The sequence below is a fragment of the Suillus subaureus genome (assembly GCF_016647635.1).
Source record: "Suillus subaureus strain MN1 chromosome Unknown BJ212scaffold_25, whole genome shotgun sequence".
In the NCBI taxonomy this organism is placed as follows: domain Eukaryota; kingdom Fungi; phylum Basidiomycota; class Agaricomycetes; order Boletales; family Suillaceae; genus Suillus; species Suillus subaureus.
The window spans coordinates 1-109,488 of NW_024538581.1; the positions used below are offsets into that span (position 1 = coordinate 1).

Here is a 109,488-nt window from a genome sequence, read left to right on the forward strand (position 1 = left end):
GTCTTGAAGCTGGCGATGTAGGATGTGATGTCACCCGTTTGTTTCAACGTTCTTAGTTTGTTCATGGCGGGTACCGACGGCGTCGGCAGGTACGAATGCTTCTTTGAACTTTGTTTCAAAGTTCGCGAAGGTCCCGTAGGTCTTGGCGGCGGTGTTGTCGACTTCGGTGTAGAAGGTGAGTGCCCAGCCCATAGCACTGTCTTCTGTCATATATGCAAGGGCGGTAATGACTTTCTTTTCATCGGTGTTGTAAATCGTAGCGTTGAGCGCAAAATACGCTTTTAACGCATACAACCATCGTAGTGCCTGATGAGGGCTCCCGTCGTAGGTGGACGGGGCTCCGGCTTTCAATTCTGGGATATTGACGGTGGTAGACATCCTGAGCGGATGTTTTCTTGGTCAGGGGAACGTTTCTCGTTCTCTCGCTGAGTTCTTTCTTGTTTCTGTTATAACCTCTTTGATGAGAGGGTCGAATGGGACTTTAATCTTTTGTTACGGTAAACCGTAGGTCGACTAGGATGGGCTCGACAATAGACACTCGATAAGAGTGACGTCTAAAGCCGGATCGTTAACCTCACAAATGTAAGGGTCTTCTAAGACAAGTTGGAGAGAGTGTCTCCGACTTGAATATCGATATCAGACGCTTAAAGATTGGGGGTCTTTAAGCGAGGGATGTTCTGGGTAAAACCTAGTAGATTAAAGTGAGTACTATCTAAGTACAAGACCTGCTTATATAGGTAAGGCCTACTTTAGGGTAGGTAGGTATACGTCATCAAGACGAGTCAGAGATAAGAGAAATGACGTCATCAAGACGAGTCAGAGATAAGAGAAATGACGTCATCAGGACGAGTCAGAGATAAGAGAAATGACGTCATCAAGACGAGTCAGAGATAAGAGAATTGGTAAGCTAACGATGGCGTGGAGCGGTCGTGCTGTAATACATGTGACGAGACAAGTCTAATGATGGCACGATGTCGTGCGGTCATGACGTAATACACGGAAGAGTTAAGAAAATGATATAGGGGCAACCGTAACCGTAACAGGCATCCTATAAACTGTACTCTACAGTCACAACTACCATCACATCAACATTTCAAGCCTCTCCCTGACTCTGAATCTATAGAAATTGGGGATCACATAGAAGTCCTTGTGGGACAACACATAGGGAAACAGGGCATCATGACCATTCCTCCTCATGGAGGAACCGATCTGTGGTTCCAGGATGAGTCTCTCCAAAACTTCATTGCAGGTGCTACAAAGTACTATTTAGGACCACCAATTATTCAAGTTCCTGTGGCAACTATTTGGCAGATGCACCTACCCCAGACAATCAAATTCACAAGGGAAAAAGGTTATGACATCAAGCCTGGAGATGTCATAGAGGTTGCTCACAGCCCAGAGTATCAGATGAAAGGAATTGTGCAAGGTGTTGACTTTCCAAAGGCACACCTTACACTATTGTCTGAGAGTGATCACTCTATCATAAGTGAAATTTGACTTGACTCAGTCATATCTGAGTTGTAATAGGTTGACGTTCCAATTGGATTTGTAATGAAAATACTCAATGTGTCATTGGATTCTTTTAACAAAGTCATTGGCCAAGAGGTGTTCATGGTTAGAGGTGACCAGAAGGGTTTCCAAGCCATGTTGTATGGCATTGGGAGTGGGAATTGTACCATTGCTATCAATGGGCAGGCACGCACCACACTCAAATGCCAAGATGTTGTGACCAGGTGAGCAGCGCACACATTGTTGTGGTCATCTGGTAATTGCTCACAGTTGTTAAAATATGGGATGAGGTTAAACAGTGTGATGTTAAAAGAATCAGACTTGATATCATTTTGTGACATGTGCAAAAGGTCTTACTTGATGTCACAACCATGAAGATGCATCACACCCCCTCATGTCTCAGTTCCCTCCAACTCATCCAGTTCTGTTGGCACAGATTCCAACCCATCATCATCCCAGTGGACTGCCTGGAATGTCAGCCAGGATATAAATGTTGCAAACAATCCTCTGTCAGCAGCTGATCTCAGCTCATTAAAATCTGACCCATGGACTGTTGATGCACAGGACATTCAGGATAGCATCAATGCCAGAGTGGAGAAACTCAAAGACAATGGTGAGTACCCCACAAATGTATCACAACAACTTTTTACTCATTTTACTGTAGGGCCTCTACCTTGGTTCATGAGCAAAGAGTTCTCTTCACACTTTCTTACATATCATGCAATGTTCACAGTCTCACCAAGCTTCAGCCATGCCAAGTTCTACAAATGGTTTGTATCAACAGCCTGTCCTGAACCCTTCTGTGGTGCTAACAGACCCACACCTGAGGATCGCATTGCAGTCTTTTGTACATCTAGTTGTGCAGGTGCTGCGCTTGAACACTACCATATCCCTGCCTGGTATCTGAGCCCAGCTCCTCCACACAAAAAACAACAACAATGCCTCATTCTAGATAGTGATTCTCATGGTCAGATACTAACTATTTCAAACTGTAGTGTTGCAAAAAAAACTGCTCAGTTTGTGACTAAGCATTCCACTACCATTACCTTATGTTTTTATCAGATATGTCTTGTGCAATGTGCATGACACATTATGTAATAAACCATGCATACTATACATCAGTCTAGAATTCTGGACACCATTAGTTTGGGTGGACACCAATGGCTTGCAGGTCATATTTGTGGAGAATACAAGTGACATGTCCATATACTCAATGCAAATACTTGCTCTCACACTACACATTCCTCACTCAATAGTTATTTGTACCCTTTGCTACATAGTTTGCGAGCTTGGTTTTGATTCCTTAGGTCCTTAGTTTGTAGTTGAGCCATCAAGATACTTAGATGTCTGAGCTTATGTGAGCATAGATAGTGAAATAAAATACTCTCCATCCAACATGACCAAGGTAAAACACCCGCTAACATCAAAGTTGTGGACTTCCAATTACAGCTTGTGGTCTGTAAGTTCTATCTATTTGCATGTTGCGGGTAAATGCAACATGTCTTGTCAGATGGGTTACCTATCTACTGCAGACTCCAATTCAATGATGAGGATTCTGGGTGCTCACTCACAATAGAAGATGTTATTATTATTGTGAAGCAACTTACACCACTTGAAGTGAAGGAGCAACTGTTGAAGCAAATCAGACACAGTATTACTGATAAAAGCTGGCAGGTGCAATGGCCCCAACATATTTCAATGAGGTGTGTCCCCAATGCTGGATTTTATGTCTCTGAGTGACAAGTCACATCAGCATTTAGCTCGCAGAAGCTATCAGCACAGAACTGGTCAGGGAGGAGTTAATAGGGCAATGTGTGCAGCTTCTGAAAGATAATGAGGCAGAAGCATGCACAGCAGCTGCAGACCAGATCCTAGGTATGGTAATCAATGTCACCACATAATACTGCTTGATTTCACCCTTGAATTTCAGGATTTTCAAAACTGCTTGAGAAGAAAGTCATCCTTGCACACCATCATGCCTTGTGTGCATGACCTCTCACATGACATGTCTGAGCACGTGTGAGCCACTCTTGCAAACCATGTCAGTGGCCTTGCACTGCTCTTGGGTAGAGATGCTACTATTGAGCATCTCTTATCCCTGTCCCTTCATCTATTAAAGGTCAAATTTTGGCTCAATGTCATCAGTAAGCTTGAGACTGTAAATAGTGGTAAGGTCCCTCCCTGTTTTCATGTGATTGACTCTCTGAAATTGCTATTATTAGTCATTGATATCAAACTCCTATCTGATAGTCTTCCCATCATCATTGAGCTTGCAAAGAATAAGCCATGGTGTGTCAGGCAGGCTATCACAAATATATCCCTCTTCTCACAACACAATTCGATAAGCCTTTCTTTGATGAATAGCTCAGGAACCTGTGCATGTCCTGGTTGGGTGACACAGTCTTCAGTATATGTGAATTTGCACCCATGAACCTCAAGAAACTGACAGAAGTCTTCAATGTTGATTGGGCAAAGGTTCAGATTGTCCCCAAGGTCATGGATATGGAGTAACATCCAAATTACCTCTACAGGATGACCACCATGGAAGTGATCACAGTACATGCTCATCTTTACTAGGCTGCAGCGATTTGAGTGGATCTTCAAATTGTAGACTATCACACCTTCCCTAAATCCTGCAATGGGTCAAGCTGAGATTATCAGGCTGCTCTTGCAACTTACTGAAAACCCCATCCTGAACATCTGTTTCAATGTCACCAAGTCTCTAGAAAATCTTGCAACTACATATAGAAATACTATGGAGGGTCGTGAATTTGTCTGCCAAAGCATTGTTCTGGCACTAGAGCAACAAAAAACATATTCTGATGCAGACATGATGTGCTAGTGAATGTGTTAGGCAAGTGTTGAAAGCATGAGAAAATCATGTGCATTGACCTATGTAACACAGGTTGATTAGGTGAAGGTCTTTGCAGTCTGCACATACCTCTCCCCTTTGAGTCTTTTTCTTGCACTCACTGGCATGAACATTCCAAGAGAATATATAGTATTGTAGCTTCTTTTGTGCTTGATGAATTATGAGCTGCATACAAAACACTGCCTATTATGCTCCCCATACTAATGCATAGCACATCTAATTACATGAAGACTTTTTTCATTGATTGTTGTTAGTCTACCACACACAACGTGCACTGAGTCTTCCTTAAACTATGTAGATAATGTGTTTGATACCACATGATCAGGCTCCCAGCAAGAAAATGTTTTGTACATATGGGTCCAAGGTTGCAATACAAGTTCTTGCATCTCCATCTTGCTTTTTTAATGTTATGAGACACAGGAGCCACTGTTGCCAGATTTGATAGACAAGCTGATAAAGAGGTGTGTTTCACCTTAGAGTTTTTGAGAATGAAACATGATCAGTGTCACAGCCACTTCATAAATGTTAGGTTATACTACCTTCAACAACTGTTTTTGTTTGATCTCAAAGTACATGTGGATAAAGGTTGGATGCATGTGTTATTATCATTTTGGATTGCAGGACTTATGGGATATTGCACAGAGGCTGCAGATTATATCAAACTCAGGAATGACCTGCATAAGTCAATCTCACTTGTGAAAGGGGGCAAAGCCCAGCCAGGACAAGGCACCTTTGGACATATCATCAGTGGCTATGATGCAGGGTACTATGGGTGAGTCATGTGATCGTTGTATTCTGATGGGACACTGACTGAAACTGACACCTTGGGTGAATGTGATAACCAGGTACACTACACATACTCTCTCATGTTTGCCACAGACATGTATGAGACAGTTTTCAAGCAGGATTCATTGAACCCTACTTTGTGAAAGCTTTACAGGGATAAGATTCACCTAGTGGGAGGTAGTCAGGATGAAAGGGACTTGCTTTAGGTGCATTGCTATCTTCACAATCCAATCTGAGGACAGTAGCTCACATGATGGAACAGGATTTCCTGGGTCAATCACCAAACTCAGATGCATTCTTAGAGGAAAATTTTGGGATAGTTGCCAATGCAAGCCTCTAAAGAATGAGTCAAAGCAGTGAGGTCCTTGTTATGAACTTGGATAGAGCGTCATTCCAATAAAGGAATCAGGATCGGGGTCGATCAAGGACTGAGCTTTATCAAGTCAATGCCTCCCTCAGGAGTGATCACTTAGACTCCCGCAGGATCTAAGGTTCAAATGGGACAAAGGCTAGCCTCCTTCCCAAGGAGCTAGAGTTCGAGTATCAAGGAGAACTGAGTAGATTCAAGTTAGAGAAAATACAAGTGGTAACTAGGGTTTATATACGTAAGGGAATCATGCACAGACCAGGCTGGGCAAAGGGTAATGACTACTAAGAAAGGAAGGTTCATGGGAAAACAAGGTATGAGTCAAAGATAAGGGAGACCATGAGGAAACAGTGCAGTGAAAAGGAAGTGTTAGAAGTACAGCCATATAGGAGTCCACAGTGATGATGAGAAAAAGAGTGGGGCACTGTAACATTACCCCCCTGTCAACGTCTAAAGTCACCAACTTTAGTCACTGAGATTCTGATAGTTGTTGGGATCAAAGTCAGCGTCCTTTGCAAACTGCTTCTCATGCTCCTCTTGTTCAAGATCTTTTTGGTCTTTGTAGATCTTAAGCTGGTGATGGAAGGCCCACAAGCCAGGTTTGGCATTAATGATATGACGTCCTCGAAGGGTAGGACAGTAAGTGGTAAGGTGCTTGGGAGCATGGTGGTGGCATTCTCGGCAGAAGTAGCGAGGACAATGGATTTGACGATGTCCTTCCTGCTGGCAGTATTGGCAGAAGTAGCGAGGACAATGGATTTGACGATGTCCTTCCTGCTGGCAGTATTGGCAGATGATGTCATAATAATCTATGCCATTCCTATCACATCAAAAAGTTTCTTCAGATGGGGCGTGAAAGTCAGAGGAAGAGGCAGGTTTATCTTCATCAACAATGATGGGTGGAGCAGGGGATGGTGTCATGGGACGAGAGAGGCCTATTCCAAAGGCAACAGTGTTTCTTTTCTTACCATGAGTGCAGTGTGGGTTTCCTGCAGAGTGGACTGCAAGCTGAGAGGGGGCGGGAACAGGAGTGTCATCATCAGAAGATTCTGATGGAGATCTGGGAACTTCTTGGGTGGTGAAACAAGGGGGTTCAGTGGAAACAGAGCATTCTAGTTTGACCATATCTGGGGTGAGAGCTTGCTCAAACCCTTTTTCTATAAGTCTGTCTGCAGCAAGTGCTTTAATCTTGGTCATGTGATAAATGATGGAACACTTGGTGGTTTCTTCAGTGGGGGCTGTGATGGTATGGGCATAGCTAGATGCCAGGTCTGCACTGCAATGGATGGTCATCAAAGAGAGGGAATCGATGTCTTCAGAAAAGAAGTGATCTAATGGTAAAACACAGGGAAGAGAAGAAAGGGTCAATTCAACAAGAGCTCACTTGTGGTGAAGTTCGAGCTGAGAGCAGTGAAGTTCAAGAGAAGAGTTTGAGGATCGCAAAGAAGACATATTTCTGGGATCAGGTTTCTAGGTAAGGAGTCAAGAGAGTCGAAGGCAATCTTTATAGGTTTTGAGGATTTCCTGGGCATTGTCTAGTTCCTTTTCAGGGAGCCAGGAGTTATCTGAAGAAGGGTAACCCTTCCATGATACGAGGAAGCATCAGTTTTCCTTTTATGTTTCCCTTATGGGCAAGAACAGCTTCTATTTCATATTCTTCTTGTCCATTGATGATGTCAGGAGGGGGTTCAGTGTGGTTCGGGCCGTGGACTTCTGTTTCCTGATAGGAGGATAACTCAGAAGCAGTGAAAGACAGGGTGTGATTTCCAGGAAGTAGGGAGTTGGATCTTGAATGTGATAGGGGAGAGAATGGCTTCTACTGTGAAAGGGCCATAGCGTTTAGGGGCAAGCTTCTTTGAGGGTAGCCCGGTGATAAGGTTCTTTGCTGATAACCAAACTTTCTCACTGATCTTCCAGGGTTCAAACTTCTTTCCAAAGGTCCAATCAGACATGCATTGCATGGCAAGATTGTGACAAGAGATGGCTTCTTCTCAGATCTTCTGAAGATATTTGACTTGATCTTCTGCTGCAGGGACAGCAGAGTTTGGGAGAATATAGGGGATTCCTCAGGGTTCATAACCCATCATGAGGTGGAAAGGGGAGACATTGTGGGCATCATGCTTTCGGTGATTGTGGACAAATTCAGCCATGGGTAGATGTTTTACCCAATCAAGAGGAGTGGAGTGACAGTAAATGTGGAGGTAGGTTTCGAGTTCCTGATTTAGACATTCAGTCTGTCCATCAGTTTGCGGGTGGTAGGCGGTGGAAAGTGCGACTTCATAGTCAAGGAGTCTTCCAAGTTCTTTGGCAAATTTAGAGGCGAATTGGGGTCCTCTGTCAGAAATGATCTTGTCATAAAGTCTGAATCTGAGAAAGACTTTCTTGAAAAAGAGTTGGGCGACTCCTTCTGATGTAATAGTTTTCTTGCATGGTGAGAGAATTACCCCCTTCATAAGGCCATGGTCTACCATGACCATAACCAAATCAAAACCACCTGATTCAGGCAAGTCAGTGATTAGATCAACAGAGATTTGTGAGAAGGGGTGAAGCGCAGAGGAAGGTATAGGGTTCAAGGGTGGATTGGAAGGATGAGTGTCGGATTTCATTTGCTGACATAGGGTGCAACCTTCGACATATTTGCAGATAAATGTGCCCATTCTGGGCCACCAATAGTCTCGTTTGACTAATTCTTCAGTCTTAAAGTGTCCTGGGTGTCCAGTGGTGGGATGATCATGGTGAAGGTGGAGAATGCAGTGTCGGAGATGAATGGGGATGTAAGCACAGTTTTTATAAAACAAAGTGCCATCACCAAACCTCCAATCAGAGAGGGCAGATTTCATAGGGGGTGCGTTTAACCCATCAAGGGCTTGTTGCACAGCAAGGATGACTGGATCAGAGAGGGGATCCGTGGATTTCAGGGCATTGGCGAGGTCATTGTCAATAAGACAGGAAAACATGGTGTCTGGAAGTAGTGTGACATCAGAGTTATCCGAGGGATCAGAAGAGTGGTCAGGACAGTGTGAAAGAGCATCAGGAGCAGCAAGTTTGCTTCCTGGGACATGGTGAAGTTCAAGATCAAATTCATTCAGAGTTAACTGCCAATGTGCTTGTCGGCAAGTGAGGTTCTGTGCAGAGCGGAAATAGAGGAGATTCTTGTGATCAGTGAAAATGACAACAGGATGAGGATTTCCTTCAAGGTAGTGTCACCATGCTTTCAAAGCATGGATGATAGCGAGGAGTTCACGATCATAGATCTGATAGTTTCATTCAGTGGGGTTAAAGGATTGAGAGAGATAGCCACATGGGTGGTATGCGCCATTCTCATCAGTCTGAAGGAGAACTGCTCCAGTGGCAACCAGTGAAGCATCAGTTGTGAGGGCGAATTGTCGAGAGGGATCGGGGTTACAGAGGACAGGTTCTGATAAGAAACATTGCTTCAGTTTCTCAAAGGAGTCAGTGCATGATTGTGACCAAGTGAAGACAGCATCTTTCTTCATTAAATCTATCAAGGGTCATGCAAGGTCAGAGTAGTGAGAAATGAAGTGGTGATAGAAGTTGCAAAATCCAAGGAATGAGCGGACTTCTTTTACTGAAGTCGGAGTTGTCCATTGGTTGATACCAGATAATTTGGCCGGGTCCATTGCAACTTGTCCAGGGTGAATTATCATGCCAAGGTAGTCAACTTCTTGAGCGTCAAAGGTGCATTTTTCGGGTTTCAGAAAAAGGGTTTCTTTATGGATGATGTCAAGGATGCGATGTGTTTGTTTCTGGTGTTCTTCTAGGGTTTTCGAGAAAATGAGGATGTCGTCCATATAAATGATCATCCATCCTTCAGCAATTTCTTTCTGGAAGGTCTGGTTCATGTAGGCTTGGAACGTTGCAGGGGAGTTGCATAAGCCAAAGAACATGACTTTTGGTTTGAAGAGTCCAAAGGAGGTAGTGAACGCTGCTTTCCAGTGATCGTCAGGGTGGATCAAGATATTATTGTATCCAGATCGGATGTCCATTTTGGTGAAATACTTGGTGTCCCTTAGTTTGGCAATGAGAGGGGGAATCAGAGGAAGGGGATAAGCATTCTTTATCGTCCATTCATTGATGTAATGATAGTCTTGACAGGGTCGTAGAGATCCATCTTTCTTTCCTACAAAGAAGAATCCACTGGCTTGTGGAGATTTCGAAGGTTGGATAAAATCTTTAGTGATGTGTTCATCAAGAAAAGCTTTTACAGCGTTGGTTTCTTTTGGAGATAAAGGGTAAGTTTTCGTGGATTTCGGAATATATCCGGGTTTGGTTTCGATTCTGTGATCAACACCTGGTCAAGATGGGGGAAGTTTGTTTAAGCCATCTTTGGCAAAAACATCAGCAAAGTCATGGAGATAATCAGGGACCAGTTCTTCAAAAGTTTTCTTTTTCTTTTCTTGGGCATCTTTGAGAGTGAATTCTTGAGCTTTATTGCTAGTTTTCAAGTATTCCTCGTCTTCCTCAGTCTTACATGCGTAGATCCAAGAGTTTCTTAAAGGAGATAGAGCCGCAGCTCGTCAGATCTCAGAGGCAGAAGTGCCATCACAAGTAAGAGGTGTGTTGAAGGAGAGGTTTTCGAAAAGGGTAACAGAAGAGCCGTCTTTGGCATATTCAATTAATACTTCATCATCATTGATGGGGTAGATGACAGGGTCATCAACCTTTCGAAGGAAAGTTGGTTCAGTGGGAATGTCATCCCAAACATCGTCCTTGGTGTTGTATTGGGGTAATGGATCTTCATCAGGATCTGGCCAAAGAGGTGGAATTCTTCTTCTTTCTTCTTTTCTTTTCGGCATTCAAGAGTTCTTTTCCCATTTACAGGAAGTGGAGTACAGGCAGGCTTAAATTGCTCTGGATCTTCTTCTTCTTTGATTGTGACTTTTCTGCAGGGTGCAGGGGAGAAGCCCCATTTCTTCTTGAATACTTCTTCAAGTCGAAGTGATCTAGGAGTAGAAGGAAGTCGAAGGGTATCTTTAGCCCAGTCAATATCAGGGTTCATGGCAGAAAGCCAAGGCTTCCCAAGGAGGATCATATCATTGTCACTCATATTCATGACATTGAATTTTCCAATCATGAGTCAATCATTGATCTTGATTGCAAGATGACAATAGTGGGTGATGGGGTCCTTGGAAATCTTTCCATCAGCAGTTCAGATAGGGAAGGGAGTTTCAAAACGATGTGTCTTGATTCTATGTTTTCTTACAAACATCCAATGGATGAATGTGGCAGCTGCGCCACAGTCGACAACAGCGGTGGTTTGCAATGATTTATCAGGGTGTACGGAGGAAAAGACAGTCGCTGGGACCCTTAATTCTTTAGTTTTTCCTACATTGTGTGCGATATGTACATCGATACAAGGAGTGGCTAACATTGTGGTAGGCTCCTGGTTCAAAAATCCATTCTTCAGGCATTGAGATCTTCAATCTTGCTGGTGTCTTCTTCTTTAGGCGCTGTACACCTTACCATTTGCTTTCCTTTATAGTTATTCTTCCTGGCATCTCCATTTCGGGGGTGGAATTCTTGATTGTTAGATCTGTGACCAACCTTTCCACAAGAGAAGCATTTTCCTTGCTTCATATACTCTCTTTTATCATTCTCAGAGAGGCGATCAACGTCCATGGCATTAGGATCATTGTTTCTAGGGGTGAAGCGTGGGGTGGATTGGCGATCGTTGAATTGTGTGTTTCTATTGTTGTTCTGGGGTCTATGGGCAAGGAGAAGCTGATAGGAGTTCTCGATGGATATCACCTTCTTGACTATTCTGTCAAGGGTGTCAGGGATCTCTCCAGAATTGCAGAGTTTCGTGATAAGTGGCTGTTTAAGGCCTCAGAGGAAGTAATCTTTCTGAGCATTGAAGCTATAGATCTCAGCTCTGTTACAGAGCTGTTGGAATGTGGCTATGTACTCGCTTAAGTCGTTGCCTTGTTTAAGGGCATGGAGCTTATGAAGCGCAGTACCAGCTGAGTCAATTGGGTTAAAGGTTTCTTCAAACTGGGAGACAAATTCGTCCCAAGTTCCATATCCATTCTTTTCTCCATGAGTGGATGTGGGGTCAAGTTACTGGGCATGTTCAATGAAGTCTTCCATCCATGCTGCAGCTGTGCCTTCTTTCATAAAAGAAAGAGCAAAGGTGATCTTTCTGGTGTCAGTATCATAGATTTAATCATTTGTGTCTAGATAGAGTGTGACAAGACAAAGGAACCTTGAGGTTCCATCTTGGTTTCCATCAAAGTCAGGTGGGGTGCAGATCTTTCTTTTGATTGGTTTAGGCATGTCGTCATCAGTATCTGAGTCTGTGTCTGTGTCTGGTTCAGGGTTTGGGAATCTAGGTGGTGCTACTGGTTCAACGGGCAGAGTGTCAGGGATTTCTTCATCTCTGTCTTCTATGGGTGCTGGTACACTTGTTTCAAAATGAGAAACGATAGTGTGTGTTACGGTTACGGTTGCCCCTATATCATTTTCTTAACTCTTCCGTGTATTACGTCATGACCGCACGACATCGTGCCATCATTAGACTTGTCTCGTCACATGTATTACAGCACGACCGCTCCACGCCATCGTTAGCTTACCAATTCTCTTATCTCTGACTCGTCTTGATGACGTCATTTCTCTTATCTCTGACTCGTCTTGATGACGTCATTTCTCTTATCTCTGACTCGTCTTGATGACGTCATTTCTCTTATCTCTGACTCGTCTTGATGACGTATACCTACCTACCCTAAAGTAGGCCTTACCTATATAAGCAGGTCTTGTACTTAGATAGTCCTCACTTTAATCTACTAGGTTTTACCCAGAACATCCCTCGCTTAAAGACCCCCAATCTTTAAGCGTCTGATATCGATATTCAAGTCGGAGACACTCTCTCCAACTTGTCTTAGAAGACCCTTACATTTGTGAGGTTAACGACCCGGCTTTAGACGTCACTCTTATCGAGTGTCTATTGTCGAGCCCATCCTAGTCGACCTACGGTTTACCGTAACAAAAGATTAAAGTCCCATTCGACCCTCTCATCAAAGAGGTTATAACAGAAACAAGAAAGAACTCAGCGAGAGAACGAGAAACGTTCCCCTGACCAAGAAAACATCCGCTCAGGATGTCTACCACCGTCAATATCCCAGAATTGAAAGCCGGAGCCCCGTCCACCTACGACGGGAGCCCTCATCAGGCACTACGTTGGTTGTATGCGTTAAAAGCGTATTTTGCGCTCAACGCTACGATTTACAACACCGATGACAAGAAGGTCATTACCGCCCTTGCATATATGACAGAAGACAGTGCTATGGGCTGGGCACTCACCTTCTACACCGAAGTCGACAACACCGTCGCCAAGACCTACGGGACCTTCGCGAACTTTGAAACAAAGTTCAAAGAAGCATTCGTACCTGCCGACGCCGTCGGTACCGCCATGAACAAACTAAGAACGTTGAAACAGACGGGTGACATCACATCCTACATCGCCAGCTTCAAGACTCTTGCCGCTCAAGCAGAAGTCAAGCAGGACGCCGTCCTTATCACGTTCCTCAATGACGGATTGAAAAAGGGGATCGTTAACTCCGTCTACCAGATGGAAACCATCCCAACAGACTTCGACAAATATGTCGCCGCAGTCGTCAGACTTGACAGTAACTACCAGAGGGGTGTCGCATTCAGATCCAATCATCGAATAACCACCAAACCCTCTGGACAGCGATATGTGCCCAGACCCTCCGTTGACCGACACGATCCAAACGCTATGGAGGTAGACCGGCTCACTGAAGTCGAGAGAACCGACCATATGAAGAAAGGGCTTTGCTTCACGTGTCACCAAAAGGGGCACATGACTAAGGCTTGCCCGAAGAAGAAGAAGATTCCTATCCGGAGAGAAGAAATTAGCGATAGCGAAGAAGAAGAAGATACGACGGTCCGCCGCCTTGAAGAGGATTTTTGATATGGAAGGCGGGATCGACGTCCGTATCTTCCAATGTACCCATAAGACTTGTACAGAGCACAGGAATTAGAAAGGAACTTCGCGTCCCCATTTCCCTCATCTCCAAAACACGTCTGAAAACCGTCGAAACAACAGCAGTTGTTGACTCCGGCGCCGCCGGGACCTTTATTTCAGAAGAGTTCGTAAAAACTCACAACATCCGAACACACAGGTTATCGAAACCGTTTCGGGTCACGACCGCAGATGGAAGTTATGCGAAGGGGGGCGCTATCACTCGATATTGCGTCCTCATTGTCAAAATAGACAACCGATCGATGATCGGAAAGTTTAACATCACGCGTTTAGGACGACGTGATCAAATTTTACTTGGGATCCCTTGGTTACGCGCCATGGACCCAATAATCCGATGGAAAGCGGAAACGCTAGAACTCTCTCAGACGGAGAAGAGTGATCAGATCGAGAAAGAAGTTGATCAAGAGCGAAAGAAAAACGGACTGCCTTCCCTCTTTCGTAAAACGAATGAGGCGAAAGAAGAACCCATCCCGAACGTGGTGCTGCCGAAAGGAAAACCCCAGAAGGAGGCGGTCGAACAACAGTCGACACACGCCACGATAGAAGAAGTCGACGACGAAGAAGCAACCCCGTCAGTATTGCCCAGTTTAGATCCAATACCAGACGACGACGACGATTCTTTCGACACAAAGGAGGATGTATGGACAGCAGACTACGCGCCGCCTATGCGAGAGGTCTCCACCTACCATCTAGAAGATGATGAATTTTTAGTCGAATACCCTGTCGACGCTTCGGAGCTCCGGGTAATCACCAATGTTTCGCTTGACACCCCTTTAACAAAAGACGGCACTAGCATCGCTGAACAACGACCCAGCATCATCCCCTTGACACCACCTAACGAATACACGAAAACAAGTAACAAAGCCCAGCAGTTTGCATTAGCTGCCGGGCTCGAGCAGAAGAAGAAGTCATTTAAGGAACTCGTCCCCTCTTATCTTCATGACTTTGCCGATATCTTCGCGAAAGATGGCCTGAACCAATTGCCGCCAGAACGACCTGGTATAGATCATCGAATAGAAACCAAACCAGGTTTCATTCCCAAAACGTCTAAAGTGTACCCGTTATCTGAAAAGGAGAGGACGGCGGTTAAAGCATTCATCGACGAGAACGTTCAGAAAGGGTTTATTTCCGAATCGAAATCGCCGCAAGCTAGCGGTTTCTTTTTCGTAGGAAAGAAGAGCGGAGACCTCCGTCCTTGTCAGGACTATCGGTATATCAACGAATGGACCGTCAAGAACGCCTATCCACTCCCACTCCCACTCTCCCTGGTCGCTCGGTTACATGGTGCCAAGTACTTTACAAAGATGGACATCCGGTCCGGATATAATAATATCCGCATTCATCCAGAGGACCGATGGAAAGCTGCCTTCACTACAGAATACGGGCTTTTCGAGCCTAACGTCATGTTCTTCGGTCTCTGTAATTCCCCGGCCACCTTCCAAGCATATATGAATAGGACGTTTCAGCAGGAAATCAACGAAGGATGGCTTGTTATATATATGGACGACATCCTTATATTCTCTAACGACCTCACCTCTCATCATGAACGTACTCGGCATATCCTTGAACGAATTCGACAAGAGAAACTTTTCCTTAAACCGGAAAAATGTACATTCGACGCGGAAGAAGTGGAGTACCTCGGAATGATCATCCGCCCTGGATGTGTCGCAATGGACAATGCTAAAACAAACGGTATTCGGGACTGGCCTGCCCCTACCTCGGTCAAGGAAGTCCGGTCTTTCTTGGGTTTTTGTAATTTCTACCGAAACTTCATTTCTCACTACTCCGACATCGCCAGACCGCTAATTGACCTTACCAAAAAGGACGTTAAATTCTTATGGACCGATCAATGCGGATCCGCGTTCTCTGAATTGAAGGAATGCTTTCTGAAGCAACCAGTGCTTCGCAATCCCGATCCCGTCAAGCAGTTCGCAGTTGCCACTGATGCGTCCTTAGTCGCCACTGGAGCAGTACTACTCCAGACCGATGATAATGGTGTCTACCATCCATGCGGATATTTATCACAAACTTTGAACCCCGCAGAACGGAACTACCAGATCTTTGATCGCGAACTCCTCGCCGTTATTCGTGCATTGACCGAATGGCGTCATTACTTGGAAGGACACCCTCACCCCATCATCGTATTCACCGATCATAAGAACCTCCTCTACTTTAGAACAGCACAGAAGTTAACCCGCCGACAAGCACGGTGGCAGCTAATCCTGTCTTGTTATGACATTGAACTGCACCACGTAGCCGGAACTAAATTGGTCGCCCCTGATGCCCTGTCTCGCCGTCCTGACCATGGCTCAGATTCCGCTAATGATAACACCGATGAAACTCTCCTCCCCGATTCTATGTTTGTCCGACTTCTTGACGTCGAACTCATGACCACCCTCGTAAATCCCGATCCCTCCGATCCCGATCCCATCTTTACCGCCGCATCCGATGCACTGGACGGCTTGTCCCTCCCTCCTATGAAATCCGCCCTTGCTGATTGGAAAATCACCGACGATATCCTCTATTATAAAGATCGCGCCTACGTCCGGCCTGCCGGTCGGCATCTTATCCTAGAACGATGTCATGATCATCCCTCCGCCGGCCATCCTGGCCGTTTCAAGACTGAGGAATTGGTTAAACGTGATTTTTGGTGGCCCGCTATGGGTACCTATATTCACAAATACGTCGAGGGTTGCGCCCTCTGTCAGCAGATGAAAGCCGATACCCATCCAACGAGCCCTCCCCTTGTTCCTATCCCCTCCGCTGCCGTCGCGCCTTTCACTCAGGTCTCCGTCGACCTGATCACCGACCTCCCTCCCTGTTCTGGTTTTGATTCGGTCATGGTCGTGGTCGACCATGGGCTTACGAAGGGGGTAATTCTCATCCCATGTACTAAAACCATCACTTCCGAAGGGGTCGCCAGCAAATTTTTCAAATACGTCTACCGCCGATTCGGCCTACACGAGAAGGTCATTTCTGATCGCGGCCCACAATTCATATCCAAATTCTCTAAAGCTCTCGCCAAACTACTGAAATACGATATAGCGGCGTCAACCGCTTACCACCCTCAGACCGACGGACAAACAGAACGGCTCAATCAGGAGCTAGAAACTTATCTTAGGATCTATTGTCGAAACAACCCGGAAAACTGGGTGGAGCAGCTCCCTATGGCGGAATTCGTCCACAATCACCGCAAACATGACTCTCGCAACGCATCCCCATTCTTTCTAATGATGGGATACGAACCACGAGCCCTTCCGCATGTCCTCCCCAGCTCCACGGTCCCAGCCGCAGAAGAGAGACTCCGCACGCTCCAGAAGTCGAGAGAAGAAGCACTCTCTTGTCACAACCTCGCAATGCAACGTATGGCAGAAAGAACTCGCGGACAGAAATACCATCCCTGGAAAGTTGGAGATAAGGTTTGGTTATCTGGGAAGAACCTAATCACACAGTTACCATCGCGAAAACTCGCCCCAAAACGATACGGTCCATTCCCAATCACCGCCGTCCTATCCCCCATTACATTCACACTCCAGCTACCACCCCAGTGGAAGGTTCACCCCACGTTCCATGCTTCTGAACTATCGTCCTATCACGAGACAGAGATTCACGGACCGAATTTTCCTGATCCACCCCCTGATGTCATCGATAACGAAGAAGAGTACGAGGTTGATGCGATCCTATCGCACAAAGGGACGGGTAAACGAAGACGCTATCTCTTATCGTGGAAAGGATACTCATCAGCCAGTAACGAGTGGGTTCCAGAAGGAAATCTCGATAATGCCTCCGAAGTCCTCAACGCCTATAAAAAGGCCCATGGATTATAGATTTCCCTCAGAATGTCCTCTATTGAACGACTCCGCCTCTGTATCCTCCGCATCCAAGAAATCACTGCTGCTATGAACCTCGCCGCCGAAAGAGAAGCGCACCCCGTAACACTCCAAGAATATCAAAACGCCACCGCCGCCGACTTCGCACGACACGCATACTCCCCCGTACCCTCACCGGTTTCTGACACCACCCTTACCCTCACCGACGACTCAACGCTTACCGATTATTTTTCGGTCATTGACCAAGTCGAAACTAGCGCTCTATTTGAGTCAGCTATCACTTCCCAGCAGTACGCCATTGAGATTGACCGCCTCCTTGGGGAAAGAGGAGCAATCTCTAGTGGCCTCATAATCAGAATCATCAGAGACGCCAGTCTCATTGAACGCACTGCCGCCCTCATCGATGATGAACGTCATCAAACTATTTTTCGTCATCTTCATATACGTATTCGCAACACCGCCATCCGTCTCCTCCCAGAAGACACCAGGGACGCTATCAGAGAGGCCATCCACATCGTCACCGAGCGAATCGCTCTTAACCCCATCGCGAGACCACCATCACCCCACGTCGCTATCCCTGTACCACAACCAATCCCCGCCGAAGTCACGGCTCCCGCTGCCACTACCATGGACAGCCCGGATGATAATATCCCTCCTATTGCCGTACTTGACGTACCGACTTCTCCTTCTCCTGACCCAGTCGTACGCACCAAACGACGATTCCCGTTAAAACGCAGATCCTCTCGTCTCGCCGCCAAGCGCGCTGCATCCGTCTCCCCTATTAAACCACCGATCAAAAGATCACGGTCACCGTCCCCCCCAGAGCAATCCTCGTCTGTCACCGTGGTGAAAACGTCACCGATCGACAACGTCGTATGTCGTAACTGCCACATCGCTGGCCACCGTCACAAGAACTGCCCCGCGTACTACTGCAGGGTTTGTCGAGAATACGCACCCGGCCACCTGTCAGTCTTTTGCAAAGACTTGAAAGGAGAAGCGGTCATTCCATTAGTATGGACTGACGTCGGGTTCTACGATGCGCTCGCTCGTTGGGAGATCGAGCAAGACGGTATCGCTCACGCCGAAGAAATGGCGCAATCCCTCTCTATCACGGAAGAGCAGGACGACCTCCTCCACTCCAACTACGACGCCGACCCTATTTACTGGGCCAACCAAGATATGTGAAGTCGGTGACTTCATCGCTAAACGAGGGGTAATGTTACGGTTACGGTTGCCCCTATATCATTTTCTTAACTCTTCCGTGTATTACGTCATGACCGCACGACATCGTGCCATCATTAGACTTGTCTCGTCACATGTATTACAGCACGACCGCTCCACGCCATCGTTAGCTTACCAATTCTCTTATCTCTGACTCGTCTTGATGACGTCATTTCTCTTATCTCTGACTCGTCTTGATGACGTCATTTCTCTTATCTCTGACTCGTCTTGATGACGTCATTTCTCTTATCTCTGACTCGTCTTGATGACGTATACCTACCTACCCTAAAGTAGGCCTTACCTATATAAGCAGGTCTTGTACTTAGATAGTCCTCACTTTAATCTACTAGGTTTTACCCAGAACATCCCTCGCTTAAAGACCCCCAATCTTTAAGCGTCTGATATCGATATTCAAGTCGGAGACACTCTCTCCAACTTGTCTTAGAAGACCCTTACATTTGTGAGGTTAACGACCCGGCTTTAGACGTCACTCTTATCGAGTGTCTATTGTCGAGCCCATCCTAGTCGACCTACGGTTTACCGTAACAGTGTGGTGTGAAATGGAAGAGGGGCCTGGGACAGCAAGAGTAGGGAGAACAGGAGTGTGGGGAGTGTCAAAGGATCCTTGCGATGAAGAGGCTCATCTAGGAGAGTTGGGCGGATAGGGACTGTATGGGATCCCGGATTGTTCAGAGAAAGCCTTCTTGCTTTTCTTAGAAGGTGCCACTTTGGCAATCAATCAGTTTCATGGGTTCAAAAGGGTAAAGCCCTACAGATAGAGGGGTTCAAAGGAAACTTGAATCTTTTGTTACGAACTCAGATAGAGCGTCGTTCCAATAAAGGAATCAGGATCAGGGTCGATCAAGGACTGAGCTTTATTGAGTCAACACCTCCCTCAGGAGTGATCACTTAGACTCCCGCAGGATCTAAGGTTCAAATGGGACAAAGGCTAGCCTCCTTCCCAAGGAGCTAGAGTTCGAGTATCAAGGAGAACTGAGTAGATTCAAGTTAGAGAAAATACAAGTGGTAACTAGGGTTTATATACGTAAGGGAATCATGCACAGACCAGGCTGGGCAAAGGGTAATGACTACTAAGAAAGGAAGGTTCATGGGAAAACAAGGTATGAGTCAAAGATAAGGGAGACCATGAGGAAACAGTGCAGTGAAAAGGAAGTGTTAGAAGTACAGCCATATAGGAGTCCGCAGTGATGATGAGAAAAAGAGTGGGGCACTGTAACAGTCCTTGCAATGTCTACAATAAGTCTGATGATCAGAGGTGAGCAAGCTAGTCTATATAGACTTAGTGATACATCAAATACCTTGTAATTGCTATAAACATCAGATACTGTCACTCACTGAGTTGCTTTGGAGTCTCTATTATTTATGTACAAGGACTCACCTTCAAGGTATGATTGTTGATATTGAATCTGTCATGGCACCAGAAATTCTTTTCATCAATCTGATACCTGCTAGGCTGCTTCCATTTTGAAGACTGACAATGCTGTGAAATGAAGCAGAGGTTGTCATAGTAATGAGCAAAGAGCTGCAAAAAGGAGACAGAGCATGCACATGCAACAACACAGCATGATGTGGTAGACACCATCATGATCACCAGGATCTTGTGCTTAAGTTATGTATTATTTATTCAATAAATCTAATGCCCTTCAGAGCATCTCTATACAAGTGCATGTATATATGTTTTCTCTTTAAAAATAATCATGTAAAAAGAATTGAGGGAATATTGGAGCTCACTGTCTAACAAGGCATGACATGTTGTTGACAACTATGTACATACAAGGGTCGTAAGACAAGACAAAGAGAGTGTCTCTGTCTTGAATATCGGTCTCAATGACTTAAGATTGGAGGTCTTAAGCGAAGGAATGTTCAGGTGAAAACCTAGTAGATTAAAGTGAAGAACTACTAAGTACATTATCAACTATATATAAGATGTAAGTGACTTTAGGGCAGGTACACGTACATCAGTAATGAGTCATAGATAAGAGATGAGTCATCTAACAATGGCTGCGGTGATCGCAATGTTGTTAAGGTCGTACTCAAAGGGTAACTGGATCTGAAGGGCTTCAGCCTCAGCTCATGCACTGTGCCCCTTACCCAAGTATTGCCCCTTATTTCAGGAAGGCAAGACTAGCGCGTCCAGAAGGTCGGACAAGTAGTGTAGCAGATCCAGATGACTTCCGGATGAGGGATAAGTATCGTATGGCTAATCTGGACGAGTCCAGACTAGAAACTAATGGTAGTGGACTGTCAGGGACAGAGGCAGATACAGATAGACTATAGGAATCAATCCTAAGTCTCGGAGGGTGATGAGAGTAGAGGTACTCAAGTCCGGAGGACAGGAATGAGCAGAACTAAGATGATATTCAAACTGAGGTACTACAGAAAGTTACAGGAGGTTATATACCATAGGTATCTAACAGAATGATCAATCAGCAGAGTCCGAGGCTATGTATGAAGCATGTGGATAGTCTATTGGTAAGTAGAAACGGATCACAAATCATGAAACAGAAATGAAACATAGGTAGCAGATAAGGGAGCAGGACGGATATACAGATAACCAAAATACCGGAGTTAGGGGGTTACTGAAAAGAGACAAGCACTGGTTGTGGATTCAGATGAGTTGTGGACCAGACCAGACGAGTGGACAGATTGAATGACGAGATGTTGGAGGGGGATAAGATGTGGATAGCATCAGAGATAAGATGTGGATCTGAGATAAGGGTCAGATCTGAGATCCAGATATGCGGATATGACAAATGTAATACAAATATAGAAAGCAGGTCTAATGATGGCATGGCATTGTGTGGTCATGATGTAATACAAGTATAATGAGGAAAATGAATAGGGGCATGTGTCACTGTAACACTTCTGCATTCTTGTGACACTTTTTTGATGCTCTCTTAGTTGCACCTTTCCTCTTTGATGTGGGGTTGTTGTAATGGTATTTCACTTCTTGTATGCAGACTTGATCCACATTGTCTGTGCTGGCCCTGCCATAGTTTTTTTATTACTTTGAGTACCAATTACCATGTGCTTAGTGTCCCCACTGTTGACAGGTTATTTATATATCATTCCACAATATGTACTCTTGTGATGATCTTGGAGTGGGGTTCTTGCATGCCAGTGTGTAAATGTTGAGCCTGCTGTATCTGTCAACACCTGTGCATCACTTTCCCACTGTCAAAAGAATGTGACCAATCTACAAGTTATGATGAATATCACAGCTCCCCTTTATCATTCACCATGCACACACATCAATTCCAGTCTATCTGCACTCTCCACTATTGATTCTTCTCTTGCAAATTTAGTCTGAAGTAATCCATGCTTGTTAAGCTTGGTTGATGTTGCCCATATTGGTGATAGCCAGATGGGTAAATGCAAGCAAAATATCAATTAATATTGTAGTTTTGCAGCTTCTGTGCAATCCAGATAAGATATATCCTACTATTTAAAAGATGTTATGAGTCTACTAGAAGTATGATAATCTGCAGCCACTCAATTACAACACATGGACAGCCCAGTTATCACACTGTTATCTGTTTCCAAGGTACACATCAAGGTGATATTTGTCTGGCATGGTCATATCAAGTGTTAGATATGTGTGACATCATGATAATGATATCTAAGGCTAAAACACAACAGCATCAGGGTGATATTTTTCTGACATGGTCATATCATATGTTAGATATATGTGACACCATGATAATGATGTCTAAGGCTAAAACATAACAGCATCACACTATTGTCTGCTTCCAAGACACGCATCAGGGTGATATTTTTCTGACATGGTCATATTGTATGTCAGATATGTGTGACATCATGACAATGATATCTAAGGCTAAAACACAACAGCATCAGGGTGATATTTTTCTGGCATGGTTATATCATATGTTAGATATGTGTGACATCATGATAATGGTATCTAAGGCTAAAACACAACAGCATCAGGGTGATATTTTTCTGGCATGGTCATATCATATGTTAGATATGTGTGACACCATGATAATGATATCCAAGGCTAAAACACAACAGCATCACACTGTTATCTGCTTCCAAGACATGCATCAGGGTGATATTTTTCTGGCATGGTCATATCATAGGTTAGATATGTATGATACCATGATAATAATATCTAAGGCTAAAACATGACATGTAATAATGTTTTTTGATTACCAATTATATCTGGTCATATCAACTTCAGGTTGATTTCCTGATGACTTGGAGCAACACCCTCAGCCAGAATCTATGAGCACATCACAGATTCCAGAGCTGAGATTTTCCAAAACAATGGAATTGGACTGCTAGACAAATGGGTAGATGACCACCTTTTCATCAGGATCAAATGAGAATTTCTACATCAATATAACAAATGGAGAAAAGATTGGAACCTGTCCTTTATAAGAGAAGGAATGCACCAAACAGGCAGATGCATTTGGTTTGGAGAACTGTGTCAAGAAACAGGAAAGTTAGAAGAGTCAAATGAAGACTGCTCAAAACCACTGAAAGACTTATTGGGCAACTTGCCAAGATCAGAGCATGACAAGCTCTTCACCTTCAACTTGCAAGACATATATGATCTTTCAGAAAATTTAGGCACTATATGGGAACTGCTAAAGGATCAACCATTCACTCCTTCCATGGTTCACACAGGTTTCTTATGGGATGTTCAACTCAAAACAGTATCATTGAGGTAGTAGCATCCATCTACTTTCTCAATCACAGGAATTCAATGCATTTTATCCCTTAAAATTTTCCCAATCACTAGCAGGACCATCTTGTCCTGAGAGAATCCAGTATGGTCAACCTCCCCCCTCTGTACCCTATTTTGTACCAGATCCTGGAGTTGTGTCACATTGTCAACCCTCACCCTCTGTGACAATGGCCCCCAATATCTCACAGCCAGTTACAATAACCACAGCCTCAATCTACTAACATATTAGCTCAATTGGACTTCATGATAACCCCAGCACTCTATTAGTAGATATCACATGCATTTATGATTGTAGTGTTGCAATAACAGGTGCACGAACGATGGGAGAGGGAGCTAGAACACAAAGGTATGCTATGGTTTTGGTCAGCTAATGCTGACACACACATTTTTAGGTACTCACATCTCAGTTTCAACTAGAACTGAGTTGTGTGCATCTGATGGGTGCTTGGTTTTATAGTAGGTAAGTAAGGAATGCAAAGGAGAAGTTTTCTGACATATGTATATTGCAGGGTGCAAGCCAATGTCATTTAGGCGCAGCCTATTGGCCCATCTGGCTCATGCACTCAGACCTCTCTCTCCCACTCATACCTATCATGTCACATCCTTCAGCTTCCTCAATCTCTCTCTCTTCAGATCATTCAGACTTCAACATGTAGTTATACTCACTTTCTAGATGTATGCTCTCATGGATTTGGTTGTCAGCTCAGACCTGGAATTTGAATTTTTGACAAACTTTGCACATGCATGTGACAACCACAAGCCCAGAGCAGCGAGCCTATATCATTTTGAACAGCTTATTGAATCTAGCACTAGTTTGTTTAACTTATCTATTTTTTTCAAAATTTGACATACTTAGTCTAGGTTAGCATCGGAAGGGTTTCCTGATGTGCGGATCAACTTTGGATCAACATGATAGCTTGAAACTCGAGCACAACTGGTTGCTGCAAGTGCAACTGAGTACTGAGGTTGGTGATGTTATGTAGTGTTTGGCAGTATGCCGAAGCACCGCGTGTGTTAGCGAGCTCAGGTTTAAATTGTGTTCGCGTCTGAGATAGCTTGGCCACTGCACACCATGTCGACAGCTCTCATTCTAGGCGCAACAGGCGCGACAGGCAGACATCTCCTTCGCGAGCTTCTTTCAAACGATCAATGGTCTAAAGTTGGCGAATATGGCAGACGAGTAACACCAGAAGCCGATCTCCCTCAGAATAGGGGCAAACTAGAGCAGAAAACAGTCAACTTTGAGAACCTGGAAGCGGCAGGGCTGAAGGATGGACGGTGGGATGTCGTGTTCGTCACCCTCGGAACGACTCGCGCGAATGCAGGGAGCACAGAGATGTTCGAGAAGATTGACAGAGAGTGAGCTGAGTTTGTTTGTCATACTCGATTCCATCTCATGTATCGTACGCAGGTATGTGGTGAACGCCTGCGAGGCTGCGAAAACAGATGACCCGGAACACAAACAGCGCGTCGTATATCTTTCGGTGGGTTTAACACAAAACATGTGATGCACGCGATGTGAATTGATGCGAAATAGTCTTCTGGTGCTGACCCGTCCTCTCACTTCCTATATGCGAGGTTCGCAAACATCACCACAACACGCTCTTCCTTCATCCCTATCTGACTTTCTTTCCTTCAGATCAAAAGGTCTCACAGAACTAGGCATAGCACGCCTTGGATATGCGGACACCATCGTCTTCCGCCCAGGTTTCCTCAAAGGAGCACAACGTGCTGATAAAAGACTCGCAGAGACCATATATGGGTGCGCTTTTCCTCCCCTCAAATTCTATTTCAATGTTGATTTGGCTAATTAATCAAGCTACGTGACTGGCGCCGCGTCGCATTTTACGTCCAACGCGGAGATTCACGTTTCCGTTCTCGCCAAAGCCATCATGAAAACAGGCATTCTGGGTTCATCCGGCCTAACACCCGCTGTGGGTGCCACTAAAGCAGGACAGGAAGATGCGTGGTTTACTTTAATAGGGAACAAAGGCGCGCTCGTTCTTGGGTAGGAGTGATTTATAGTTGCGACAATGCAGAGATCCTTCTGGTTTCAGTGTTATGAATGTTCTGTTGGATTGGATGATTATTTAGGCACATGTACCGTGCAAACAGTAACAGACAACAAGAAAAGATTATAAGCCGGTAGTGTGTTATACAGCAAGTATAATTATGCATGCGAATATCTAGGTCAATGATATCAGTAGATGAGTGAAGGAACATATGTGCATAAAAATGGAATGTGAATGATATCTAATTGAATAGATTCAGTTGGTTGGTCCATTCGATGAAAGCATACATGCCTAGACTGTGCGTAGCTGGACCGATGACATGGGTTATGCCCCGGCATAACCATTATTTGGCGTTCCTACACGCGGCGGGGTCCTGCCCTCGGAGATGGTTTCCGTTGAGCGGTAGTTGGGTAATCCCCGAGAGTAATACCTCCCACCGGAGATAAGAGTCGCAGGGATTCCTGTCGACCTTTCAAGCAGTGGCATCAACTTGTGAGAGCCAGAACTCCTCCTGTCTATACTCGGGCGCGGGCGATCCATCGCACCAGATACTAACCTATCTACGGCTGATAGTGGCCGATCGATAACAGGTACAGGTACAGGTGTGTCCACAGGAGGTGGTTTATCCACTACAGCTACAGCACCCGTGCTGCCCAGAACAGGTTCAACCTTCTCCACAGGTGAGTGTCCGGCATCGGACCGTGACATGCTCATCACGAGTTCGCTTCTCCGGCCCTGACGAAAAGAGGAGGAGATCTGCATGGAGTGTGAACGATCGAGGCCGTTCGGTCGCAAACCGGGGCCTGAGTCGGCGTCTATCCAAATCGAGGGAATGGAAGTTCGAGGAAGACCTGCTGTATGGGGAGGTTCAGGAAGGCAGACTGTTGGCTCTGGAGCGCCTGTAAATTGTAAATGTTAGAGAGCGATGGAAACATGATTAAGATGCGCACGGTTAGGTAGTTGTTTTCTCAGCGGGCGTGAATACTCTGCGCCGCTGGTGTCCATATCAAGGAACGAGCATCCTTGTAAGGCGTCTGGAAGTGCAGGCATGGGCGGCGGCTCATCCTGTGGCATATAAGCTGCTGTCGGGGTGCGCAACCCCTTGGGTAAACGGAGACTGGCATTGGATGCGGTGCGTGAACGTGTCTTTGCTGCAGATAGACGTGAAAGCCGGTTGGGGCCATCTTTGGATCGTTTGCTGCGGGAGGATTTTACGGATTTCGAAGACTTGATGGACTTGGCGTCGGATGGCACATGCTTCACTTGGGAGATGAGAGTGGCTTTGGATAAAACAGCTTTAGCGGTGACACCCATGACTTGTGCGATATCGGTGTTGATGGTAACGTCTCCTAGTGTTTGGTTGTCATCGATATCAACTTCCTCCTCGTCGCTCTGTTCCATCTCATCAATCTCGGCAGCCATGCCCTCCGCTTCTCTCCAGGCTTCATCGAGCTCATCCTCGAGGGTCTGGATACGTATTACGGCGCGTTTCATCTCTTCTCCCTGACGCTCGAATGCTTTGTTTAGCTTGCGAACTGCGATCCCAAGAGCTGACGCCCAATGTCGGTGCTGAACCACCGAAATTTGCGCCTGTTGGTCTGATATTTGCAGAATGGACGCAAGAATAGAATCGCACGAAGCGATAGAAGTTGCAACTTGAGATATCAAGCCTCCCAATACATTCTCTTTATCACCTTCTCCCGAGTTGGCAAACACAGTCGCACAGGAGTTGAGCGCCTGCATCTGCATGGTTCGTCTGTTCATTTCGAATCTCCATTTGACCTGCATTGCTAGGCGCTCCTCTTCGAGACGTTCTGCTTCTTTTACCATGTCTGTATCGAGCGCTTGGAGAGATAGGAGGCGTATGAAAGACTCTTTTGCGCTCAACCTGATAGCGCGTGAGACTATCTCCTGCAGTTCGGATGAGGTGAATGTCCATTGAGCGGCCTCATAGGGAAGGCCCTTCCATGGAATCTGTATGGATTCAAATGACACTGTAGGCGGGGGCGCAAGAGGAGGAGGAGCAAGGAATGTCGTTACCGATGGCTGTGACTTGAGATTTACTTTTGGCTTTTGAGCTGGAGGTGTCGCTGCAGGCGACAACGAGGGAGATGGAGGGTGCGAGGAGAAATTCTGCGAAACTTGAACACCAATGTCTGATGTCGCGCGTGTGTGTAAAGAAGCGCTGAATTGCGGGAGCGAGGAATCCAGGGGAAATGATTGGCTCTCATCCAGCAGGCCTGGAGGAGAGCCTGGACGGAGGAAGGGAGAGGTGAAGACAGGTGATGCCAACCCGGAGGTAACGACAGGAGAGCCTTTGTCGGTACTAGAGCTTCCGAGGGGACTGCTCATATCGACCGAATTTTTTGTGGGTGAACGCAAGCGTGGCCCGTTTGGTAGCGGAGGCCGAAAAGGACGGTCGCGCACGAGTGAAGGGCGACGGGGAGATTCAAAATCTGATGGGATCAGATTCATATGAGCAGTCGCACACACGATAATGGAACCAGATGGCTGGTAATTATCTGTATGTTAAAAAAAGTCAGCAACTGTTATAATAGTAGGCGTTGAGGCGGTCGAACACAGGCTTGGGCACATGGCATGTGGCATGACCAAACCCCAATTATAACCGCTGGCCCTTGATGCTGCCGTATGTCGATGGGACCCGAAGTAAAATTAAAATGTAAACGGATGCATGAATCTAATCTAATCAGTGGTTTCATATCCACAGGAAAATTCTGTACTCCCCTGGATTGCCACCGTTCCCGTACCTGTAAGATAAACTTTGACCGCGTCAGCAATACGCTCATCGGCCGTGTCGCGACTTTGTTCATTCCATTGGCTGTAGTGATGCCGAAAAGGCAATTTCTGATAAAAAAATTTGATATATTTTTTTTGCGTAAATTATTGGTCAAATGCAAGGCCGCGAATTTCGCATCTAGGGAAACGTTTTGTTACCTTCCTTCAACGGTTTAACTCGTCCAACACAAGTTCGTGAGGCCCATAAGGCGCTTTAGTCGCTCGTGACGCAATATTATATCGCCCATTAAGTTACTCCAGGGTCATAAACTGACTTCGAACATAATGAATGAACCTACTACGGCATATTCAGGTTGTAACGAGAAATACATTTCCCCGTCGCCGTTGCGAAGGTATTCATACTTCCCTCTTTTGTCTCTCACGGAAAGAGCGAGGCACGCGGAATACGGCTCAAGAAAAGAGAGAAAACATCGTGGGTTTCTTTGTGATCGTGATTCAAGAAGCTGACTCCATTCGTTCAGCCTACTAATACAAACATACTATTCATTGCAGCATCGGTGACAATTATCACCACCGCCAATAATTCCAACATCCTTGCCCATCGTATAAGTATGACCCTCATGCACATGTCTTACACTACTTGTACGTTTGCCACGTTTATATTTCCCATTGAACCCTTCAGCAGAGCCTACACGTTGCAACTGGCAGACCCGAACTTCATCAAATATAATTTGTTCGTTTCAATTGAATCGGACTGAAAAACGCGCCTCCAGCTGCTCACTCTCACACACATTCCTGCTTTACTTTCACCTACGCGTCAATCACCGCATTCTCCACTTAAATACAACAAAGCAACCCTCATCTGACCCACTGTAAAGCAACGTTTGTCTACTATGGATAAATTTGGTATTGGCTCATGGGATCTCTCACCATCCCTTCCTATTCCCCTCGACATACTTTTCGATGTAATTCAGCATCTCCCCATCCAAAGCATCCTGGCGCTGCGGCAGGTTTGCACCCCTGTTTCGTTTCGTGGGATTTTTCAATCTGATTTTTATTTTCTAGACTAGTAAAAGTTTTTATGCTATCACGCGTCTGCGCAGTCTCTGGGCTCTCCTTCTGCGAACTCTTGTCCAGGAGAAAAACATCCCTATACCCTACTTCGATGGGAAATCCCTTGACTTTTTATCAGCCTTAGAGCTCGAGCAGCTTACATGTTATGCACTTGCTCTTCGCAGCAACTGGACTAACCCTGATCCGGATGCGAAGAGAGAAGTTGATTTTTACAAGCCCACCGAACCGGATTCGCGCATTATCTTTATGCAGTTTCTCCCTGGCAGAGGAAATCGTTGGCTGATTTCTGTCACGATGACTGCGCAACCGAGAAAATATGTTATCCAGTGCTGGAATGTTGCTGTCCTGCAACCCATATGCATAGCAGAGCTGACGCACATGGAGGGGCCATATGGCGGTGTTATTATCAATGATGATCCCTCTTCTCCAGCCATAATAGCGATGCAGTCAGCACTGTGAGTGAAAATAGTAACACCCGATTTAACGTTCTTGCTGATTGTTTATCATAGAACGGAAATACTCACCATCGACTTCGAAGAAGAAGACCCCGAGTCAGCATTCGTTCCGCTCAACACCATTGACGGAATTAGGGAGATTCACCTACTCAGTGGGAACACACTCGTCACTCGGCGTCCAGAAAATGGCGGAGAAGTGAGCATCTGGGACATCAACGATCAACCTTGTGAAAAAATCCAGTTGGTGAACCCCTCACTATTACAGGTTGGCTTGATTTCCATGTAATTCCGCACGTCGCTGAGTTCTATGGTTTGGCAGAACGATCGCTGCCAAGTGGTGCATCTTCACGACGATTACATGGTAATCGTCCGCCAACAGACTATCGAGTTCTACTCCACCATTCTTCGGCCCAACATTATCGCAACACCGGGAGCGCCAATCTCGTACCCACTCGCACAGCACAGGTTCCAATGGTGCACAGAGACCGTCAATATGTCAGAGCAAGTCAGCTGGCATGCTGCGTGCTCGCACCGCCCCTCGCCGATCAACGTTCTCATTCGATTTGGAAGCATCTATCCCTGGCCAGTGAACATGTTGCATCATTTCGTGCTCACCCCAAACCCCGCGTACGTTCCAGGGCGGGAGACTTCTCAATACAACCTTCCATACTTGACGCAGCCCACCCCAGTGCAGACGATAGGCTCTCCAGTGCGTTTGTTTGCTCCATCATCCATTGCCCTTGGACGATATGGTACTGCTCTCTGGCTTGACAGCCATACTGAAGACTGGCTGGGGCCTAGCGACTGCGGGCAGCGACTTGCAGGACGGATACTGATGGCTACGGGAGAATCCTCCACTAGCCAATCTGGCTCACGTGCTTCCATGGTATTTCGCGTACGAGACGACGACTTGTGGAACAAGGTAGCGATTGATGAGGAGTCTGGGAGAATTGCGGTTGGTTATGTGAATGGCTCGATAACACTCTTCGAATATTCTTAACTTGGTTTCTTCATTTGTTTTTATTTTGATTACCGTCTTTTGACATGGACATCCTTCTCCATACTTACATTTAGCATGTTTCACCATTTTTTTTCTCATCCTTGTCACTTTATATCCATTGGACATGATACACAAAGGTAAATTCATTGCGGTGGTGTACAACTGCGTGTTTCATTCCTGCTAGGTTTTCTATTCCGAAAATATCACAACTATTCCAAGTCACAGCCGATATATCGCCTTAGGACGCAATGAGGACCTAAAAAACCAATATATACCATGTCATAATCCCATGCTCGAAAAGTACGTACCGCTGACGGCGTCAATCCGAGTTCCCTCAGTGTTTTGCTAAATTGATCACGAGAGAATGTTTTCCTATTGGAAAAATCATGGATCCTGGGTACAGGGTACACGTCGCAACAAGAGACGGACTGACCTTGGGAAATGCTGGGCGAATGTGACCGTTTCCACGTCGATGACAAGCGTTTGGGCAGCCAAAAATTCAGCGACTTCACGTAATGCTTGCAAAATGTGTCAGTTCACAAGACAGTCGTGTATGCAGGGAAGCGGTGGGACATACTTGCGTCACTTGGCAGGGTGGTCGTGTAAGGCGTTCCCCCAGTTGCCATGCGGATTTGGAGACGAGTCTCTTTGAAGTCCTTCCCGCTTGTGCCGCCGCTGGATGAGGATGCTGTCACCGCTGGAGTCGTTGACGCACTGGCTGGTGCGTCAATAATTGGTTGGCCATCACGTAAGGCTTTCTCCCTTGCAGTCCTCTCTGCACGGGCTTTCTTATCTGCTTCAATCTGGGCCTTTACAGCGGCTTTGGCTTTGGCATCCTCAAGCTTCTCTGCCGCGCGCGGTTAGATCGGATTAATATGCATAGAATCCATGCGCATGGCAATTACCTCTACGCTTCTGCTCAGCTTCTTTCACGAGCTCCTTAGCCTTCAACTCGTCTTTCAGTTTGCCGATGTCCTTGTTTGATTTAACTTGAAACACAAACGCCACTAAGTACGCCACTAAACTCACCTTGCCAGTCTTGCGACGAATAGTTTCATTCGCACGTGCTTCTGCGGCTTCTTGTTGAGCCTTTACGCTGCGCTTTGCAGCTATTTTTCTCGGAGGTCGGCCAACTTCTGCTGCTTCTCTTCCTCCGTAAGTGGCTTTAACTGAGGGTCATCTGAGGTGAGAGATACGGCACACGCGTCATGGGGTACAAACCTCTTCCGTGGACTCCTCAAACTGATCATGACCACTCTTCTCGGCATGGTAATTAGCCAATGCCGTGTTCTTAAATACCTTGCCACATTCTGAGCATTTGATACTCTAATAAGTGTGCGTGTTAAAGATAGAGGTTTCAAAGCCGCGATTGGAATAAACGTACCTTGGCCTCTGCTTCAGCGCTCGATGTGGCACCAGCTTGCGTTCCTATCAAGCGCCGCAGGGTATCTTCATCTTCGTCGTCCACATCGACGTCCATAGGCTGGCCCACGCTGCCCGATGCAGTTGTAGGAGCAGCAACGCTCGGATCTGGAATAGGCTTTCCTTCGTTCTCTAGAATGTGATCCATAGCAGGCTGCAAACCGCGATTATTAGTCGCTCTTAATGCCCCTACGTATCACGCGTCCACGGTGGCGCCTCAATCAGCCAGGGAATGCGGACCGGTGAGACAAGAGAATACGAACAGTCGACACGGGCTGGGTCGAATCCCATGCTGAGTAGTGTTTCCTTATCGCCAGCCATCAGGAATGTTGAGATATGTACGAAGCTTTGAGGAATTCGGGTCGAAAGGAGATCACGGTTACGCCGCTTCTCCTTCTTGACTACTTCCCATATTTGGACTCGCAACTTAGATCTCCCGATGAGTGGATTCAAATAGCTAAGTCTCTGATAGTTGGATTTTTTCAGCTTAGACTCAAAGGCTAAATATTAATAATTAGGATCGCCTTCCGTGACACGCAGTAGATGATATGGAACGTGTGCTGTAAGTATAAGCCGCTGAACTACGCCGGATTCGTGGAGGTTCGTCGCCGTAGTGTTTCAATCAGACCAATACCAATCGACCATGTCCTGCCAGGATAAGTTCCAGTCTCAAGTCAGGCAACCAAAAGAACAGAAACAGATATTCGGATTACGTGCGACAGATATTATACGTATACAAGACAGCAAGATTAACTATCATGATTCCCCTGCACATTTAGCCATATAACCACTAGCGCTACAACTCGTAACCAAAAACACACAGCAAGATACTCGCCGTTAATAAGCGTTCGAATTTATGTTGAATAGGCAGAGGAAACGAAGAAAATTAATGAATGGACTGTGTATTTCGCCTCCTACTTTTTGGAGGACTTGAAGAGGCCCATCATGTTAAGCCTCGCCGGCTTCTTTGCCAGAGTCTTCTTGGAGGGAAGGCTCAGCGAGCTGCTGCTGTTGGGCTGCAAGGAGAGGCCGAGGTGCGTGGCAAGTTCGCCACGATCGTCCCTGGACATGGCTGGAACAACAGGGATAGTAGGAACCGCAGGCTCGAACGAAGACTCAAGGAAGTCCTTGCGGGTCCGCTCAGCATCCACGGGAGAGTTTGACGGCCGCTTGTGTGCAGGGCTGGGAGGGGTGAGCGTCAGTGGCGTGGGACGTCTGCGCGCCTTGCCCTTGGGCTTAGCGACACCACTTGTACACGCCGACAGCGCAAACTTGGGGCCCTTAGGGGATGCAGAACCCTGGTGAACGCCACGTTCAAAAGGTAGTCGGGTTTGCGGAGGTGCTTGGCAGCGCGCCGAGGGCGGGAGGGAAGCGCGAGGACAGACATTGCTGGCTTGCGAGTAGCGAGGGGAGCAAGAGCGCTTCCGAAGACAGCGAGATCATCCGTGTCAAGATGATCAGTTGGCTGGACGATGTAGCGCGGATCCAAGTCAGAGTCTTGGGTTGAAACGCTGCCGCGACGATCTTCGTCAACGTCAGGGTTAGCAGAGAACGATTTGTCCCCGCCAAAAGTAACCCACTGAAGGTCACCCATGGCGCCGCTCACGGCACCATCCGCGAGGAGATGGGCGTACTCCCACTCCTCTTCCTGATCCCACCAGATACCGCCTTCGCCATCGCGGTAGACATCTCCGACACCGGCAGCGCCGGCTTTTGCCTGAGCCTCCATGACACGCTTGATGTTGGATTCCATGCTGCCGCCATCAACAAACTGCATAAGTGCGAGCTCGTTGGCAAGTGGTGCAGGGCGCATGCCAGCGTACTTCGCCCTCTTGCGCTTGACTACGGCAGCAGATGACGCTGCCGCCTTGGCCTTCATCTTTGTGGGAGACGAGGGCGCCGCGGACTTGGACCTGCCGCGGGACTTGAGTACGGACAAGGTTCGTAAGCGTGTAAGCCCGCGAGGCTTGCGCGTCGGTGATGCGGGCACAGGAGGTATTGGGATTCGGTACCCGGCCTCAGCAGTGCCAGGCTTGACCGCAATAGGAAGTGTCGCAGTGATAGGAGTCTTAGGGAACTGCAAAAAAACAGAATTATAGCCTACGGACGTGAGGTCAGCTTTAAAATTCTGTATCGAGGGAGTTGCGGCGTTGCGATGGGTGTCTGAAGCGTTTAAGGAGCCTGATGAGACGCGGACGGACGTAATGGATGCTCTGCGACCGCGGCCGATCGAGGGACGGCGACGCGGAGAACGCGGAGAAAGAGAGGCAGGGGATCCTGGCTGGACGTGGGCTACCCAAGCGGTGATTGTGGAAAAAGTATTCGAGCGAGGACGAATGTATAAGGGGGCTTGAGGGGTAACTGCCCTGGCATACGAAGGTGGGGAAGGCAGCGGCTGTGTAGGTCGCTTTTTAGGGGGCGGGGGATAAGCCAGGAAGGCGTATTTCGGAGGACGATCTGCTTTAATAGCGATATCCTGTGGCACAGCTTGGAACGGGATAGTACTAGTAGACATGGTTTTTAATGAATTGGAAGTATCCGTCTATTCTGTGTAGGGCGCACATAAGTTTGGCATTGTCGAGAACAGAGACAAGATATGGGACTTACAAGTGACGTGGAAAGACAATTGAGGGACGTTATAGTCTCTTGAATAGTAAACAAAGACAAAAAAAATGAGGGATACAGTTATCACAAAGTAGATGGTCTATGCCGGATGGGATATGCAGTAACTTGGTAGTGTTGCAAAGAATTAGTAGAAAAATGAAAATGTTGCAAGAGAGTGTTGAAAGAGTTGGATGATGATGATTCTAATTAGCAGACGCGAGGCTAGCTCAACGGTACTATGGGGTTGGTAACTGCACAAGCGCCTGCTTTTGAGGGATTGCTTGGACAAAAGACTGTAGGCCACAAAGACTGTAGCCACCATTTGGACAATAGTATCGTTGTGGCCTATAAACCAACCAAGTACTGTGGTTGCAAATAGTCCTTGGCTTGTATTGTACAAACTCGGACCCACACAACAAGGGTAATCCGCATTGTCTTCCAGGACCCCATAAACTCTGTTCACATCGGCTATTTCCGTCCCTCATTGTCCTGACTTTAATGTATTTGCTCCATGGTCAATGAAAACGTGCATTCAAGTTAGTATGACGCCCAACCTTCACTGGCACAACAGCACATCAGCGAGGCTCCTTGAAATTCCACATTGGCTAACACGAGTAATCAGGGTGTCTGCTAATACAATACTTGCCTAATAAGGCAGGTCAATGCCAGCACTACTGTACTTTGTTTTAGGGAAAACTCGACTAGCTAAGCGATTAGCAACTGGTTAGACAATTAGAAAGGAGAGAAATGCTCTCCTATATTGTTTTGTTATTCTCGCTCCCTGACACAGGTGTGTGACCTTCCATAGCTACCAATTTTTCCACACTTGCTGGCCTCCGCTGACTCGCTCAACAATGTCAACATACCCGAGGACAGAAAATGATTGCCGGAAACAGCCCCATCGCTTACAACCTTATAGAATGCAAGTGATGAACGATAAAACAAAAGAGGTGATGTACATTGCTTGGAATACACGTGCACGTTGTTTCCATCAGAAATCGGTCTGTGATATTTGCCCCTATCAGCACTTCCCCCCCCGATTAATCTCCATACCTCCCCTCTATGACCCGCGACCACGACCTCTGAAACCTCTCCCGACATGGATGACGCCCGCTCTTCCACGAGGCGGTCTACCCCTCGATACAGGCCCTATCACATGCTGTACGTCAGATTCTGTGGAGGGGTGAGGCGCACCAATCTGCACATTATGGGATCCAGCACGGGGATGAACCGCAGTTGCTATCCTCGCTCTCCCTCTACCGCCTCTTGGACCGAACGTGTGAGGGTTAAATTTGCTGACCTGCGGATTGTGCATCTCTGGATGAACAAATCCTCCATTCTTTCCACCTCTTCCGAACCGTATGGATGGTGGGACCAAAGATAGAGAGTTTATCGAGTTTGCCAATTTGTCTACGTCATGGTCAGTTGCAGTCTGCACTGCACCATTTCCTCGCCGTGGTGGTGAGATAGCGGTTCGTCTGGGTATTTCCTCCAGCTCTTGATGGTGACGTATTTTTGGTGTTGCTTCTCCGTTTTGTTCGTCACCACTGCTTGACTCTTCATCTTCACTTTCATCGCTATCTTCTTCTTCATCCTCATCTACGACCATTTCGTCATCTTCGGAGTTCCTATCGTTTTTATTATCCCTGGGCTTCCAGGTTCCTCTGATCATGCTGGCGCCATCTCCCCAGCGTTTAAGTAGACCACCAACACCTTTGTTTGTCACAGCGAAAAAGTACTCTTTTGGGTATGAGTGTGCTTGAATAAGATGTAATCGACGTGCTTTTGGCGTCTGGAATAATCGTGGACATGATACAAGATGGCAAGCAAACTGTGAGACGGATGAGGAGGTGAGAGCATGCAAGACACTGCAGTGAAGTAAAGCGCACAATTTTATCCCCTCTATCTTTCCGAACAGCAGCAAGTGGATCATGGCATTCTGTTTGGTGCTATCAATCATCGATAATCAATGTCAGCACACTCGCAGACGACCCCAGTGGTGCGTAATCCACTCACGAGCTCTAGCAACCTCGCATCGGGAAACACGAAACCACATCCCTTCTGCTCACAGACTTGTGCATGGTATTTTCCATAATGCGCCTCCAGATCTCTCGAGTTTGCGATCGGTGTCGGGCGGTTATGCGGCGGATTACACGTCGGGGGGAGTGTGCAGAGCAAATGGCGATCCCCCGTTGCCTTCTCTGCGGTACGACTAGACTTATACATGGGTTCAGGTTCTTGTAATGGCGATGTCGATGTGGATTGAGATGGAAGCGATAGTCGCGAACCCGAAAGCGTACGTTGGCGTTTGTTGGAGGACATTTGCGTCTTTTTACGTCTTCCCCACCTCGTTGCAAGCACCAGGAGAATGTCACTCGATCAGGAAGGTGACGCCGCGGAGATCGAAATTAAATGTGTCACGCGCGTGACGTGTGTGTTTGGTCACGTTTCTTTCCCCTCCACATTCAGAGCCCTGTTCAGTGTCTTGCAATGTCGTCAAAACGCAAATGGGACCAGGCTGCCCCTGAATCAACACCTCCAGAATTGGACCATCCTGTAAAGGCGCCAAAAACAGATGAGGGGAAGACTGCCTCTGAAGCTGCGGCCGCTGCTGCTGCCATTGCTGCCAAAATTGCCGCACAATTTAGTGCTGGCGGTGGCATCGCCGGGAGCATACAGATTGGACAGAAGGACCCGCATGATGGAGATTTTACCCATGACATTGATATCAACGATGTCCGGAACCGGTATATGTTGACGAAAGGTTCTACACAGACCGAGGTATGTGTTCTGAATGGTGGTTGTATGGCCAGCTGTCTTCTAATCTTGCAAATAGATTCATGAAGATACGGGCGCGTCAGTCAGTACCAAGGGTGTGTGGTACCCAGATCGATCAAAGGCAACGGAGAAGGACCCTCCATTATACCTTCATCTTTCGGCTTCAAGCAAGGAAATGTTGCAAAAGGCAATTGACAAGGTTAACGACCTAATAGCAATTGACCTCGGTCCACTGGTAGAGGATAAGAAGGATCGATTGCGCGAAAAGGTTGTATAATTGTTCTGATGTTTCACTGTTGGCTTACTCTTCTCCCAGCGTAAATGGCCCGAAGAGAAAATGCCTGTGGGCCTCGAAACTATTCGCAATTTCAACGTTCGTGCCAAAGTTGTTGGGCCACAGGTATGTCTGAATTTCCTTCGTTTTGAACATTTAAGAACTAGCGCTTGTGCCAGGGAATGTTCGTGAAATACATCCAACAAGAAACAAGTACACGTGTGCAGATAAAGGGTCAAGGTTCAGGCTTCGTAGAACAAGAAACCGGCCGGGAGTCAGATGAACCTATGCACATACACATTACGTGAGGTTTCATGCATTTGACTACTCGTATGACTGACACTTTAATAGCGGACCAGATGAAAACCAAGTGGCCCGCGCTAAAGTGCTCACGGAAGACTTGCTCGAAGTTGTACGCTCTGAGCATGCTAAAGCACAGTCAGCAATGATGCAACAACAAATGGAGTTACACCAAGCACAAATGCAATTTGCACAATACCCTGCGGTACGTCCAGTCCTACATCTTAATATTTAGCAGCCGACATTGGTTCCTAGGGCGGGTACGGTGTTCCACCACCTGCACCTGAAAACGCACCTCCACCGCCACCACCTGGGGAGCAGCCTCCCCCGCCTCCAGATGGCAGTGCACCCCCACCATATCCAGGTACACCAACCGGCGCCCCAGGGCCAGAGACTCAAGATGCATATGCGGCATACTGGTAATCTTTCTTCGAATATTCTCCCACATTTGTCCTAACATGACGGTAGGGCACAATACGGCTACGATGTCAACTCAGCGCAGTTCAAGGAGTGGGCTGCGAGTCAGCAAGCGCAGTATTACCAAGCATACGCTGGGCAAACAGCCGCTCCCGCACCAAACGATAGTGCACCTCCACCGCCGCCACCAGCATAGAAGGCTGTTATATTTGATGCTTTCAATATGTAGCGATCGTACCTTGCTTTATATCTGTGTATTTTCGGGTTGGTGCATATCAGACTCATTGACGTACCCCTTGCTTTGTTGTAAGTATTGCTAAAACAAGCCGATAGCATCCATGAACGACGATGGTCAAGTTATCAGTGTTCGTCAAAGGTTATGCACTGGCACCCGCAGGGAACCGTGCTGATGTTGCATCATTCGGTCTATATTATATTTTCAACAGATCAAGGTGTGACTACTATGCACACCACCAGGCGCCAAAAAAAATTGGCCGCCTTGCTCTTTCCCGGTCATTTCTGTCTTCATGCTGAGGAACCAGCAAGCCAGAATTATACGACGGAGTCCATCTCGTGCTGCTCGAACCTCGGTGGAGAAGTCCAACATACACAGTCCTCGAACGTCGTACTGACTTCTACGCAGTCATCATGGGCATGCGTATCCCAAATACTGATGATGAGACGGGGAGCGAGAATAAATGGCGCAGTATCGCTGAAAAGCTCTGAGAGACTCATCGCTGGTGTCTACATAGCAGAAGCGTACATGTTAGTTGATCTCTGTATAACCCTTTAGAAGCAACATACCGGAATATGAGCCCATAATATAACCAGTAAGATTTGGTTTGTCAAATTCCTAGCGGGAATCGATGAGCACTTTCACAACCCACTCGATGAAGGGGAACTTACAGGGCAAAATACAGGATATGATACCGGACGATCATAACCATATAGGTATTAGCCCTCATTTGGATTTCCCTCCGTTCCTTGAAGTGCCTCGCGAGGATGGCAGCTGCGAGAGCAACTAGTAAGATATCATAGCACACAATGGGGATGGAAGTATAGATCGTAGGCATAGGCCCTGTGTTGAAGGAAAGAGTGCAGTACTTAGCGTGCGGAGTTATGATTTCTTTCACTATACAGTGAGGCGGGGTCAGCTTGAAGCCGACTTCATCCGAGTGAAAATTCACCTGAGAACACATTGCGTCGACTGTATAGATAGATGTCCGTTGCGATTGAGAGGGCGACGACAGGCAAAAACAATTCCACCAGAACATAAAGCAGGAGCTTGGATTGGTTGTATATGGCATAAAGGCGCCAGATGAGAATGGCTGCGGACGCAAGATTTAAATTCATAGAGAGATGCGAGAGTGTATCTCATACCCTCCGCAAACCAAAAATATACTGAAAATCCCCATTCAATTAGAACGATAAGACCGTAACCTAATTTACCTTAATGATAAGTGAATGCACATCAGCTTGAAAACGATATACTTGCAGCTATAATGATGAGAGGACAACGACTCTTGAGACTTGACTCTTGATACATACTTGGCACGTACGGCTAGGACGTGGGTTAGCCCCAAACTTTCTAAATGGAAAGTATTGATACACTGACTGATTCAGGTATGTATAACAGACCTCCCCCTAGTGCGAGTCAGTTGATAATGGGTCGGGTAGACACAGAATTACGCACAGAAGCCGCACAGCCTGGTGTGAGTGTCAGTATGTAAAGTGATGTAAAGTGCCGTGTCAAGGAGCCACGACGACGTACAGTGCTAGGAAAATACCAAAATATCGAACCTAGCGTAGAAAATAGGATTCCGAATAAACGTTTTCAAGCAGGGCGAAACTCACAACGAGGTACAGGCATGACATTACCGACCAGGGTCGTTTCTGGAAATTCAGTCAATCTCCGGGCTGATATGATCGTGCAGATCTGAGTTGAACACTCACCCAGACATAATCAACCTATGCCGACAACAAGTACTCAACCGATAGAAGAGAAGACCGTGACCTTGATTTACCTCTTTGTCTAACAGAAGAACTAGACAATCTTTCGTTCAGCAGCACCAGTGACAAGGTTCCCGAAGGCCACTAACAATACTCATATAACATCAGGGTAATGATTGGCACTAAAACCGATGTTCAGCACAATGGTCACAAATCAGTTAAAATACGCTGACGAACCACCTGCACTGTTGTTCCAGCGGAGACCAGCGACAACTTCTTGCTCTGACATGAGATCGAATGGGACCTGATGAGCCACTAATCGTTGATTAGTACTGATAAGTATACTACAATTCGTGATAGGATTTCCTCAGTGCGTCTTGAGGGCTGTGATGCTCGAATTGAAACTGTACCACACGGCGCTACCGAGTAAGTTACCTGAACTTGCTATCGGCATCACGAACTACTGTTCTCAACTTCTCACTAGAAATTAAATCGATTATGTAGGGGTACTATCCTTTCTGGAGAAGTCGGGAGTCACGCAGATGCTTATAAGTCACAGAATGTCACATGGTAGGCGCCTGGGAATTCGGACTTCCGGGTCCAGCCGAGTCCGGTTGGATCTATCCACCTCACTCAAGTGCTAAGTCATCATAATTTGTATGTGAAGGGGTATGGCACTAGTACCATATCATGGACTCAGGAATTCACTAATGCTCACCAGTGACCGCTGCGAACGTGTAAAATCATCAAGCCATAACGTCTACATAGCCACATAATGAATTGCACGTAACCAACAATCCCCTGTAAGGTTGGTAATGAGTTCGACGGGGAATGGTTTCGAGACAAGTAGATAAAAGACGTTCTGTAATGAGAATACGAGAACGAGTTATGACAAGCGTTTAGAGACAGAAACTTTCATTAGGACTTTAGGACGTGCCTGGAGCGGGGAAAACATTGGTATCGAAATTGAGTGTACATAGCTGCATATATACGTTCGCGAGCGCCAGAATGAGCATAAGAGAATCAAAGCAAGGTAGTTTGGTTGAATATACATGAAACTGAAAGGGGGTGTTTAAGACAAAGGGAGAAGGGTACGATGATGAAAGGAAACTTAAGATCGAACGACATCGAAGTCGTTTGGTGGCGCGATAGATAAGGGAAATGAGGCGTCTATGGTACAAAGTAGATGTCACACAAGGAAATAAAGAAATGTACCCACGTATCTCGGATGCGAAGAGCTTCGCATCGGTGAGATACGCGAACTGCGTGTGCGTTTGTTTGAAGCGCTGGTCGGGGCGTAGAGAACATAGTGACCTTACATTATCACGAAAAACAATCACTCCTGAACGAGCCGCAAGCTCAAGGGCAGGTGAGGCGTTTCACTATCTCCTGCAGGCGCCTTAACTACTGGTGTGTGGAAACCGGACATTTTCCAGTAGATTTCCTTCACGTGCCCATTTTCGTCTGGTTCTGATGGCAGAGCGAAATGTATGTCTGGCACAAGAGTTGCTAATACGTCCTCTGGTGAAGAGAATACTTGTCGTTGTGAAGAATGGCCGACAGCTTGAGTGACTCACTTATTTCTATTTCGGCGAATTTCAAGCCTCTGTTAGGGAAGTGGATCGTTAAAACAGATTCAGCCTCAGAAGATTGACGTCGTACATGCAAGAACGATTGCCCGCAAGGAACGTCATCCTGAAGGATGTGCAGTCAGACATATGAAACAAAATGATCGCTGTGACACACATGGATGAGTAAACACCTGTGTATCTCACTCCATCCTTGACTCCAGCTAAAAGAATCTTGATAAATAACTACCTCTTTTGTATGCACAAAAGCTGACCTTGGGCCGAGTTGAGCCATCACTCAGGTTTCCATTCCGATGCATCTTCGCCCCAGACAGCTTGGTTATGATTCGCATTAAGGATGGATATGACCAATGCCTGGCGCTTAGCCACAGAAATGGTATTGATCTCTTCGCCAGATACAGATCGAACGGGGAACTGTAATGGCACTGACGTTGCTGATGTCGTTTTTCGGAAGAGTGAGTCAGAAAATAATATCTCTCCTCAAAAAACTAACCGTCGACCGAGGACAGGAAGTGACGGATAGAGCCTTAACGTCTCTCGGACGACTGCGCCCAGGAAAGGAAGATTCATTAATGAATCGTATGACAGTCTGACGGACCTGAAGCCATCTTTGGCGTGCGAATGGTCATTGTCAACGGCCTGGTGTGCAGTCGCGGCATCACAGATCTCTGCTCGTAATTGTTGCTGGACGTGAGGATGCTTAGCGAGCATGTACAATGCACAGGCCACTGCTGCTGTCATTGTCTCGAGACCAGCAAAAATCATTACGCTATTGCACAGAAAAATTAGTTGCGCCGCAGAGAAGTCATCAGGACTGACTTCATCTGTCCAAGGAGCTCAATGTCACTCAGTCTATCCCCTTCGGCAGATGAGGCATTTGCTTTGACTGCGCATGTCCCACGTGAAAATGGGTATTCCATGGTTGGTGGTTACGTACGCATGATAGACATGATATCTTTTCCCCTCGTTCCTCCCGACGTGTCATGGGACTGTGAGGACATGGGGGAGGGTATCGACAGCGCAGCCTTCTTCTCTTGAAAAATGTTTCTACTGCCTGAGTCCATGATTTCAACTATGTGGCGTAGTTCTCTAAAATCCCTCATTGTTTGTGTCGGCAACCAACTTATTGTGAGCCAGTCTGCTATCTTTTTACACCAGTAAAGAGAGAAATTGCACATAACTACCGGAACGATGGATCGAAAGAACATGGTTTTACTGATGGATGGGCTGCGAGACCAAACATGTCAAAGGATAATTCACCAGCAGACTAGTGTACGCACCCTAGCATCCGTAGTGCCTCTGTATATTCATTCTTATTTCCTGTGTCTAATGCAGCTGAATGGTAGCCCAGCATGCCCTCACAGATGCAATCCAGAGAACTGCGAGAGAGCCAAGGTAACACGTCGAGTTCTACTGGATCTGTACGTGCCAACAGTGAAGTTATGGATGACGGCGTGCATGACCATGCTCACAGTGGGTAGCAAGATTAGACACGAGAATGGATTTTAGCTGATGGGAGATGGTTTGAATAATGGGCAGAAGCTCCCGCATATTAGAGATGGAAAACACCGGATTGAGCATTTTGCGTTGCTTTCGGTGCTGTTCCCCTGCGCAGCGATGAGAACAGGTTGGTGGTAATTGACCAAGGTTTACCTAGCGTAGAAATAAGACCATCGCTGAAGACGAGCTTGTTAGAACTTGAGAAGGGTCAATGAGGAATGTTCGAACAATACTTGACGCTCACAGTATAAAATTATCAACTTCCTCAAAGATATGCTGCTCCTTGACAATGGAGTAGGGGACCCCTAGGCAGAGGGTGAGAGTAGAGGAGCATTTGGCGGTGTTTGAGCCGGGTTTAGCCGAGGAGAGAGTCATAGAGCCTTCGGATGCAGTAGCAGGCTTCAGGTCTTCGTTGTCCTTCGATAGCAGAGTCTTCGGGCATAGCCCACTCCAACTGGTGAACAGAGCAGGTTCGCCTCAACCAAAGCTTCGCATTTGGTCTTCCCCATAGAGCCCAGAGTCCAGAGCTTAGAGCATAGAGTTTTAGAGCCCAGAGTCCAGATGCAGAAACCAGAAGCCTCATGGAATACATGAGCAAACAACCTAACTAGTCAAGCGCAAAAAAGTCAAGAAACACGAGGAGAACACATTACAAAGCATAGCATCCTCATTCATGAACTGAGAAACAATACTGACAATAAACAAGTCCCTTTAGCCAAGCTGCCTAAGAGAAAGAATTTACCTCTCAGAGGACCAGGAGGCAGATTCCTGCACAAGTCCCTTTCGGACACTGAAAACTCTAGTAGCATGTTCACCTTGACCGCTTCATCACCTCTCAACATGCCAGAGACCAACAAACAGCAACTTATGCCAGACGAGGAAGAATCGGAAGATTGTGAGGTCCCAGATCATGAAGTTAGTGAGGATTTAAGAGAAGATGATGAAGAGTCGTTATCTGGTGCACCAAAGTCTAATGCAATACTCCTCCCAGCTTTCCAGTGGGATACAGGTGTCCCACCAGCCATCCCTAGAGAGCCAAACATCCAAACTGTCCCATCAGCACAGCCAACAGTAGTGCCAACAAAGTCTAATATAAAACCTACTGTTATACCAAAACAGATACAGACAACCAAAGCTACAATGTCAACGACATCAGCCAACTCCCCACCATTGTTCCACGGATGTGACAACGAAAACTCAGCTAACTTTGTATGAAGTCTTGAAGCGTACATCATGGTCAATCATATCTCAGATGAAGCGATAATGATCTTACTGCTTGGCACATTCATATCAGCAGGTTCAGACACGGACATATGGTGGACGGGCCTAGGAACATCACAGAAAGCCACATGGACGCAAGCCAAAGCAGCATTCCTGGCAAAGTGGCCAGCAATAGTTGTCACAGGAAAGACGCAAAGGGAGCACCAGAAAGACTTACTGGAGTTGCAGTTCAAAGAGGAAGAAGTCAGAGAACGAGTCACGGTAGCAGGCATTGCAACATGGGCGCATATCCAGTTCCACAACAAGTTAAAGATGCTGGTAAAGGATGCAGGAGTAGAACACGTACCCATTCTAATTCAACCAGTCTGGGAGGCACTCCCGCAAGCTCTCAGAGACCTAACATCAGCAGTGCCCGCAGACTGGGATGCCTTCCTAAACAAAATCAAAAGCATCAATATCAATACCTTACAAGAAAAGGCAAAGAGAGTCAAGGAGAGGAAGGAGGCAGAAAGAGCTCAGAATGCACACATCGTGTGGCTGGAAAGTCGACAAGACCCTATCAAGGTGTTATGTCTACAGATGCAACAAACAATGATTGGATCTAACACACTAACACCAAAAGCAACAATGCCTTCAAGAACTATAGGAAATGCACCTTCCAGTGTCATGACACCATGAAGAGCAGTACACTATGTCACAGCCAACCAACCAACAACCAATCAGTATCCCAGAGGACAACCACCCACACAAGAAGAGAAAGACACACTATGCACGTATGTCAACAAGCTGCAGCACCATGCAGATACGGATACAGGACATACAGCATATGGAGAGCAGTTAAGGCAGTGGTCAGTAAAATGGGGAGAAAGAGCAAGGTGCACAGAGAAAACACCATACCCACTAACCCCAGGAACAGCACAAATATGCTCTGGTGAATGTTTTAGATGTGGCGCACATGGACACATCAGGCCAAGATGCCCTATCCCAGCAGATGCTCAACTCCCGAAGAACGAGAGCATATGGCACAGCAACTGCACACAAATTCTTGGCACATTCAACAGAGCCACAGCCCCCCAAGTCAATCTTGTGATGGAAGAGACTCTGGAGCAGGGAAATGGGAATGGGTCATTGGCATAGAGGATAGCTGAATGACCTGAGAACAATTAGCACCTCATCCGTCTGGACAACCAGTCCTCGTGTGTGAGGAGGAGACACACGAGGACTGACATACCTTCCCCGTCAAACACATTCATCTTACAAACCATGTTGTTATGCAGCCTGCTAGTGAACAATGCGATGTTATTGATCTGTATTTGATGAATGAGGAAGGAATGCACTGGAACTGCCAACCCTTTTTGCACTACATCGCATTCACAGGACCAAAAGGAGAGATTGTACAAGTCAAAGCGCTCTTCGACAAAGGCACAATGATTAGCGCAATGTGCACGATGGTCTTCGACAGCATCAAGCACCGCCTAGGGAACTGGAAGGCGTCAGTAAAGAAACTAAGAATGGCCAATGGTGCACTGGTCCCATCAAAGGGAATGTGGAAAGGTGAAGTCACAATAGCAGGAGTTGAAGCACAAGGAGAGTTCAAAGTCTTTGATAGTGGAGGAGGATGGAAGTTCTTGCTCGGGAAACCAATGCTACAGGTATTTAAAGCTATACATGAGTATGAAACTGACACAGTCCTTATAACAGGAAATGGGATCTCAACGACCATCAGCAATCAGAATGAAGTTTGAGAGACTATGACAAAGCAAGACACACCAATGGAACCACCAAGCAATGACAATGAAGCATCACATGACAACACTCCAATGAACTTCCTCAACGACGCAGACACTTTCACAAGAACCATGGATCCTGGAAATCCAAAAAGAGTGGAGTACATAGTGAAGTCAGTACAAATCGGAGACGACCTTAGTCCCGAGGAACGAGAAAAAGTTAAGGAACTCGTCTCCCAATATGCTGACATCTTTGCATGTTTGTTGTCAGAAGTATTGCCAGTTCCAGGAGCAGAACATCAACTTGACATACCTCAAGACACCATGTTTTGCACCTGAGTCCATCAAAAAGCACTAACACCACCCCAGACCCAATTTCTACATAGCAAGATCGATGAGATGCTAACGGCAGGTATTATAGAGAAAGCACCCCCAGAAGCGGTCAAGTGCTGCGCCACAACAGTTCTCGCCCAAAAAGCTCATGAACAAGGCAGATTGACACTTGAGGAGCTGCAACACTGGGTTAATGAACAATGTAAGCAGCACGGGAAGCCACTGGCATTTACATTACTGGAATGGGATATCGAAACAGAAGAACCACCAAAGCCACCACCAGCCCCACAGAAATGGCATATATGTCAGAATTTCAATGAGATAAATAAACACACAGTGATCGCACTGATGCCCCAAGGAGACATAAGAACAAAGCAACAGCACCTAAGTGGACATAGGTATGTCTCAGTGTTCGATTTTGCCTCAGGATTCTATGCTGTTGAAATACCACAGGAATCAAGGCCATACACAGCATTTTATGTTGAAGGAAGGGGGTATTTTTGGTATAAAAGGATGCCAATGGGCCTCACAGGAGCACCATCTACGTTTTGTGAAATGATGGCTAACCATTTACATGACTTACTAGCAAGCAGCATAATGGAACTCTTCATAGACGATGGAGGATGTGCAGATAACACATTTGATGGGATGCTGAGAAAACTAGAACAGATCTTTCAGAGATGCTGAGAACGCAAACTATCATTATCCCCAACAAAATGTTGCCTATTCATGACGGAAACTATGTTCGCAGGAGCTACTGTAGGACCAAAAGGAGTTCAACCAGACTTAGAGAAGCTTACCGCTATCGTTAACTGGAAACAACCCACTGATGTGCTTAATTTAGAATCCTTCCTAGGACTGACAAGTCACTTCTGAGACCTAATACAAGCGTATGCCTGACAGGAAGGACCATTAAGAGACCTAGTCAAAGCAGCACCACTCAAGATACCATACTCAAAGAGCACTTATCGATGCACCTTACAGGACTTCAAGCTTGATGAGCACTGGACAGAAGCACACACAACAGCATTCCTAGACTTAAAGGCAGCTTTAGTAGCAAGGCCCATATTGCAAGCACTGAAATATGACGGATCAAATTTTGTAGTCACATCGGACAGATGCCAGGAAGGATTTGCAGCTGTACTAAGCCAATGAGTATGGCTACAGAAGCCATCAGACAAATGGACAGAACACCTACTTCCTATTGGCTTTGCATCCAAATGCACATCAAGAGCAGAACAGAAATACAAACCATTTATCCTTGAGTTCACAGCATTGAAGTTCGGACTTGACAAGTTTGCAGATATCATCTGGGGATTCCCCACAGAGATAGAAATGGATTGCCAGGCCCTATGAGATGTCTTGATGAGTGAACAGCTCAATGCAGCACATGCAAGGTGGAGAGACGGAATCATAGCGCACAGGATCGTAGATGTACACCACGTTCCAGGCAAGCTAAATGTCATCGCAGATGGACTCAGCCGACAGTGGGAAGGCCAACCAAGAGATGCAGGGCTAAACGACAGAAGTGAATGGATGGTTAGTGAAGATTGGGAAGCAAATTCAGGACTAACCAACAACATTCTACTCACCGAGCCAACAATGCAGCAAAAAATGGTAAGTCCATTACAAGAACAATTCGCTAACGAGCCAGTTTTTCTAGAAGTAGTGGAATCAATATTAGAAATGGATGAAACAAGACCCTTATGCGACCGGAAATGGGCAAGACACCAAGCATCACAGTATCTGATAGAGGAGGGTAAGTTATGGCATTTACGAGGAGGAACAGCAGTACAAGCTCACAGCAAGGTAGAGTGTGTCACTAAAGAAGAAGCAAAGCAATTAGTAAAGGAACAGCACGAAAACAAAGGACATTGGGGAAGAGATGCTATCAAGATTGTATTAACTGACCAAATTTACAGCACAGGACTCGATGCATCAATTCTAGAAGCAATAGGAAACTGCACTAAGTGTAAAAATTTCAGAACACAACACTTGCACTCACTCTTGGAACCGATCACCCACAGACACCCATTTGAATTGCTAGTCAGAGACTACCTGACCCTCCCAAAAGGAAGAGGATACCACACCTAGGTGTCTACCTTGATACCTTCTCACAACATGTCTGGGTCTTCAAATACAAATCAGCAGGGACAGCATGCACAACGATTGACAGCTTATCCAAAATATTCTACAACTTCATGTCTTCAGAGACCTTCATGAGCAATGGAGGAAAACACTTCAATAACGAAGAAGTCCGAAACTATTGTGCTAAGTGGTCCTGCAAAACTCATATTGTAGCAGCATACTCACCATGGGTCAATGGGCTGGTAGAAGGCACAAATAAGATTCTGCTACACGTACTCAAGAGATTGTGCACACCAAATCTCGGTGAAGATGACTATGAAGCAATCTCATGGGACAAGCTACCGAAAACATGGCCAAACCATCTAGAAGAAGCAGTAGTAGCATTGAACCACTGTATACTACTGGCACTGAAGTTTTTGCCAAAGGAGTTATTACTAGGCCAAGTAATCAACACCCCATGAACCAATCTAGCTAACTGCACTTCAGCGCTACAGCTGTCAGATGCCAACGTTCACATGGCATACATCACACAACAGCACCTCAATGGCTACAAGGCTATAGTCCAACACGCTGTAAAAAGGAAAGCTGCATTTGATAAAAGAGTACTAGCCTGCTCACCAAGGGAAGTCATATTCGCAGCAGGACAGCTCATTCAATTCTTTTATAGCAATCAGCATAACATGCTCGAAGCGAAATGCAAAGTGATACTGAAATGGTCCCCCCCACACTGCATAACAGAATGGATACAGAACTCATATTGCATAGAAACAATTAACAGCAAATTGTTATCAGGTGAATTCCACATACGACATCTAAGAGCCTTCCACCCAAGGGAAGGCACCAAGCTAGCAGAAGAACAGAAAAGAAGAGAGTCAGGGCAGCAGAATGAAGAAAACATAAACATAAATGAAGAAAGTCAAGACCAGTGTGCAGACGAAGAACAAGATGAAGAAGATACAGAAACAACATAAGAAGACAAAGAGAGTGAAGAAGAAAGTGAAGGGGAAGAGTAAAAAAGCAGAGACGTTGAAGATGAAGCAGAAGTGATAGCAACAAGAGCATCGCTGTTTTCAAAGGGGGGCACATGGAGTAGGGGACCCCTAGGCAGAGGGTGAGAGTAGAGGAGCATTTGGCGGTGTTTGAGCCGGGTTTAGCCAAGGAGAGAGTCATAGAGCCTTCAGATGCAGTAGCAGGCTTCAGGTCTTCATTGTCCTTCGATAGCAGAGTCTTCGGGCATAGCCCACTCCAACAAGGATATGGTGGAGTGCACGTGGATCTGATACAAACAGCCATTCCTCCTATGGGCCATGCATCAATAATATGCCTTTTGCAGGGATGCATACCACACATGCCAAACAAGGCATGGATTTTGATAGCTCCACCATAGTCAGCTGCAATCTTCAAGCAGCATTCAAAACTGTCCACAAATACTGACTCCATGTTGCCTGCATTGATGTCCATGAGCATCCAATATGCAGCAATCTGTGGCTGAATGCAGGAGAAACCTAACCTTTCCACCAGTGATTGCTTTCTGGGCCTGCAACATCTAGGACATTTGCCTTTCTGGAGGCCAGCCTCCAAACGAGCTTCCATACTGCAAGGGTAAGCACACCATATCCAATAAGGCGAGGGAAGGACATCCTGGGGTCAGTATGCAGTAGCTAGTAACACATCCACGACATGGCCTGGGGGATTGAGAACAGCTACTTAAATGTGTTTAAGCAGTTGAAAGACCCAAGTTGCCTCTGAATCTACTGTTCAGTTCCTCAAGCTTGAGTGTTCACTATCCATTAAGTGAAGGAACTGAGTAAGATCTGAATGATAACAGGGTATTATCTCTGCCGGTGCAATCAATGTGGGTCCAGCATCATTTCTGCACAGAGAGACCAATTCCATTCAGTTCAGAAACAACTGAAATGGGGCCCCGATGTCCTAAAGGCCAAGAGGCCTGGGGTCTGAAGCTTCCTACCTGTAAACTACTGCGTCGGTGGGTCACAGTTACTGTATGCAGCTGGCTGGTCATCGGATGTGGTTTCAGTCGTGCAACGAAACCTTTACTCCTACTAGGTATATAAGTTCAGTATTATCCTATACAGAATAAGGTCGGCGCGGTTGGGGTGGCGGTGACTAGCCCAATGATGAGAACTTTCGCAGGTTCGAAAACACTGCCATCCCTGCCACTGGCATCCTAGCATCCTCTTGCCCTAGCTAACAGACCCTTATCCTCGAAGACAGGTGACTGCAGCGGGTGCTGAGAACATGGTCTGCCTCGCGACGCTCTGCTGGATGCTCTGGCTTGGGCTTCGCTTATCCAAGCCAGTCGCTAAGCAAGTACTGAATTTATTATTTAGTATTAAATATTTATGAGGGTAACCAGTAGTGCTGTAGTTGTAAACTTGAGCGGGATGTAGTGAGACTCGGACCATGTACATTGTATGGATGAGGTTGTCTACGTAAGTTCGATGATGATGCAACAGGACCGCCAGGTAAATTGTCATATTGCATTGTAGGACGTGGAGAGCTGGGTTAGCGGCGAGCGCAGAGAACATCCAGCACAAGCTGTCGGCGCTTCCGAAATGTAGTTACATATTGAAACTCCGCTGCGTGACTTCGGCACTTTCAACTATCTCACTCGATTCTGCCTCGTCGTTCAACCTCGATGAGTTGTATCAAAACTTGAGAGAATGCTATCTATGTTGGGAATTTTTTGTTTAAGTAGCTAGAAATACAAGTTTTATGAAAGCGTCGACTCCTGTGGGGTGCTTGTTGCACCGGAAGGGATATGATACGTACATAACTACCACGCTATCAGGCGCTACACGACTATAAGTTATTCATTCATAAATATGCCTCATTCAACCCCGATCACTTTTCTTCATACTGAGGAATCAGCATGCCATAATTATACGACAACGGAGTCCATCTCGTGCTGTTCGGAACCCGGAGGAAAAGTCCAACATGTACAATCCTCGAACAGTTTACTGACTTCTACGCAATCATCTTGGGCATGTGTATCCCAAATACTGATGATGAGACGGGGAGCGAGAATAAATGGCGCGGTGTCGTTGAAAAGCTCCGAGAGACTCGTCACCGAGGTCTAACAGTGTAAATGTTTAGCTGATCTCTCTGTATAATCCTTTGAAAGCATCATACCGGAATATGAGCCCATAATATAACCAGTAAGATTTGGTTTGTCAAATTCCTAGCGGGAATCAATGGGTACTTCTAGGACTCACTAGATGAAGAGGACTTACAGGGCAAAGTACATGATATGATACCGGACGATCATGACCATATAGGTATTAGCCCTCATTTGGATTTCCCTCCGTTCCTTAAGGTGCCTCACGAGGATGGCAGCCGCGAGAATCACTAATAAGACATCATAGCACACAATGGGGATGGAAGTATAGATCGCAGGCATAGGCCCCGTGTTGCGGGAAAGAGTGCAGTACTTGGCGTGCGGAGTTATGATTTCTTTCACTATCCAATGAGACGGGGTCAGCTTGCAGCAAACTCCATCCGAGTAAAAATTCACCTGAGAACACGTTAGGTCGACTGTATAAATAAATGTCCGTCCCGATCGAGAGGGCGACAATGGGCAAAAACAATCCCACTAGAACATAAAGCAGGAGCTTAGATTGGTTGCATAGTGCGTAAAGGCGCCATATGAGAATGGCTGCGGATGTAAGATTGGGATGCGTACCGAGATGCGAGAATGTGTAACTTACCTTCCGCAAAGCAAAAATACACTGAAAACCCCCATTCAATTAGAACGATAAGACCGTAACCTAATTTACCTTAATGGTAAGTGGATGCGCATCAGCTTGAAAACGATATACTTGCAGCTATATAAGAGGACAACGACGAGTGAGAATTGGCTCTAAGACGAACTTGGGACTTACGGCTAGAATGTGTGTCAGTCACAAACTCTTTAGATAGAAAGCATTGATACACTGACTGATTCAGGCATATACAGCAGCCCTCCCCCTGGCATTAGTCAGTTGATAATAGCTCTGTAGGCACAGGGTTACATACATGAACCGCACAGCCTTATGCGAGTGTTAGTATGTATATGCACCATGTCAAGAAGCCACAACGACGTACAGTGCCAGGAAAAGACCAAAATATCGAACCTAGCGTGGCAAATAAATAACACAAAACAAAACGCCCTTGACACGACAAAACTTACAATGAGGTACAGGAGTGACATTATTGACCATGGTCGTTCCTAGAGATTCAGTTAATCTCCGGCCTGATATGATTGTGCAGATGTGGTGTAAGGCTGACCCAGACATATTTAACCTACGCCGATTATAACAATGATAAGCACTTGACTGACAGAAGAGAAGATCTTTATTACCTCCTTGTCCAACAGAAGGACTGGAAAATATTTCGTTCAGCGGCAGTGCAAGGCTCCGGAAGGTTACTAACGGTACTCATAGGACATCAGGGTAAACATTGGCACTAAAACCGATGTTTCAACACGATGGTTCGCTTACACATCGGTTATAAGGAACTGACGAACCGGAAATATAGTTATTCCAGAGGAGACCAGCGACTTCTTGTTCCGACATGAGATTGCGCAGATTGAATGGGGGATCTGAATAGATTGATGAGCCGCTAATCGCTGATGACTCACATACGATACTTATAAGGTGTAGGGTTCTCTTGCGTCTTGAGGGCTGTGATGGTCGAATTAAAGTTGTACACATCGTACCGAGTTTTCCCGAACCTCTCGTCGGCATCGCGAATTGCTATTCTCAGTAGTTAGCCATGAATGAGCAGACATCACTCCAAATGGCTGTTGCACCTTGGCTAGGTTCCTCTCATGGCTGTCATGGCCAACATGTTTCCACCTTGTTCCGTGCTTGGTAAGAGTGCCTTTATAGAAAGTACAACGAGGTCTCAATAAGTCGGATCAGATTGCTGTACAAGCGTCTGCAACGTACCAGCGCTTAGATAGTTCAACTGTCTTGATAGAATATGGCCCAGTACACTTTGAGGGGGTAGAAATCAGGCTAAGGACAGCGAAAAAATCAGCAAAGACCTCTCTAACATTAATCACGGGAACATACCAAGCTAATTCTTTGAACAAGGGAATAGTTAGAATTACTTGTCCTGAAATCCAATCAAAGTTCCAATTTACCACCAAAGGCACTACAACAGGGCTATCGATGGACTAATAATGACATACAGCATGTCATGATGCGGCCTCAACTCGTGCCTACAAAAGGTAATTCAACAAAATTGGCCCACCTGCAATGAAACATATGCCTTGTCTAGTTGGGCGTACCTCATGAAAATAATGTCGGCGGTGAATCATGATTATCCGTGTCTGTGCTGTGTTTGTTCAAGCGACAGATACTTCCATCAGTGAACCACCTGTGTGTCACCCTAACTGTTACCAACTAGTAACAGTGATGTAATTCGATGTTTCTTACTAAGTTACTAGGGGCGTTCACCTCTACTGCAGCGCTTCAGAGAGTTCCGCAGCACTCAGCAGTGACTGCTAGGAAAACAAACCTTGAATATAACCGGTAGGTTATCCAAGTATATATTTAGCCGTAAGACTATATTTAGGCTGCCCACAGTATTTTTATAAGCCTATGTGCCCGAGTGTTCGTGCGTTTTTGACAGTTTCACGTATTGCTCTCGACCCACAACACAAAATCAATATCGGATAGTTATAGGTAGATAGATTACCATCTCAATAATATGGCCCAAATTTTTTTATACAAAAAAGTTGATGAGTTGTGTTACTGCAGCATGACCGAGCACCCTTAGTCTATCTCACCTAGTGTTCGTGCATTTGTCACACTGCGTCACACGTTGCCGACGTTGCCGGTTAAAAGTCCGCTGCACAACACGCAAGTTCAAGTTCAAGGTGCCCGCTCGATGACAGTAGAAATGATAACATGTATGTATATTATTGGTTTGAATATGTGTTCTATGTGTGGTGATGCTACAGTGTGTGCGAGTATGAGAATGTAGTATGTGCGTGAATTAATCTGTGTGATGATATGGAAACATGTAAAAGTGATGATTAGATGGATAATGGGGTAGTATGTTACCACAGACGTCATGATTAGCATCATTAGAAGTGAGTAAATTGTCTTCATTTGTACCGTGAGTCGCAATAGGTATGCGTGAAGGTCCTGCAATTGGTTGATTCATCTCTGTAGCATCATTCAAAGGCTGCCAGTGACCATCAACATCAAGTCTTTGGCACATTGCAGGTGGATGCATAGAGAACTCAACATCTGGTGGAATGTTCTCATTTGATGCCATCATGCTGGTGGGATGTGCGCATTTTTGTCCACGTGTGTGCCCATACAATCCAGCAAATTTAGGATCAGTCTTGAGGGCAGGATTGTTATTGAGGTGTGCCTGAATGCACTCACACTGATCTCCATTGTTCCAAGCATTTTCCAGGGAAATGCCAAGTGCTTGAGCTTGCTCAAGCAGGTCAGCCTTGCTTTTACTTGAAAGTGCGCTGCTAAACACTGTGGTTGGTCCATGGGCAGCATGAGCAGTGATGTGAGCAGTTTCCTGCTCTTCTTGCCACTGAGTTGCATCAGCCTTTTTCCTTGCCTTCTCTGCACATTGGGCTTTATCAGCCTCCCAAGCCTGAATTCCTGCCTGTGAGGTCAGCCCCCTTGCACCAACATTTATCGTCCCTGAAGTTTTTTGCAGGCTTTTTGGAGTTTCTCCTCTTTGCCTTTGCGTGCAACTTTCGACTTGACCATGCATGTCCAGTGCTTTACGTGGTGCCATGAAAAATCTGTTGTGGAATGGCGGGATTTTAAAATGATGTAATGTCTTGTGGTAGATTATCACACCAGATAACATATCCTTCACTTGTGCATCAGTAGTCTGGCAAATCAACCTCGGATGTTGTCATTTTAGCTAGATATCTGTCAGAACTAATGTTCCAAGCACTTCTGAGGCCAAAATTGGTGTGAGTTTGCCTTCCCAACACTGATCAGTGTGCCAAATTGTCTCCAAACGGTATATATTGTATCATAACATTTGCACAACACAATCATTCAAAAAATAAAAGACATAGAAATACTTGTTGACAATGCAGGACCATTTAATTACTATAGACCAAAATGATTCATGATGATTTGCATGTGCTAGCTCAAAACATCAGTAAACTATAATGTTCTGTACAGAGCTGTACAGAGCTGTACAGCATCCCAGCCATATAGCTTGGTCCCTACTACCTAGCTTACTACAGTAGCAGACCTTTCTGTCAATCCCTGTACAGATGCCCACAGACACACCCAGTGAGGACTAAATAGCACTGGTTTCCTCTGTCTATGGCTGTACAGACACTCACAGACCACTCAGAAAATGGGAGTTGTGCAGACATTGCTCATTGTACATATTTTTTCACTCAATACAGTAGCATAGCCACAAATGACATATATTGAATCTCAGATCATGGAAACACAAAAGCACATAACAGTAGTAGTAAATGATGAATCAAAAGAAATGCGACTACAGGGTAAGTGAAAAGTGTGGAATACAAAGATTTAGTCCAGAATAACCTGGAGGTGGTCATGTCTTGCCTCCATAGTGCCACCATCAAGCTTGAGATTTTCGGCCCTGTATGAATGAAATCAGTTGAGGTTTTTCATATGAAAAGAACTTACCATCCGGCTTCAGCCCATTCTTGAAGTTGTGCTGACAATCTAGGGCCATGATATTTGTCCTTGAGGGTATTTTTGATGATGTCGAGCATTTTCTGGTAGATCGGCAAGTATTTCTTCGAGGAGAAATTCGGATAATGTTTACCATTACCATTCTTCTCAAGACCATCAAAGACGCAGTGGAACTATAGATAGAAAAATCAGTACATGAGCATGACATCAAGGGGAGGAGAACACATCACCACTGTGGCAACTAAGGCTAAGCATGATATTGGCAATTGTGTGTGAAAATGATCTGGCTGCCTCCATGCAATCCGGTAAGGTCCTGTGTAAAAAACAAGCAATGGATGCATTGTGGAGGGCAGGATTAGCCAAGTTCCTTGTTTGCCCCTGTTGATCTTGCCATGAGTATGGGCATATTTAGCGCAAAATCACTTACATTCTTGTCTATTCCAAACTGTAAATACAAACCACCCTGGAGTAAATTTTTAGCAGCATTTTCAACCCAAGTTGCATGTTGTTGAGGAGGAACTGAAGGTGGAGGCAAAAGCAAGTATGATAGTGGCACAATGTTTATTGCAGTCTTCTTCAGATCAGACTGCCAAGTTGACAGGTCGTCATACAACTGTAGTACAAATGTGAGATGTGTCAACAAGGAATTATGAATGTAAGTAAATCACACACCAATCGCATCATGTTATATTGCTGCTCTGGCCAGATCCCTGCATCATGATATGAAACAGATTAGTTCAGGATATTAGTTCAGGAACAAACAAGTATGTACCAGCTTCAAACTGTCTACTGTTCTTGTCCCATGTGACCAGAACTGAAAGTAGAACCTCGGAGATGGTTCCTGGCATCTCCTTGACTAAAGGTGGGAATGGGTTTTCCAGGGCATGCTGCCTGTGACACTCTCCTTTGGCCTCCTCGAGAAAACTTTTCCAGTGTGGTCCATACCAAGCCAGTTGATCAGGCCTCAGCCCATCAGATCCCTTGGGTTTCTTGGATTTTGACTGGTGCTGAACTTGGTCAACAGACTCCGCCACTTGATTCAACAGCTGGAGCATTTCAGGGTTGGGAAGGTGAGGCTGACCATTTTTCTTATGGTGGTGCTTCAATACATCCTCAGCCTTTGAGGTGTTAGTCTTTGAAATATTGTGAGCCTCATCTAAAACAGAACTACTCTCTCACCTGAGGATCTGATTGTTCCTGCTGCACTCCTGGTAAGGTGCCCAGAGGCTTAAAAGGTGAGAAACTGTGAGCATGATGCAAACAAATAATGAAAATAATACCTGGTTGCTGTTGTTGAGATGCATCCGGGCAGAGTCTTCATCTTCATTGCATGAGTATTGAAATTCAAAGTCTGGTGTCAGAGGGTGAGCAACTCGAGCCTGAGTAGGGAGTCCTTCAGCCGAAAATCCTGTAAATTGAGTCAGTGAGGGTACTCCTAACATGAAATTCTTACCTGGATGTCCCTTCTGCCGTTGGTGAGCTTCCCCCCAACCAAACTGGGATTCATTATTCTCTCCTTTGTCTCCTTTGTCTCCTTTGTCCTTGTCCTTGTCCTTGTCCTCACCCTTGCCCTTGTCCTTACCCTCTTTGTCATTGTCTTTGTCAATGTCAGTGTCGGTACTGCTACCGCTAGAGTCGCTGTCCTCCAGATCGGATCCTACCAGCCTTGCATGAAGTCCTTGCCTAGCGATGTCACCCTCCTTATGCAGGGCCGGGTCTATATTGTAATCTGACAAGGTAGCAGTTGTTTGAGGTTGTGAACTGCAGGAGTGATCAGTGAAAGTATTCTGATTGTGCTGCTCAAGATATGGGTTATTCAAGACTTGAGGATTGGGCTCTGTGCCAGGAGGGACAACACGAGTGGTGGTTGAAGCCACAAAACCAAACCTCCTGCCATTTTGCTGCAATAAAAAATAAGGCACCTGGGGGCTGGCACTGAAGTCCAAGGGGTCAGGACTGTATGGCGGGGGGAGCACCTAAATGCACAATCAACACCACTGACAATGAAGACTGTGTGTTATACCTTCTGACGATTCTTTTGGCCTTTACGATGTGGTTCTGGAGCCTGAGGGTTCATGGGATTGACCATACCAAGAGATGTGGTGCCCTTGGGTTTCTGATTCCAGGACTTAGCCTCTAACACTACCCCAATTTTCTCCAGCTGGGCATTCCTACCCCCTGTTCCTGCATTGGGGTGGCCAGAATGTCGAGGAGCAGCGTCCGCTGCATCAACTTTGGTAAGACCAAGAGATACAAGCGGCATGCTAGGAATTTCAATGGGATTTGCTGCATGGGGCTTCTTCAGTAAGCTAGCCTTTGAAGCATCAGAAGCTTTGCGCTTGGACCTTTTCTTCTTGGGACTGGCTACTGCACGAGGAGGCATGTTGCAATGAAGAAAGCAGCAAGACAGGTAATTTACAAATCAGACTCACCATTTTATACAAATCTTGGTGGAAGGACTCATATAGCCTTGATGGTTATTGTGATGCTTATCAGAGTACTGCTACAGTATTTGCCTCAACTGTATGCAGGACGCAGTGCTGATGGAGGTAATCAAAGACTGTGCACCGATAGAAAGACATAAAATTTGCACCTTTGAGTCAATGCACAGCTGTGTTATTATGTGCAATCAATTTGTAAGTGTGCTGTTGGCGTCGCATATCCAAGTCAACATATCATTATGTAAGCAAAATGTAAACTATAAGGCAAACAATACTGATGTCAGTTGTACATGACTCAGAGTAGATCTACAAGTAGTCATATACATGTCAGGAAATATGTGACACCCATCCGAGTCAGTGTGATAACTACTAATAAGAAAATGCATATGATATGCAATATGTTACACCTGTTCGGATGTCTCCAGCGAGTTGTCCGACTTCCTCCACTTTGGCATGGGCAAAGACAGTGAAGCAGCACATTTCAAGCCATTAAGAGCAGTGGCAGTTTTCTTGAGCATTGTCACAGTGGATTGGAGCTCCTCATCATTGGAAAGCTCCTCAAGATGAAAGTTGAGTATGTGAAGAATGGCATCAAAGGTAACAGGGTTAACCATGTTATCCTTCAATGCTGCACACCAATCCTTTGTGAGGGGGATGAGGGGTTTGAAGTATGGGTGAAATTCGTTTATGAGATGCTGTTCATCCAATGGATTCGCAAAAAAGGTGATCTTGAAGGCAGCACACGATGCCAGGTCAAGGCTGGTCCAGCGATTGAGTAAGGAATTGGGCATGTGCTCCTGATGGACCATGCCATTGGGACTGCAGAACTTGATGCAAACCCAAGTGAATATGAAGAAAAGAGATTCAAGATCATCAGAGTAACCTTGGACCACATGAGAAATGGGCAGCACTAAAGAATCTGAGGAGGTTTTTGGTGTTTTCAGGGCAGGAGCATTCTTCGATTTTGATTTTGATTTGTTTGCTTTCATCAGCTTTTTCTGCTCAACATCTGCAACCACCTGTTGCTGCAAAAGCGAAACCTGGCTGAGAAGCATGCGTGACATGAAGGGGACTGTGCCCTGGAAAATGAATCAATATTTGAAACTCAATATGAAATGAATGTACTTACCATACCACCGATGGGATATTTATTGTCTGCAGCAATGTGTACTGCAAATTCCCAGTCAATAAGGAACCCCTTGCTGAGGTCTAGATCATCCAGGATCATCGCATTATTCAGACTACAATTGCAATGCAGGATCCTGTGCTCCTCCACTGCCGTTCTCTGGACTACAAGAGACCTCAGTTCAATGCTCTTACACAACTCAACTAGTAGACACTTACTGATCACAATGTCCCTTAATGCTCTCACAAACTCTTTCAGCATTTGAAATATGTGGAGGGGGCGAGCACACAGCTTTAGGACAAGGTGGACATGAGTGCGACTGGTGCCCTTGGTACTCTGGCATTCTCTTTTGCGATAACTTTGAGTGACGTCGACCTCACCTTCTGATGTCATGATGAGCCAATAATCTACTAGCTTGGGAATGCCAGGGACACCTTGCATTAATTTCAACATCTCTATCTCATTCAAAATGACATCTTCCCGCTTGCCGAGAACCCAGTGGTCCTTGATGATAAAATCTTCATCGCCCAGACTGGCCAGATAGCAGATACAGTGGCTCAAAAAACTGTCCACATGTTTTGACATTTTTCACTATCTATGATATTGTGTGAGAATGAACAAATGCCTCAAGGACATGCTTATACCACATTGTAGTATGGCTTCAGGGCTTTCATTTGAGCCCTACACTGTGGGAATTGGTGGAGACATGGTGGAGACATAAGGCTTATAAATTGATGACTCATGTGGACAGTTTTTTGAGTGTATATTAAAACTATATAAATCATTATTTATGACACCACAAAAATCATGCCGCTATTATATAAATTATGAAGTGGTGTCATTATGTTATTTTATGACTATATCTAACTATATAAACCAGAATATCTCATGTATCATAGTCATAATCACCATGAAAGCCATCTCCTCTGCTCAAAGAGATAATATCCTCTCTCTGTCTTATGCTGGCCTCTCTGCTCACCAAATTTCCTCTAGAACTGGAGTATGCAAGTCCACTGTGGCCAAGTTTATCAAAGAAAGCCACCCAGACAAGGAAAACTCTTGTGGAGGATGTCCATCCAAGCTTACCTCTACTGACAAAAGGGCTATTATCCAACATATCACTACAGGAAAGGCTGATAATGCTGTCCAAGCCACCCATTATATCAATTCCACCATCACTACCCCTGTCTCTTAACAAACTGTGAGGAATGTTCTCAAGGCAGCTCATCTCAAGGCAGTAACAAAGAAGAAAAAGCCTCTTCTCTCCATCAAACATAGGCAGAGAAGACTAGCCTTTGCCTTAGCTCATCAATACTGGACTGTAGAGGACTGGAAGCATGTTATATGGTCAGATGAGACCAAAATCAATAGGATTGGGTCAGATGGGAAGGTATATGTATGGAAAAAGAAGGGAGATGGCCTAACAGACAGAGAGGTTAATGAGACTGTCAAGTTTGGAGGAGGTTCTTTAATGGTATGGGGCTGTATGGGATGGAATGGTGTGGGAATGCTTGCTGAGGTTGAGGGGAAGATGAATGCTGAGCAGTATGTGGACATTTTAAATGACCACTTGCTGCCTAGCTTGGCAGAATCAGGGATTGATGAAGAAGATATCATTTTCCAACAGGATAATGATCCCAAGCACACATCCAGAAGAGCTAAGGAATGGTTTGAAGAACATAACATCAATGTTCTTGACTGGCCAGCACAGTCTCCTGATGTCAATGTCATTGAACATCTCTGGGGAACACTCAAGAAAAAGCTTCAAGCCTATGAAAACCCCCCTAAAGGAGTATGGGAGCTTTGGGAGAGAGTAGCAGTGGAATGGGGGAGGATCACAGCTGAGGATTGCCAGGAATTAATTGAGAGTATGCCTAGAAGGATAGAGGCAGTAATTAAAGCCAAGGGAGGTCATACAAAATACTAGAATACCTGGTTATTATTGTAAAATACTTGAGTCAAAAAACTGTCTGCATGAGTCACCATTTTGTGAGCCTTGTATCTCCACCATATCTCCATCGATTCCCACGGTGTAGGGCTCAAATGAAAGCCCTGAAGCCATACTACAATGTGGTATAACCATTTTCTTGAGGCATTTGTTCATTCTCACACAATATTATAGATAGTGAAAAATGTCAAAACATGTGGACAGTTTTTTGAGCCACTGTACATCCACAACCAACAAGCCCCTGGCTTGCAGAAAGAATTCACTTGATAATGTACACATCATCCCCTACACAGATCTTGCCACAAGGTTCAGGTGAGTGCACAGAGTAGGGAAATTGGGAAGGATAAAGCATGATGGAAGATATACTCTCTGTCAAGTCCTGGGGAGTTTGGGATGTGAGGCTGAGGAGGGGGGCACTGGACACCATAGTGGGTTGCACTGGAGGGAGGGATGGGGGGAATTCTTCCATTTGCATAGTAGATTCAATTGAATTTCCTTCAGGTGCATCCTCTGAGTCAGTTAAGCATTCCTCAGAGCCAGAGTCATCAGAGACTACAGACTTGAGATCATCATCAGAGGATGGGTCCTGAGAGCCCAGTTCATCGAGGAATTCAGAAGTGGATGTGGCAGGGTCTGCTGAACTGCTACATCAGGGTATGTTCTTGATTGGGCGATATTCATGGATATTTTTGGAGGGGAGTGGTGAAACAAGTTTTGTGAACGAAACCATTGAATCATACCCGACACATTCTAGATTGCCGAAATTGATAATAGTGATTATATGAGAAAATAAGTCGGGTTGCCGATATATGTTGAAGCAGGTAGATACCACACCACCAGAGTGATCATACAGGAGGACTCGGAGATGACGATAGGCATTAGTGAATGATAATATGAGCACAAAGTGCCTCCAGGGCTGTTTGCTCATCATGAGGTAGGCATGGGTGTCTGCAGCCTCCCCAAGCCACATTGCAGGCTTGCACAGACTATGTGTCAGCTCACCAGATACCCTGATATTTCCCCACTTTGCTGTGATGTCATCAGATAGAACAAGGTCAGGTTTGCGCTTTATCTCACTCCTGGGCAATGCCTTGTGAGCATTGGCTGCACTCCATGTGCAAGTTGCATAACACTCACATTCTAGGAGGGGTTGTGATGCTGATAAACAGCCAGCAAGAGCATTCATAAAGGATGTGAAAATTTCTTCGTAAGTTGCACTCTCTGCAACCTCTGGGTCCTGACTCACTGGAGCACTGTGGCTACTACCACCACTAGTGTCTGAGTCCGAGCCACCTCCAGGGGGATTAACTGGAAGATCCCAGTTCCAAGTACTTGTTTCGATGTTGTATAGTGGCATGAGAGAATCTGGCGATAAGCCATGATATTACAATCTGATGTGTTCATTGGGATGGATGATTTTTTTTAGAGGAATTTGGAGTTCAGATACATGAGGGAGAGGGACCTTGAAAGGTTTAAAAATATGAGACAGCAAGTGCCCCAGCAGTTGCGATGCCTCTGGTGTGTCCTCATGCATAACCAAACAATTGAGTTCATCAGAAGTGATTTTGTTCATGGTATGGACATCGCTGACATCAGGGATGGACAACAAGGAGGAAAGTTTGATTCCATTGTCAACTGTTCTGAAAAAGGAAGCCATTTTTTGTTTGGTTTGCACTAGTATGACAATGGTAGGATTGTTTCAGACAGTGCTATCATGTGCTGCAAAGCACAGCATTCCAAGAACTAATAATAAAACAGCTTCTCACCCAAAGCAATTATCTTACTAGTATACATGAGTTAAAAAAAACCAATCTGTGAAAGCTACATGGAAAGAGGGAAGAATGTGTTTTTGTCCCAATATTTATTGAGCCAAAATTCTGAAGCATGTTCCATACTGTTACATTGGGTGAGATGATTGTCTGCACTTGCACCAAAGCAAGGTACAAGGTTGACAGGTGCCCTGAGCTGTGTAACTGGTATGACATCACCCACCCGAGTACCATTTGAGCACTTCACTCATTTAAGTATGTGCAGTTGAGTACTCGGTTCATGATTACTTCCACCTTGTGGAATGATGTCAAAGTGATAGACATAGGTGAGGAAGTGGTCCTTCCATGACCAATATGTGCCAGCTTTTCCAACAGGACGCAGAATCAGCCTAATTTCACCAATGGTGTGCCCTGAGATTTAATAATGAGAATAATAAGCACAGGAGGAGAGAAAAATGTACCATGAAGACCATTGGCAGGCCATGACCATCTCACATTGTCGTTTACAATGACTGGATCATACCAGCTGCAAGTCCAGACACCAGAAGGTGGTGAACAATTCAGGGTCTGAGCAGGCTGCATGACACTAATATCATGCAGATCTGTATCCTGCAATCGAAGCTTGAACCAGACTTGGAGCTTTTTGAATGGCAGTGAAGCGGTGGGTTTAGCTCTCCTAGCCCCCCCAATAGTATGAACATAATCCTGCCCATGAGCAGCTTCGCGACTAAGAAAGTCAGCAATAGCTGGTCACAGGTCTGGAACATCAAACTTGAGAGCTGTGTCGTCAACAGAAATGGATCTAATGGATGGGACATGGGCAAGATGAAATGATGTATGTCTGACAGAGAATGAGCACAATGGCACAGGAACTGTCCCCACCTCCCTGTCCTGGAGGAGCTTTGCAATTGCAAAGTGATTGGTGATGGGGCATGAATGGCCAGGAGATGTGATGGTTGCAAGAAGTTCTGCTGGGATATCATCATTGTCATCATTGTTGACATCATCAGAATCAGGATCACCATGATCTGTAGTCTGCTGATTTGAGCCTGGGATGTTTTCCAGCAGACTCGTTGTGAGGTTGAAGTGACAACATTTATCAGCGTGGTCCAGATGACAACAGACTTGTGAATTGTAATTGTTATTGTTGCTCGAGCATGCGGGATCTTTGATTTCGGTGATGTGTGCGTGTTCTGTAGTGTCAGTGGTCCATTGCATGATAACTCCACTGTTTCAAATACTTGGAACTATACTCTGCATAAGCTCAATCTTCAGGATAAACCAGTTATCGATGACTCTATTACGCTGACTGCAACAAATCCACCAGCTATGATTGCATGTTTGTTGGCGTGAAATTCATCGAGCGCTGCAGAAATGTGTCTGAGAACATTGTCGTCAATCCAAGGTGACTGCACAAGATAGCAAAAGTCCATCAAAGCTTGGATGGCAGTGATCACGGCACTAGGTGCTGCATCTGTGCTAACTGCAATGATTGAGCGCTGGATATCATGCTGAGCGTGTCCTGTGACCTGTTTGAGCTTCGAAATGCCCCCATGAAAATGGCGAAACCCTGTGATGGGCTGCAACACAGAAAAGCGAAAATCAAGCTCTATGTCCCCAACTGCACAAACGAGCCATTTCACATTGTGATCATAAAACTCCCGATGAATGTGGTGGAGAGTTTCAGGAGTGAGAAAATGGGATGGTTCAGAAAGGATCCAGTCTGCAAAGAAAGGGTCGGATACACCATTCAAATGAAACTTCTGAGCTTCACAAAAGAATGCTTCAATATCATTGGGATCAGCCCTTACTCGGGCAATGCGCAGCTGGGCAAGTGTAGTTGATTTTGTGCGAGGCTTGTGGCGGAAAGGGTCTCCAAACTGTTTGTACATTGCCATAGTGACTGGGGAGGTTTTTCCCCCAACAGTAGCCAGCATCATGACCTCCGGAGTGTCAACAATATAGCTTATGAGCAGTGTGAAGCAGTATCGACTGTGCCTGATAGGATTGGATAACATAACTCCTTCACGAGCAGCCTGCTTGAGGGGATGTAGCACGATGTTCAAGCATTCATGGATTAGCCAATCCTCAAGTATGCCTTGCATATGTTTTTTTTGTGAATAAACTTCAGCACAGGGAGGAGGGCAGTAAGAACGAAGGTGTTAGATGACGATTTAAGTCGTGTAGACATGTGTATATTGGTGAGGCTGATGAGGAGGGGATGTGCGACTCTGTCACCGGTCATCATAGAGATATTGGTCTTGTCAGATGACAAAATTGTCCCAAGGAGCATTGCACCTCTTGGGAGGGCTGACTGTTTGAAAACAAGTAAGTACAATAACTCGCAGAAAGAAAGAAAAATGTACCTGCATGTTCCAGGTGTCGTCACCAGTCATCCATTCAGAGTATATGCAGCACAGTCGCTGCGCAGTAGCATACACCCTGCGAGGTGTAAAATCCATTCGATCATGAAAGAAAGGGTGATTTAAAAGGCTCACGATACATTCCAGGGGATCACGCCAATACAAAATGACAGGTGATTTTGTTGGATGTACAGTAGGGATTACTTGGGACATCCAGGGTGGGCCACCAGGCAGCATTTCCACTCGACCACATAGTTCCTTGGCTGAACAAAAAGATAATGGAAGACTCTTGATCTTAACAAGACACTTGTCAGGATAGTAAACACAATGAATAAGTCTAAAACCGACCATCTCGAGTGAAAGAAAGCTGTCGACCTTCACCATGCTCAACCCCAAATGCAGTAACCACAATGCAACCTCCCAATCTTTCCAGCCACTAAACAGGTAATAGTGATTTTCTTTGCAATACATGTTGTTCTCGTCAGAATGAAATGAGTTGAGGAAAGTGTGACCCCTGCCATATGTTTAAGGGGGTTTGGGATGCCAGTCAATGAAGTCTGAGTCAGTCGGTGTCACCTCCTCATGGACTTGATCATCACCCTCATCACTTCTACCCTGAAATACCCCATCCCAGTCTCCAAATCCAGCCCCATCAAGCTCTGGGTCAACATCAGGAATATTTGGTGCGTGGTCGACATCCATGGAGTCTGAGTCTGCAGTACAGATGGACACTGAATGTAAATGAATGAGATCCTGTAGCCAAGTACTACAGCCAGAGCGAGGCTGACTCATGTGTTGGGCAACAGCACCATGGTCTTTGAAGTTGTCTTTGCTGCACAAAGGACACTGGTATGAGTTGGACATATTAGTTATAGAGGTGAGAGTTACATTCTCGGAACCAATAAAATTGTTTTTCTAACATGCCATGTCAACAAATGCATCAGTCAAGCTGAATATCAGTGATTTACCATCAACTTCACATTGCCCTGTTCACTGGCATGCCAGCCTTAATAATACTATGTGTCACTCTGGTAGTGGTATTTTGGACTTGTATGACATAGTCGATGCTCTCAGGTCAATGGTAAGTAACTCATACCTTACGTTGTAAACAATACTCCTTAACATTTTCACAGACAATCAGTGATGCCAATAATCTTGAAGTGAACCTCATCCTGGACCTCACAAGGGCAAGACAGGATGTTGTCAATGCAGAGAAAGTGCTTGCTGACTGTGTGGTCCACAAACACAAAGTCTTGGCAAATCTCTCCAAGCACAAATCTGATATTTTGAAGCAGAAGCTCGCCAAGGTGGATGTAGGAATAGCTCACATGCGGATAACATTTCAAAAACATGGTCTCTCTCACCACAGACCCACACAGAGTGTTTTGCAAGGTAAGTTCTTACAATTCCATACTACCCTACAGTGCTACAACGCTAATGTTATATATTTAGAATCACTCAAATGTCATCACATCATGGTCCAGCTATATTAATGTCGACATACACCACCCACTCAGTCTGTTTCGTTTTCTCTCTTTTTTCTTCATCCCTTTTGCAATCACACACTGCCTGAAACTACTGTTTACCGCATTTTTCGCATTTTTCGCATGTATATATTAATGTAACTTTAAGTATATCAGTACAATAGATGTCATTGCAATGATGATTGCAGGTTGTGTTTGAATTCTGAATTTCTGGTTCCGAGTTTGCACTTGATAAAATTTTGAAACCCATTGTAATTGAATCGAAGTATACTAATAGCGCTACTAGTAGGATGTAATACACTGGCAGTATAGTACTAGTAAGGTGTAAAGTCCTGTAGGGCATATAGAACTGTGAGCAACTGGATACCTTGTAGTCACAAGTGTGCTGGGAACTTGGGGAACTGTGGAGTCTGTAGCTGGCTGGACAGGAATGCAAATGTTGTACTTCCTGTGGGAAAAGTTGTGGTTTACTGATGAAGCACAAACACTAGGTGAGCATGAACTCGTGGGTACATCTAGTAAGGACAATCACATCAACCAGGCTGCATCATAGCTGAATTCTGCACTTTACTATCATTCTTCCCTCGTTCTTTTGCCCAATTGGACCCCTGCCATTGCATTTGATGCATGCAATTTGGAATGCAAGGCTTCCAAGTTGAAACCATTCAGCTGTGGACTCAATGGTTTGATGTCCAGCTTTGACTCATCCAGGATGCAGATAGTGTGTGCATTGAGTTGATAGACCTTCAATTTTATGGTAAGTTACTTTTTTTGTCAAGTTTTTGAGTCTTACCCATTGCTCCTTCCAATTGAAAGTGTACATTGTGGCCCTAACCATGACCAAAGTTCTGTGCCTAAGTTCTGAATACCACTTTTGGGGTTGGATAAGGTCACTGTTGACATCCTGTATGTCCAACTGGTGAAGTTTGGCATTCACGTGTTGGAACAAGTCACCTCCATGATCTGTGAGCACGGTCGGCTTGTAGAAATTGTTAGTTGTGATGCCTTTCTCCCCACTGTTGTTGCTTGGCCCAACTTCTGTAGAGGATGAACCATTGGCTGTTTGACCATCTTCATCTTCTTTTTCCCTACTTAGTACTTTTTTCATGATTCTTGTGCACTTGCCTTGCATAGCTTGCTGTGTAGTTTTGGGCACCTTGAGATATGTTAGCCATTCATCTCATTTCATATAGTGAGTTTTTCTTACCACATAAAATTGCTCAGTACTGACCACAATAAATTCTGGCGTGCTAGAGGTGTCTGTGTCTGTGTGTGCAGTCCACTCCTTCATGTTGATATCCTTGTTCTTTCACTTGAGTTCCTCAATGTTGCTCTGGATGACATCATCCAAGGTAGCAATTTGATTCTCAAATGCGACGTACATCATTTGAGTCGCTTGTGTAGGTTTCCCTAAAGCGAGAACACCTTTAACCTGTGTTCTGTCATCAATCACATTGGGCTGACATGAGTGTTAGCATCAATATGTTACATTGATGTGACCCTCACTGTGTCTGCCATTCCAATGTAATGGTTTCCCATGGCACTGAATCTTGTACCACACTGACAAGGCATTACCTCACTGATCAGATCTGTTTCATATTCAGCTCCATTGTCCTTGCACCTGTATGCAAAATTGCTGGTGTGTGCATTAGTGTCCCAGATGAAGTGTTCTTTGTATGTTGCATCCCCCAGTGATACACCTTGGGGTAGTGCCATTAGTTGCTTTACTACTTCATCATAGAGGCCCCCTTCAATGCAGTTATCATAGTGGGGGGGGGGGGGTCAATGTCCATGGAGTGTGAATGTATGGAGCTTGTGAGCTAGACAGACTTTTGGATATGTGGTGAAGTTGCTGATGGGGTCTGGCGATATTTTTTCTTTGATTTATTTTTGATCACCTTTTATCTTAGTAGATGGGCTCTTTAGTTCATGCAATTTTGTCATTCCTCATCAGCTGAAATGTCCTATTGATATTTTCCAGATCATCCACATCCACATCCATTGCATTGTGCACATTTATGACTTCATTTCATCCTCGATGAGCGTATTCTGCTCATCATTGATACTGTGCAGCTGCATTAACCTCCTATTCATTAAACACCCTATTCTTTCAGCACCCTATTCATCATCCACCCTATCCATTAAGCACCCTGTTTTCTAAGCACTCTTTTTCTTTAAGCACCCTATTTTTTCAGGAGACTTTCATGCATCATGGTCCTTATCAGTACCAAACATCAATTCCTCTCTAGTGTCAACCAGTACCAACTCCTTGTTTATCCCAAACCCTCCATGTCTCTTGACAGACTGATCACCACATGCCTTTGCTCATGGGGCTTGAAATCAGGCTATGTTGAAGTTCCTGTTAGGAATGCTGATGTTAGTGAACACACAGTATTTGTGTCCAGTAGTGATGAGCATTCCAAGCATCTGGAGTTCTTGGTCTCTTTCAATTGAAACCTTCATTGCAATGGCACCCAACATTGCCCATATCTCATACTCAAGATTGCTGAAGGGGGACATGCTGATAATTTGACATGGTCTGATTATGCTGCAGTCATTGCTGCCATTGACCAGTTCATTGGTGGAATATTTTGCTATCTATGATCCTTCTCTCACATTTCATTTTTTAGGATGTTGTATGTTGTTCCTCCCAGTGAAGCAGCTGCTGCCTTTGCCAAGGGCAAGTCGACAATCCAGTCTTAAAAGGCCACTCTTATTCAATGTTTTGTGAAATTGATTTGAAGCCCCCTTTTTTTTGTTATTGCATATTCCATCATTATCTTTACCATCACTCCAGTTATCTGTGTACTTCACGTGCTCTACTGAAATGATGCATCGTGTCTTACATCTTTTGATCATGTATGTTAGCCAAAGAATGCCATGCTGCATGAATATGTAACGTACCTTCGTTATGTCGAAAAAACAAATGATGGAGAGCCTGAAACACTTTCATTTGTGCACTGATCCCCTCCTAAACACTAGATGACTGCATTAGAATCAACGTAAGCTGCGCTGTGTGGAGTGCTAGGGTGTGTGGCTGTGTCATTGAACACCCAAGCTACCTTGCTGTTGTCATTGGTGCTTCGCACTATGTGTGGACAGTAGTGGGTTTTTATGCAGTGAGAAAAGTGTGGCTCAATTTCTGTGATTTCTGAATATAGGCTAAATCCTCTCTTCATATATTTGGCGAGGCCACTGATGGTTGTGAGGTTAGTGGCATCTTGTTTGTACATTCTCGGGTGGATCAAACCAGCCATGTTGAGCGTCCACATGGGGTAAGCACAAAAAATGCATTCTGCTGATATGAAGTTCATGATGACTGTGCTGTGGAATTGAAAAATGGGTGCTGCTGCCAAAGTCAAGTTTGTGACAATGATGTCCACTTTTTGTGTCCTTTTTTGAAGTCGGATGAGCTTGGCTATCCCTGTATTGTTATAAGGACCAGGGGGTGGATGACAGAAATGATCCGTGACCTTGTAACCTTCCGATTCTTCAAAGAAGTTGAGAAGTTGTTCAAATTTAGGGAGAGTGGTATAGACATCCAAGTCATTGATGTTGACTGCGCCCTGTTTGGCTTGCACGATGTTTAGGGCTGATGACCCAGAGATCACAGCACCTGTGCTTTGTAGCAATTCCATGAACTGCTGGATATTGCTAACATAGCACGCAAATATGATCAGCCTTTGCCTTTGGAGGTACTCATTGACTCCAATATGTAAAATAGGGGCTGCACTGGCAAAGAGAGATAGCTCGGCGAGGTCTAGAGAGTCTAAGACATTTTCTCTGAGCTCTTTACAGAGTGAAGTCAAGCAGGATTTGTTTGGCATCATGTACAAAACAGTTCACAGTATTTTTTGAGGTTTAAGGGACACTTAGCATTGCTATATATACTGCAGCCTTGTTACGTCAGCTGACCCAATTTGCTATCATTGGTAATCACTGATATCTGTCATACATATGGCATCAAAACCTTTCCATCCATGAGAGACCTGTAATGATCAACCTTCCTTTGCATTAGCAAATTGTTTCACCTCTGTTAAGAACCATGCTCAAAGGAGAGAGAGACTGACTCAGAGTGGCTTGGCCTCAGCTCATATGCTGTGCCCCTTACCTGAGTATGTGCCCTTCATTTCATATGTGGTCTGATGATGGTCTGATGAAGTCCAGAGGACTTCCAGAGGCTAGCTACTCTGGTGGAGTGCTAGAGGACTTCTGGAGGAGTGCAGGAGAGTTCCCACTGCAAGGTAATACTTCTACAGGAAACAGGATGGAAGGATGGGAGGTCCGAAGGTCTGGAGGACAGGAGGACAGGAGGACAGGAGGCAGGATGATGGAGGACAGAAGGACAGGATGTCCAAAGGTATGGAGGGCGGAACGTCCAAAGGACAGGACATCCAGAGGTCCAGAAGGAATAGGGGCTATATTGGATGAAGTCCGATGTAGAAGCAAACAGAGGTAGACTACCCTTAGGTAGAGTCAGAGAGATAGGAAGTGGACCAAAGTCCAGAAAGAGGGTAAGTGCTGGAAAGGCAAGACTCCAGTCTAGGGAAGCAATCCCTAGACTTGGGACAGAGACATAGGGGACAAATCTGAAGGTCCAGAATTCTGGCCTATGGAATCCATCCCTAGGCCTTATGGAAAAGGACAAACTCAGATGGACTGAAGTCCAGAAGAAGATTGGCCAGATAGAACAGGATCTAAGATGATATTCAAACTGAGGAAACTACAGGAGTATCTACAGGGGTTATATACTGGAGACTATCTGAGAGGATCAGTAAGCAAAGGAGCAAGGATATGTATGAGCATGTGGAAACACATTAGTAAGTAAGACGGAACATAACTAAATGAACTCAGAGATGAAGATTTGTACAAGGATCAATCAGCAAGACAGAACAGGAGGTAACCGAAAGCCGGAAAGGCAGAGATGCCTAAATGGGGATAGGTGCAGGATATTGGACAGAGGGTGGGAATAGGTCCAGAGATCTGGGGATCTGGAAGACAAGGTGGATACAGGACTGGGATATGAGAAGGTGGATATAGTCCAGAATCTGAGATGAGGTGAAGTCTGGATGTCTTGCTGGATGGAGTGCACATAGGGTGAACAGGATAGGGTGGTACGGATCCGGCCAGCAGTGGGGATCCAGAGGTCCGGAGCTCAGGGGTAAATCTGGAGTGGAGTCGATCCTACTGAGGTGTGGAGCACACAGCGGAAGGGGATCTGGCAATGAGTTGGATATGGGGTCCGGATGTAGGCTCGGAAGGCGTGGGAATATTATGGAATGTGAGTCCGGATTGTGGGATATGACAACCTCTCTCCTTTAATGAACACAGTACAGGTGCCTCATTTCATCTCACCCTTATTGCTCAATGTGCCAGCTGTCATTCCCAGTAAGAACTGGTTGTGCTCAAAACAGCCAGGGTGTGCCAGAATATGCTTATGGTAGTAGTTGAGGAAAAAGCATTGATCAGCACATATGTATGTTTTTCTTCGCATTCACATATGAAAATCATACCAGTGCATATTAGAGCATGCATTTGATTCCCTGGGTGAATGTGCTCATGTTGGCTGTGATATGATTATGCTCAGATATTGTTTGATTGTGCTGGGATATAAAACATGCCTGTAGCACTAGCACAGCTCTAACACACTACTGAAAGCAATGAAAATATGAAATAAAACTGGGAGAACATGATGAACACAGCATCAAAAGTGTACAAGGTGGGGATCAAAACAGTGTTCAAAGTGTCTGGGACATCCTCACCCAGCTTTGCAATCAGATCTTCCAGTGAGGCATTCCTGAGTAGGTGCACAAACTCCATGGTTTCCTGCATTTTCGGCAGTGCTGCACTCCAGATGAGCTGGTCAATATCAATATTAGGCCTCATTCTAGGCCCAATATCAATCTGAATTTCATTATCAGCAGGAGGGATGTCACAGGCAGGAAGATTGTTGGGAGCAGGAGGGTCATTGGGAGTAGGAGGATGGTTGTCACAAGCAGGAGGATGGTTGTCATGAGCAGGAGGGAAAAGCTCATTGTCACCAGGACCAAAAGGTTCATCATCAGTGGAAGTAAACACCTCATTGTCACCAGGAGCAGGAAGGTTGCTGGGAGCATGGAGGTCATTGTGAGCAGGAGCAAATAGCTCATCACCAGGAGTGGAAGGGTTCTGGTCACCAGGACTGAAAGAGTTCTGGTCACCAGGACCAAAAGGCTCATCACCAGGAGCAGAAGGGTTCTGGTCACCAGAACCAAAGATTTCATTGCCAGTGGAAGAAAACAGCTTGTCATCCTATAAATTATGTCAAACAGGTACACAGAGATACCTGTAGTGGTGAACACATACCTGGGCCATACTGGGTTCAGTCTGTTTGGCTCATTTACAGCATCCAACTTTGTGCGATGATTCCACATTCTCTCACACTCATTTAGCAAGACCATGAATTGCATCCAAATGACAAGCATTTGGAGGTAGAACTGGTGCACTGCTCTCTTCAGGTAAAGCTGGAAAAACTGGTATACTGTGTCCATGTAGTGCTTGGCCTGTGCACATCCTTTCTCTTTCATCTTTGGTATTGGCTTCTTCTAAGTGCCTGCACCATGTCATGGCCAAAACCATGTGAGACTGGCCTTGATTATATTTGCTGCAGACACAGACATATCAGGGAGCATCATCAAGTTGCTTGAAACTAGAACTTGTGTACATTCTATATAAAATAGTCCCAGCATTCATTATAATATTTGGAAGATGTACTCACCTTGAAGTTGTGTGACAAATCTAGACTTTGATGTCTGTCCTGCACGACCTAATTATGCTTTTTGATGCAGTTACTTGGCAAGGTGAGTAGAGCTTGGATGTGTGCACATTGGCCAGATACTGGTACTAGTAGTGCCAAGTACCATACTACTAAGTTGATGCGAAGATACAGCCACACTACATCATATTGATCACATAGCTTGCACATACTGTAATGTGTGTGCAATGTGCAATTGTGCAATGCAATGTATGCAATGTGTATACGACGCAATGTATATTGATGCAAAGTGATATGAAATTACAAACCAGCACAAACAGCCACAGGAGGAAAGCAGAAATTCAGCCTTCAGCATATCCTGGCTGTTTCAAGCACAACCAGTTCTTACTGGGTGTCATTAGCAGCTTCGCCCAAGCTTTGATTATGTTGCAAGCCAGAGCTGCCTGAGGCCAGGCTAAAGCCATGATTCTGGGGTTAAGCAGTTCTGGAACATCATTACTAGTAAGTCATACTAAATTGGAGAGGATCAAGGCATAATAGTCAAACCACATAATTTATTGTAAGTAAATAGTCAACCAATAAAGTTTCACATGCTAATAACTTCGCGGATAGTGCACCTCAAGGAAGAATTGGTTGCTTATGCTGCTTCTACCACAAATTTTGCTCCTGTCAGTGTTTGTGTGTGATAGGTGCTAAATCATGATGTATTAGTTTGATATCTTGCCAAGGCAAAGTTTATATGACATCACCCCAGGATTACATCTGTGATCAAGTGTCTCCTGGATTGACACCATGACCTCTGCATGATTGTCAAGATGTGTCTTCATCACCAGTACATTTCCATACAGCATAAATGTGTTTCCATATCCCACAATATCACTTCCAAGTGATGATAAGGAGTAATTCTTTCTGCTTTCAGCACCATTTTCATGACATATGACCAACCTGAACAGTAATGGCTTTTAGTTTGATGGGTGGGTCAAATATGCATTTCTAATCATGTTTGGGTGGATCAACATAGCATCACGTCCAAATTCATTTACCCATGAGTGTGTGTACAGATGATCTGTTGTGTGTAGTTCACGAGTGTTGACCAGAAGAGGTATAGGCACTAAGAATGGCCTGCCACAGCTAGTGGCATAAAGATTCCTCAATGTCCTCCCCCGATTAACTATTTGTATGTGATCAGGTTTAGTATGCGAATACATTTGGTAGATGTCTAGTCAATGTACTGGATTACCTGCTAAAGTGATTTTTGTATGCAGGATATCTTCATAGTCTGATGGACTGTGCCTTGGAAGTTCAGGACTATGCAGATGAAAAGTGCATTGTACACTTTGACAAACAGTGCTGAAGCACCAATAGTGGTGCTGCCCATGGGTGTACCATGAGGTGTTATGTGTAAAGTTGGAATCTCCCCCTTCCTTGTCAGTCCAGTCAATGAGAAGGCTTTGGCTTTTGTCATTGACACTGTGCCAGGGTGTTAGACAATTTTGGCTGCACCCATGTTTCCATTGAGTGGTAGATTGCAAGTATTGCATTCCCATGTCAATGTACCATTGTGCCTTTGCAGTGTCCGATTTTTGCATGGTAGGTGAATTGCATTCAAGCACAATGTGGTCTAATGTAAGCTGTGGATGGGCACAGAAAACACCGCCCCCAGTCACATAACACATTTCTACAGTGTATCTTCCTGTCAAAACCACTGTAAGGATGCTGTAATCAATGCTTTCAGTGATGCTGATTTTAAGGTGAGATTGTGATGAATGATAGAATGTGCAATGAGAGTTCACAAAGTCATCTACAGACAGTGCGATAGGTGGTTCTTGAGCCTGTTGGATTGTGTGGAATTCATTCCTCAATAACCAGTGGTGTAGTTGGTCTGTAGCGCCTCTTGGCACTGCCAAATTGAGATCTTTCAGATGCCACAAAGCCAGATGGGAGATTAGTGATAAAGCTGCAGACCCAATAATCACTGTGCCACTACCAGCAATAATGTGGTCAAATTCAGTCAATGATCCAGCAGCATAAGGTTGGAGCAAATTGAGATAAGCCTCATTGTGAATGCCTTCAACAATGCGGTGCATAGTTTTGCATGTACAAGACAAGTTGTGAAGGTCTGGGAGACTGAGATAAATGCTGATTTGTTGGCTTGATTTAGGTGACAAGGCCACTGAGTCAAAACACTGTCATGAGCCATCACCATTAGGTATGATAAGCTGTGGCCAACATACATTTATATATGGCTGTGTGTCATTTGGCCATGATATGGTAGAAGTTAAGGTGATAAAATGATAGGGGCCACTTATGCTCACTGAGACTTCATTTAGGAGCCTGCCATGGGTGATGAGATCATAGTTAGGAGTTGCAACTGTCACATGGCTTTTTACCAAGATGTTACTTGTGAATTCTTACTTGATGCTTGGTGTCAAACAATGAAACTTGTTCTTGTGAGAAATCAAACCAAAAATTAAACATTGCCAAAATGTAAATATACAAGCAATATCATGCACTTCTTATGCTGCTTCGATTCATAGGCATTTACGCATGATTCCATCAAATAATTCATCATTTGGTCAACTCTGTCAATGGAATAAGCTGCTGTACCCAGGTCTCAAAAGCCTAACTCACTGGATAATGCACTCTGCAACCTCCTGGACTTCCCATGGCAAGATATGTCATGGTACACATTTTTCTGTGAGGTCATGCATAATGGCGAGCATGTTACCACAGGGTGGGGTGAGAGGGAGATATCACCTCTTGTCCTTGTAAAAAGGACCTACATGATATGCTGATGGCATGGTGTCTAACACATGATCATGTTTGCGCACAACAGTGAATGCACAGTCATTCATTACCATCATATTCCTTGTCATAGTGCAATCAATGATGTTGTTTGGTTCCATGCCCCTTTTGCGAATGAATGGATGAACATTCAAGTCATTGATATGCCTGAGGACAGTGCTACCTTTATCAATATAAAGTGGTACTGGATATGGTCGCATCATGGCTGCTCCAAAAAGTAATCCCATAACATGAGGTAGTCCCACCTGACAACTATCAGTTTACCATGCATCTTTTGAGTGTTTTGGGTTAACCCACATTACAGCTGATCAATTCTTTGATTCACAGTTCGATACTTCACACAGTATATGCACCTGAATGTGGATCAGGATCTTGGAAAATGTTGTTCCAGCATGAAAGATTCACACAATGACTTGTCAACCTCCATTGAAGGTCCTGCCCTTCTGCAATTTTTGCAGGGGTGACTCCATTGTGCCATGTGACAAAAAGACCTTCATCCATGTGACACCACAGCATTGGACATTTCCTGACACAAGGCAGTGTCCAAAAGTCATTGCAAGTCTTCACTTTGTACTCGCGCTCAGCAAAATACTGAGCGCTAGATGATCTGGGATGAGCAACAGGCAGAAATGTGACCTGGCTGTCCAGTAACTCCAGATAGCCACAAAAGAGACCACTGGACAAAATAAACATGCAGTCAGTTGACAAGCAATGGGCAAGAACCACTGGCATGATGGAGTCTGTAGCACTATTGATGAGAGCCACCTTCTTGCCATTTTTTTCAATATATTCATAATCGTACACCACCACGGCAGATGTCGGTGTATAGAACATGGGTGATCCACCATCAGCAAATCCAAGGCATTCAAAAAAGGTGGCAAGAATGTGTTTAGCATAGCATGGTGTAGCAATGTGCAATTCATGTTGGTGTATTGGCGATGTACCATACAATACAATGTCGAGTGCAGAACTTCCTAGTAGAACAGAGTGTGTACTGTCCAGGATGGCATGCAGGTGATTACTTGCATCACCAATAGTATGCATGAGGATGCAGTTTAGCCTGTCATTGATCACTTTATGACTGAGCATTGAGAATAAGTAGTTGACTGCAAAACATCGGACTATGTCCAGGAGGTCCATGAATTGAAGCACATGGATCCAAACATCAACAATAAGTCCTGCTGCAAAATAGATCAATAAGTACATCCATGAACATTTTTGCAAAGACCTACCCATAGTACAAGAAAGAAGTGAACAACACAAACTGAGATGGTATTTTGCTTTTTATAATCAACAAAAAAAGGGAAAGGGGCATTTTTTTCCTGTTTGCTCCAAAGATATTAGATAAGCAGTCTCGATTAACACAAATAGATATTGGCATGGCGTCACAGGAGTGCAAAGTAGAAGAGGTGAGTGATTTCACAGCACATTGAGTAGAAATTGTTTGTGATATGCAAAAGATACTAAAGCAAATGTCAGTATGACCAACAAAAACATTCTTGCTGAACAATGTTGGGCAGGGAGAAAAATAACAACCCACCCATTCTGGCCATTGAAAGGTGTCATGAAATTGGCATTGCTGAACCCACTGCCATCCTGTGCATTCATGATCACAGCATCTGATTCCTCACTGCTGTGCTCAAAGATGTACTGCTGGAAGTTCCCAGCCTCTTCTGTGGATTCATTCCTGTCACAATCTGTCATATGAAAAAATAAGACATAAGTGCAAGTAAAACAGACCAGTAGGTTAGGATGTAGAACAAGTTGCTTGTGTAGAAGAGTCCAGTCACCATTGCATTGGTATGGGACATTGTAATATGCTATGAGGAAGGGAGAAATGGGAGGCCCACTCAACCACTTGGTGGTCTCCTTGGTGGCCTTGCTCTTGTGAAGATCTGCCACAACCTTGCCCTTCCTAAAGTGACCACCAACTTTGTTGATGGAGCAGGACAAGGCACTAAAGTTTGCAGGCATGAATGAGGAGAGGGGAAAAAGTTGAGCATCCCCAAAATGAGATTCAAGGAAGTAAAAAGGCATGAGGCTATCACTGGCCCAGTCCATGATGGACACAATACGGTGGGGAAAAGATGCAGAGACTGTGGTCTCATACCAGTTGTTCTTCAAGTTGACTTTGAAGTATGTCATGGTCAATATTGGGTGAAAGATCAAAGAATGAATACTACTGAGATGTACAAGCTCAAGATGCACAGTGCCATCTTCAGAGAGTACCTGGATCCAGACAACAGAAATGTTGACTTCACCAATAACTCCATGTGCACCGGTGATGGTGAGTTTTTCAGCCTCATCAGAAAGGAAGCCATACAAGTGAACCATAGTCATACTCACCAAATAATCATCGGAATGAGCATGGATGTCCTGTGTGAGAGCAGGAGATGAAGCAGCTGCAAGAAGGAAAGTAAGAAGTGCACAAAATGCATTTTTGGGACTTGGGATATGGTCATTGAAGGAGGGGGTTGGGATGGAGTGGATGTTAGGGAGGGCTACACAGTTGGAAGAGTGAATGTGCTCTAACTCTGGGTGTGTGCCATCAAGGTATATCTGGCCTGACCAGGAGGAACAAGTGAAGTCAAGTTGTGCACAATATTCTATGTGGTGACCAAGGGCATGTGATGTGGGAATCAGGCCGACAACATCTCAAGTTGTTTTGTTTAATTCAATCATCATTTTTTGCAGGGCACTTGCTTTGCTATGGTTGAGCTATTGGCCATCTGTCCAACACTGCCTGCAATGCCTGGTTCCTGACTAAGCTTTCTTTTTCATGGACGTCCCATACCAATGGTGTCAATCTCTGCTTGTATACTGTGCAGTTGGCTGGAGAGCTGCATCACAGACTGCCATGGCTCACATGCAATTGCCTTGATCTTGACAATGTCTGCACAACCTAACATAGATCACAAATGTAATATTGCCTGTGACCGTTCATCTTCATCTGTTGTATGGTCGATAAGTGTCTGCTGCGCAAGTACACCCTGGTGTTTGGTTTCCATATGCATATCCTCACTCTGACGACAACAAATCTTCTTTTTATTGAAAGGATGGAGCACCAGTAATCCATCTAGTGAGGTCACATGAGACAGCATAACATAGGGAGCCTCTGTTCCAGTGCAGCCTTCAAAATCCACAATGGTGCGCTCAATAGTCTGTCCTTGTGCTTTATGAGTAGTCATGGCAAAACCCAGCGAAATTGGAAGTTGAGTGCACTTAATGTGGCATCTCTTTCCACTGAACAGATTCTCAAATGACATGTCAACTGTGTCTGGCAAAACAACAGATTGATGAGCTTCAAGATGAGGAAGGGGCTTGCCTGAAGTAGATGGAGTATCAATGACACATGATGTAGCATGGTGATCACCATTTGCATCAACTGAAAAACAAATGCTCTTCAATTTTCCTGTACAACCATTCACAATTCCCACATTGACATTGAAGTTTTGACTAATCATTACAGGCATGCCAATGACAAGTGGGATTTTTCCAAGATGCTGAGAAGTTGATCCTGAATGTAGACCAATTAAATGGGAATGTAGGTCAGAGGAGTCAATTAATTGACCATTATGCTTGTCAAGACAGTGATACCAATGTACAGGCTGGTGTGTGAATTCTGCATATGACAATGTCGCTTGTTCATTAATAACATCTTTCACATCATTGGTAGACACAATAATGGGTGCATCAAGCCACTCCCCAAATGCCCAGGTCAGTCTTACTTTAGATATCATTCTATTAGATAACAACTCATAATCATCATCAGAACAACTACCAGTCCTCAAATGCTCAAGAACTTCAACAAAATGTGCATTATGATCTCCGCTTTGCTGCATGATGGTTTTGAGTAAAACAACAATAGTGACCAACAACCATAGTAGTTTACCAAACATGCTATTCTGTCCCCAAACAGTGGAGACTGCATATGTGATCACCTTACGATGCAAAGCTCATTGCCCAACAGGTGGCAGTTGTGCGAAATCACCAGCAAACACAATACTAATTCCTCCAAAAGGAGCAGAGTTTTCTTTTGCTTCACACAGAGCCTCATGAATTTGAACAAGGAAGTTACAACTGATCATCAAGACCTCATCAACAAGCAAATAATCAATGTTCTTCCACATGGCAATGAGATCCTGTTTGGATTTTCCTTTACTGCCTTTCTTCCTTTGTTGATTCAAACTTAATACAGAGTGCAGTGTCATGCCCGTGATGTTGCAAGCAGCAACTCCCATAAATGATGTCAAGCAAAATTGCCTTTCTTCACCTCACCTATTAAAGAACTCTGTCACAGCAGTGATAACATGCAACTTTCCTGTCCCTCCAGGGCCACCCAAATACATGTGAAGTAGCTCTGGGCTCTGTGTCAATGAATGATCTGCTATCAGAGAAAATGTGTGAGCCTGCTCTTTGTTTAGACCATACTCCAAAATCATGGCTGATACATATATCAACTGCTACAGGTTCCGCCACAAGTGGTTTGGCATGTTGCACAATCGATGGAACCACATCTGGTATGGTATGTGATGAAAAGTTGCCAACTGCCACCCAGAAATCATTCCCAGAAGACATCTCAACATCTGGTGCACACGATTCTTCAGGCAATGGTTGCACATCACAATTATGCTCAATGACATGCTGTTTCCATGCCTCTCTCCTGAGCTCATAAGCATTCTGCCATTCATCTTCCAGTGAAAGATTATTTTTATCCACTTCATTGATATTGCTGTCTGTTGAATTGACACTGATTGCTAGTGCCAAATCTTTGGCAATAGAAAATCGGCCTGCTATTTCCATATGATGCAAACAGTCCAATGTCACATCCCACTGTTGAGATTTCTTGATGGACAAATTCTGTTTGATACACTCCATGTGTGAAAGAATATCTTCCTCATTCAGCTCATTATCTACTGATTCTTCTGCATATGTTGTACGCTCTAGGACTTCACTGCAAACATGATTTGATCAATTGGAAGAACACTGATGACAATTTGTAAAATGGTCATCTCTGCTATCTTTGCATTCATGTAAGATTTGCATGTGTTTCATAATGAAAATTTTGTTCAGCAGACAATCCATACTGAAATTTTCAAAGGCAGCCAACCACGTCTCAAACATGCCACACAAATCATTGATTGTGGTCCAAGGTTTGAATAATATAAGCATCATCCAGCAATATCTCTCTCTCACCTCAAGATGATCATGTCTCAGTAGTGATGGACCTATTGGAACAGGAACATAGCGCCTGTCTGGATGACGTATGATGAGACAATGTGTTTGGCTCTCAGAGTGGCTGTCACACAACTCAAAGGATCAATGTGAACATGACTTATCCTTCATGATGTCTTCTATCAAAATCTGATCGTCATGCTTGCATTTGTTTTTCTCATTTCTAACAGAACTCATTGTGCAAGCATTGTCTATGTCCATGTAATCAAAACCTAGACCATCATCAAGTCCCTCTTCCTCTATGTCTTCTTCATCAGGTGTATCCGTGCCAGCATCACCTTGGATCCATTTCATTTTTTGTTTCTCCACTTGAGCCACAGAATCCCATACACACATTTCATGAAGAGCTAAAGCTCTTAATTGATAGTCTTCCACTTGATTTGCTCTAGGATTCAATATCATGTCATCATCTACAACCAAAGCAACCTCATCATTGGCCAAAGCACCATCTGCAATGTCTTGCAAAATATCCTCATCTGCTGTTAACTGCAACAAGCATTCCCAGTCATTTTCTGCATCTTCTGTTGAATGCATTTCTTCATCCTCAGACACTCCAACCTTTCCATATCCTTCATCATGCAACTGCTTAGGAAGGGGCATGATGGCATCAGCATAGTTTTCAAAAGAAGTCCAAAAGAGGTTTTTATACTCATGACTGGTATAATGGTCACCAAAGTCCATCAGATAAGCCGCAACTTACTATACTGACAACTCTTGGTGTGAAATCATAGCATGAGCGCTCTTCCTAATCAGCTCCTTTGCCCTAATTGCTATCTCATCATCTGCAGGATCAAACTTGGATAGCTTTCACCTTGCCAGATCTAATGCAGCATATGCAACATGAGCTTGCAATTGAGATTTGGTGATGTAATCCATGATATAATACAATATTGTTTTTGCTGGTGCACCCAAACCAATGAACTTAATGTCCATGTTGCAATGTACAGCTTCCCACATTGATGAGTTGAAATTATTTACCATGCCATTTAAACAATGTAAGCAAATCTCCCCTGTTTCATCATCAATGTAGCTGCTTCCACAATAGTGGCTTTCATCAAGGTCAAATCTACACTCTCATGGATGGGGAGGTCTCTTCCAATACTTGAAGCACAAGAGGTTGTGTTTGTGAGTCTGGCAAGCTTTCACCAAGTGATGCAAGTCATTTTGATGCACTGTTGTAGCCCATGGATCTTCCTCATTTGAGATTGGAAAGACGCCATGCACTGAACACAGATGATGCACCATCAATGGGACTAAGATATCAGGATCTGGTTCAGAAGGGATGTCATTTGATATAGTGTCATCTAAAAATGCCAACAACTGGTCACAAAAATTTGTATCTTTTGCTTCCATGATATGTTGTTTAATTTCATTAGGATCATGACCACCTTCCAGCCACACCATCATGTGACAATGCAACGTGCCTTGACCTTGAGACTCGACACACCCATAATACACCTTCACATGACCAAGGATACCCTCAACAGCTGTGCCTTTTGACTTATCAAATCTTAAAATGGTGCTAAGAAATGACTTAATATACAAGTTAAAAAACTTCACTGTGGCTGTTGGGTTGTGAGCAACCAGAATAGATTGCCCCCAAAAGTCAGGTACTTTGTTCAGGAGCATATCATCAATATCTATCTCAGATCCTGCCAAAAATTTAACAATAGGATTGTACACATCTGTGGGGTTAATTGTGATATAAAAGTTCAGCAGGCCTTTGTCAAACATCAAACCTTAAATTTGGTTGCGCATCATAGCTTGCACTGAGCCACTTCCTGGAACATGAGAGGTGACACCATTCACTTCCTTTAACAGGTGATGCACTTTCTCTTCTTTGGGAGTATAGGTTGTAGACAAATCACCCTTATAAACATGTTCAGCAACCATGTGAACTGCTGATGATGATACTGTTGCAAAACTATCTGATATCTTTGCAAATGAGGTGCACTTGATTTTAAACTGGTATGTAACAATGATGTCCTCCACTGTAAAATATTAAACACCACAAACAAAAAGGAGTAATGCTCTTGAAAATGCTTGTCTGCTAAATTAAAAAGGTGCTTCACCTGGTGTTTAAATGATAGAGGACATGTACGGTGAGGATGTTCAAATCCACCAAGACCATATGGAAACAAAGTAGGATAAATTTTCAGGAGTAAATCAGGGTTGACATATTCATTCATAGGACTGAGTCCATGCAGAACTTGAATGAAGCCTCCACCTTTCTGTTTCACATGACAGAGGGCAGCCGCATGAAGCTCATGAGATGGAGCATTACCATCAACATCAGTCACCACTACATGCTGAAAAACATCTGTGTCAGGCAAAGTGTTTACACATCCTTCGACCACATCACTAAGCTCAGGGGCTACATCATGAAAAGAATCTCCTTCACAATCATTAATACTGTCATATCACGAAATAAGTACATCCTCTGCTCATTGATCATCTACAGGAACAGTCTCAATATGAACTGGTAAAATGTCTTCCTTGCCCAAAGAATCTAAATGGCCATGATCGATGGTCACATCAGCATAGAGTGTATTGTGTTCACGCAGCCATATCAAAGCCGACCTAACTTTTTTTCTGCATACAATCAGCGGTTTTGCATGCTTTCACAGCCAATCAACAGTGGGTGGAGATGAACCAACAAATAAGATGCAGGTTGGTGTCACAATCTCTTCAACTGGTGGAGGCAGCACTTCTAACACCTTTGATGGATGCTGTGGAAAAACAATCATGTTTCCTTTCAAGCCTCTTTGAGCATTTGGTATGTGACACGACTCCTCCCGCAAATGCAAAATGAAGCATTTCGCTCTGCACAGCACTATCATCATTTCTTCAGCAATTGTAAGGTCCTGTAACTGAGAAGGAAGTGGGCCAATAAAATTGTGATTTGCCAAAGCCAATGGTGGCGTCTTTCCCCTTTTCAGCAATGAGGCACAGTCCCTGCAACAATATATGCCAGTGGGGTGTTCGGTCTCTCCATTCTCAAATGACAACCCCTGGCTTTCATACATAACATGATCAAAGATGTTCTCTCAAATACTGGATTCTGTCAAATCTTGGTACATATAATGTTCATCAACAACATGGCCTTTACAGTGGCTCAAAAAACTGTCTGCATGTTTTGACATTTTTCACTATCTATGATATTGTGTGAGAACGAACAAATGCCTCAAGAACATGGTTATACCACATTGTAGTATGGCTTCAGGGATTTCATTTGAGCCCTACACCGTGGAAATCGGTGGAGATATGGTGGAGATACAAGGCTCACAAAATGGTGACTCATGCAGACAGTTTTTTGAGCACATATTAAAACTATATAAATCATCATTTATGACACCATAACAATCATGCCACCATTAAATAAATTATAAAGTGGTGTCATTATGTCATTTTAAAACCATATCTAACTATACAAACCAAAAATTTCCATATGTCATGGTTATATTCACCATGAAAGCCACCCCCCCTGCTCAAAGAGATAATATCCTCTCTCTTTCCTATTCTGGCCTCTCTGCTTGTCAAATTTCCTCTAGAACTGGAGTATCCAAGTCCACTGTGGCCAAGTTCATCAAAGAAAGTCACGCAGACAAGGAAAACTTCTGTGAAGGGCGTTCATCCAAGCTCACCTCTACTGATAGGAGGGCTATTATTCAACATATCACTACAGGAAAGGCTGATAATGCTGTCCAGGTCACCTATTACATCAATTCCACCATCACATTCCCTGTCTCTTCACACACTGTGAGAAACATTCTCAAGACAGCTCATCTCAGGTCAGTAACAAGGAAGAAAAGGCTTTTCTCTCTATCACACATAAACAGAGATGACTAACCTTTGCCTTAGCCCATCAGAATTGGATTACATGGACTGGAAGCATGTTATATGATCATATAAGACCACAATAAATAGGATTGGGTCAGATGGCAAGGTATATATGTGACAAAAGAAGGGTACTAGTCCTCTCTGCATATGTGTGATAGAGAGGAAAGCCTTTTCTTCCTTGTTACTGACCTGAGATGAGCTGTCTTGAGAATGTTTCTCACAGTGTGTGAAGAGACAGGGAATGTGATGGTGGAATTGATGTAATAGGTGACCTGGACAGCATTATCAGCCTTTCCTGTAGTGATATGTTGAATAATAGCCCTCCTATCAGTAGAGGTGAGCTTGGATGAACGCCCTTCGCAGAAGTTTTCCTTGTCTGCGTGACTTTCTTTGATGAACTTGGCCACAGTGGACTTGGATACTCCAGTTCTAGAGGAAATTTGACAAGCAGAGAGGCCAGAATAGGAAAGAGAGAGGATATTATCTCTTTGAGCAGGGGGGGTGGCTTTCATGGTGAATATAACCATGACATATGGAAATTTTTGGTTTGTATAGTTAGATATGGTTTTAAAATGACATAATGACACCACTTTATAATTTATTTAATGGTGGCATGATTGTTATGGTGTCATAAATGATGATTTATATAGTTTTAATATGTGCTCAAAAAACTGTCTGCATGAGTCACCATTTTGTGAGCCTTGTATCTCCACCATATCTCCACCGATTTCCACGGTGTAGGGCTCAAATGAAAGCCCTGAAGCCATACTACAATGTGGTATAACCATGTTCTTGAGGCATTTGTTCGTTCTCACACAATATCATAGATAGTGAAAAATGTCAAACATGCAGACAGTTTTTTGAGCCACTGTATGTAGGTGCTTATCAGGATGATTCAAGAGAGCAACATCAAATTCTTTAAAAGATAACAGTTGTCTCTCCTTAACATTATACTTTGCTGCACACACAAAGCAAACAAAAATAGCTAGCGCTTCTGAACTCGTTTGTTCTTGAAAAATCTCAATGATGCACCTTTTCCTATCCTCTGATACAACATGTGGCCAATCCACAGCAATTTGTGCACATTCTTGATCAATTCTATCATGCTCACATTGTTTCTTAGTGTGATACACGCATGCGTGCTTGCCCTTTGTAAGGCCACCAACATGAATCTTCAAGCGGTTTCTGAGCTGCAAGAGACTGTCATATCATTGTACTCAACACTGTGGCAGCACAATAGGTGCAACAATGGCTTGTGTGCAATGGTCTTGCGAATTGAATTTAATAGGTGAATTTGGAGATCTGTCACCTGTTCACTTGTGTCACAAAAACCATCAGAACTGTCAGCAGAAAAATGCAGCATGGTATTGTTATCTGACACACTGCCAGTGCAATACTCATCAACTATGTGATAACATGAGTCACTATAATGCTGTGCATGCAAAGCACACTCACCTTTTGACATGTGATCAATGATCCTATCCAACAACTGATCCTTTGTGCCCACAAAACACAGACCATGCCAAGAAGCTATGGCTTCCAGAGAAATCTTCAACATGCATTCTACATCAGAGAATAATGATTGTGATGATTTAGAGACACTCATAGGTGCCCCAACTACAAAAGATTTTCAAAATGCTGATAGCTCTATGCCTGCGATATTCTTCTTGATCATGAATAGAGGCTAGATCAGCACAAATACTTTGAGCAATAATCCAGAGATGTTACAAACTAGGATAGTTCTAACAACAGATGACTCGATAAGAGTCAGGACCTCTGCTGAGATTCTATGCGAGACAATAAGTCAAGTGTTCAGTATAAGCTAAGTTAGAAGGAGTGCCTCTAACTTAAAGTACGGTTCAGATGACAAGAGATTGGAGGTCTCAAGTGAAGGATGTTTCAGGTATAACCTAGTAAGATTAAAGTAAAGCACTAAAGCATACAAGAGGACTATTTATAGTGAGCTACAAGTGCTTTAGGGCAGATGTGAGAATGTATGTGAGTCAGAGATAAGAGATATGTAAGTGATAGCAAGAATAGGTCATCTAGCGACAGCAACGGTGATCGTGATGTAATACAAGATGTGAACAAAAGATAAGTCTAGCAGCAGCATCATGCAGCTTGTGATGTAATACACAGTAAGAGAGAAAATGAATAGGGGCATACATAGTTGTAACAAGAGACATGAAGTATCTAAAGACATAAACCCAAATCAGTATAAAAACAAACAAATAAAAAGGACACCTTCACCTGGAGAGTGAGATATAGAATGGGAATAAGGATTGAAAGCAGGAATCTCATCTTTGCACCCAACAATGTGCCACAAAGAGATCCAATTATTCCCACTGACAACATCAGAAATGAGACCAGGAGCGACCTCAAACTCAACGTTGGTTGTGAGCACCTGGCCATCATAGGAGGCCATGAGAATTTCAGAAAAGCGTGAGATCACACCTGAGCGACCAAGTGAAAGAGCAATGGAAGGAGAGACAAAAGAAAGATGTGAATTCAAGTCAAAAACAACAGATACAGGAAGGTGGCCTATGAACAAGGTCATGCTGGTAGCAGGAAACAGGGAAACACGAACAAGGGTGCACTGATATTTGTGAAAGCCTATCAAGGGCTGGACCAATTGATCAACACAGCTTATTACTATCTGAGGCAGGAAAAAAGGGGCGCCAAAATTAGACGAATCTACCACAAAAACATGAAAATAGCGAGCTATATAACCCACTCCCTAAAGGTAGCAGGAATATGCACTTAATTCCACATGCCTCTTGCTGATGCTTGTCTGGCTTTTCCCATGTCATCACAGCCATGCTCACTGTCATGCATGATGAGCACCACTACCTGAGACATCAAATCTCATTGTTTTCAAGTGCACTTTTTTTGCTTATGATACCATTACTTGTCCTATACCATCTGGCTGCTTGAGACCATGAGAAACACTCAATAACCTTCTTGCTATCTCTAATTTTGTCATTTGCTTACTCATCAAGATCATTACTGTCTTCTGCACTGTATCACTGGGGGAAAAAAAAGATTATGGACTAGTGGGAATGTTGCATGAACCTTAGATTCTATCAACATTATCACTGTATTTTAACTACATAACCGCAAAATGACAATATGGTACATATTCTTGTATCCTCATGCCATTCTCACCATATTCTTATATGCAGCTGGACTTGAATGTGGAACTCAAAGTTAAAACCCTCTACCATACTATACATGTCCCTCCTTGTCTTCACACCACAATGTTATATCAACATTGTCAATTATGGGTGTTAGCTACAACGTAGTACTAGTTGCTGCATAATAGTTAGGGAATGACACAGGTAATGGTCTACTTCATCTCCCAGGTCTGTCGACTTGGGTGGAGCAAGCACTTGCATCTCATCAAAAATATTCTAAGGAGGTCAGTCAAGGTAAACAGAATGAAGAGAAGTAAAAAAAAATGAACTGTGCAAGATGTGTCTACTGCTGGAACAATGTCAGGTTCTATCTCAACATCAGCATCACCTTCAATCTCCATATCCAAGTAGTACCATTTAAACTCAGCATGCACCAGACTTTCTGTGGTCTCAATCCATCCCTCCTCCCAACCAGCAGACTTGAAGTAGGATAGTTTATGGCATATCAGGAAAAACTGTTCTGCACTAGAGGGCTATATAGATAGGGGTCCAAAAAGGCCCAACTATAACGGCTTTTGGGGCTAATATAGCTCTATAAAGAACTCTATAGCAACACTCATTTCATCCATGGCTTTAACCACTTTAATAAATATAGTAGCTATTTGTCATATGCCATTCTGGACTCTCAACTCTAAATCCACTTCTCCAGATATCTGGATCTGAGATCTGGATCTCCAATGATCTGATCTATCTTTATCTTCCTTCTGGAATCCAAACCCTATATCAGCACCAACCCCATTTAGACTTCCCCTGTCCCTGGACTCCAGTTAACTATGGTTCCCTTCTGATTATTGATCTGTTACATACATTTCATTTCCAATATGCATTATGGGTGATCCATCCTACTTACTAATAGACTTTGCATATGCTTCATACATAGCCTTTGTGTTTGCTGACTGATTCCTATATGATACCTACAGTATATAAACCTTCTGTAACTCTCAGAAATACTTCAGTTTGAACATCATCTCAGTTCCTGCTCATTCCTGTGTCCCCTGGACTCAAGCCAAGTCTCTTGTCATATTCTGAGTCTTAGGATTGTATCCTAGACTACATCTCCAGCTCTACCTTAGGGTAGTCTATCCTCTGTTAGCTTCTAGTCCGGACTTCGTCCAGATTAGTCTTATCCGCTTGTCCAAGTAACATCTGGATGTCCATCAGATTTATCTCACATTTCAGATCCGGATGTCTGTTGTCCACCCTAGTCAAATCCTGGAAACTCTGGACAACTGTTCTAGCCCCCAGAAATTAAGGGCACATGCTTGGGAAAGGGGCACAGCATATGAGCTGAGGCCAAGCCCTTGTGATCTGACCCCCTTGAGCATGCAACCTTAACACTATTATTGAACTCATTTTTCCAAAGGCGCCTTGTGATGATCAAATTTTTTTCATATGAGATTACAACCCTAATACAGTGTTTGGTATGCATACTTGGTGGACCAGTTATTTAACAAGAAACAATCACAGCTATCTAGTACATTTTCTGATCTCCATTCTTCAGGGACACCTCTGGCACCAAAATAAGGAATAAGCTGACATGTCTGACATATGCTACTGATAGGAATGATATCTGCTGGAGCCATGTTACTGTTCCTTAGAGGCATCTTTTTCACCTGATACATAAGGTGGTCTTTCTCTGGTGCAGGTTTAAGTGGAGTATACCATTGGATATAGGCCAGGGGTTCTGTAGGCCAGTACTCTGGGGAGGCAAAAGCACCATAGACCTGTTGGGGTAGCTTGAACAATAAATGTAGTCTATCAATTCTTGTACCTGGATTCTATAATCAGATTTTAACAAGAAAAGTAAACAAAATCAACTTACCTTGAAGGCCTGTGCCTTCGCACTCATCAGTCTTCATCACCACAACAGTATCAAACTGTTCCTAACCATGGGGGCCTCTAGTCTTTGGGCATGCTCTTACCCAGTCATTTGGTCCACAGTCATCCACTGCATCCTCCCCCAGTTCCTCCAAAACAAACTTAAAACCATGGTATACATCAAGCTTTTCAAATGGAAGCTGCATCATCTCCAATCTATTATATCCCAAACCTTCACCTATAGCCCTTCTCTGCAACTGATTAAGATAATTTTTTATGTCCTGTATCAGTCCAGGGCAGCAAGGAGACTCCATGATATCTTGAAGTGATTGACCATAATGATGGGGCCTTTTTGATATGGATATGTGAGGCCAGGGATTAGTTTCACATGGGTTAGGTGTTTTGCCTAGACTATCCAAGTATAGCTGGAAAGATGACACATTCTCATACCTATCCAGCCAGGAAGCCATTTGTGGGAGCTCATCCCTTTTATTGGTAGTCCTCCAGGCATTCTTGGCAAAATTGATATGGAGGCACTCAAAAGCCTCGGTATTGTAATTGTCCATAGCACCAAACATGTGAATAGAGTTGATATAGTGAGTGAGGCTGTGTATTTTGGGAATATTGAAGTGGTCCCTTACACCCAGCTCAATAAGCACCGCCTTGTGTTTGTGAGATACATCCAAAGCATCTTGGAGATAGCCTAGGGTGTGATCATCATGGGTGGGGTACTGGGCTAAATAGATGAAGTCTAGTAGGGAGTGGTAGGCAAGTATGACCCTTCTAAGAACCTTTCCCACTAAGCATCCCAGTAAGATGTGTGCCATCTCTTTTCTCTCTCTATCAGAGATCTGGGAGAGCTCACTCCATCCATTCTGGAAATGAAGAACCCCAAAGCAGGGTGGCAGCACTTTGATCCTAGCATCTAATTCTGAGGGATGCAGGAAGTAATCGCACCAGGCAACCATGTGTTTGAATATTCCCTGATAGAGCTGGTGAAGGACATTAGGGGTCATGGAGAGATGAATGTTGAAATAGGGAAATCCTTCCCAGAATGGATGCTGCACCATACCAGAAACCCCCTTGGATTGACAGAGTGAGTGAAATTTATGGAGGTTGTGAGATTTGGCTTTGGCATCCTTGATCACTCCCATGGTCCATGCTTGAGTGTGCAGTTCTCCAGGTGTATTGGAACCAAGCTCTGACACTGGGCTCTGACATTTGGGACAAGTCCCATACTTCACACAGGTGACCAAACACTGTTCCAGATAGTCAGCCATGTAACAGGCAAGAATAGGGTGTATCCTCTGGACCTTTCCATCTCCACAAACCATGTCCATCCTAGTATGCCCAGCCTCCTTTAAATGTTCCAGGATTGTACACATAGAGTCATGGAATAAACACTGTATTCTGGACATTTTCTCCTTCTTGGAGAGTTTAGAGTTTGATATCTTGTCCATGGAGAGGTAACCTACTAGGATACATGCCTGTTGGGAAGGCTTACACCTAATGGCTCTAGGGATGTTGCCAAGAGTGAGGTACATGGGGTAGGCTGATTTGCTACCAGAGAATTTGGTTAGCTGGGTTTTATCAGTCGCTATGATCACTAGTGTGACCACTGAGCCTTCTGGTAATTGTTCCTAGAAATAGGTGAGTTGCTGTTGTTGTATGTAGATTGAATTCATATCAGCTTACCTGGAGTGCATGCCACCACTTTCCCATCCACATCTCACTATAAATCCGATTTTCCTTGCTTTCATCAGAGAAAACCTTGCAAGGCTTGTAGATGATGGTCTCTGCATGAGCAGGATTCCCCAGTAAAGTGCATATGGCTTCTAGTGGGCCCCTATACTGGACCATGTGTTGTTCCTCTGGATTGTCTGGAAAGGACAGGTAGGCGGTGTGCCAAAGCGAATGTGATGGAATAGTATTAATGATTTGATGCATAGTATGTGAGTTGTGAAATGATAAGCTGAGGTTCTCAACAACCTGTTTGGAATTAAGCTGTGAGCATGATAAGTAAAGGCACATATTACTCACCCCTGGAGTGGACAGCAGGTAGTCAGGGGACTTATGTCCAACGCCTTCTTTGGTTGCTCACTGGGCTATCCTCCACTCAACCTCAGAAGCAAAGTGTCATATCCCACAATCCGGACCCATGTTCCATCATATTCCCACGCCTTCCGAGCCTACATCTGGACCCCACTTCATATCCAGCTCATTCCCAGATCCCCTTCCACTGTGCTCCATACCTCAGCAGGATCGACTACGCTCCTGATTTACCCCTGAGCTCCAGACCTCCGGATCCTCGCTGCTAGCCTGATCCATACAACCCTATCCTGTCCACCTTATGCATACTCCATCCAGCAAGACATCCAGACTTCACCTCGTCTCAGATTCCAGACTATATCCACCTTCTTGTATTCCAGTCCTGTATCCACCTTGTCTTCCAGATCCCCAGATCTCCGGACCTCCGGATATTAACTCCAGACCTATTTCCACCCTCTGTCTGATATCCTGCACCTATCCCCATTTAGGCATTCTCTGCCTTCCGGCTTTCGGTTACCTCTTGTTCTGTCTTGCTTATTGATCCTTGTACGAGTCCTCATCTCTGAGTTCATTTACTTATGTTCCGACTTACTTACTAATGTGTTTCCACATGCTCGTACATAGCCTTGCTCCTTTGCTTACTGATCCCCTCAGATATTGTTCAGTATATAACCCCTGTAGATACTCCTGTAGTTCCTCAGTTTGAATATCAACTTAGACTTGCCCAATCCTCTCTTGGACTTTGGTCCAGCTAAGTCTGTCCTACCCATCAGGCCTAGGGATTGATTCCCTAGGCCGGAGCTCCGCCTTTCTGGCACTTACCCTCTTTCTGGACTTAGGTCCAATCCCTGTCTCTCCAACTCTACCTTAGGGTAGTCCACCTCTGTTTGTTTCTACATCGGACTTCATCCAATGTAGCCCCTATTCCTTCTGGACCTCCAGATGTCCTGTCCTTCGGACATTCTGTCCTCCTAACCCTCGGACATCCTATCCTCCTGTCCTTCAGACATCCTGCTCTCTGTACCTCCGGACATCCTGTCCTCCTGTCCTCCTGTCCTCCTGTCCTCTGGACCTTCAGACCTCCTATCCCTCCATCCTGTTTCCTGTAGAAGTATTACCTTGCAGTGGGAACTCTCCTGAGCACTTCCTGTGTTCCTCCGGAACTCTCCTGCACTCCTCCAGACGTTTCCTGCGCTCCTCCGGAAGTCCTCTAGCACTCTCCAGCAGAGTAGCCAGCCTCCAGAAGTCCTCTGGACTTCGTCGGACCATCATCGGACCTCATACGAAATGAAGGGCACATACTCGGGTAAGGGGCACAGCGTACAAGCTGAGGCCAAGCCCCTCTGAGTCAGTCTCTCTCTCCTTTGAGCAACATGGTTCTTAACACAAAGGGTAAGTATTTTGGGAAAGCAATACCCTCCATATCAACATTGCCATTGCCTTCAAATTGAAGCTGGTCCCCAAGGATGTGCTGATGCCAGCTCTCAACAAAGGTTTTGTCCTCCCTCATAATAGCACCAGCAGTTGGGTGCTTTACCACTACTCAGTGATCTTCATCAACATTTAGAACCCTCCTTGATGAACCTTGAATGGGCTCTTCCACCTCTGGTGATTCCAATCTTGCAGGAGCACAATCTGTGGGAGGCTGCATAGCTATGAGGTCAAATAACTCTTGGTTCCATGCTTCCTGAGCATCTTCAGGATCCCATTCATTAATGCCTCTATCCCCTTCATCCATGTTCATGTCCTCCCCCTCCTCAACCAGAGCATCTGGGATCACAGTGTGTTCAAACATACCTGGATTCCCAAGATCCCTTAGCTTTCCTTTATGATACCATTGGCACCCTGTTGCCTGTCCCATATGAGAAAGGAGGCCCTTGGAAGTTTTGAAGTCACATCTTCCGCATGTGGGGCACATATGGCTTTCAAGATCATGTAGTGGGGCCATGGTGGTAACAGGTGAGTGTGGGAAATAGCACAACATTATTGCATGGTATATCTTATCAAACATTTGATCTGAAAGGCATCTGGTGCGTGGCCACATACTAAGCAGAGCAGTGCATATTCTTGTATATGTGCAATCTTGGAGTTAGGGAAACTTGAAAGTGCCAGTGACAATGTGAGATACCAAAATTTATGAAGAGATTGATGTATACCTTGCTCCAGGATAATCTGACCAGTTTGACAAGGCAAGATGCTAAATGAAAACCACCAAGGAAGAAATGGGAGATCACATGCTCTGAACCAACAGCCAAAAACTAACTTTAAGTCCAAATTCTCAATGGTAAATAATGGGCACTGGTGATGGGGATGAGGATGATGTGTATCAGTGAGATATTCATCAGCTTAAATAGATGAAGGGATAAGTATCATACAACAACATAGTATAAAGATATCCTCTGCACAGCCTAGTGTGTGTCCAAGAGGTTCAGACTGATAACAGTTGATGATACTTTTAAAAGGAATTCAAACTGATGTCATAGATTATCTGTTCAGTTCTTTCTCTTCCCAGATATTGATGCCTTAACCAGGACATAATCTTCATCATCATTGCAATGAGGATGTGAAGTGCCAGACTTCTTCCCAGCTGCACTAATGACAATGGACTTTTTCTTGGTGCCATCACTGGTGTGGGACTTCTTGACCTGGTTGCTAGTGATGGACTTCTTCCCACCTTCATCAGCAAGTGAGTTCTTCTCACTGGCACAAGACTTCTTCCTTGTGTGGTTATTGACATCCTTGGGAGCCTTGTGTTTAGAGGAACTGGCCACAATATTGGAAGCGGAATTGGCAACAGGATCAGTGATGGTGCTCTCCTTGGTAGGCAGGATGCCAGTGGAAATGGTTGCAGTGGGGTGAGCATGAGAAGTTTTCTTGATGATAGCTCTACTAGGAGGTTCATTTATGGGTTCTGGCTGGACATCACCCTCAGGAAGCTCACTTGTTGCTGCCACAGTGTTCAGCACTGAGGAGATCTTTAACACTTTGGTGGGTGTGTATGATGCTGCATCAGTGGGTTAGAGGGCTAGCTTATCTTCCGGAATGCTCCTTGGGTCAATGTCATCACTGACCTCTGCTTCCAGGAGGGAGAACAAGCTGGCATGTGATTCCTCCCATGGTGAGGAGGAGGCAACCTCCATTATGGCTAGGGTGCCTCTATCTGAGTGTTCCTCTTCTCATTGCACTATCTTGACCATTTCAAGAAGAAACCTGATCATCTCCTCATAGGTGATGCCACTGTCCAATATCTAAGGAAGGCATTCAAAGTTAGCTTACACCCAACAGCAAGAAACAGTATATTCCTCACTGCATTAAGATTGTGCATTTGTATCATACTGATAAATAATGCCTTATGCATTTTGTCCACCACAGGTTTGAAACAATCAAAATAAGGACCTATGTGAGGTGCTATGCATGATTTCCATAGAGCATCCTGCTTCATGGTGGTAACCTTCCACTCTGCAGATGATCTCCAGTGCTGCTGGTTCCACCAATGATCTGCCAGTATCGTCTCCTCCAATTTCTCAGCAGACTTTTGCTTGCTGGCCTCATGGAAGGCAACCATGATGATCACAATCACATAGAAGAATGATTTAAGATCATCATGGACTTCATGAGGGCAAAATCATTCAATGGCAGCTGCATACATCAAACAAACTGAGATGCAGATGGCATTTCCTTGGAAAGACTCAATTCTTAAAGTTATATGAAACTTGGGTGGGACTCTACTCACTATCCATTCTGCTAGATCAATGTTTGGGTTAGCAGCGCCAGCCTAAGACCTGAATTGGTCCCAAGGATCAGATGTTGACATCTGTTGGGCATCAGGATCTGATTCATTATCTGTGGTGAGTGTTTGCCATGATGGTGCCTGTGCCAGCACCCTTGACAGCTGTGGGCAAAGGGTCTTGTGTAGCTGGAATGGTTTGGGAGAAGAGGGCATTGATGTCAAGCTGGAGACTGTGGACATAGGGCTGGAGGCAGGGATGATGGGCTCAGCCATTTTGGGGAATGCACAGTTGAGAGGTTGGAGACGTTGTTGTACTATGTGTAGATCTTGACAGTCTGCAAAATCCCAATCTCCAAGTTCACCTCCAGCATCATTACCAGTTTTGGTTTTGATGTATAAATTACCAATGTGGATGTCATGGTGCAATACCTTGAAGGTCTGAAACACTTCTCTATGTGCTTCAAGGATAAGTTAGAGAGATGATTCATTGAATCAGCATCTGAACTCACCAATGATGCAATCTCTTAGGGCTTTTGCTAACCCTGCCCTGCTCTGGAACTGTGAAATCACCTGAATAGAATGTGCTTTCATCAACAGCCTGACATGAATGAGAGCATGAAAATGGTGCCCTGGTTCATGACTGTGGGCTTCAGATGCTATCAAAGCAAGTGTACAAGCTGTGCTTGTACAAGAAAAATGGGGCAGCAACACTACGTATTCTTCCATGAGTTCTGGAATATGTGTGATCCCAGCAATGACATGTAGGATCTGACCTTCTGTCATCTTTCAATGCACGTTGTGCCAGGTATCCTTAACAATGAATGATTCCTTGGTTTCCACATGATGGACCTGGCAAACATTCAATCTGCGACCAAATAGACTATCTGTGAGATGTATTTGAGTGTCCATGGCATAGTTTAATCAGCAAGACTTGGGTAATACATTTGTCTTGTCTCCTGGTATACATTGCATAGCCATTAACTGAAGACCACAGCACGGTGCCAGCTGGGTGCTAATATCATATCCCAGCCAGTGGGGATGACAGTATGCAAGACAATATGCCACATGGGCAAAACATGTTCAACCAATGGGATGGGTGATGGAGATTGCTGCTGAATGCATCAAACTGCCATGATTGTACCTATACAAAGATCCATTCAATTCATTGGACTAATACACACTTTAACATGAACTCATATGTACCTATAGACAATCATGTTATACTTAGTGAAACCTAGTGTGATAACAAAGTTTCTGTTGTCCTGGGATCCAAAGAGAATGGCGCTTTTGACTGCAAAATTATGTCTAAGTTTCTCATCAACAACTATCAGTGACTTCATACCACTGATTTGATCGCAAAGCTCATTCAAGCTGGCAGCAGTGTTCTTCTTTGACTTCATTTCACCAAAACTTTGAACACATCTCTAGTCAGCACTCATATTCTGATCTATCAATGTAAGGTCTGGTTTTCAATTTGCTTGGTGGCCACCAAGTACATTCATGCTGTATTTGGTTGTCAAACACTGACATGGAGCACCAGATTCTAAGGCTTCACCACAAATCTCTGCAACAGCATTAACAAACCTGCCAAACTGGCCCTCCAGATGATGAGCGAATGCATCCAGGTTAGGGCAGTCCTGCCAGGCCAGTTTATCAGGGCTGAAGATGCCTTCATCCTTCAGGTGATTTTCAGCATTTCTAATACACCATCAGTACTATGAAAAACCAGAAGGTAGTGTGGCGCTTACTTCCATGGAATGTTGTTGGAACCCTTGGGCATGCATTGTTTGGGAAAAAGGTTCTTGATAAAAGCACTTTGGTCACCCCATTTTAGATACCTCTTAGGTTGATTGTTGTCTATAGAGGTTTGTACCTAAGAGGTATGTTTTCACTGGTCTCCCCAATGTTCCATGGTCCTTCCCTATTGTTTTTGTGGACCAAAAGAGGATGTGCTGCACATGGACCATAGACCATTGGGACCATGTCATGGCACATACCACAGGGTATTTTGGACCACATATCTAATGGATTTCCCCAAATATATAGGAGTGTCTGGGGTCACAAACCACCTAAATTTTCGATTTTTGCAGTAATTTTCTGTTGATTCTGATGGTGAATAGCATTAGACTACAATGAATGTTTGTGTTATATCTACCATATAGAATCATATAATGGCTGAATTTGTGAATGCAATTGTACATTGCTCAATTTAGTGTCTTGCTAGGAAGACACCTGTACATTCTGAAGTCTGGTAGTATTTGTGGTCGTATCTGTTTAGTTCTACTATAATTCAACCAATCTCTTCACACTGACAATACAAAGGATACACTGTGACAATCAAGCCTGCGCTAGGCTTGTATGATTGCATTACCATAGTTGTCTATGTGTTACCGGCATACCTGGACCTACCTTCCTTATCTGTCACTCAACCGAGCCTCTTTGACTGGTTGTCATATCCGCATATCTGGATCTCAGATCTGATCCACATCTTATCCCCCTCCAACATCTTGTCATCCAATCTGTCCACTCATCTGGTCCGGTCCACAATTCATCCGAATCCACAACCAGCGCTCATCTCCTTTTGGTAATCCCCTAACTCCGGTATTTTGGTTATCTGTATATCCATCCCGCTCCCTGATCTGTTACCTATGCTTCATTTCCATTTCATTATTTGTGATCCATTTCTACTTACCAATAGACTATCCATATGCTTCGTACATAGCCTCGGACCCTGCTGATTGATCATTCTGTTAGATACCTATAGTATATAACCTCCTGTAAATCTCTGTAACACTTCAGTTTGAATATCAACTTAGTTCTGCTCATTCCTGTCCTCTGGACCTGAGTACTGCTACTCTTGTCACCCTCCAAGACTTAGGATTGATTCCTATAGTCTATCCACATCCACCTCTGTCTATGACAGCCATTACCACTAGTTTCTAGTCTGGACTCATCTGGATTAGCCTTACAATACTTATCCTGCATCTGGAAGTCATCTGGATCCGCTACACTACCCATCCAACCCTCTGGATGTGTTAGTCTTGCCTTCCTGAAATAAGGGGCAATACTCAAGTAAGGGGCACAGCACACGAGGTGAGGCCGAAGCCCTTTGGATCCATTTAGCCTTGAGTACAACCTTAACACTGGTCTGTACCCTATGTCCACCCATGTCCTGTCCATTGGCATGTAATAGTGTGGTATAGTTGTTACATGTCTAAGTGCTGTAAATAATGTACCTTTGTCGGACCCCTACCAGAAGTACTGAATCATGGTACATTTGACCTCTGCCTTACCTTTGCCTAGGCAATTTCGTCCTTCCTAGCTACCTTCACCTGGATGCCAGGTTTACCAGTAGTATCTTTAGTCATGATCCTATGGTAGAAAACAACATTGACAAGAGTGGATATATGGAGGACATCAGCCATGGAGGCAAGAGCAGAGTATTCGCCAAGTGAGTGTCCAGTAAGGATATTAGACAGTATAGACTAACTAAGGCAGACCATATATCAGATAGGGCAGACCACAACACCATCATAGACTAATCTGGGAGGACCATATGTCATGTAGGGCGGACCACATGTTATGTAGGGCAGACCACAAAGACAATATAGCCTATGTAGGGTGGACTGCAACACCAGTATAGACTAAATGGGGTGGACCATATGTCATGTAGGGCGGACCATATGTAATATAGGGCAGACCTGCAATAACATGATCAGAATGCTGTATGGTACGAATCTATGATGTCAGTCCAGTACCCCTGCCAAGAAGATGATCAGAATGCTGTACAGTACAAACCTATGAGACCGTATGAGATAGTGTGACATACACTGAGTTACAGAGACAAGATAACCCACCCCACCCCCTTATTAAACACCTTTTCACTTTCCCAGATCTCCCCCCCTCCCTATGTCAGTCCAGTATCCCCACCAAGAAAAAATAGATGATGATTGGAATGCTGTATGGTACAAATCTATCATGTCAGTCCAGTACACCCACCAAGAAAAAATTGATGAATTGTGCAAAATGCCCCTTATTTCACACATTTTCACTGTCCCAGATGACCCCCCCTCCCTATGTCAGTCCAGTACCTCCGCCAAGAAAATCAATGATGATTGGAATGCTGTACAGTATGAATCTATGATGATGGTCCCAGACACCACGTTTGATTTTTCCCGAAGAGCAAGTATGTGGTTTACCTTGGTACTATACATTTTCCACACAAGTCCATAGCATTCCCATGCAAACCCGTTCCCAGTCCAGTACTCTTGCCAAGAATGATTGGAATGCTGTACAGTATGAATCTATGATGTTGGTCCAGTACCCCCACCAAGAAAAAATTGATGAATTGTGCAAAGTGCCCCTTATTACAGAGCCCCCCCTTCCTATGTCAATCAGTACCCCTGCCAAGAAAAATTGATGATGATTGGAATGCTGTACAGTACAAATTTATGATGACAGTCCAGTACCCCCACCAAGAATGATTGGAATGCTGTATGGTACAAATCTATGATGACAGTTCAGTCCCCCCACCAAGAAAAAATTGATGATGATTGGAATGCTGTATGGTACAAAATCTATGATGTCAGTCCAGTACCCTTGCCAAGAAAAAATTGATGAATTGCACAAAATGGTATGTGAGTTCTTTCTGTCTGTCATATGCACACATGAGTTAATGAATATCTTATTAACAAATGGGATGTGACAGAAAATATTGTATTAAAAATTCACTGCATTCTACATGTTGTGCCGCTTGTGTAACAATTTTATAGGGGAAGAAGGCATGAAGTCATTATCAATGTCATCCAAGTCATCCAGGTCATCCATGAGCTCCTTATTCTGGTCATACCTATATTCATCTGCCAATGCAATCTCCTCAATAGCATTTATCAGTTCCTCATCTTCAATTTTGCCATACTCCAGGTCACTCTCTCCATCACCCTCTCTATCTTCTTCCAAACTCTTGTCGTCATCATCCTCATCCTGAAATGATGATCATGCCTGACTAAAAGCAGCTTGAACCAAAGCCTTGTCTGAGGGTCCCCAACTCGCAATCATAGGCCATGTGCATGGAATACACTGAACCTTTTTTTTCCAGATGATGCAGATGTTGAGAAGTTCATCTGCATGAGACCCAAGGTGGAAAGACATCACTGGATCTGCAACTGTGAAATAATTAGATACTGTTCATAACATTTGCACACTGATGCACCTGCTTTATTCAAGGCAGTTTGTGTACTGTCCCACTCCGCTAACATCCATTCTTGAAGGATGGCCCTCTCCTGCATCAGTCGAGCCTCCTCCTCATTGCACCGGTCAACTTCAAGTTGCAACCAGATACCATTCCTGACCTTGTCATCTGATAGCCATGCTGGAGGGTTCAGAGGGTCATCATCTAGCCCAACATCTTGCCAGATGTCATCATCAACATTGAGCTGAAAGATGCCATCACATGGGATGATATGAGGGGGAACAGCAGAAGGGGGTGCTCGCCGCTGTTGAATAAGAGACCATAGTTGCGAGCACAAACCATTGTAGGTAGTAATTAATTTGAGGATGCCAGGCTCTTGGCGTTTGATTGAGTGTTGTGTATTTGCATGAAGTTTACGCTCAGCTGTAAAATTATGAGATGTATCAGTGTAATAAAACTATCAACACACCATTGACTGTGGCTCTGTATGATCTCTCAAGTCTCTCCAATTCAAACTTTCACTGATGAAGGCGATCATGTATGTGAGTTTTGATTGCGTGGGCATTCAAGTGAACTGTAAGGTATATATCCTTCTTCATCTTCTCCAGGTTGACCTTGTCTTCCATTCCAAGTGCTGCTCGATGACATCAGAGAGTGTCAGCGGTTTTTTTATACCAGGACTGAGCATCTACAAGCTGCAGATTGACTTCCCCAATATTAGGGACATGGACAACATGGAGTTGCATCTCAAGTTCGCATATGGAGGCCTCCTGAGTTTGTAGTGTCTTCTCTAGTGCTAGGATAATGGTGATCACCCCCGCTGCCTTATTTCTAGATTGTCCTACATGACATTCAGTTAAGCAGTAGGCACACTTAGATATTTACATATGTGGTGTGGGTCGCATCTGGTGATCAACCTGGGCCTTCCACTCTACATGGAGCATATTCTCGTCCAACTCCAATGCATGTAAACAGTCCAGTGCATCATTCCTCCCAAATTGACAGTGGATCCAATGCCAATGGAGCCAGTGTCCAAATCCTTGCAAAGATTTCGAGTCTAAGTGATGAATTTAAATATTGAAAATGAAACATTGCTGATTAGACTTCGCGGAAGAGTGAGATTAATAGACTGATTTAAAAAGAGCATACATACCCCTGAAACATGCAGGGAAGAGATGAGAGGCTTGAGGAAACTCCATAATTGTTCGCATCCTTCACCATCAGACAAGCTGAATCCCTCTTGCTTCCTAGGGTGGTAGATGATCTGACACACCCACTGGTGACCATACACATGGAACACAGCAACAGCAAATGCAATGTGAGATAGAGTAGAATCATCTAAGAAATTCCACTTGTTACAGCTCCGTTTGAGCTGGCATCTGATATCATACAAAAGCCCGATGGTCATCTGAGTAGGTATATGTTTGAACAATCAGTCCAAGAGAGCAAGTGCATAATGTTGCTTTTCTCCTGCAGATGTCAGGTTCACAATCCATAGGACACAGTCATGTCTACAAACCAGTGCCATGAGGCCAGTATTGGTAAAGAAACGAGTACTTGCCTTCTCCCACTTTTCGTCTGCAGCAATGAAGGAGTCACCACATCTGTTCAAGACAGATACTGGTATGCACATGCCCTCCTCATAGCTATCTTCATCAGGTTCTGCCCTTGAGGTCCTTGCTTGCCATCTGTCTCCATGACACCTTTCAACAAAATCTTCCATTGCTTTCACATTGTCTGTCAGTAGAAAGAAAGATGGTGTCGGGTTAGGAGGATCACTGCCAGTAGCACCGTGAGGATTTGCAGAGTGTTTCTGTGTAAAGCACATGTCAATGCAAACAATAACATCTGGCCTACAAATGATTAATTGATGTGGTAGCATAGTAAGAAATAATGCACATAGGAAGAGAATCTCTTGCTTCGTGTTGCCAATCATTCCCTCCAAAACAGAGTGGGCACCGTGAGCGGAGATAATCACTAGGTTGGTCCATGCAAGCACCATCTTGCTGGGAACCAATGACGAGCATAGAGATGTGGTCCTGAGCCAATACAATCAAGACCTGGTACTAGTGGAATGCATTGCTGAAGTGATGCCATAAGCTATTCTGTAGGAAGGTTTAGCATGGATATGCAATGATGAGATCAGAATTTTTTTACCTTCAGCCTCAACTTATATTGCATTCTGTCCAGAAATGTCTCCAGCGCATCACACCACACTGTTTTGTTGTGGGACTGATGAAGAAAAAGAAGGCAGACGAACTCAAGAAGTCGTAAGTCAACCGCCAGGGAGGGTGCCACAGGCATGCATGGAAAAAACCCACAATGAAGAAGCTGAAGCAGGGTAGGCGAACAAGGGCAGGCGATGATGGTGATTTCCTTGAAAGCTGTAATGTACATTAAATTTAAGTTAGAAGAGAAAAAAATGATGACATACCATCAAAAAACACGCATGCAACTTTGATGCTACAAGTTTTGCACCCAGTTCTGCACTCTCCATCAGTCTGATGACGTATTGCTGGCATGTTGGCATGACATAGCGATACAGTCTCTTGAATGTATGATAGATAGGGCACTATCATGTGCGGAATTACATCTTCAGACCATCTGTGCCATTGATTAGCCCTTTTCTGGGAGCTGGTGAGATGATGGGGACCAGTGTCATTGGAAAAATGTATTGAGTCGCTGAAGGGAAACACAGGTCCATCATCCATCTGTCTGGGTTCCATCCTACATATGGATGATGAATGACATAGCCTTTGCTGTGCTAGATGTTGTCATCCTGGCAGAACTAAGATAGGTGGTGGGCCAGGAAGATAGAGGTTGAGTTTTGTTGTCTCATGGGGACATTTCCATCTATTGAGCATCTGAGGTTCGCAAATGCTAGTAGTTGGCTGATGCATCAATGGAGGTGATGAATGGTGGGTTGTTGCCTTACAATGTCAAGGTTTAGGACGGCAGACTGCCATTGTGCAATACCTCAAGACATGAAGTCAACAAGGCAGGAAACTGTGACATGAAGTCAACCAGGGAAACTCAGCCCACAGACGCACAGTCTGGGGAAGTTTGATTATAGTAACCAGTGGTGGTGGAGGTTGATGGATGAAGTAAGATCACTAGTGGAAAATCAAAACAATCACATTGGGCTGAGGAATCACGTAACTTATGTGTGATAGTGAAATCATTCATTATTTGGATCCTCACATGGTTATACTAAGTTGTTCCAAAAGAAAGAATGATCCTTGTTGTCATAGCATAGAACACGAAGTGAACTCACCACCCCGCCATTATGATGAGTCTCTGGCTCAATGTCTGAAACAAGCATGCAGTGAATTTTAATTACATATCTTGATCTCACGAAGCCATAAATCTAGAAACAAGAAAATAAATCATACAGATCATAATGCTGGAGTAATATTGTAGTCCACTGATGGTAATGATACACAGCTGAATAATGGAACGCACTACTAGAAGGAACACAACAGCATCAATTTCATTGTAAGGTAACAAGAACAAACAACAGAAAATATGCCAGGACAACTATGGAATCATGATTGCATGGAAAGTGAATGGGGTACAATGGGAGGCCTGCCAAAATGATCAAAAAATGTCTGGACATAAAATGCCATAGCCACACACTTGACTTCCCAAGACTTTGTATCTGTGAAGTTGTCTGATGTCAGCAGGGTCATAAGAAGAGGTGGCACACCATCCCAATCGCAAAGCAGTTGGCGGAAATTCTCCATGTAAGGAAGACAGCCCTTCAGGGTATTATCCCACAACCTGTAATGTTCTGACAGAAATGGCTCTGACCACATCACTAGACCAGCATCACCCAGGAAGACGCCATGGAGGAGTTGCTCATGACCAGCTGGATCATCCTTCCATTCTCTCTGTGCCAAGTGACGATCAAGATCCCACAACTCATATTGAAAGCCAAGTTCAAACAGCTCCCATGTGACCTTCTGGGCTAGAAGTGCAGAAGGATTAGTAAGACTACTGACAGAGATTTCTTCACCCTGAAACTCAACAACTCCATCTGGCAAAAATACATCACCCTGAGATTCTAGAAAATCATCACCAAACAACTCCCACATCACCTGCTTCCACTTCTTGGTGGCCATAAGACCCTTTCTGTCAGCCTTATGGGATTGTGGCTGGGCAGAAGGCACACTACCAAGGAAGTCGCACCAGAGTTGAGGAGTGGGATAAGTGCATGGAGGATTGTGGTTGACATGGCCTACCCACAGTGCACGAGATGCAAGCCAATTGGCAAGATATGTTTGCAGACATTCAGGCAGTTTGGGGCCAATAAGAAGAGCAGGCTCAAGGAATCTATACCCCTGATCAATAATGTAGGGCGTGTGAATATGTGACTGGTCCTTAATTGCAATTTTCATTGCTGCTTCCCAATGCAGGTTTGGCAGCAGAAGGTAAGGAGTGTCAGGGTCCTGCCACTTGTCCCTGGATTCGCCTGACTGAGCAGGACATGCAGGGCGAGCTTCAATGGAGTCTAAAATAGTGAGTATCCAATGTGCACAAAAGAAAGAGGTGCTTACATGGCTGGTGTTTTGGCTTACTCTTCTGTCAAGATGGCACCTTGCCATGACTAGATACTTTAGGACCGGAATTTGAGCTGGACGATGGTTGAGGGTTGTCTGCCTTGGGGTCTAGGTGTGTTGTACCTGCATATAGGCAGTGAACGTGGACATGATGATGATGACCACCAGGGCTGCAGTATATCACTTTGAATGGGTGAACTTTGCTGCCCTCTGTGTACATGCCAATGATGATGTGATCCAGATGGGTGAGTAAAACAGGTTCAATGACCTTCATGTTCAGGGGAATGTATGCACTTGTGCGAACATACCAAATGGGGATACCAGTGCAGAATAACTTCTTGCAGACATCGCTACTCTGTACAAAAGCGCCCATCCAATCACCCCAAACAACATGACAAAGGCCTGAAGTAGTGAGAGGTTGAGCTATAAGTACCCTGTCGATGTAAGAGTATATATCAAGAAAGAGATGCTGAGCATTGGTGACAAAAATGAGAAGATCACAAAAAGTGAGGGGGTGCGACTTCAAGTGTGCAACAGTGTGGCAGAGGGACAAAAGGCGGCCATATATAACTTGGCCTCTGTCTGGCTGAGCCTGTCTATACTCACAGAGTTGTTGTTCTGCCAGTTTGAAAGGGGTTTGCAATCCATCAACCTTATCCAACACCAGTGTGCCCACAGGAAACAAATTCCCAGGAATGGACTCAAGGTCATTCCAGGTAGGGGTGAACCAGGCCCAATGAAGTGGGTGAGGAGATGGAAAAGCCTCCTTTTGAGGTATGCAAGCGGCATGGCAAAATGTATTGTCATAAGCCTGAGGCCACTGGAAGCAGTCAATGACGCCAAAGCAACCATCTGTGCAGGCTTGTAAGATTTCTGCGTCGAAGTGATGAAATTCTGGAATGAAGTGCATATTGGGAGTCATGATGACCAGATTGCCTTGCACAGCAACAGCGCAAGCATCGAAAGATTGTAACCAATCTGTTTGAAAATTTGGCATCAGCACATGACAGACAAATAAAGAAACATGTACTGTCTGAGAGGGCAGTATTTGCTTTGAATAGTGTCAGAGCAGTAGGCATGATGGGTACTACAAATCTTCACTGTGCAACACAATGAACAATTGAAAAAGGAGACATACCTAGTGTCAGTTGTGGAGTGTAGTTGTAGGAGTTTGAGTTGCTGGCCAGGAAGAGAGCAATAATGCCAGGATTAGGATGTAAGAAGAAATCAGTAAAAAGTAAATGAAAGACAAGTGAATACCTTACCGGCTGTGAGATGCTCAATGTCAAGGTAAAAGAAAGAACAAGTGGGACAGACAGATTCCAGATGCAAAGCACTCCCATGGATGATCTTCAACCCTACTGGAGCAGCAACAGGTGAGCAGCCAGGGCAATCTTCCAGACATGTAGTCTAGGAGTGTTAGACCAGTGACATGTAGTCAACTGATCAATTGAAGTGAATGGCACAAAGCCAGTTCAGATGGATGCAGGCCAGAGTTGAGGGATATCCTGGGGGATGATAGACATGGGGATGAGTGAAGAGAGAGGATCAGTGACAGTAGTTAGTAGCAAAAGAGAAATATCATGAAGTGGGAAAATCCCAAATGAAGTTCTGACTGAATGTGAGTTGCAAGTTCAATGTGGGAAAGTCCCATATGAATCTTACTCAATCTCCCCCATCCATTGTCTCCATTGTCCATTGTCATCTCCATCATCTCCATTGTCGTCTCTGTCATCTCCATTGTCGTCCCCATCATCCTCCTTCAGCATCCTACCACCCTTATCCTTTGCCCCGACTAACAACCCACCTGGATTTCTGGTTCCATCTATTTTGAATTGGCTTCATGCCATTCACTTAAATTGATCAGTTGACTCCATGTCACTGATCTAACACTCCTAGACTATGTGTCTGGAAGATTGCCCTGGCTGCTCACTCACTGCTGCACCAGTAGGGTTGAAGATTGTCCACAGGAGTGCTTTGCATCTGGAATCTGTCTGCACTGCTCGTCCTTGCTGTGACCTTCACCATTGAGCCTCTTATTTAAGTGCATACTTTATTCTTGTCCTCTACTCCCTCTTCTGACAATCCTTAATGTCTTTTTGGGTCTCCTTTTCCTCATACCTCACTTGCTGGTTTGTCTGCACCGCTCATCCTTTCTTCAAAGGTTGACCTTCACCATCAAGCATCTCAGTTCAGTGCATACTTAATTCTCTTCCTCTACTCCCTCTTCTGACTTTCCTTAATGTCTTTTCCTTAATGCATTCACTCAATCCCTGATGCAACATTCATTTTCAATTTCATCAGTCAGTTTTGTGTTCTATCCCTCAGGAACCTTTCAATTGGAGCTTCATTGTATCAAAATGGTCAGTCTACCGCTTGTTCTACTGTAGGGACTCGTACTAAATGCAGATCTATTGGAAATAGGTTGGTTACTGCATGTTCTAGAGTAGGGTCTAATGTTAAATGTTATCACAGATCTTCTTACCAACCTCTTGGCTCCATTTCATTACTGTCACATATCCTGTGTGATCTGTGGCACCAACTTTATTTGGCTGTCAGGCAAGCTATATTGTAACTTTATTTCTTGATGTCCGTTCATCTTGAACATTTGAAAAATCAGGTATTTTATACTGCAACCATTATCAAGTGAATAGAATCCTTCCTTGGCGATATAAATCCC

General features: G+C 44.7%; 34 protein-coding genes across 34 annotated transcripts; 7 read left to right on the top strand and 27 right to left on the bottom strand.

Annotated features, from left to right (window-relative positions):
* Nucleotides 1-1,179: 1,179 nt before the first annotated feature.
* Nucleotides 1,180-4,020, top strand: BJ212DRAFT_1301259 (uncharacterized protein; the record flags this gene model as incomplete). The annotated part of the gene is made up of 13 exons (XM_041333103.1): nt 1,180-1,426; nt 1,592-1,733; nt 1,887-2,122; nt 2,174-2,279; nt 2,632-2,702; nt 2,915-2,968; nt 3,020-3,160; nt 3,184-3,212; nt 3,270-3,384; nt 3,440-3,491; nt 3,556-3,653; nt 3,732-3,798; nt 3,879-4,020. 13 exons carry the CDS (start codon nt 1,180-1,182, stop codon nt 4,018-4,020), a joined length of 1,500 nt encoding a protein of 499 aa, XP_041190784.1.
* Nucleotides 4,021-24,406: 20,386 nt separating this feature from the next.
* BJ212DRAFT_1368160 (uncharacterized protein) lies at nt 24,407-25,518 on the top strand (the record flags this gene model as incomplete). The annotated part of the gene is made up of 5 exons (XM_041336173.1): nt 24,407-24,693; nt 24,746-24,818; nt 24,872-24,912; nt 24,974-25,096; nt 25,154-25,518. The coding sequence occupies 5 exons, from the start codon at nt 24,407-24,409 to the stop codon at nt 25,344-25,346; spliced, it is 717 nt and encodes a 238-aa protein (XP_041190785.1). The 3' UTR covers nt 25,347-25,518.
* A 152-nt stretch (nt 25,519-25,670) lies between these two features.
* BJ212DRAFT_1482840 (uncharacterized protein) lies at nt 25,671-27,821 on the bottom strand (the record flags this gene model as incomplete). The annotated part of the gene is made up of 2 exons (XM_041340497.1): nt 25,671-26,245; nt 26,297-27,821. 2 exons carry the CDS (start codon nt 27,819-27,821, stop codon nt 25,671-25,673), a joined length of 2,100 nt encoding a protein of 699 aa, XP_041190786.1.
* A 993-nt stretch (nt 27,822-28,814) lies between these two features.
* BJ212DRAFT_432344 (uncharacterized protein) lies at nt 28,815-30,814 on the top strand. Its single transcript, XM_041343183.1, has 4 exons — nt 28,815-29,113; nt 29,169-29,632; nt 29,687-29,897; nt 29,952-30,814. The coding sequence occupies exons 1-4, from the start codon at nt 28,997-28,999 to the stop codon at nt 30,630-30,632; spliced, it is 1,473 nt and encodes a 490-aa protein (XP_041190787.1). The 5' UTR covers nt 28,815-28,996; the 3' UTR covers nt 30,633-30,814.
* A 56-nt stretch (nt 30,815-30,870) lies between these two features.
* On the bottom strand, nt 30,871-32,375 carry BJ212DRAFT_1482842 (ubiquitin-related domain-containing protein; the record flags this gene model as incomplete). Its single annotated transcript, XM_041340498.1, has 9 exons — nt 30,871-30,888; nt 30,941-31,004; nt 31,066-31,150; nt 31,210-31,479; nt 31,538-31,607; nt 31,662-31,801; nt 31,850-31,958; nt 32,017-32,243; nt 32,318-32,375. 9 exons carry the CDS (start codon nt 32,373-32,375, stop codon nt 30,871-30,873), a joined length of 1,041 nt encoding a protein of 346 aa, XP_041190788.1.
* Nucleotides 32,376-32,968: 593 nt separating this feature from the next.
* BJ212DRAFT_1301264 (uncharacterized protein) lies at nt 32,969-34,569 on the bottom strand (the record flags this gene model as incomplete). Its single annotated transcript, XM_041333104.1, has 2 exons — nt 32,969-33,352; nt 33,436-34,569. The coding sequence occupies 2 exons, from the start codon at nt 34,567-34,569 to the stop codon at nt 32,969-32,971; spliced, it is 1,518 nt and encodes a 505-aa protein (XP_041190789.1).
* A 1,005-nt stretch (nt 34,570-35,574) lies between these two features.
* BJ212DRAFT_1588826 (uncharacterized protein) lies at nt 35,575-37,131 on the bottom strand. Its single transcript, XM_041342440.1, has 3 exons — nt 36,675-37,131; nt 36,548-36,607; nt 35,575-36,489 (listed from the first exon to the last, which is right to left on the bottom strand). Exons 1-3 carry the CDS (start codon nt 36,978-36,980, stop codon nt 35,719-35,721), a joined length of 1,137 nt encoding a protein of 378 aa, XP_041190790.1. The 5' UTR covers nt 36,981-37,131; the 3' UTR covers nt 35,575-35,718.
* Nucleotides 37,022-38,084, top strand: BJ212DRAFT_1368179 (uncharacterized protein). Its single transcript, XM_041336174.1, has 4 exons — nt 37,022-37,439; nt 37,495-37,704; nt 37,753-37,836; nt 37,890-38,084. The coding sequence occupies exons 1-4, from the start codon at nt 37,071-37,073 to the stop codon at nt 38,016-38,018; spliced, it is 792 nt and encodes a 263-aa protein (XP_041190791.1). The 5' UTR covers nt 37,022-37,070; the 3' UTR covers nt 38,019-38,084.
* A 699-nt stretch (nt 38,085-38,783) lies between these two features.
* Nucleotides 38,784-40,909, bottom strand: BJ212DRAFT_432421 (uncharacterized protein). Its single transcript, XM_041343184.1, has 13 exons — nt 40,615-40,909; nt 40,527-40,559; nt 40,452-40,471; nt 40,381-40,395; nt 40,282-40,320; nt 40,199-40,227; nt 40,121-40,134; nt 40,039-40,071; nt 39,808-39,867; nt 39,615-39,755; nt 39,334-39,559; nt 39,232-39,280; nt 38,784-39,171 (listed from the first exon to the last, which is right to left on the bottom strand). Exons 1-13 carry the CDS (start codon nt 40,664-40,666, stop codon nt 38,980-38,982), a joined length of 903 nt encoding a protein of 300 aa, XP_041190792.1. The 5' UTR covers nt 40,667-40,909; the 3' UTR covers nt 38,784-38,979.
* A 1,330-nt stretch (nt 40,910-42,239) lies between these two features.
* Nucleotides 42,240-43,841, bottom strand: BJ212DRAFT_1482847 (cytochrome P450; the record flags this gene model as incomplete). Its single annotated transcript, XM_041340499.1, has 9 exons — nt 42,240-42,400; nt 42,467-42,735; nt 42,786-42,852; nt 42,904-43,038; nt 43,090-43,193; nt 43,247-43,385; nt 43,439-43,573; nt 43,620-43,663; nt 43,711-43,841. The coding sequence occupies 9 exons, from the start codon at nt 43,839-43,841 to the stop codon at nt 42,240-42,242; spliced, it is 1,185 nt and encodes a 394-aa protein (XP_041190793.1).
* An 858-nt stretch (nt 43,842-44,699) lies between these two features.
* On the top strand, nt 44,700-45,365 carry BJ212DRAFT_1301268 (uncharacterized protein; the record flags this gene model as incomplete). Its single annotated transcript, XM_041333105.1, has 1 exon — nt 44,700-45,365. One exon carries the CDS (start codon nt 44,700-44,702, stop codon nt 45,363-45,365), a length of 666 nt encoding a protein of 221 aa, XP_041190794.1.
* A 117-nt stretch (nt 45,366-45,482) lies between these two features.
* On the top strand, nt 45,483-46,432 carry BJ212DRAFT_1276045 (uncharacterized protein; the record flags this gene model as incomplete). Its single annotated transcript, XM_041331256.1, has 2 exons — nt 45,483-45,764; nt 46,079-46,432. Coding segments are annotated over 2 exons (636 nt in total), but the record flags the coding sequence as incomplete, so codon positions are not given.
* A 5,066-nt stretch (nt 46,433-51,498) lies between these two features.
* On the bottom strand, nt 51,499-53,849 carry BJ212DRAFT_1578527 (uncharacterized protein). The gene is made up of 16 exons (XM_041342219.1): nt 53,758-53,849; nt 53,568-53,706; nt 53,361-53,517; nt 53,267-53,299; nt 53,196-53,215; nt 53,123-53,137; nt 53,025-53,063; nt 52,940-52,968; nt 52,871-52,884; nt 52,794-52,822; nt 52,675-52,732; nt 52,564-52,623; nt 52,371-52,511; nt 52,090-52,315; nt 51,989-52,037; nt 51,499-51,932 (listed from the first exon to the last, which is right to left on the bottom strand). Exons 2-16 carry the CDS (start codon nt 53,622-53,624, stop codon nt 51,738-51,740), a joined length of 1,122 nt encoding a protein of 373 aa, XP_041190796.1. The 5' UTR covers nt 53,625-53,706; nt 53,758-53,849; the 3' UTR covers nt 51,499-51,737.
* An 891-nt stretch (nt 53,850-54,740) lies between these two features.
* Nucleotides 54,741-55,908, bottom strand: BJ212DRAFT_1368210 (uncharacterized protein). Its single transcript, XM_041336175.1, is given in 2 exon segments — nt 54,741-55,585; nt 55,598-55,908. The coding sequence occupies 1 exon segment, from the start codon at nt 55,583-55,585 to the stop codon at nt 54,839-54,841; it is 747 nt and encodes a 248-aa protein (XP_041190797.1). The 5' UTR covers nt 55,598-55,908; the 3' UTR covers nt 54,741-54,838.
* Nucleotides 55,909-56,373: 465 nt separating this feature from the next.
* Nucleotides 56,374-58,885, bottom strand: BJ212DRAFT_1482850 (uncharacterized protein; the record flags this gene model as incomplete). Its single annotated transcript, XM_041340500.1, has 10 exons — nt 56,374-56,446; nt 56,494-56,675; nt 56,728-56,880; nt 56,930-57,115; nt 57,175-57,212; nt 57,275-57,635; nt 57,682-57,729; nt 57,783-57,910; nt 57,956-58,478; nt 58,526-58,885. The coding sequence occupies 10 exons, from the start codon at nt 58,883-58,885 to the stop codon at nt 56,374-56,376; spliced, it is 2,052 nt and encodes a 683-aa protein (XP_041190798.1).
* Nucleotides 58,886-59,344: 459 nt separating this feature from the next.
* BJ212DRAFT_1482851 (uncharacterized protein) lies at nt 59,345-60,654 on the bottom strand (the record flags this gene model as incomplete). The annotated part of the gene is made up of 3 exons (XM_041340501.1): nt 59,345-60,022; nt 60,073-60,233; nt 60,288-60,654. The coding sequence occupies 3 exons, from the start codon at nt 60,652-60,654 to the stop codon at nt 59,345-59,347; spliced, it is 1,206 nt and encodes a 401-aa protein (XP_041190799.1).
* A 1,622-nt stretch (nt 60,655-62,276) lies between these two features.
* Nucleotides 62,277-63,374, bottom strand: BJ212DRAFT_1482853 (uncharacterized protein; the record flags this gene model as incomplete). Its single annotated transcript, XM_041340502.1, has 2 exons — nt 62,277-62,650; nt 63,020-63,374. 2 exons carry the CDS (start codon nt 63,372-63,374, stop codon nt 62,277-62,279), a joined length of 729 nt encoding a protein of 242 aa, XP_041190800.1.
* Nucleotides 63,375-65,057: 1,683 nt separating this feature from the next.
* Nucleotides 65,058-65,891, bottom strand: BJ212DRAFT_1276051 (uncharacterized protein; the record flags this gene model as incomplete). Its single annotated transcript, XM_041331258.1, has 1 exon — nt 65,058-65,891. The coding sequence occupies one exon, from the start codon at nt 65,889-65,891 to the stop codon at nt 65,058-65,060; it is 834 nt and encodes a 277-aa protein (XP_041190801.1).
* Nucleotides 65,892-65,911: 20 nt separating this feature from the next.
* On the bottom strand, nt 65,912-66,103 carry BJ212DRAFT_1233943 (uncharacterized protein; the record flags this gene model as incomplete). The annotated part of the gene is made up of 1 exon (XM_041329518.1): nt 65,912-66,103. A coding segment is annotated over one exon (192 nt), but the record flags the coding sequence as incomplete, so codon positions are not given.
* An 82-nt stretch (nt 66,104-66,185) lies between these two features.
* Nucleotides 66,186-66,596, bottom strand: BJ212DRAFT_1234391 (uncharacterized protein; the record flags this gene model as incomplete). Its single annotated transcript, XM_041329521.1, has 1 exon — nt 66,186-66,596. A coding segment is annotated over one exon (411 nt), but the record flags the coding sequence as incomplete, so codon positions are not given.
* A 78-nt stretch (nt 66,597-66,674) lies between these two features.
* On the bottom strand, nt 66,675-67,013 carry BJ212DRAFT_1482855 (uncharacterized protein; the record flags this gene model as incomplete). The annotated part of the gene is made up of 2 exons (XM_041340503.1): nt 66,675-66,880; nt 66,938-67,013. 2 exons carry the CDS (start codon nt 67,011-67,013, stop codon nt 66,675-66,677), a joined length of 282 nt encoding a protein of 93 aa, XP_041190804.1.
* A 154-nt stretch (nt 67,014-67,167) lies between these two features.
* Nucleotides 67,168-67,642, top strand: BJ212DRAFT_1301274 (uncharacterized protein; the record flags this gene model as incomplete). The annotated part of the gene is made up of 3 exons (XM_041333106.1): nt 67,168-67,230; nt 67,283-67,541; nt 67,602-67,642. 3 exons carry the CDS (start codon nt 67,168-67,170, stop codon nt 67,640-67,642), a joined length of 363 nt encoding a protein of 120 aa, XP_041190805.1.
* Nucleotides 67,643-68,206: 564 nt separating this feature from the next.
* On the bottom strand, nt 68,207-68,924 carry BJ212DRAFT_1301275 (uncharacterized protein; the record flags this gene model as incomplete). The annotated part of the gene is made up of 3 exons (XM_041333107.1): nt 68,207-68,377; nt 68,427-68,789; nt 68,865-68,924. The coding sequence occupies 3 exons, from the start codon at nt 68,922-68,924 to the stop codon at nt 68,207-68,209; spliced, it is 594 nt and encodes a 197-aa protein (XP_041190806.1).
* A 1,867-nt stretch (nt 68,925-70,791) lies between these two features.
* Nucleotides 70,792-71,265, bottom strand: BJ212DRAFT_1199556 (uncharacterized protein; the record flags this gene model as incomplete). The annotated part of the gene is made up of 1 exon (XM_041329051.1): nt 70,792-71,265. A coding segment is annotated over one exon (474 nt), but the record flags the coding sequence as incomplete, so codon positions are not given.
* A 2,008-nt stretch (nt 71,266-73,273) lies between these two features.
* On the bottom strand, nt 73,274-73,987 carry BJ212DRAFT_1482856 (uncharacterized protein; the record flags this gene model as incomplete). Its single annotated transcript, XM_041340504.1, has 2 exons — nt 73,274-73,924; nt 73,979-73,987. 2 exons carry the CDS (start codon nt 73,985-73,987, stop codon nt 73,274-73,276), a joined length of 660 nt encoding a protein of 219 aa, XP_041190808.1.
* A 6,117-nt stretch (nt 73,988-80,104) lies between these two features.
* Nucleotides 80,105-80,380, bottom strand: BJ212DRAFT_1276294 (uncharacterized protein; the record flags this gene model as incomplete). The annotated part of the gene is made up of 1 exon (XM_041331272.1): nt 80,105-80,380. The coding sequence occupies one exon, from the start codon at nt 80,378-80,380 to the stop codon at nt 80,105-80,107; it is 276 nt and encodes a 91-aa protein (XP_041190809.1).
* Nucleotides 80,381-80,449: 69 nt separating this feature from the next.
* On the bottom strand, nt 80,450-80,692 carry BJ212DRAFT_1203730 (uncharacterized protein; the record flags this gene model as incomplete). The annotated part of the gene is made up of 1 exon (XM_041329118.1): nt 80,450-80,692. A coding segment is annotated over one exon (243 nt), but the record flags the coding sequence as incomplete, so codon positions are not given.
* Nucleotides 80,693-82,163: 1,471 nt separating this feature from the next.
* On the bottom strand, nt 82,164-82,421 carry BJ212DRAFT_1276046 (uncharacterized protein; the record flags this gene model as incomplete). Its single annotated transcript, XM_041331257.1, has 1 exon — nt 82,164-82,421. A coding segment is annotated over one exon (258 nt), but the record flags the coding sequence as incomplete, so codon positions are not given.
* A 705-nt stretch (nt 82,422-83,126) lies between these two features.
* On the bottom strand, nt 83,127-84,161 carry BJ212DRAFT_1448020 (uncharacterized protein; the record flags this gene model as incomplete). The annotated part of the gene is made up of 4 exons (XM_041338480.1): nt 83,127-83,231; nt 83,268-83,493; nt 83,530-83,960; nt 84,042-84,161. The coding sequence occupies 4 exons, from the start codon at nt 84,159-84,161 to the stop codon at nt 83,127-83,129; spliced, it is 882 nt and encodes a 293-aa protein (XP_041190812.1).
* Nucleotides 84,162-91,344: 7,183 nt separating this feature from the next.
* On the bottom strand, nt 91,345-93,940 carry BJ212DRAFT_1448021 (uncharacterized protein; the record flags this gene model as incomplete). The annotated part of the gene is made up of 6 exons (XM_041338481.1): nt 91,345-91,690; nt 91,718-92,154; nt 92,284-92,919; nt 92,975-93,268; nt 93,320-93,375; nt 93,925-93,940. The coding sequence occupies 6 exons, from the start codon at nt 93,938-93,940 to the stop codon at nt 91,345-91,347; spliced, it is 1,785 nt and encodes a 594-aa protein (XP_041190813.1).
* Nucleotides 93,941-94,871: 931 nt separating this feature from the next.
* Nucleotides 94,872-95,276, bottom strand: BJ212DRAFT_1482859 (uncharacterized protein; the record flags this gene model as incomplete). The annotated part of the gene is made up of 1 exon (XM_041340505.1): nt 94,872-95,276. The coding sequence occupies one exon, from the start codon at nt 95,274-95,276 to the stop codon at nt 94,872-94,874; it is 405 nt and encodes a 134-aa protein (XP_041190814.1).
* A 544-nt stretch (nt 95,277-95,820) lies between these two features.
* On the bottom strand, nt 95,821-98,838 carry BJ212DRAFT_1301280 (uncharacterized protein; the record flags this gene model as incomplete). Its single annotated transcript, XM_041333108.1, has 10 exons — nt 95,821-96,332; nt 96,605-96,634; nt 96,725-96,937; nt 97,062-97,072; nt 97,111-97,516; nt 97,568-97,628; nt 97,854-97,923; nt 98,240-98,261; nt 98,587-98,756; nt 98,807-98,838. The coding sequence occupies 10 exons, from the start codon at nt 98,836-98,838 to the stop codon at nt 95,821-95,823; spliced, it is 1,527 nt and encodes a 508-aa protein (XP_041190815.1).
* Nucleotides 98,839-101,795: 2,957 nt separating this feature from the next.
* BJ212DRAFT_1482861 (uncharacterized protein) lies at nt 101,796-104,276 on the bottom strand (the record flags this gene model as incomplete). Its single annotated transcript, XM_041340506.1, has 6 exons — nt 101,796-102,041; nt 102,144-102,223; nt 102,271-102,672; nt 102,719-102,764; nt 103,769-104,102; nt 104,149-104,276. 6 exons carry the CDS (start codon nt 104,274-104,276, stop codon nt 101,796-101,798), a joined length of 1,236 nt encoding a protein of 411 aa, XP_041190816.1.
* A 1,518-nt stretch (nt 104,277-105,794) lies between these two features.
* BJ212DRAFT_1482862 (uncharacterized protein) lies at nt 105,795-107,887 on the bottom strand (the record flags this gene model as incomplete). Its single annotated transcript, XM_041340507.1, has 5 exons — nt 105,795-105,834; nt 105,886-106,759; nt 106,806-106,821; nt 106,864-107,786; nt 107,839-107,887. 5 exons carry the CDS (start codon nt 107,885-107,887, stop codon nt 105,795-105,797), a joined length of 1,902 nt encoding a protein of 633 aa, XP_041190817.1.
* Between the last annotated feature and the right edge of the window lie 1,601 nt (nt 107,888-109,488).

Bases quoted from the DNA above. Each gene is read 5' to 3' on its own strand.
- BJ212DRAFT_432344 (XM_041343183.1), top strand. From the start codon at position 28,997: ATGGATAAATTTGGTATTGGCTCATGGGATCTCTCACCATCCCTTCCT. The intron at 29,633-29,686 runs GTGAGTGAAAAT...TGTTTATCATAG, and splicing joins ATAGCGATGCAGTCAGCACT to AACGGAAATACTCACCATCG. The intron at 29,898-29,951 runs GTTGGCTTGATT...ATGGTTTGGCAG, and splicing joins TGAACCCCTCACTATTACAG to AACGATCGCTGCCAAGTGGT.
- BJ212DRAFT_1588826 (XM_041342440.1), bottom strand. From the start codon at position 36,980: ATGTCCTCCAACAAACGCCAACGTACGCTTTCGGGTTCGCGACTATCG. The intron at 36,608-36,674 runs GTGAGTGGATTA...GATGATTGATAG, and splicing joins ATGCGAGGTTGCTAGAGCTC to CACCAAACAGAATGCCATGA. The intron at 36,490-36,547 runs GTGCGCTTTACT...TCCGTCTCACAG, and splicing joins AAGATAGAGGGGATAAAATT to TTTGCTTGCCATCTTGTATC.
- BJ212DRAFT_1368179 (XM_041336174.1), top strand. From the start codon at position 37,071: ATGTGTCACGCGCGTGACGTGTGTGTTTGGTCACGTTTCTTTCCCCTC. The intron at 37,440-37,494 runs GTATGTGTTCTG...TCTTGCAAATAG, and splicing joins AAGGTTCTACACAGACCGAG to ATTCATGAAGATACGGGCGC. The intron at 37,705-37,752 runs GTTGTATAATTG...CTCTTCTCCCAG, and splicing joins AGGATCGATTGCGCGAAAAG to CGTAAATGGCCCGAAGAGAA.
- BJ212DRAFT_432421 (XM_041343184.1), bottom strand. From the start codon at position 40,666: ATGTCAGAGCAAGAAGTTGTCGCTGGTCTCCGCTGGAACAACAGTGCA. The intron at 39,756-39,807 runs GTATGAGATACA...TTGCGTCCGCAG, and splicing joins ATATTTTTGGTTTGCGGAGG to CCATTCTCATCTGGCGCCTT. The intron at 39,560-39,614 runs GTGAATTTTCAC...CTCACTGTATAG, and splicing joins TCGACGCAATGTGTTCTCAG to TGAAAGAAATCATAACTCCG.
- BJ212DRAFT_1578527 (XM_041342219.1), bottom strand. From the start codon at position 53,624: ATGTCTGCTCATTCATGGCTAACTACTGAGAATAGCAATTCGCGATGC. The intron at 52,733-52,793 runs GTCAGTGTATCA...TCTAGCCGTAAG, and splicing joins TGCTGTATATGCCTGAATCA to TCCCAAGTTCGTCTTAGAGC. The intron at 52,316-52,370 runs GTGAATTTTTAC...CTCATTGGATAG, and splicing joins TCGACCTAACGTGTTCTCAG to TGAAAGAAATCATAACTCCG.
- BJ212DRAFT_1368210 (XM_041336175.1), bottom strand. From the start codon at position 55,585: ATGCATGGTCAAGTCGAAAGTTGCACGCAAAGGCAAAGAGGAGAAACT.